The following is a 144179-nucleotide window of genomic DNA, read 5'->3' as shown; positions in this document are numbered from 1 at the left end:
AGACACACATTGACGTTTGTACTTTCAGTTACTTGTTCATTTTACACAATGATCTGCTGATCCAGGCTCACATTTACTTAGAGCACTCTGAAGGAAATTTTTGCTATCTAGATTCCTAGGCTGTTTGATATTTGGTTTATCTGCTGATCACTTGCTTTGAAACAGAAAACTTACCTTCACATTTTAAATCCAGACATTTTCCAGCTAATATAGCAGTTTCTAGACTGGTGTAGGACAATCAATGTTCATCTTCCCTGTATATAGTAAGGTGATTGTTTCCATACCTTGTGAATTAAAGTTTGATTATTTAAAACAGGTGTCTTGGGTCATTTATAATGTCTTCCCCTCCTAATCTGACATCTTGCCAAAACATTTTGAGTACTAAGGAATATAAAGATGATGTTTGGGCTTTTTTTTATTGAATGGTTCTTAGCCTTAGGAATAACAAATTATAGTATAAATTCCTCAAGGGTATGTATGTTTTATGGAGAAAGTAAATATATCCCTAGTGGGAATCAAATTGACTCAGGTGATAAAAACTATCTTAAGGACAATTTGTCTACAAAATATGCAATTTTTGATGAGTGAATGCTGAATATTATTTTATTAAGTAGGACAAACTTAGTCATTTTTCTAAGAACCTCCAGTAAAAATATTCTTAATGTACCAAGTTTGTGAGAGCATATTGAGCTATAAATGTTGTATATAACTTTCACATTAATTCCATTCTGTTAATCTTCAGTTTATTTTCTTTCCCCTAACCCCTGTTTTTGTTTACTATCTTCTTTGGGCTTTTAAAAAGGGAGAGAAACATAGATAGATGAAGTAACTTGCATAAATCAATACCTTTGTGACTATAGTAAGGTTAGGTTTCTGACTAATTTTGACTGTATGAGTGTAATCATTCCTTGATTAATGGTATTTATTAGCTACTTCCATAGGAAATTAATTCTTATCATTCTTGCAGATATGTGTGCTGGTTTCTGCTGCACTTCAGCAGAGAATGCCTTTGCAGTAGTTGCTCATCTCTAGACCATTGAATTCAAGTTTGAGGGTTTTACTCGTAAGCGTCATACTCTGTCAAGGTTCCCATAGTTCGAGTAAACTTCAATCAAACTAAATTCCAACCAACAATTCTTAGTGATTGGGAGACTCTATTATCATCCAAAAGGTCGTATCAGGTTGATGAATGTTATCCTTCCACTAAAATAACCTTAGAACTCATTGGTCAAATTCATTTTAACTGTTATCCTTACAGATATCAAACTAGAGACTGCTGGGGTGGGAGCAGAAGAAATTAAAACATAAATTTTGAATCTTTGAGATTCATGACTCCTTCATGTCCCTTGATTTATCATTGCTATGTATAAAGGGCCCTTGGCAAGCTAGTATGTTGAAGAAATATTTCTAGACTAGCATTTCCATCTAACAATGTTATTCCTGACGGTACCTACTAACACACATAACCTTGTGAGTGATAAATAGTTCACATAATTCCACATATTATCTGGAGTTTCTCTATGAGAGATTGATACCTCTCCATTCATTACACTGCTTTTAAGCCTCTATCATCATTAAAAGGGTAGACGTTTCTCTAGAAATTACTCTTTTTTTTTCTTTTTTCTTTTTGGTTTTTCGAGACAGGGTTTCTCTGCAGCTTTTTTAGAGCCTGTCCTGGAACTAGCTCTTGTAGACCAGGCTGGCCTCGAACTCACAGAGATCCGCCTGCCTCTGCCTCCCGAGTGCTGGGATTAAAGGCGTGTGCCACCACCGCCCGGCTAGAAATTACCCTTGACCCAAATTAAGATACACATATAAAGGCACAATATATCTTCAATAAAAAAGTATTTTAGTCATGGATTTCTTGGTTAATGCATTACAACAAGCAATGAATAGAATCTGGAATGTTAGATTGAGAACTAACCATCTATTGTGGCTAGCTGAGGGTATTCTTAAGTAAAGAGGTTTCAGGACATCAGAAAGGGTGATAATTGTATTACTATAAAAAACACACATGCTGACAGTCTCATAATTTACTCGGGGCAGGGTACTAAATTGTACTAAGTGTTAGGTGTTAGGTGCTTGTTGGAATAGAAGAGAAAGTGAAGATTTCATGATACAGATTGCACTGTGATGCTCTGACTTCCATAATGACATTATTCATAGGCCTTGTTAAAATGACCCCAAAGACATCTTACATTTAGGTACTGAGTTAGAGATACTCAGAGATATTCTCCAAAGCCTTATGTACACATACACACACATGCCCATACATGTGCTTGATGCACACCCATGTGTGCTCTCTCTCTCTTTCTCGCTCACACACACATACACAAATTAAATACCATCAAAACATGGCCTTCATTTGGCTTAATTGCAGTAACAACACATTTTTCAATATTATAGAGAAAAATTTCATTCTGACTTCACTGATTTAGTGCCACAATTAAATATTGATTAATCTGACAAAATAAATCTTTTTCAAATGAAGAGACTCCATATTTTCCTGGTTTCAGGGTCTAGTTACAGATTTACAGTGGAGTAGAGATTATTGCGTCTATTATTTTATTAGCTCCTGTCATAAGTGTATTAATGAAAACAATATTTAATTAAGAGATACCATTGGTGAGAATTGAGTGCAAACTCTTCATTCTAATATTGCGCTAGACACTGGGGGCTTAGTGCTGAACAAAACAGATGAGAACTCTTTGTAAAGCTTTCCTTCCAGCAGCACTTTGTAGCTGCTTTGTCATTTTGAGATTTGAAGGAATAGCTATTTCTGCTATCATGAATTGGGGCAAAGATTACTAATGAAACTCATTTTAAATGAAGAGAGGAAAACTTCATTAAATAATTTTTCCTAATAGTGAAGACACCAGAAAAAGAATAAAAAACTAAAGAAACGATGAAGAAAAAGAAAAGTACAAACGAAAACCCATGACAGTCTGCATTGATTTTAAATAATAAAACAGAGGCAGGTTAGCATAGTTTAGTAACCTGGGATGCCCCAGGTTATATACCTCTCTTCCAATATTTCCCATGTCAACTTGAGAACATTGATGCATGCATTGTCTATTCACACTGCGGTCTGAAAATAAACCTAGAAACCATGTTGGTGCTCTGAATCTCCTATCCGCACAGAGATATACCCATATCCCTCTCTGGAAAATGGAATACATTGTTTTTCTGCCTCTCAAACCATCAAGCGCATCTTTTATGCAGTCATAATCCCGATATCCCAATGAGGCAAATTATGTCATCTAAGTGATCTTTTAAGGCTAATCTATCATTTACCATCTAACACTTAATTGGAGAATACACGTGATTAAGTAGGTCATGGGATGTGACATATACAATAGAGTAATAACTGTATAACTTAAACCCATCAGTCAAAAAAGAGAATCACTTAAATTATCTCTTTAGTGATTAAGCTTTATCTTTCTATAGAGCCCATGAAAGAAGTCAAAGGCAATAACCTGGGACCCTGAGCACTCTTTCGTTCATGAAGTCTCTTATCACTCTTGACCTCGAATCTGACCTGTTATATTGCTTTGCCTATCTAAAAACTACATTGTTATATTTGAAACTCAGTGTGTACCTTTTATTTCATCTTGAGCAAAACACCAAGACTTGAAAATACCTGACGTAGACCCTGGCCAATGATAGCAAAATTAAATCTTTTACTGTCCTGCTTTATAAACTTAGAATGTAAGACATTTATTTGCACGTTTAGAGTACATTGTGATGTGTAGCTATAATAACTCATAAATAATGCCTCTTTCCCTCAATCCTAAGTATGGACTGTATCTTACAGATGGCCATGCTTAAAATAATAAGATCATAGGTTTCATTGCTCTTAAATATGAGGTACTATTTTTTTCTACTGATGAACATAACTTATCCTGTCAGTGTGTTATCTATATCTTTATCTAAATATCTATCCGTCTGTCTGTCTGCTTGCCTGCCTATCTATAGCTATTTGGGAAAAATATTTTATCTAGGGTGGCAACCATTTTTAAGACTTCAGGCAGCCGGTAAAGGAACTGGGGCAGAAACCAACTTTGCCTGCACCTATGGTGTGTTAATATAGTAAGGATTTTGTTTTAATATGGACCACTGGATAGAAATAAAAGAAAAACAACAAAATGTGGAGCCATGGAATTCTGACCACAGAAAAGTGGCACTCAGGTGAGATGCAACCCTTGCCATCTGAGTTCTGTAGCCTTGGTATGGTGTAGGAGATCCTTCTGTATTTGTGTTGCTTTCATTGGTTAAAAGAGAAACTGCTTTGGGCCTTGTGATACAGCAGAACTTAGGTAGGCAGGGAGACAGGACTGAATTCTGGGAGGAAGAAAGCAGAGATAGAGAACTGCCATGGAGCTGCCAGAATCAGACATGCTGAATCTTTCCCAGTAAGCCATGACCTCATGCTGATACACAGATTAAGAGAAATGGGTTAAATTAAGATGTAAGAATTAGCCAATAAGAAGTTAGAGCTAATGAGCCAGGCAGTGTTTAAGTGAATACAGTTTCCGTGTGATTATTTCTGGGGTTAAGCTAGCCAAGTGGCCAGGAAGAACAAGGGCCGGCTCTCCTGTTACATTGGTATGTGGTGTCTTCCAACCAGGCCTCTGTCCTCAATCCCTGAAAAATAGCCAAGGACTAATACCCACCGATATATGTAACCATCTCCCCTTATAACATAAACTTCTCTTTACAGAAAATGGAGCCCATGATAAATCCATAATGGGATACAGTGCAGAAATCAATGGATTTTTTAATTCAAGATGATAAGTTTCCAGTTGTTGGGGGCATTCATGTATATACCGAAGATCAGCAACCCCTAAGAAGGACAAATTGAAATATTTTTGCATTAAGGCATATTATATGATGATTGCTAATTATAATTTTTTAAAAGGCTTGAAAAAAATTGAGTCACATATGTACTACAACAACTTATATCCTCCCACTCAGAGCTAAGATTTTCAAGCCAGGGCCTGCATGCTGCCTAGGAAAGTCCACATATTATTGAGTTTTTATCAAGAAAGTTGAGTAATTTGGCATAGACATAGAGCTCATGAGTTTGTATTCTTCATTCTTCCTTGATTCTCACGTCACAAAGATATAACCACTATTTACAGTCCTATTTATAGGCACTGCAGTCAAGTGCTTTCATAGGGAAAAATATTGACTGATAGGACAAAGCTTGTAAAACATGTACCTGAAATTCTAGTAAAGCCTTTACCTAATTTAAAAAGATTAGTGCTTCTGAAAACTCTACTAAATGAAAGGCAGACTTTATGATACATGTAATACCTGTGAATAAGGGCAGGTGTGAAGTAGCTAAGAACAGCATTAATTAATTAATTATTAATCAATTGACTTAACAAATATAAATCAAACAGATAAACAGTTTACAACAAATGGTCCTAGATGTTGAAAAATTGTTGGAACATTGTCAGCATCTGATTATGTTATCTGTGTTTAGCTTGTTTGCAGAGGTGTTCAGGTAATAAACATATCCAAGGAGAATCTTTTTTTTTTTTTAAATTTTTTATTATTAAAAATGTCTGCCTCCTTCCCACCTCCCATTTCCCTCCCCCTCCCCCCACTCGCCTCCCCATCCCTCTCCAGTCCAAAGAGCAGTCAGGGTTTTCTGCCCTGTGGGAAGTCCAAGGTCCTCCCCCCTCCATCCAGGTCCAGGAAGGTGCGCATCTAAACAGACTAGGCTCCCTCAAAGCCAGTACATGCAGTAGGATCAAAACCCAGTGCCATTGTCCTTGGCTTCTCAGTCAGCCCTCATTGTCCACCACGTTCAGAGAGTCCGGTTTGATCCCATGCTTTTTCAGTCCCAGTCTATCTGGCCTTGGTGAGCTCCCATTAGACTAGCCTCACAGTCTCAGTGGGTGGGCGCACCCCTCACAGTTCTGACTTCCTTGTTCATGTTCTCCCTCCTTCTGCTCTTCATTTGTGCCTTGGGTGCTCCAATGTGTGGCTCTGTCTCTATCTCCATCCATCGCCAGATCAAGCTTCTATGGTGATAGGCAAGATATTCATCATTATGGCTATAGGAAAGGGCCATTTCAGGCTCCTTCTCCTCAGCTGCCCAAGGAACTAGCTGTGGACATCTCCATGGATACCTGGGACCCCCCTCTAGAGTTAAGTCTCTTGCTAACCCTAAAATGGCTTCCTTAATTAAGGTATCTTCTTCCCTGCTCCAGAACCTGGAAACAACCTAGATGCCCTTCAATGGAAGAATGGATAAAGAATGTGTGGAATATATACACAGTAGAGTACTACTCAGTGTTAAAAAACAATGACATCTTGAACTTTGCATACAAATGGATGGAAATAGAAAACACTATTCTAAGTGAGGTAACCCAGACCCCAAAAAATGAATTTGGTATGTACTCACTCATAAGTGGATTCTAGACATAAATTAAGGCCAGTGAGCCTATAATTCGTGATCCTAGAGAAGCTAAATAAGAATATGAACCCAAAGAAAAACATATAGTTATCCTCCTGGGTATTGGAAGTAGACTAGATTGCCAGGAAAAAATTGGGATCTTGGGGGTGTGGGTGGTGTGGGGGTAAGGGGAGATGGGGAGATGGGAAGAGAAAAGTGAGGAGGGGAGGATGGGGAGACCCTGGAGGAATGGGATGGTTGAGATGGACCAAGGAGAATCTTTTGAGTCTTTAGAAATAATGCACTCACAGGATTTTAGATATTAAAAGGAACATAGAGCTAAATGGGTGTAATAATGGATTTTGTATGTGTGGATACCAAAATGTAGTAAAAAAGTTAAAATGCTTATAGTTGTATCTATTCTTTGACAACTAATGTATCTTGGCCAGATACACTTCAGTTCTCCCCTCTTGCTATCTGTAGGTACCCCCACTACACACTCCCCTCCACACTTCTTGTCTTTTTATTGATATATTGATTGATTGATTGTAACCTAGAGTCTAGTTAGTTCTGATATTACCAAGTACTGAGGGTTAGAATACTAAAGCAGAATGTTTGAAATGAAGAGATTGCAAGAGAAAGATGATCAATTTATCAGCAGACTAATCTTTAAAGGGTTAACACAAAATACTTTAGCCTATGTGGGTTTTAATGTGAGTTTTGGGGTGTGCTTTTCACTCTTCTGAGACTGTGGGTTTGCTTATTCATGTTCCCCTCAGGAACTTTCTGCCCACAGAGATCCTGGCTTAGGAGTGCTGCATTATTCATAAGGTGCTTCTCTGCCTGGTAGTCAGAGAAACAGTACCTTTTAGATGCCAGATCTAATACTTTCCTTATCTATAACATGATAGAAATCACTAAAGTAGAACGATAATAGAAAAATAAATCCCTTTGGACCGAATGCTATTTAACTAGTTGGCCCAGGAAAGATGTGCGCATTTCCCAAATGCTACTGTTTTCTCAAGGATGGAAAGGAAATGGATGTTTTTGCACAACCACCTACTGCTGCTTTGATAATATTCCCTGATGCACCAGATGGTGGGAAAAAGTTACTCTTCTATAGTTTTTTAAGTTGAGCAATTATTTATAGGCCAATGGGATTTATCTATTTCTGTTATTACAGCTTTTCATCCTTACAGACAATAAATCTAAACAATATGATCCTGGAAAGTCAATATAATTTACATGACTGATGAGATGAAGTATATAGGGTATTTATTGAACACACTGTTCCCTTGACACTTTATTATTTTCTCCAAAGAGCAGAAATAAACATGTTCTTGGAGAAAAAAATCAGATCTGTGCTTTAATAATCACACTTGAATAAACAGCTAGAGGTAACTGCTAAAGAGAGTCAGACTCAGTATGCTGAACTCTCCATAAGAAGCACAGTTTTCTGGTTGCTTTTCCTTCCCTCTGTGGTAGGTTAGTACAATGGCATTTGCTAAAGGTTTGTTGTGTTTAGTATGTATTTCTATTTATCACACTGTTTTTCGGTAGACTTTTCATCCTGGGCAGTCGAACATCTCACCCTTATATAACCCTGATTTTGACCAACCTTTGAGCAACAGTCTCTTGACAGTGTAAAACGTCAAAGAAACAATGCCTGAAAGAAACAAAGTTCTTAGTAAGTCAGTAATCCCCAAGGAGAGTTGAGCTCATGTGTGTCACTGCTGGGCAAACAGATTGAGTCGAAAATGCAAACGGAAGCTAAAGTAAGCTTGCAAATCTTTTGTTTCCATATCCTGTCCTCATGGTTTAAAAAAATTCCTCTTAAACCATGTATGCATGGATGACAGACTACTTTAAAATACAGATTTTGTTTCCTAGAACATGGAGCAAAATAAAGGTTCATCAGTTCTAGCTAAGATTGGGGTCCCTTGTCTGACACCACACTTGAGTAATCTGATTTTATAAATCAGAAAAATACAGATTCACATAATTAAATTAATTGAAAACTTGAAAATTTTGTAAAGTTAAAAAATTTTAACTTTCCTGATATGTCTTAAATTATACCATTAATGAAAAGTTGGATCATAACTCTGGATGCAGAATGACTTTGATCATAAGCATTCTTAAAATTCACTTTGTAGTGTTCTGCCACAATAAAATAATCCTATTGGTTTTTGATTCATGTGGGAGGTGCTATGATATTTTTTCTTTAGCCACTGTAATACCTACTGTTTCAAAAGAAGGTTGGGGATAGAATATTTGTAAAAACCATCACCTAAGGAGTAAGAGTCTTTTTTTAAATTTAGCTCTTTGTCAAAACACAAATTACTGGAATTTATCTATGGAAGTTTGCTTGAGCAGGTTAGGTTTATGTATCCATTGCTCTGATGTTCTGATCATGCCTTTTGGTGATGCTGTTGCTGCTCTGGGGACTGCTTTCTAAGAACCACTGGATGAACTTGAGGCAATGACGATTCAGTTTTTAACTTTTAAGAGTTTAAGTTTACCTGCCCATTTGATAGCTATAAGTTTTTACTTGCAAGGTTGTGAAATGATTGATTTTTGTCTCCATGTACAGAAATGTTATAAGAAATAATTTTCTGACAAAAGTAGCATGACAAGATTTATGTTGTGTTAGGAAAATATTTGTCATAGGGTAGATGTCAATGTCAAAGTGATCGTTCTTGATTTCTTATAGGGAATTTCAAGATAATACATGTTATTTGGTTTATTTTTCCCCTTGTTTGCATCAAAAAATTAAATTAATTCATTAGAGAGAAAAAAGAAAGTTATCTAACTTTAAATGACTTCCTATCTCACATCCATTATTCAATCCTCTAAATTATTTTAACAGGGCTTCACAATTAGCTGCAGGTAGTCTCATCCTACAGACATAGTGAAATTTCATATCACTCAAATTCACAGGGAGCCGTGGTTTAATCAATACAATACCTGATTATAAAAGAAAACATTATTATACTTATGCAATATAAAAACTTGTCTTTCTCCAAAAAAACAATCTTGAGGCTGGGTGGTAGTGATGCATGCCTTTAATCCTAGCATTTGTGAGGCAGAGGCAGGCAATCTTTGTGAGTTTGAGGCCAAACTGGTCTACAGAACTAGTTCCAGCACAGGTTCCAAAGCTACAGAGAAACCTTGTCTCAAAAAAAAAAAAAAAAAAGAAACAAAAAATATCTTGAAATACAAATGACAGAATAAATATTCTTATATGACATTTTGGGTCTTTTGTTGTTTTTGTTCCAGCTGGAGTATAGGTTGTCAAGTTGAGAGACTAAAGGATAAAATGTTTAGTGATAACCGTATTAGTGCTAATGATAAAAATGGATATTTAGTACAAATTTCCTCTTCCTGAAACATTATGTGCTCTGGTATTATTCATTTAGGAATTGAATTCAGACCCAGCCACTTGTCCATTATAATTCATATAAACTTTCATAGCTTTGGAAATAATGATGTGTGGTCCTCATGACTTCTATGAATATGAAATAAAATATTATCAATAAAGCACTCTGTGCAGCACCTAACACAAATAGATGTTCAGTAAATGACATCATTCCTCCCGATAAAGTCATCAGGCTTCAAATTGAACATATTTATTGAACTGCTTATTGTCTTCCAATTTTATTTCATTTGTAGCATGGCTTCTGAACTGGAAACCCTTTCGGCAGCTCTACACATTTCAAATAAAATAAACAGTAGTAACCACAATATGTGAAGAGAATAAATGTTGAAACTTTTTATAAATACAAAAGTATTTTTCATTTTTTTATTTTTTAAATTTTTTCAATGTATGTTGAACCCAGACAAATTTAAGCAAGAGAACAAAACAAAAACATTGAATACTGAAGAAATGTAAAAGATTTAAATCCCTTTATGTAATAAAAATTATTTTTGACTATTAATGAGATATTGAACAAAACTGTTGATGTACAATTTTTGCATAGTATATATTGCAGTACATAACAACTAGCACAAAATATCACTGTCTTAAAAAGCCAGGTAAAACCTACACAAGTTCAAAGAACAGATTCAACAGGCCCAGGAACAGCACACACCAATCAGAAGAACAGCATCCCCTCCATTTTGATCTACATCTTCAGAAGAATACTTTGACATTACAGGAGGCCAGGATGGATCCAGGCAGCCAAGGAACCACAAACATCAGTGGAGACACCCTACTGGACTCGAAGACTTGCCAGTTACTGGAACCCTTGGCCACTTAGACCAGAAGACAAGACAAGAAATAGAAAACAAAGGAAAGAAACACCCATCCAACAAAGACAAACACAAGCATCAACACCTAGACCTATAAGTATCCAAAATCTAGTTGCCTAAATGCCAGTGTAAGAATACATTCAAACTTGTCTTTTTCTAATAATTTCCATATAAAATTAGATCCATGTATGTTTCTCTTAGGGTCTTTTTTGTCTGTGTTCTTTGTGATCGTGAAATGTAGGCTGGTTTTTCTTTGCTTTATGTCTAAAAGTACATATTATATTTGTCTTTTTAGGTCTCGGTTACCTCACTCAATATGATGTTTTCTAGCTCCATTCATATGCCTGCAAATTTCAAGATGTCATTATATTTTCTGTTGTGTAGTGCTTCATTGTGTAAATGTACCACATTTTCCATACCCATTCCTCAGTCAAGGAACATTTAGGTTGTTTACAAGTTCTGGCTATGGCAAATAATGCTGCCAAGTACATAGTTGATCATATGTTCTTGTGGTGTGTGAGCATCCTTTGACTATATACCCAAAAGTGGTATTTCTGGGTTTTGAGATAAATTGTTTCCGAATTTTTTGAGAAATCACCATACTGCTATCTAAAGCAGCTGTATCGGTTTGCACTTCCACCAGCAATGGAGGAATGTTCCCTTTATCCTATATCCTCTCCAGCATAAGTTGTCATCAGTGTTTTTGATCTTGGCCATTCTTATAGCTATAAAATTCAATCTCAGAGTTGTTTTAATTTGCAGAAAAGACAAAATTTCCTGAGTAAATTGGGAGCATGGGAAGCATGGGAGAGGGTAGAAGACAGGGGAAAAAAGGAGGTGAGAAAGGAAAAATATATAGCTCAATAAAAATAATTTAAAAAATCAAAACAGCTTCAATAAAAGACAAAGAACACATCCAATAACAGAAATGGCCATACAGCACCACCAGAACCTGGTTTTTCTAGGACAGCAAGATCTAAACACTCCAGTGAAACTGAAGCACAAGACAATGAGTGACCTTAAAAAAACTTTATGAGAAGACCCTAAGGGAGAAATATATGGATCAGCCTAGCAAAAAGAAAAAGACAAGACCCCCTGAGTATCAATAAATCCATTAATGCCAAGAAAACCAAGAGAAAACAATTAAACAGGTGAAGAAAATGGTTCAAATCTGAAATAAAATAAAATAAAATAAAATAAAATAGAAGCAAGAAAATACCACCCAGCAAATTCTGGAAATGGAAAATCTGGGTAGACACACATGAACTACATGCAAACATCACCAACAGAGTACAAGAGATGGAAGAGAGAATATCAGTCATTTAAAATATGATAGAGGAAATAGATTCCTTGATCAAATAAATTTTTAAATCTAAAATATTCCTAACACAATGCATCCAGAAATCCTGGGATACAATGAATAGACCAAATTTAAGAATAATAGGAATAAAAGAAAAAGAAAATCCCAGGTCAAAGGCAAAGAAAATATATTCAACAACCATAGAAGAAAGCATTACCAACTTAAAGAAGGACATGCCTATAAAGGAATGAGAAGATTATAGAACACAAAATAGATGAGCATAACAACAATAACAACAAATAGTTCACTCATCACATAATAATCAATACAGAATAAAGAGAGAATATTAAGAGTTGCAAAGGAAAACAGCCAAATAACATATAAAAGCAGACCTATCAGAATTACAACTGACTTATCAATGGAAACTCTTATAGCCAAAAGGACCTGGACAAACATTTGTAGACACTAAGAGATGGTTGTCAGCACAGACTATTGTACCCAACAAAACGTTCTATAGCAAAACTTTTAGTCACCATAGAAAAATAAAACAAGATATCCCGTGAAAAAAACCAAATTTAAATATGTCCTATCTACAAATCCAGTACAAATCTAGTACAGAAGGTACTAGAATGAAAACCTAAAACACAGGAAACAGAAAATCTCACACCAGAAAAACCTAAAGAAGGGACACACACACACACACACACACACACACACACACACTATCACTTCCCCCACACACTATCACCTACACAAATAAAAAATAACATAAATTGCAGATCACTGGCCATTCATATCTCTTAATTGTGATTGATTCCTTTTACCAAAAAAAAAAAATCCAATAGACATAGGCTAACCAAATGAATACAAAAACAGAGTCAAACTTTCTGCTGTATCCAAGAAACACACCTCAACATCAAAGACAGATTTCACTTCAGAATAAATGGTTGGAAAAAGATTTTCCAATCAAATGGACCAAAGAAGCAAGCTTGCCTAGCTATCACAATGGCTAACAAAATAGACTTGAAACTAAAATTAATCAAAAGAGATGGAGAAGAACATTTCATCTTCATCAAAGGAAAATTTACCAAGATGAACTTTCAATTATGAACACCTCTGCACTACATACAAGGACACCCATATTTGTAATTGAAGAATTGCTAAAGTTTAAGTCACACATCAATTCCAAACATTAATATAGTCAGAGACTTTAAAATCTTCTCACTAATGGGCAGGTCTTCCAGTCAGAAACTAAATAGAAAAGCAGGAAACCAACAGATGTTTTGACTGAGATAGAACATTTCACCCAATCACGAAACAATATACCTTGTTTTCAGCACCTCATAGAACTTTCTCTAAAACTGACCACATACTCAGTCACAAAGAAAATCTCAAGAGATACAAAATATTTGAATGACACCCTGTAACTAAGGGTTAAACATGGAGTTAAACAACAACACAAACTACAGAAATCCTGTAAACTCATGGAAACTGAGCGACTGAATTACCACTGGGTTAAGGGAGAAATAAACAGAAATTAAAGACTTCCTAGACTTCAATGGAAATAAATGCATAACATACCCAAGCTTACAGCAAACAATGAAAGCAGTGCTGAAAGAAAAGTTCATATCAGTAAGTGCCTGCAATGAAAGATTTGAAGAAATTTCACACTAGTTATTTAAGATCACACCTGAAAGCTTTAGAACAAAAAGAAGTAAGCACACCCAAGAGGGTTAGATGCCAAAAAATAATCAAACTGAGGGTTGAAATTAATAAAATATAAACAAAGATAACAACCCAAAGAATCAATGAAACAAATAGTTTGGTTTTTGAGAAAATCAACAAGATAGAAAACCTTTATCCAAACTAACTACAAGACAGAGCGAGAATATACAAACCAACAAAATCAGAAGTGAGAAAGGAGACATAACAACAGACATTCAGGAAATGCAAAGAATCATTAGGTCATCGTTCAAAAACCTGAACTCCACAAAATCTAAAAGGAATGGACAGATTTCTTAAGCAGTACCACATACTAAAATTAAATCAAAATCAGGTAACAATTTAAATAATGGCCAAGAGACACTTAAAGAATTGTTGAACATTCTTAACCATCAGGAAAATGGAAATTGAAATGACTCTGAGATTCCCCTACCCCATCAGAACAGCTAAGATAAAAAATGCAACTGGCAGTTAATACTGGAGGAGATGTGGAACAATGGGAATACTCTTCAACTGTTTGTGGGAGTGGAAACTTATACAACCACTTTGGAAATCAATATGTATGTTTCTTAGAAAATTTGGAACCAGTCTACCTCACAACCAAGCAATACCATGCTTGGGCACATATCCAAAAAATGCTCAATCATTCCACAAGTGTCTTACTCAATAATGTTCATAGCAGCATTATTTGTAATAGCCAGAACCTGAAAACAACCCAGATGCCCTCTATGGAAGAATGGATAAATGCAATGTTGTACATTTGCACAATAGTCTGTTACTCAATAGTTAAAAACAATGACACCATGAAATTTGCTGACAAATGGATGGAACTAAAAAAGGTCATCCTGAGTGAGGTAACCCAGACCCAGAAAGACAAACATGGTATGTGCTCATTCATAGGTGCCTATAACAGCTGGAAGATGTGAGCTTTTTCCCACATGAGCTGATTGTCTCCAATGAATGCTCATACTCTGCTATATAATGTCTCCACCTGAAAGTGGCATGTTGCTTTGTTTTTACAATGTATTAACCAAAATAATCTACTTGGCTCTCTGTGAATTATAGTGGCCCACAGCCTGTAGAGAGAAAAGGAGGTGGAAAGGGATGGAACCAGTAAGACAGAGAATGGAAGGGAAATAGTAGAAATAAAGATGCATTACACACATATTTATTTGTTAAAGAAACATTTCAATTAATCATGAAAATAAAATCTATCATACCAAGGACAAATTTCAGTGGCCCAGGTTATTGTTGATGGTGATAAAGGACATCTTGCCTGAATATTTTGAATGACATTTTTCTTATTAAGCAATCTGTAGTATTGCCAAACAAGAGTAAGGAGGGTACCTTATTCTGGGGTAAAAGAAGCCTCTTTAGAAGTAATTTTTTAAAGCAAAATTTTCTTTTATATTTATTCCAATGGTACTAATATACTATTTTAAATTCAGATGACATTCTGTTCTTCCCTATGATATGTTTAACAATTCTGTCTTGTATTTTTTATTTGTGGTGTTTTCAGTACATATGTTTCTCTTCTTCACTCCAACCTATAATTACTGCTGCCTCTTTTAAGAAATATCAGTATTCCTGGACAGGAATCTTGCATATATGAAGTTGATGGCATCTGGAAGTGGGAGAGTTAGGTTTTCGAGAGTGGGCTCCTGGAAGGCCAACCATGTTTCAGAGGATGACACCATATCTATTGGTATACTAACAGCCACAAATCAGAGTCAGAGGGTCTAAAAACAAAACAAAACAACACCAAAAAAGGACACAAGGTTGAGAAGGGTGAGAGAGGAGAAGGGGAAAGAGTACGTGGTAAAATGATCAAAATACAATATTAATGTATAAAATTATCAAAGATTATTATAAGTATTATATTAACAATAAAAGACATGCCAATTACAACTCACCTGTTTGTACACTCAACTGCCCCAAAACACGTTGAAGAGCTCATTCCTGTGTCTGATATGCTACTCTAGTTAGACATAGGGTCTTTCCAGAGGTAATGGAATTAAAACTAGAAAATCACGGTTATCTCTAACCCAGAATGTCAGCATCAAATTAAAGATGATAAAAGAAATGGCCACAGGGAGGGCCATTCTCTGTGAGAAAATTATATGAAGAAACAGAGGGAGGTGGTCATAGGAATGGAGTGATGTAGCACACGCCAAAGATGCCACAGCTCTCCAGCAAGGACTGGAGCCTGGAGAAGGGACAAGACTGGGACGATGGAGAGAATATCCCATATCCCTAGGTAGCACTTAGATTCTTAAGTACAGCATTTAGAAAAGTGGGGCAATTAATTTCTGTCCTTTTGAACCTCCCAAGTTTTATTATTTTTGTACGGCAATCCTAACAAGTTAGTAGTCTGTCAGGAGGTCTTACATGCTGTTCTCTGCTTCCTTTACATTTCATGGAAGTCTAACTCATAATCCTCAGTTCACACACACAAAAACCTTAAGAAACTCCTGGATTCAGTAACAATCATTTCACTCTCTCAGTAGTTGAATAATAGAATAAATTAGTTTCCAGTCACAAGATTTTCATAACAACATCTGTAAACATCAATACTTGCAGCCTTGGATCTTATCTCTTTGCTTACAACTGGCATTTTAGTTTGCTTTAAATTGCTCTAAGAGATAAAGTCCAGATTTTAATTTCAAATGCCAATGATAACCATAAATTATAAAAGACCCATTTTAAAAGGATCAATAGTAATTTCTGAAAATTGTATAAAATAAATTATCTATTTTATATGCTTTTTTTTCAATAGAAGTAACTAGAAGGGGGTTGTTATTTTGTTAAGCCTTTAAATACATCCAAATACTATTATTAGTAAATGCTTCTGTGTTTGATTAGGTTAATTTTCTTTGTTTTTTTTCCACAGGGAGGTTGTGCTGGTCTACATCTTTCCTGATACTTGGTTTTTGAAAGGTTTATCTCATAGGTCATGTGTTTCATTCACATGTAGCACTATAAATTAAGCTGATACTGATACGCCCATCCTTGCTAATAACTCCTGATATCTGTTCTTAGGTGTAGATGACCCTGATCATTAAGCTTTCTTGGTGCATGTAGTATGTTCTTAACTCACAGTTGTGGATTACCCCCAAAGCTGTAGATCTTATACTTAATTTGTACCACGATTTTTAGTACCTTCTTGGTTGGACTGACTCAAATTATGTCTCCATAGAGAGTAATAGTCAAATATATCTCATGAAAGCAGCTCTCCTTGACCCAGTTCTGAGTGGAGAGCTTTCTTAGTGGTATTGCTTTGAAAAGAGATAGTGCTCTACATCCATATGTGGAAACCATAAAGACAAGACCATTCTCTAGGACTGTTTTGGCTACAAAAACAGTGACAATATCCTTGGTTCAGAAATATTCTCCAACATGACTTTCATTATATTTAGAATGAACATGTTGGCAAGACCCACTGAACTGAGCTAGCTCATCTCTTGATTTGTGACCTTGACTTGTCATTATATTTACTATGGTAACCTAATTGTCACTACTGAGAAACACATTCAAGTTTATAATTGAGACACGTTGCAGTCATAATAAAAGACTTTACAATTATTATCCAAGCTCATTTCTCATGAATAAGGGACAAGAGACTCTACAATCAATTAAAGATATCTTTGATTCTGTTTCAAGAACAAGCCATTCAGCGGTATGCGTATTTATCAGTGTTTCTCTATCTGAATTATTCCATATTCATATTATTGCATACATTCATTTTTCTTTATTGTATTGCCTTTAGTGTTTTCTTCATTGTTTTGATTAGTATTTGTTCTCATTTTCAAGTTATTTGTGAGAATAAGTGATAATATTGCAAACATCAGTTCACTTTTACTAATAAGCTTTCAAATTGCATTTGATTTTTTAGTTTTTAAACTAGCCTTATATTCCTGCAGTGATTGTTTTGGCAGCATGTTGAGAGGGCTGGAAATAGATGTGACTAGTAGCAGCAACTGTGTTTGTCAGAGATAAACAAAGAGGCTGAACAACATTAGTTGAAATTCCATAGAAACATGTTTACTCTCTGTAATTAGGCCTGGCATTCGGTGTCAAGTCTGCTACTGGGGACTTGTGCTAGCATTAGTGCTCCATTTTTCTTTTTCTTTTAATTTATTCTTCTCTCATATATTGCAACCCAACCACAGGCTCTCATCCCCCAACTCCTCCCAGTTCCTTCTTCCCCATTCTCTCTCCTCAAGATCCACTCCTCCTTTCCTTTAAGAAAAGGGCAGGCCTCAAAGGGATATCAACTAAACATGGCATGTCAAGTTATAATAAAACTAGGCACATCCCTTCGTATTAAGGCTGCATCAGGCAACCTCATAGGAGGAAAATGATTCCCAAAGCAGGCAAATGTGTCAGAGATATCTGCTTTTTGCACTGTTAGGAGTTCCACAGCAACACCTAGATAACAATAATTACATATATGCAGAAGAATTAGGTCAGACTCATACAGGCTCCATGATTGTTGGTTGAGTCTTTGTGAGCCCTTATGAGCGCTAGCTACTTAGTTCTGTGTAGGCAGTTTTCTTGTGATATCTCCAACTCCCACATTCCCTCCTCTCCATCTTCCACAGGATTTCCAAAACTCTGCCCAATGTTTAGCTTTGGGTCTCTGGGTCTATTTCTATCAGTTGCTGGATGAAGCCTCTATGAAAAAAATTATGTGATGCTGCAATTTATGGATGCTTTACTTTTCAAATTTCCAATTGTTCTAACATTATTGATGAATCCCATGTATTTGTGATCCAGAGGGTTAATAACCAGTGACTTTACATCCAAGCACCCCATCAACAAACCAGATATCACACTTTTAACACAGAGGAACTCAGAGGCAATTAAAATAATGAAGAGGAAAGGACATAGCTGCTGTATTCATCCCAAAAGAGCTTTGCTGAAAATCTTGCACAGGACCTTCTAGTTATATATCAACATATGCCCTTGTTGACAAGTGTCTTGATTTTACACACACACACACACACACACACACACACACACACACACACACACACGCATGCATGCACGCACGCACGCACGCATGCGTACACCTCATATTTATATATTTATTTGGTAAGTTCAGTACAATTGCAAATTAAACAATCATATAATGTCAGCAATTCCAATTTTTCTTGTTTTATATACTTCAAAAATCAAGCTCTGAAATCTACATTTCAATCAATCTCCTATAAATTCTATTGGGGACATTAGAATTAGACAGCAGGGAGTGCATGTGCCTCAGCAGTGGAGAATGAGTACTTTGCTTTCTATGGTTTTCCTTTGTGGATCACTAGCCATCATCCTTACTTTTCCTAAATGAATGAAATAAGTCATGAAAAAACTGGATTCTCAAGAACAAACCTATTCAAAATGCAAACAAGGTATTATTAATAGGAAGTCACTGTTTACCTTATTTTTTCTTGTCATTTGTGTCATGGATGTATCCACACCATGTTCAACCATTCTATCATTACTGATTGTTTTATTCCATATACATGTACATATTTGTATGTGACACTATTTTGTTTGCTTGTTAAGTTCAATTCTTACGTCTTTCTCCTAAAACAGAGGGAAAAAAACAGTAGAACACATTATTTGGCATATCCTTTATTTTTGTTCTCACATGAGATCCTCTAGCTTGTTAACTATTTGGAATACAGTTCAGTGGCAGAGCAATTACCTAACATGTGCGAGTCTCTAAATTCAATTCATACCTAGTACTGTGAAATTAAAAAGAAAATCTAAGCCCACAAAAGTGTTTTTCCATTATAATCAAGCCAGCTTTTTGTCAAAATTTTATCAGTAGCAGAAATGACCCTTACTATTGCAAATACAGGCAATTTAATCCTTATAAGCAGGCTTAGAGATGACAGAAGACACAGAATTTACATAAATATGAAATAACATCTGCATCTGATAGACCATGAAGCTGATCACAAGCATAAATAGAAAAAAGGTCAGAAGTATTTTCTCCATCTTCGTATTCTGCAGGGCTGACAAAGTTGAAGGAGTTATTGCCTGTGCTCCCCTCTATTCTATCCTGTGGAAATGGGGTCCATAAGACATCAGTCATACAAAAGAACTATAGTTAGCTGAAGAACATTGGGCAAGGTAATCTTCACAGGGAAGAGCCAACCAATGCATTGTTCAGTGTCAAATAGCCAGACTTGAAAACATATATAAAAGTTACATGTGTAAACTCAGAAGATTATATTTTGACATATTTCTGTGTATAAAATATTTCCAATGCTTACAAAAGCAATTAGTGAAGAAAGGGGCCATGAATTTGAAAGGGAGCAGGGAGAAGGGGATATATGGAAAGTTTAAGAGGAAGAATAGAGGGGGTAATGTTGTAATTGATCTACAGTTCTCCAAATAAAATAAAATAGAATGGAATAAAAGAGTCAACTAATGATACCAAGGTCATGTGAGAAGAGCAGACATTGCTAGAAATAATGTCTAAAGAAGAGAGAGATGGAGAAGGTAGCATGACTTGGTTTTCTTCAGTTCTTAAAATCTTCAATCGCTCATTCTGAATGATATCTTGAGCAAAAATGTAAGCAGGTGGTAAGAAGTCACAGTATTTCAAAATACAAAACAAACATGCAAGTAACATTATAAAGACTGAGAGGTTACACACACACACACACACACACACACACACACACACACACACAGCATAATGTGCAGAGTAATGGAACAGAAGAGAGACTAAAGAAGATACTCTGGTCTATAGTCAACTTATTTTCAGTAAAAAATTTACGAACATCCATTAAGGAAAGAACGATCTTCATAATATAAATCATGCTGTGAAAGTAAGGTATGTAGAGACAGAAGGATACAAATAAATCTTTAACTTTATCTGTGTTTATACACTGATTGGTGTAAATCACAAACTTAATTTTGAGACTATGAAAGTACTAGAAATTATGAAAGCAATAACCCCAAAATTAGGGGGAAAAAACTAAAATAGGCAAGGCATATTGAATCATAAAGACATCAATCACAAGAGTAAAAGAAAAACAATCTATAGACTCATAGAAAATGTTTACAAACTGTGCCTTTGAGAAGGGATTGCAGTACAGAATACCAAAGCAACTTAAAATACTGGAACTAGAATAACCCAATTTCTAAAAACAAACAAGATCAAAATGGACATATCTGAAAAAAAGAATTGTTTACATATTTCAGTTATCATGCCAGACCCCATAAATATATGATTTTTTTGTTTTTCTATGCCATTTGGAAATAACTGAAAGAGAAAGAACCATCAGGCAAGAAGATCTAAGAAATTCCTTTCCCCTTATTGAAGTCAGATGATGGAAAGGGCAGGTACTAAAGGAGACAGCAAACACAAGCAGCTGCACACTTCTCTGTACTCCCTCGGGGTCATCCTCTGTTCTTGATTGCCCCTATCTGCTGCTGGAGAAGACGTCAGTCTGCACGACCTGTGCTCTTTGCCTTTGACCAAGTGAGACTTCCGCTGATTGAGATCTAAGAGACTTTGGGAGTAGAAGGCTGTGAGAGAGGCAGACACGAGGAACTATCTTCCTTACTCTATTCTGCCAGCCATTATTCAAACCATGATTGACTCTTTTGATCTGATGTGTAGAGGAGGAAACACCTCCTTGATTTCCCTAATCCCAAATGCATGCTTGTGTCTTCTCATTCTCCTTATTTCATTGCACGGTTGCACTTCATTAAAACATCTTCTTGTTAAAACCCTTTCACTGTGGAATCTTTTTCCTGCCATGTCCATGTTTGTTAAATTAAACAAATGAGTTTTGTGTTTATTGTCATTAGAAACATTGCGCAAGATAGGGTAGCTCTCATTTCAACATTTGGACATGTGTATCTACTGGCAGCCATGTTTATTTACCAATACATTTGAAATGAAATCCTTTAATTTGAGGTAATAATTCATCACAATTCAATCTTAAATTCCTTGCAGATATGAGCATTGCAATCAAATAGTGTTGATCAGTTTTGAAAAACTGCAATAAGGAATCTCTGGAAGTTTTTAACCCTGGGCTGCTTAGGATATTTTATCTAGGAAATACTGCATTGCTTCCATTTTTATCTTGTAGTAAACCACTAAAACTGTTCTTTGGTTACTTTGTGAAAGTTACATAATTTAGATATTGCATTACTATGAGAAAAGCCCATGTCTTTGGGGTTGGTCTGACTCAAGTCCTCAGTGAAGCCACTAGGGATTCTTATAATCTATCTATATAGAAATGGCAGGTAGGCTGAGAGGCAGCTCCCTATATACTGAGGTCTGAGGTCCCCGAGTTGAAGCTCAAAGAATGAGATGCCAAAATCAGAGACCTTTGGTTCCAAATTCTGACAAATTGTCTATGACTCCAGCTTTCATTGTGCTAGGCCATACTCAGGGCAGAGGGTTACTGTCTGTGCCTTACCGTGCCTCGTGACATTTGATCTGAGAACTATGTGCTCCGTCCTTTGCAATTCTCTCCCACTCTTCCAGTGATCAGAACTTACAGTGTCTTTCGACTTCTGCCTTTGGCTCTTCATTGTCTTCGGTCTTTCAAAGTTTCAACTTCCATGCCATCTCTAGGATTCTCAATATCGCCACTGGCTTCCTTAAACTTAAAGACTGTGTCCTTGGTGATGCTCTAAAACTTTCTTAGTCTCCAGGGTTATCACTCCAATATTCCTATTTAGGTTTACAGATCCATATAGGTTTATAGATCTGAGCTTTGTTTGTGGGGAACCTTTATATCCTGGTGGCTTTCTGGCATTCTTTAGTCATCTTTTTGGTTCCACAACTGTCAAGCCACTACTGAGGATATGCTCTATGTAGTCTCCTTTCATAGTTCACTTTACTCATGCTAGAGAAAAAGTGCAAAAAAGACCATTCCAGTGAGTCTATTGAATCCTAATATTGCAAGAAGAAGGGGCCAGCTCACAGGCAATAGCTTTCCAGAAGATCCTGAGAAATCTGGAAAATTAAACTGCTTCTATTCAGTAAAGGTGATGTGACACACTTGTCCTCAGACTGTAATTTAAACCTCACTGCAGTCCCCAGCTCCTCTAATCACAGGCCTCACACAAGGACTAGTCATAGGCTTCATATAAGTCCGTCTACATTTTACTTTAATTAAAGGATTTTCTGCTTAGTTGCAGGGGGTGGGTATAGGGATGCCTTATTTATTCTTTGGCTTCCTTAAAGACTGTTGTGTGGAGATGTTGTATGGAGAGAGCTTTGGTCAGAGGCCTCTAAACAATAGCAGGTGGGAACACTATGAAGTCACCAAACAGAAGTGCAGTATTGTGAAGCCACATTTTAATAAAGCTAAAGAAGAAGAGTATTGGTATTAACCCTTCCTCTTTTTTAAATTTTTATTAAAAATTTCCGCCTCCTCCCCACCTCCCATTTACCCCCTCCCCCCTCCACTCTCCCTCCCTCTCCTGTCCAAAGAGCAGTAAGGGTTCCCTGCCCTGTGGGAAGTCCAAGTTCCTCCCGCCTCCATCCAGGTCCAGGAATGTGAGCATCCAAACAGGCTAGCCCCCCCCCACCCCAAAGCCAGTATGCGTAGTAGAATCCAAATCTAGTGTTATTGTTCTTGGCTTCTCAGCCCTCATTGTCCGCCATGTTCAGGGAGTCCGGTTTTATCCCGTGCTTTTTCAGTAACAGTCCAGCTGGCCTTGGTAAGTTCCGAATAGACCAGCCCCACCATCTCAGTGGATGGGAGCACCCCTTGCAGTCCAGACTTCCTTGCTCATGTTCTCCCTCCTTCCGCTTAAGCAATCCCTATATCTCCATAGCGTCACAAAACACGCAATTTCACTTGATCTTTGTACAGGTAATGGCAGAAATGACAGAGACCCTTCTTCCTTCCTTGTTAATTCATACATAAACTTTGATCTTGGCATGCCAACCAGATAGACACAAACTTCTTAACTTTTTTATTATGAGTTTTGGTAACCCTAGGAACCTTTTTTACCCCAGAGCCTTCTGCATGTAATTATTTTCCAAATGATTTTTACATAGAACAGATAAAATTGAGTTTGACAAGTTAAGCCTAACCAGGTTTCATATCTTTGTCTTTTTGACAGCTCTCAGCTTCATTTTCACTTCTCATTATGCTGCTCACATTTATTTTGTATCTTAGCACATCACTTTCTCTCCTCACGTGTGGACTTCACATCCTTTCCCTACCACTGCCAGTGAGGAAGCAAGTTGCAAAACAGAATATAGATTAGAGACCTCAATTGTTGAGCGCTTGTATGTAACCTGAATTTTTATTAAAAACATACATAGCAATTATGTCTGTAAAATTAAGATAGCATCTAATAAAATAGATTCCTAGCAAGCTGTTTTAAAATACATGAATTCTACACACACACATGCACTCACATACAAAGCTTTCACATACACATAGCACTCACGCGGAGTAAGCCATTGTTCTCAAAATTTTAAAAATCAAGGTTAAAAGTGTGCAAGAGCTCCTCACAGCTCACGTCCTCTTTCCGTGCTCAAAATTGTTTTGTTTATAGAGTCCACACAATTATTATCATTGCTCTATGATCTTCTAAAATACATGGGCACCCTCTGATTCCCTCCCCTTGTTAACCATTTCCCAAATGAAATATCATCGGCACGTTTGTTGTTGATGGATATTTTAATTTTAATCTGTGAATTTACCTCTATATTCCGTTCATCTGTTCATCTGTTTAATGTAGTAACTGTCTTCAAGGATCCTAAATCAGGAACAAGAAAAAATCTTGATTGTGTTAGAAGTAACCATGTCCATCAAACTAGAGATTCCAGAGGCTCCTCATTTCACATACGTTTGAATTTATACTTGATGGATTTTATTTTTTAACAGTCTCTAATTCACATGTTTTTGTTCATTAGCTTTTGTATTTATAGCTTTCTGAGTCAACTCTTGAGGACTCTAGTATAGCTTTAAGATTCTGTCTGTTTTCACTGTGAATCTATGGTAGAATAGTTTCCTCTTCCAGCTGTTCATCTATCTGAGTCTGGTCAAGTCTATACAATTTTGTCAAGATACAATATTTCAGTATAAACTTCTGCTAATCCTGTGCTTTGTGCTATGCCCAAACCCCTAGTCCTTAGATATTGGATTATTGCACCAAAATCAGTAAAATAGTTTCTCATAGTGTACAGTAACATTAGTGACAGTTCTGCACAGATACAAAACTACTCAGGGAAGCTTCTAGAAATCTGAGGTGGGCACCTTAGTTCATTTTTTGGCAAGTCTGTCTTGTGTGTAAGCACCTCATTTAGCAATACTGCATCTTTTCACCTCTGAGTGCTCCTAGTTAAATGACTTTCAATCAACAAGACTTACAGTCTTTTTTTCCCCTAGCAAAGCATTTTCTTTACTGTTGCTTGAACTGAGTTTCTTGAGGCTGAGCTCACGTTACTCCTTCAAGACTTTGCTAATGTAACAAGAGACTGGTTCACTGCAGTATTCTGAACTGCCTACAGGTTCCTTAATTCTGTGGCCTCCAACTGCCATGCCTAAGGGCACACAAAGACTGAAGCACGACTTCCTTATGTATAGTGACAGGCTTTAGTTTTCCACCTTGTCATGTTCCTGTCAAGAAGCTTTCTTTTACTTACAAAGAAAACTGTTCTTTTCAACTCATAAAAATCTTTAATAGTGTACAATGATTTGGACGCCTATAAAAGAAAAATGGTCCTAGTAGACGAGCCCGTTTTGAGCTCATTTATTTCACAGCACACACGTTTCACTCAGGCTAGGACTGTTATTAGTGTGATGGGTCCTGTATCCTGGTATATTTGAGATCGCTGCTATTGCAGGCTCACATTCCACATTGCAAGAAAGATGGAAACAGTGGGATATGCAAAGAGGACAAAGCAAAACTCTCCAAGATCTCTGGCAGTGCGTGGATTCTGCTTCCATGGCCAGACTCAAATGATGCCTACCCTGAATTCCAATCTTGTTTTATACAAGTAAAACCATAAAATTTATTGGTTTATTTATGCATCAATTGACCCTTGTGGGGTGTTTCAAGTAATAAAGAAGCTGAACATTAATATGATATGCAGTAAAAAATGAGTAGTATTTTATGCACACTTTATGACATTGTTTAGTTTCCTGAAAATTTTGTATTAAAGTTGTACTAAAGTTGAATTTCCTTGTAAAACTCATCCCTTTTTCTTTGAAGGCTAAATTATAGAATGTCTCTCTCTCTCTCTCCCCCCCCCCCTCTCTCTTAATTTCACTTGTTTTCTTTGAAGACGGAAAATTAACTCACAGCCATATGATGTAAATACATAAGACTCATTTCACTTAAAGTAGTAATCTACTCTCTTTCCTCTTTGAGAGCGCTATGTGTGTACTACTAGCATTAGAAAGGCAGTGGAAGGTGGGTGGGTATAGGAGATAGTCATCTTATTTTCAGTCTTTGAAAATGAACATGAGCAGACCAAACAGCACTACTGAATGGAAGAAATTTCCCTGTATACAATCAAAATTTAATTTTTTAATTAAAGGTTTTATATGCATTGGTGTACTGTCTACATGTAAGTTTGTGTACCACATGCGTGTCTGGTGCTTGTGGAAATCAGAAGAGGGCATCAGATCCTCTGGAAATTAAATTACAGATGATTCTGAGCCAACATGTATGTGCCGAGAACTGGATCTGGGTCACCCGAAAGAACAAGTGAGCGATCAATCCAGTCTCATCAGATTTAGTTTCCTGTTAACTAACAACAAACATTGGCAAAGTGGAAGGGGCCACCTAAACTCATTTCTAGTAACTCCAACTTTATGCTCACTTTCTTTATTATTTCTTGGATACTCAAAGTGTCCCACCCACACTCTCTACTGAATTAGTATTATTAAAACTACACATTTCTCTAAAGAAATTTTGTCTGGTTTCTACTGATAATGTGTTTCCCTGCTGCTACAATATCTTTTGTATTAGGAGAAAATCCCTGTGTCTGTAGAGAAATAATAACTTCCTTTACTTGTCTGACTAGCATACTATTGACATCACTACAATAGAGACTAAGAAGCAAGAAGCATATAAATACATCTAATATCTTCATATGCTTACAGAAGTTTCCAGAAGGGAAATGAATACCAGAAGAAAGCATTATTCCCCTTGATTTTTAAAACCTTTTCCAAAAAGGATGGTAAATTGTGTGACATTGGAAAAGTGTCAGTAAATTTCTGAATAGCAGTGAGAATATGTATGGAAGATGCTGCTCTCGGGAGAAAGTATTTCAGCAGGTTTGGTTGTGAGTTTGAGTTTCATTCTCTGGTGATATGTATTTTCTCAACTAGGTATGGTGGCTGCTGAGGGCTTAAACCAGTAGTAGTGCTGCAAGCTTAAGAATGGCCAGAGCTCTAGAGGGATGCTTTATTTCAGATATATCTGAAATAGAGCAGACGCATAAGGAGGATTTCTTTTTCTAGTGTGAGACAGGAAGGATGTGAGTCTGGATGGCAGAGGAGGTAGGGAGAAATTGGGAGGAGAAGCAGACGGTGAAACTGTTGTCAAAAACATTCTTTTGATTTGTTTTCAGTTGTAGGTAGCTGCTTCTCATGGGTCTTCAGTTAAGAAGAACTTAGATGCTGAAGGTCATATTTTGGGTTCAATGTTCTGAACAACTTCATTCTGAGTCCAAGCTCTGCTGACTTCTCCCTCTGTTTAGTCAAACTCCAGCTACACCCTTAAGCTTCCATTCTCACAGATGGGACAGTACTCCTTCTCTTGATTTTTATGTCCTTCTTGCATTTGCCATAGAATTCGTAAGTGAATAAATGTAGTCAATTTAATCAGTATATCAGTATTAAGGATTAGAATTAGTCTTGGCATGAGAGTGTGTGCCTTTATGATTGGTATTGCACTCATATACTAGTCAGCAGTGTTGGCACTAGTAGAGGGAGATATCAACACTGTGAACTAATGGGTAATGAACACTTAACAAAAACTTCTGCATGTGGGAAGTGTGAATTAGAGGTGACACCAAAGAATATGCATGGTAAGATCCTGCTCCCTAAAGTCTGCCACCTTTTCACATTATTTTAATGTGGCAAGAAAAAATGGTCCCTGGAGTCTTTTATGAAGATAACAATGTTGCACCCAAAAGCTTCCATTTCTTTATGCCACTACTTTGGTGTTAGGCTATAAACATACAGTTTATGGGACAGAAAATGTAGATATTTCTGACTAATAATGGAGTTATATTGCCAAAATCCTATAAATCACTTTCCTTACCCAGTTCATTTGTAATTTTGGAGTACAAGGAATGGTGTCCACCAATACTATGTATCTGATCTTTTCTTCTTGTTCTTTTATTTAATATTCTTCATGAATAAAGTGAGGTATGTATAGGAATAAGGTTGCTAGTTCAAAGGCTTTAAAATCATCTCTTTTATTTTTCTTTGATATTCAAAGTGTCCTCTATGCCCTTTATATAGTAAAGGTAAAAGACCTAAAAGTTTTCAGTGCAAATGAGGGATGTGACATTTTTATCATGACACGATTTCCCTCTTGTCCTTGAAAAGATATTTTTCTTCCACTCTAAAGATATAGTTGTCACATAAGAGCTAAAATACTAGGTCTCTTCAGTCACCTATAAAAGTATAGATGCCTAAGTTGTTAAACACAGTCCTACAAACTAGATCAAGGATTAAAATGACAAGCTTACTTAATATTGGATGGACAATTTAGGCTGGAAACTCAATTTCCTGCCATGAAATTTAACCTCTTCTCTTTAAAATGAAAAAAGAGAATTCTCAATGGCAATTTTTCTGTCTTCTATTTCACTTGAAAATTCAATGAATATCTACTTTACTGGTCTGTTCTTTTCTTACCTGACTAACTCATTTTTATTAAAAAATCAACATGAGTATATTTCAGGAAGACAGAAAAATAGAAATGAAAAAGGAATTACGATAATCTTGAAGAACCATCTTTATACGTTGGAAAGTGACACAGGCTAATAGATTTTTTAAGCAAGTTATTTAAGCACTCAGAGGTGGTAATTATGTTCTAAAATAAGCAAAATAAAGTGAATTCCAGACTTGCTGAATTACAGTAAAATTGGAAATAATGCAAAAAATATTTGCTGAGCTAAACTTATCAAATCTACTTAAGAGTGAGGCAGTTTATAAATGTGATATAATTTAAACAAGTTTATGCAAAGAATTATTAGTATTGATCTATTACTTGCCAAAACTTTAAATAAATGTGGCTCTATACATTTTATATAACAAATACATAATTTGTAACCTATTCTTTCACAATATTTTTATTATAATCATTAGGCATTGTGTATGTACTCCTTGTGCTTCCTCCTTTGATGTTTTTTTTTTTTTTTTTTTTTGCTCCATTTTGAACAGACAGCTACTTTGGACCGGCACCCAGTGTTTATTTCTAATTTTCTTAACTATCACCCTACAGTTTCCAATGTTCATCATTTATATTCATCCTGGAACCTATGGATATTGAATCTATGAGTGCCTCTTTCTTTACTTAACTTTTCCAGATCGTGTATCATGTACTAGATTCACTTTGTGACTACTCTAGAGCACTTGGACTGAAGCAAGACTGAAGCCCTGGGAAGAAGAGAAGAACATTCATATTTAGAACATGTTTATCCTATCAAGATAAATTGCTGCCCTTTTAGGGGAGGTAGTCCTGTGAAAATAACCTGTCATCTAATTGAGTGGTTTGAAAGATGATAGCATATTGGGGCTGAAAAATCCATCTTTGTTTTACTAGTAAGTAGATTAGTCGGAGTGACGGCACCTCCTACAATTCAACACAAGTATAAATCTTAGCCCTGTCACAAAGACTACGTGGAAAATATTCGATTGCTAGGACACTGGAATTTCCAAGGACAAGAGCTGAGTGACACAAATAGAGAACTCGTTAGGCCACTGAGTGTATTTGATACCCAGTTCCTCTTTGATGGTGAATGCTCTCTTGTCAGCATTGACATGTGAACATATATCTTTGGCATCATGTAATACCTTCACATGCTTCTCTTAAAGTTCTCCTTTATTTGCAAAGTCTATGAGTGTGAATTTAAACTATTTTTAATTTTATATTTTTATATGTTATATATAAATATATAAACTGACTGTATAATTCTGTCTTAGATAATATCTCCTAATAAAGACTATCAAAAGCGAGGTGTTTGGGGATAATTTATGACACCACCTATTTTGGGCTCCTCCCAATTTACTATTATTCATGTACTGAACTGACCCTTCCAGAGACCTAGCTTAGCTTTTCTCTCCACATATTATTTTTTGCAAGAGTGAAGAATGTTATTATGTATTTAAATTTTAGTGTTTAACTTTATGACTAATGTAAATTACTATATTTTTTCTCAGAGTCCTTCTGTCGTGTGTGATGTTCAATATAATTTGGTTATATCAATATCGCACTGCTTTGCTTTGTTATACTTCTCTCAGACTATCATCAACATATCTCTTTTCTAACTTTATGTCTTTTTTAAAAAAATCCAGACAATCCAGTTAATGCTTCCAATATATGCTTGGGTATGAAGCCATCCCTTGGGGCATGAGCAACCTACCAGGGCATGTCCTGAAAGGAAACTTACTATTTCTCTTCCAGCCATAGTATGCTTTTTTTTAGTAGGTCAAATCTTACAGGAGTATATTATGCTGTGGGTTACTCTTTGTGTTGTTTTTATTGTTATTTGGAAATAAAAAATACATAAGCAAGTCCCAGGCAGAGTGTTTGATATTCCACAGGACTTCTATATCAGATAAAATCCTTAAGTAGTAGCTTTTAATGGAGAGGAGTGAATCACCTTCAAATACCTAGACCTTTCAGGGTTCTCTCACATCTCAAGGTACATCTCTCTTTCCTCTGATGTATTCATTTTATCAGAGGTTATAGAGTCTCAACTTTTCTCAACCTGAGTCTGATTTCTGTCTCATAGAATTGTCTCAGTTGAGAGGCTAATATCTCTTGGTCTCCTTTCTTCTTACAGTTGAAGGCTAGCAATAAATATTGTTTTCGGATTCTGACATCAGAAGAAAAGAATCACCTCTTCTGTCTTCTATCTGTCATATATCAACAGTATAGGAATTTGCCATTTTCTTTTCATGTTAATTTCAAATTTGACAAAAATTTTCACATGTGTAAGGTAGTGCATCTGTAATTGAACTTTCTTCCATTGATTTTTCATCTCTTTTCAGTCAATTAACATTTAAAATTCACTTCTATAATATACCAGTTGTCATCAGTATTCAAATTACGATTCATCAAAGAACTGTTTTGACCACACATCTGGTGATGTGGTAATGATCCAGCTCCAAACCCTTAGTTTTAGGCTTGGTTCCTCTCCATGCCTGGTACTAACAGGTGTATTGGGTTCCTGAGGATGTAGACCTAGAAGAAATTAGGATCTGAGAAACTTATTTAATAGGGCCCACAGAAGGTAAAACTGATCAGAGTGTGAGAGTTAGGCAGAATAAGAAGCTAATCTTCAAGCTAGAGTATTCATTTTAGATGCATCAGGACTAAGCTGTAGAGTTGGGATGAACACTCTTCCCACCGTTATAGCAAAATAACTGACAGCAATCCACCCTATGGGAAGAGGATTCATCTGGCTCACAGCTTGAAGTTATAGTCATCCTGACAAAGAGGAAGTGCCAGGAGTGTGAGGTTTGGATATGGATGTTTAACAAAATTACCACTACACAGAGAAAAGGTTAGAGCAAGGTAAGTTTTGATACCTTTGAAGAATGAAAATGCTATTATTTTGTGTTCATGCATTATAGACAGTAAATAATAGAATGCTATTGTAGATGCATTTATTGTTTCTGGGTTTTAAATTGTTGCCAAATACCATTCTAATGCTGAGAGCATGGCCTCTGAAATAACCCCAAAATATCCCAATCTTCTGGAATTCTCATGGTGCTGTTTTTTCTCGAGAGTGGGAAAGCTCTCATTATTAATTTCCAATGAACGGAATATAACAAAGGAAGTATGATACTGATTTTGGCATTAGGAAACAAACTGACTTCTGTTTGTTACAGCTGTTCTTTCTCTTGGAGAGAAATCATTTGTTATGATTTCAACTGTGTTTTGAAAGGCACAAATAGGAAGAAACTGATTTCTTCAGGCCATGGGTAGTAAGAACCCAAAGTCAGATAGCTAGCTCAAGAGTGAGGCAAGAGGCGGTTCTTTCATTCACCACCTGATCCTTGAGGTGACTCAAACACTAGTCATCTCTGGAATAAGTCACAAGAGTCCAACTATGTCATTCCCAAGTCCTCATTTATGGAAGCTGTGTGGCAGCAGCAGCTAGTTGTTGAAATTTCCTCAGTCGGGTTCAGTTTGTTAAGAGACAATTGATAATACTTGAATATGTTCTGTGAAGACCATGCTAAAAAATGAAATCTCTGAAAAGAAATCTTCACAGGTGGGGTATTTGAAAGATAATTAATCCATCATTCTCTGCTTTGCTAATGGGTTTCTACTGAGTATAAAAAGAGCTGTAGCAGCCGGGCAGTGGTGGTGCACGCCTTTAATACCAGCACCTGGGAAACAGAGGCAGGTGGATATCTGTGAGTTCGAAGCTAGTCTGGTCTACAGAGCTAATTCCAGGACAGGTCCCAAAGCTACAGAGAAATCCTGTCTCAAAAAACCAAATAAATAAAATGCAAAAAAAAAAGAACTGTGGCATACATCGATCTAATCTATATGGATAGTAGAAAAAGGCAAGATCTCCTGAGTAAATTGGGAGCATGGGGACCTTGGGGGAGGGTTGAAGAGGAGGGGAAAGGCAGGGAGGGGAACAGAGAAAAATGTAGAGCTCAACAAAAATCAATAAAAAAATAGCCTAAAAAGAAATAGCTGTGGCTTGGGATTCTATTTCTTGTCTTCTCTCTTACAGTCATGTGAGCTATTTATTATCTTCTCACATTTCGTGTAGTGCTGTAACACCAAAACATGCTTATCCAAGTACAGCACTATGTTAGTCTTCCAAGTTTGCTTAACTAAGAAAAATGAATGTAGTTATTTTATAAATAATTTACCTGGCCCAGGTACTCTGTTACATTGATCTAGAATAGACTAAGAAGGGTAAGTGATACCCAGTATTCTAGCAAGACAGCTATTGTTACTTTCATTCATTATCTTCTATATAAATCCATATCTAGATACCTTGTATTTTGTCTGCTTTTTTTATTCTAAGGTTATAAGTTTTTTACTGATAATGAACCTTAGATAGATCTGTTTTCATCTGTATATTTGGACATATATTAGAAATTTTATAATATATTTCATTTGATAAGCTATATTAGAGTGATTCCATTTAGTTTATTTCTTTGGAGCTTGATAATTTAAATATTCCTTAAGAATTTTATTATTATTATTATTATTTTAGCTTGTATGTGTGTGTGGAGTGTGTGTATGTGTGTGCCCTCAGAAACCAGATGAGCCAGTAGACCTTTTGTAGGTGTACATAAAGGTGGCTGTGAGTTACCTTAAGCTGGTGTTGGGAAACGAACTTGGGTCTTCAGAAAGAACAGCCTGTACTTTTAAGCACAGAGTCATCTCCCCAGCTCCAATTAATACTTGTTTTTTGAACCCCTAAGATCTTGTATGTAAAGACCTTCAAAAGGAATGAATCATAGATGATTCTTCTATGATATTTGCAGCTTTATCTATGGAAACACAAAGGTTGAAAGCATCCTATATCAGCAAAGACTGTACTGCTATGACTAGACAATCTTATTTCAAAATTCTTTCTCAAACAGAACCCTGGGATCATCTGAAAGGCTGCTCAGATGAAGCTGTCAAAAAGAATGCCCATGTGTGGCCTTCGTAACATCAAGAACTCGGGGTTGTTGAAAGTCTTATTTAGCCAGAGAAAGGCTGTCCCATTGACAGGATGGGAACTAGATAACTTCATATCTTAACATGCTAAGTTACTGAAGTTAAAGTAGCCAAAAGACTACCCACCTTGAGAGTACAGCACACAGTATTTATTTGCATGGATTCTCAAACCCTTTTTGGTGCTATTTATAGACTCTATAATGGCTAATTAATTGTAAACTATTTTTCAAAGAGTTCTCTGCTTTGAGATGAATTTTCATCCCTCATTCTGATGCATGTATGAAGCTCCTGTGCTTCCTAATGGAAGTCTAAACATTTCTTACATAGTTAAGGATTCGACTTTCTTGGCTTGGCTACCCAGTCAATTATTGTGTCCCAACTGCTTTTGATGTAAAACATCAGGCATCTCCTATCTCATCCTCTTTGATTTGGAAAATTGGTCCTCCTCTATTTTAAAAATATGTATTACTTATTTTCATTTAAAGAACGATATAGAAGAAAGTATATTCCCAGACTACCACTTTAAAAAGTCTCAATTACTTACCCCACTGTGTTTATTGGTATGTATGCATTCATATTTCTCTCTCTCTTTATATCTCTCTGTCTCTCTCTGTCTCTGTTTTTCTCTGTGTATATGAAGGCAAACATGTTCAAGTCATAGAAAAATCTTCGGGTGGTATCTATCTTTTAATTTTTTAACTTTTACTGATTCCTTGTGATTTTCACATTATGTATTCCTATTCCACCTATCTCCCTGTCCCATTGAATCTGCCCTCTGTCCTTGCAACCTTATCCCAAAACACAATCAAATTTAAAAGAAAAAACAAAACCAAAACAAAGAAACAAAACAAAAACAAAAATTTAAAAAAAATGAGAGAGAGAGAATCGTGTCATAGAAGCTATAATATGGCCCCTTCTGTCACAGTTTACCCTTTAGTCCATTTATCTTGCAAGTATTCAAAGTATTCATTGCCTCAGTTCTTTGGTCTGACTCGAGGTCTCTGTCGTCAGCTATGCCACTAATAATGGGCTCCCACTGAGGCTGCTCTTGGATATCCTGTTGTTGTCTTGTGTCATACAGATCCTGCTGTTTTGGGTCTGTAGGACTGGTACCTTCACATGCTCTAACATTTCATAGATAGGGTGGATGTTGAGGTGGGCTAACTCATAGTCCCGGTTCTGGGCCTGGATGGTAGCTGGGTTGGTCAGCCTGTCAGCTCTCCCTCATCTTTGCTGCCAGGCAAGCTCTCCAGCACGGCCTCAGCTAGCTCACCCAATGCAGTTTGCCGCAAGAAGTGGGACCAGTTCTCCTGCTCGCAGGTCTTCAGATCCAAGTCCTGTACTCTAGCACCACCAAGGCCATCTCTGCAAGGTCCACGGTCCTCTCTCCCAATTGCTGTAGGGGTCATTGGGGGGCAGTTCTCCTGCTCTCATGAGCTCAGGGGGGCTCAGTTGTACCCCCAACAACAGGGTCAGCTGTAGTATGCTGCCCAGGAAGGGTGCAGGGCCCACTCTTCTGTGTGTTGCAACTGACGGGGTGGGGGGGGAGGCTAGTTCTCTTACTCTCATGACCCCGGGGCCAGCTGTCTCACCTGCTGCAGGTGGTAATGGGTAAGGGGGGCATTTTTTCTTACCTGTGCCACCACATGGCATATGGGAGACAGAGTCAGCTCTCTTCTCTCATGCCCTCAGGGTCAGCTCACCTACATCCCCGACAACAGGGTCAGCTCTGGCATGGTACCCATGTTAGGTGTATGCCTGTGGTGTGGTGTCAGATGACAGAGTGCAGGGCTGGGGGTTGGAGGCAGCTCTCCTTCTGCTATATCCAGTGAGGAACAGAGGCAGCTATCTCAAGACCAATGAAGGGCCAGGCTAGCATAGCATTCGATGGTTCCAATAGGCCCCCTGTGCTAACATGGGCCATGGACAACATCCTAGACTTTAGCTGCAGCCGGATCCTGGAACCAGACATGGCCTTTGCAAGTACCTTGGGCCTGGGTGTTTCCATGCCCCAGTAGTAGCAAAGGCCACCCAGGTAAAGTATGGCCCTGGTGGCAGCACGGCCCCTGGGCACTAACATAGCCATATGTCTGAATAAACCCTGGGCATCTGTGGAGCCTTTAGTGGTAACAGGAACTATAGACATCATTCCAGACCCTCAGCACTGCAGGGTCATGGACCTAGACACGGCCCGAGGAAGTAGCCCAAGCCGATTATCTCCATGACGGCAGGTGGCAGCAGCAGCCATCCAGATCAGCACGTCCCCGGAAGCAGAACAGCTCATTGACACACACTGCAGTCCGGACCCCAGAATCAATATGGTTTTTGGTGGCAAAATGGGTCATGTGCAGCATTACGCACCCCTGCTGTGGTAGGATCATAGACTCAGACATGGTCATAGGCAGGAGCCTGGCCCAGATGTCACCATGGTTCCAGGTGGCAGCACAAACCCCTTGGATAAGCATGGCCTCTGCAGTCATGTGGTCCTCAGTCACCAACATGGCTCTGGGTGGCAGCCAAGATTCCTGGCATCGGTACAGCTTTCACTGGTCCCAGAAGCTTTAGACAACAGCACAGACCCTGGGCGTGGTAGGGCCACAGTTATCTTCCTTTTTCAAACAAGGCAACATTTGACTAGAAATGATCAAGTTGACTAGATTGGCTGTCCAACAACCCTGGGTCTGCCTATCTCCATCTTCCATCTGTAATGCTGGGATTAAGAGTTTGCCCCGACTGCTGGGATTTATTTTTTTTAAATGTATTCTGGAGACTGATTTCTGGGTGCCAACATCAGTTCTTTGTGTTTTTATGATCCAGCTATCTTCCCAGACTTCAATTATTTCATTTAGAAAATCTCTGGTTAAAAAAAAAAGGGGGAGGGGGGAGAATCCACAAGGATGGCACTAGCTAAGACCCTAAGCAATAGAGGAGAAGAAGCCTAATCTTGATGTGTCCTGTAGTCAGACTGATGATTATCTTAAATATCACCATAGAGCCTTCATCCAGCAACTGATGAAAACATAGGTAGAGATACACATCAGAGCACTGGACTGAGCTCCCAAGGTCCAGTTGAAGAGAGGGAAGAATGGGTATATGAGCAAAGAGGTCAAGACCATGATGGGTACCCACTGAAACAGACTACCTGAGCTAATGGGAGCTCATCAACTCCAGATGGACTGGGAAGGAACAAGCATAGGACCAAACTAGTCTCTGACTGTGGTTGACAGTTGCATGCCTGGGGCAGACTGAGGAGCCACTGGCAGTGGCACCAGGATTTATCCCTACTGCCTGTACTGGCTTTTTGGGAGCCTATTTTTGGGATACCTTGTTCAGCCTAGATATAGTAGGAAGGGCCTTGAATCTTCCACAAAGCAATGTACCTTACCATCTCTGAGGATTGGATAGGTGTGGGGAGGGAGGGTGTGTGGAGGGAATGGGAGGAAAAGAGTGAGTGGGAATGTGGATTAGTATTTTTAAAAAAATCTAATAAATTATAAAAAAGATTTATAATCCTACTATTTATCTCTAAGATAATATGAAGTATTAATCTTGCCTATTCTTGTAGTTAAATGTCATCATGAGAATTTTATCAAAAAGATGTCAATATGGGTCACTGGATAAATAGCTTGTAATAATGAATATGCATCTTGATAGTCTTCTGCTTCACTCATTTACACAAAATTTGTATAATAGAAAAAATTATGTTTAGTTTTTTTGTAAGGCAAAATATTTTTTAAAGCTCATAGCATTCTTTTTACTAAAGGATTCCCTGATTAATTATTTTTGAAACAATTAATAATTTTTATGCCTCTAATGATCCTGTAGTTTATCAGTTTTATATAGGAATATAGGGCATTTACAATGAAAAGATGAAATTCATGTATTATACTACAAACTCATTTTTCAAAGGACTCAATGAGAGAGAAAATTGGAAAGGATAAATGAAGGGCAGTATTAAATCTCTAGATAAGTTGGAGGTTATAATACTGAAAATACTCTGGTTATTAAAACCAAGAGATAATGAAGTTGGCAATTGTCTGACTTCAGGTTGGCGCCTGAACATTGTAACATCAGTCTTGTTTATTGATTGTGGAACCCAAGTAGTCCCCTTGATTTAACCCATCTTAAAGTTTCAGTATTACCCTTTTGTGGCTATCTTCATAAAAAGAGATCCATTTTTATTCTGACTGTAATCTAAGGTGAGAATCAACTGCCTAAAGAAGCAAATGTTTCCAATGGCACCTGTTGTTACCATCCCATCAAAACAGTCTGGTCTCCAGTCTCCTGGAGGTGATGGAAGTAGTCAAGTGTCAAAATGACTCGAGGATTCCTGGTAATAACTGCTCTATTAATTTGCATCATTGTAAAATTACAATAAATGTCTCACTTCTTTGGTTAAGAGTCATCACATATGGATAGCAATCGTGTTCTCTCTGTTTATTGCAAGAGTTTCTCTCTCATGACTTGGGGATAACCTGTGTCATTCCTGGAAGGTCTTCTCTATCATGGCCATTCTCCAGTAGACTGGCAGATTTCTTCCAGATGTGTTATTTATTCACAATTTCAGTCTTTCCTAGATCTCTTCTTTTCATAGAAGCTTCCAGGAAACCCTCAACTTGTTAAGAATTTTAGACTTTTCTGACTTCAGTCCCTTCTCTTCTTTCATACTGTGCATTGGCAGGTAACATCAGACCTCCTAAGTGCTTCACTTAACCTCTGAAGACATTTAGAGGAAATAACAGCACAAAATCCTCAAACATTTCATGCGTGACCAACTTTATAATGAATTTGGCATCTGGAACCATTTACATGAAATGAAACAAACAATAGATCGCAGAAATTCCAAAAGGACAATTTTCTAAGTACTTTTGCTGAAATGGGTAATGTCCCCTTTGATATCCTTACTTGAATTTCAGATAGACTGAGTTTCCTAATGTGACTTAGCTTATAAGCTATTACTTCTGTTTTTGCAGATCATGTGACTCTAGCAAATACCATTTTATTATGGAAAAGCTACATACAACTTAAAAAGATCTAAATCCATTATATCAATAAAATATGTAAAAGTCAAAGAAAAGTTTCACTCAAACAACTTTGTTTGTAAAAGATTGGCCTAGAGGCACAAATTGTCTTTGGTCTGCTCATTTAGAAGTGGCGGTGCAATGTTTGAATGTATGATCTTTTTCTCAGCTGACACAGCAAGAGAGCATCTTAAAAAGTTATTAGCTAAACAGAAGCATTTTCCCTAGGTAAAAAGAATCATCACCCATATTATCCTATAAAAATTCATCTGCCGCTTTGAGATGAGATGAAAAGTCAATTGGCCTTTCCTGTGAGTGCCATCTGTGTCCGAAGGAGGCTGTTACTCTAATGCAAAGCAGACTTGCAAGAATCAGACCATCCATCATCATCACTTTGTGGTGCTTGCGACACTTCATTTTCTAGAATAATTTGTCATCGTGGGGAGCACAAGATTTGTCTGAATTTGTGTCAAAGGTTATTGACTGAATTGCCACCTCATCTTTTCAACCCATTTGTAAATATGAGCATGTCCGGGCAGAGGCTAATGGCTTCACTGAGGGGATGAACTTGTCCAGGTGAGGAAAAGAAAAGTGCTGGAAACGTTCGTCATTTCACTGGTTTCTAAGGGCAGCATTGTTTAGAGGTCACCCAGGAAACTCCACCTAACCTTCTCTCTTCTGCTTAGCTCCAATTTTAGAAAACATTAAGAATGATCAGATTACTCTTCTATTTCTGACAAAATCCTTTGCGTGTGATATGATATACACTAGAATTTAAGTCATGATTGCATGAGAGTAACCATCCATTTTCCACAAAGTGAAAAGAAAAGGTGTTTAATTTTTATTGTATTTCTATGAATTTCTCTTGTATTTTTATATTAATTTGCTTAATGTGTATGTGCATGTGTGAATATATGCTTACTCTATATCTATACATACTTAATTATTTCTTGAACTAGACATTATCCTAAGGAAAATAGTTTGACTAGTGAGGAAATCTACTGACCTTTGCTGATTGTGTCTCTGCTCTCTGAGAGACTACTATAAATGACCTGTCAAGAGTATATTTGTAAAGCATGATAGAGGGCCATCAGAGGTTGCATAAAAGTATACATTAATTATTCATGACAAAAATAGAAGAGATATTTTAATAAAACACCTGGGAGATTAGAAAATAGATAAATTGCTTTTGATTTTCTCCATTTCAGCTAAGGTCAGATAAATAATTTATTTCCACTTTTCATCATAGAGCATGCTACTCAGGGGTTTCTACATGGAGGATGGATACATTTTAACCCTCTGTCTGCAATTCAGCGCTTCTATCACTTTGGAGTAATATTAGAAGCTACATTCATAAAGTCTCAGCAACATGACTGCCAAGTGAACAAAGATAGCACCAATCAACATGACTAAATGAATCAGGAAGGACCATGAGGACACAATCCTAAGAAAAGAATGATGGTCATCTGAGAAAATACGGGACCTGGATAGGTGATCTTCCCCAGATTTGCACACCAGTTGGTTACTAAGTGGCAAATGATTGTCCCTGAAAAAAAAAAAAAGACAAGCAAACAAACAAAACCAAGTAACATTATATGGACCAAACAAGTTATATTTAGGAATATATATGTATATGCATTTTCATACATTCACACATGCAGTGACAACTGGTGAAAAAAGAGATTGTATATTTGAAGGAGTAGGTAGAGGCGTGTGGGAGGATTTTGAGGAAGAAAACAGAGGGGAGAAATGCTGTAATTAAATTATAATTTTAAAACCAAAAAGCTTTCAAAACATTTCAAAATGTACTTTGAATACTTAAGATTTTTTCTCTATGAAATCTTGACTCGGATAACACAGCGACCGACAAGAACACTGCTGTGCTTTAATTTCACACACCCGAGTGAATGTTGCCTTCCTATTGAAGGTGTTCCCAGTCTTCTTCTTCCCACAATCGGTTACTCGAAGCCACAAAGAATAGACACAAAAAAGAAGTAATGTAAATGTGTACTGCCGTTCAAGTCCTTTATGTTGGTAACCAGACCACCAGACTTCCAACACTGTACAGAGCATCTTTCCTAGTTTATAGCCAGTTTGTGTAGATAGAGTAGTTATATTAGGTTAAATATTCTTCAGATTTCTGAAAAATGTAACAACAAAGTTTTAATAGTAATCGATGTTTGGCATGATTACTATGCTAGGCAATTTCATCTTTCCTAGTTTATAACCAGTTCATGTAGACATAGCAGTTATATTAGGTTAAATATTCTTCTGATTTCTGAAAAATGTAACAACAAAGTTTTAATAGTAATCAATGTTTAGAATGATTACTATGTTAGGCGATTTCAGGGAAAATTTTTGAAATCATTTATCTTTAGAAGTCAACCCAAAAGGCTAGAAATGGACTCTGCTAGGAACAAATTTAGTTCCCTATACAGGGAAAATGAAATGTTAAACATGGGTAGTAGGAAATGATAAGGGATATAAATGGGACTCATGAATTTGCCCACTTAAATAGAATTAACTGCCAATTTATGATAATTATAGGAACTATGTTAAGGTCATAGTAAACAGAACACTGGCTTTTAAATGAGATGTTGAAAAAAATCTCATGTCATTTGATTTTGCCAAGTTTTTAATATGAGGGTTTGTCAAATGTATTTTTCTTCTTTCTTTCTCTTGACCTATAATCATTTCATACTATATATCCTGACTGCAGTGTCTCCTCCCTCCACACTTCCCTGCTCCCCAGATCCACTCCTCTTCCATTTACCCTCAGAAAAGAGCAGGTTGCCCAGGGATATCAACTGAACATGGCATAACAAGATGCAATAAGACTAGGCACAAAACTTTATGGTTGGACAAAGCAGCCCAGTAGGAGGAAAAGGGTCCCATGAGCAGGCAAAGAGTCAGTGATGCTCTCACTCTAACTGTTAGGAGTCCCACAAACCCCAAGCTAAATAACCACAGCAGGGGATGCAGAACACCTAGCTCAGACCCATGCAGGCTCCTTAATTGTCACTTTACTCTCTGTGAGCCCCATACGTTGTGTTTAGTTCATTCTGTGGGCTATGTCCTGATATCCTTAAACCCTCCGTCTCCTACAATACTTCCTTGTCTTCTTCTGTGGGATTCTCTGAGCTCTGCCTAATGTTGAGCTGTAGGTCAGTGCACCCAGTCCCAGGAGCTGCTGCAGGAAGTCTCTCCATAGACAACTGGGCTCGGCAATGATCTTTGACTATAGGAATAATTTTTTAACCTTTTTTTTGGTCAGTTGTGTTTGATTCTATTTGAACAGAAAAGGGGGAATGGTGTTGAAAGCCCTTCTGTCTATGTGTTGCTTTTATTGATTAATGAATAAAGCTGTTTTGGCCAGTGACTTAGCACAATAGAGCTTGGTGGGAAAACTAAACTGAATGCTGGGAGAAAGAAGGTAGAGTCAAGAAGATGCCATGTAACTATGAGAGGAGAAAGACGCAAGCTGCCAGCTGGAACCTTGCTGATAGGACATGAGACTCATTTTAAAATATAAAATAGTATAAATGGGTTAATTTAAGATATAAGAGATAGGTAAAATATGCTTAATCTATTGGACGAACAGTATTGCAAATAATACAGATTCTGTGTGATTATTTTGGGTCTGAGCAGCCAGGAAATGAAAGAGCAGCTTCTGCCTACAAAATGGCGTTGAATGAACAAGCAGCCTCCCTCAACACCTAGGTCTTTAGGCAGAAAAGCTTTTGGTTTCCGGCAACCAGGCAATGTCAGGCATAGGTTCCTTTTAGGGATTGGACCTCAAGTTAGACCAGTTATTGATTATATGTTTCATGTATTTTAAGAGACAATTGTTAATAAACCTTAATGTTATTTATAAGATATGATTTCTAAAGAAATCATCAGAACATTGGAGTTTCTTCCTGTTGTACATGTTCACCTACATGACATCAAGAAGCAGAGTGAGAGACAAACAAGCTTTCTTCCTCAAACCGCAAGACCAGAGATCAGACATGGATAGGAATTTTGAATGAAAGAACAGGAATTTAACTTTAAAATGAATTTTAGAAAAATGTTTACGGTTTCTTTGAGGTTTGATATCTCTCTGCTGGTGCCATTTTTCAGTAAGTAATGTAGTTTAATATACTGTTCAGATGAAAGTTTCCCATTCAGGTGGTCATTTCAGGCATCAAAGAATAAATCCAGTCATAGAAACTCAAGTCCGTCTCTAAACAAATGGAGGACACATTGTTTCCCATAGTAAATCCAAGTATGTGATCTATTATAAACCAAAGGGAAAATAACAGTAAAACTTTCATTATTAATACAAGTCTAGTAAAAACCTTGTAGATAATTTCACTATTTCATTATTTAAGGCAAAACAATAATGATAACATTCTAATTCACAATACAGATATGTTTCTGTAGATATTTGCTTAATGGAAGGATGGATTCAGACCAAAGTTAGCACATTTTCACTGAAAGAGAAAATGTTCTTCTAAAATATTCTTCTAATTTTTTATTCATGAACACAAGAATAAATCCCTGTTTCTTCACTAAAATATTCACAACATTATAAACTAGTTAACCAAATGTATGTACCAATAATTTCAAGTTTGGTTCCCCTCAATTAAGGTGCAATTCTAATTAGTTAGAGAATAGTAGTCTCTAATTAGTCAGTAATGCAAGTTTATTACTTACTACAAAGACTTACCTAGCCCTGAAACTTGGGATATACTCAGCTGTCAACTCCTTGTAGTTGGTGTACTTTTTGAGCAAATCAAGATGAAGTCTATTTCTAGAGTAAACTGATCCATTTTTCAATGCCATGATTTTCTAGGTGGATGCACACATTCTATGCCCTTAGTCTTCAGAACAATCTTATTCTCGCAATAGCCTCCTGGCCTACACGGTCTTTTATTTGGGGCTTATGCAGTTTTCCATATTTATACAATAAAATTCAAAACAACAAATTGGGATTCTTTCAGCATTAGATCATTCCTACTTGAGGAAAGAAGAACAGAGCTCTTTGATACTCATTTCTATTTCTAATATTTTTAGTACTTTCTAATGCATTTCGTTTATTCATTTTTATTTAAAATGGATTTTTAAAAATACAAAATATTCTGATATTGTTTCCCCTCCCTCAACTTTTCCCAGAACCTCCTCACATCCTTGCTCACCCAAAAGACTCACTGCTAGAGTTTCAGAAAGTACAACTCAGCAAAATAGGTTCTTTGGCCAAGGAAAGAGTCACAGCCTTGGCAAATGGAAGCATGGTATCACCCAGAAATCAAGACAATGGGAGATGTTACTAAAATTTGTTTATCAAGAAATCCATAGGATCTTGAAATAAATATGAGGATGCTAATAAAGTTGTGGGGAAAGAGAAGACTAGAAAGGAAATAGACACCCCTTCCAGACAAAGTTGCTGATAGGAAATAAATAGGCAACCATCTTAGATGTACTTAGTAACTAAAATTAGATGAACTTAATTAGTTCATTGTAAACTTTGGCATTTAATGATATTTAATGACAATATCTTGGACATACACACAAATTTTAAATGAAAATTCATCTAATGTATTTGAAAAATAAATAGAATACATACTTATCAAATGACATCACAAAGACGAACCACAGCTCATTATTAAAAGTTAGAATAAAAGCCCCGGATCTCTGCAAACTTAAGAATTTCCATCTAGATTTCTTTTTGTTCTCCATGTAGATAACACTTTCTATACGCCTTTGCTCTGCAGCACTAAGGCCACTTTCCTAAATGTGAATAGTTCCTGAGGGAAATCTGTGTTTTCTGTCCTAACTACTACAGATTTATCACTGTCTGGCTGTAGTCTTCTTCGACAATAGGTGCAAACAACAGACCTTATTTTAGTAGGAACACAGGGCTAAAGTGACAACCATTTCTTTCTTCTATTCTGAGGATTTCCAGGTAGACAACAAGGCTGAAGAACTTTGGTGCTTCTAATGAATTTGGCAGTGAGAGAAAAGGTCTGTAATGCTAGCTAAGTCTCAAGTGGACAGGTATGTAAATATTTGGTATTTGGTTAGCTAACTCGATCCTACTAGACTCCAGAACATTTATTTTTAGTCCAATTTAAGATGCCACACGTTTTGTGTAATAGAACTTGGTATTTATTCTATTTTATTATTCAACTCATGAATTTCTGAACTTTCATGGGAGATGGAAAGGTTAATTGAGTAAAGAAAATTGGGCTTGGGGCAAAGATTTTAGACTGCGCATGATCTCTGAATACACAATATCTGTGGTCTCAAGGGAAGTTTCGGGAGAAGGGCACTGTTGAATATAAATGTAAGAAATTACTTATTCCTGGGACCTTCTGTTTAAATTGCTTCATTAGCCATGACTTGTGCTTTGATGAGTGTAAAAAAAATCCAAAAAGCATGTCAAGATTAGCTAGAAACTTAAAGATATTCATGACATCTTGGCTATAAATTCTGCATTTTAGCAGTGGAAGAAATTTAATCATTACTTTTGATCAGAGTTCACAATACATTCTCATTTTGTGTATTTTTAATTACAGAAACAAGATGAAATAGTGATTACCTGTGTTTCCTAAGCCATTTTCTTTGTAACACACACAGAGATTCTTTCAAATTTCAATCACTGATCAAATGACCAAATCTGAGGTGATTTAGCATAAAACATAAGGAGGATTCATCAACAGATAATAGAAGTTATCAGTAATCCACATGATGAGAAAGATATGAGATGCTGGTAAATTAAATAGTATTTTCTCAGGGCCATTTTTTTATCAAGAGAAAAGCATATGAGTGTAATATTGTGAGATTTCAATTCATGCAAATATAAACTATGTTATTGCTTAGAACTAAGATTAATATTTACTTAAAATAATTTTTCTTTCTATATACATATGTATACACATATTTATATTGTTTTGCTTCTGAAAAATCTCTAAATAATGTAACATGAATTTTATCACATGCCTTACGCAATTTATAGATTTTTTGAAATCCAGCTCTGCTTATTTCAGACACACTTTTATAGATTTAATAATTCTATGAATAGGACACAGGTTCATTTGATGCAGGAGGTAACAACAGCTTCTGGCAATGTATATGGTGTGTAAAACTAGAAATGTGTGCAGGTAAAGGAAACAGATGACCATTCTTGCACAAAAGGTGAGATTTTTCAATGTTTCACAAATGACAGTTTTCAAAAATTGTGATGGATGAGCCATGAGTAGCAATGGAAATCATCTGAGGACATGTCAACCAGAATATAGAGTCGATCATTTTCTTTCCTTGACTTAAGGGAAGTCAATTGCTTGCTTTTGGCAACACTTTGCAGCTCAGGTAAGATACTACGTCTTTAGTGAAATGCAAGTTATTTGAGCTAAGGAAAGCACTGTTCACCTACACTATGAGTCTCCTCAGGTCTCACATGATGTAGTAGAGGGGGCATGGGATTGTGAGTTAGGACACTTGATTCAAGACTTGTTCTGAAACATGCTGCATTATTTCTGTGCTTAGATTGATTTTCCCAAGTATTAGTTTGCTCAAAAGGAAAACAAATCTCTGACTGTGTGTTGGTTGATGTGAAGATCATTACAAATGGTATATGGATATGGCTCTCTACTTTGTGAAAATCTAGGAGAAAGGAGCTTGATGGACATAAATGGAAATAATAAAAGAAAAATTAATTAACCTAAGTTGATCAGTGTTAATTGCATGCATATGTTTAAATAATACCTAGGTCCCAATGATATTTACTATTATTATGTGTTAATTTTTTATATTATAGTATAATATAATCATAACCTTTCTCTTTTTTTTTCTTCCCCTCAAACCACTTCATATACCCTTTCTTAAAAACTTTCAAAATCCTGGACAGTTTTTAAAAGAACTGTTATTGCATGTAAATGCATATGTGTATATTTACCTATGTTCCTAATATACCCTTCTTACTCTGAATAATGCTACTCATTCATATGTTTTACTATGTGGTATTCGATAACCAAGTGTTGTGCTCGTCCCTTAATGAAAACTGTTTTTCCAGCACTCAGCATTCTTTAGTTTCCTGTAGTTATTTGTGTAAGGCTCATGTCTTGTGGTTTTCCCCCATACACGGTGGCCTGTCTATTGGTGTCATCCTTGTTCAGCTCACCTTTGATCAGTCATGTCTGCAAGACTGTACAGATATAGCTTCTGACATTACTAGGAGACACACTCTCACAGCAAACTCCTTAATCTCATGGATCTTATCATCTTTCCACAGGGTTCCCTGAACATGAGCGTGCTGTTTGGGGTTTTCTGTAATGGTCTCTTGTCTGTTACAAAGAGAAGTTTTCTTGATGAGGGAGGAATGCTACACTTACCTGTGGGTATAAGGACAAATGTTTAGCTTGTTACTTGGAACCACCCTGGTTTAGTAAAGTAGTGGTTGTAGGTTCTTCATTACCCGTGTCTTCACTAGCACTGAGAAGTTGGATAGGTTTCCAGTATCAGACATGGTTTTCTTCTTGTTTAGAGGTTTTAAGGCCAGTTAGTGAGCCCTCTGTTGCTACCAAGGTATATGTGACACCACTACAACATTAGAGTTGTAATATCTCGGTTATCATTGATGTGAATCCTAGGTGTCATAGAACTGTTGGTTGCTTCTCTACTTTGGAAGCTTTGATAGTGTCTTCTGGTACTATGAAAGCTAGTCCTCAAGGAGGAGGTGTCCAGGTCATAATTAAAGGCTGCATAGTCCTTAAAACTGAGGAAATACTGTATATTCACACCTATGTGTGCATTATGGAAATGAAGGATATAAATTATCAGTAAGTTTATCATGAGTCATATCCCCATTCTTCTTTTCACTCCCTTCATTTTGAATTTCTCTAATCATCAACTCCCATGTTCTTACAAATCTCAGTAATTTATTGTCTATGTCAGTTTTCCTGGAAATTGCAAGAGATTTTATCTACAAAGGTCTTAGGTCAGTGTCTAGTGTCTAGCAGATGTTAGAGTTTCCTATAGAATATATGTCTTTGCTTAATAACATTGAAATTGCACAGAACTTTTACTTTGTGCCAGGCACTATTTATTATTAACTTATTTTACTTTAACCCTGAGATAAATTTGTTATTTATCTCATTAGTGAGTATTCAATGTGTATAACAAGTAGTTTGATCAAGTTCACATAATCTGCTCTGGTCCAGCTTTCAAAGCTAAGCAATTGGATTCAAAGGCAAGAGGAGTTATCACTGTAAACTACCATGAAACATTGCTTAAAAGTAGAAATGTTGAAAATGTTGTTTTAAAGCATTCAACTTATGCTGAAGTCTGTCTAGGATACTGGGGATTTGCAGAGAACATAGGGCTTAGCATATTGTCAGTATAATGAAGACTTCTAATGAGCACAAACAAAAAGAGAAGCCAGAACACTCCTCTCCCTTAAGACAAGGAAAATAACCTAAGTGGAATAGAAAGGTTGTCTCATCATTTTCAGTAATATAGATGATTAAGAGATTGTTATGAAATAAATCAGTCACACAGAGAGAAATACTGCATGATCCTTTCATACAATTTATTCATGTGATATAAAGAAGTCATACTTGGAGAAGAGGATGACACTTACAAGGGCTGGATGGTGGGAATGTGGGAGTAGGAAGATGTTAGTTTAAGTGCAAAAATTTTTAGATAACAAAAAAATTAAGTTCTGGAAAGTCTTTGCAGTGTTCATTGAAGAATTGTCAAGAAAATGTATCTTAAAACCTATCATCTTCTATAAAAGATATTTATAAGGTAATGTTGATATGAATTATCTTAACTTGATTGTTGTAATGTATATGTATTTATCAAAATGTTTTATATAACATGTGTATAGGAACATATATTTATATTAGACAGCATTTTCTTGCCAATAAAAGCTTAATATAGCTAAAAAAATGTGGATGCTCTTAGAATTTATATATATGTGTTTGTGTGTGTGTGTGTGTGTGTGTGTGTGTATGTGTCTATAAGAGGATTTCTGGGAAAAACAAAGATTGAAGGAAAATAATTGTCTCCACTTTAGACTGTAAATGTAGCTCCATTATAGGAGTGAAATATTATACTAGGATTTGGAAAGAAAGAGAGAGAGAGAGAGAAAGAGAGAGAGGGGGGAAGGGAGGGAGGGAGTAAAGGAAGGGAAGAGAGGAAGGGAAGGAAGGAAAGTGAGGATGTTTCCACTGTGTTTATGGGGCAATAAGAAGCAAGCTCACATCCCATCCTTCAGTAGCTTAGTATCACTGTAGCTGCTGCTCGTCTTACACTCTCTCCGAATGTCTCTTCAGTAGTTCTCCCAGGTGGAGCCGATACGGAAGGACAAACAGTTGGGAGAGATTTGAGAGCCTCACATGGCTGGTTGTGGTGATGTACATGAGTAGGATATACTGAAGAAGCAGACACAAAAGCATCACAATATTCTCATATAGACCCAACACTCTCCTTATTTGGTGAGATTTACCACTACTGTAGTGGTTAGTTTGCTTTCTTTATTGTATGTGGATTTTTGAACAAAGCAAAAATGAAGAAGTTTGTATAATGATCAAATTTATTTTAAAAGAATCTTTGTGTTTAAATCTGTGCTGAGGTTTCTTATCAGAAAGAAAACTTACTACTTTATACCTGATGAAATGCATTATCTGTGTGTAATTCCAGATGGGAAGGCAGATCTGTTAGTGATGTCTGAAGATGGATTTCTCCCTGCTTACCAGAAGCCCATGAAATCTGGCATTAGAGAGCCAGCTGGCTGACAGCCTAGTACCCAAGGAAGAAGTCCAAATGGCACTATTATTTGCTAGGTTCAGTCTAAAATACTAGCCACTTTTGAAATTAATAGAGCATCAAGAATGACTGATCAAATCTACCATAAGAAAATATTGTTTTACCATAAGTAAACAGAGCAAATAATACAAATCTTCACTTCTCTCCCATGACTATTTAATGGAAAATGAAGAAACAAAAGCCTGGGAATTCAGGGCAGAATCAAATCTTCTTTGTTAATTTGTCTGGTGAATATCATATGTCACATGTCTTCAAACCATATGGCCATTATCTTTTAATTTTTACTTTTGTGATAAAAATAGCACCAACTATTATTTTTTGTTATGACTTTTGTCTGGATGGTTATACCATTTCTTAAACATCTTTTTCTTGGAACGATGGAACTAGGCACTAACAGTTTTTCCCTAGATTAACATGCAACATCATACTGAAAAGAAAAGCAACATATCTGTCATGTATATGGTCATTTGAGAATGCCTGTTATGTAGCAGGCCCTAAGCTAGAGAATTATACAAGTATATCAGTATCATTGAAGGGAATGATAAGTGATCTCATTTTTAAGCTAGAACTTCAAATATGTGCTAATTTTATTTATCCTTATACTACAGCTACAATATCCTCAGATAACGCTCTAGAATCTTATTATTTCCTATGGAGCTGTGGGCACGAAGTCTAAGTAAGGATATTTGAGGCAGCTGAGTAGAATTCATCCATAGGAAAGAACGCAGTGCATATTTAGGACAATTGTTGGTTAGATTATTCAATATGCAAAAAATGCATAAAATAACTGAAGAGAAAACTTGGCTTCTGAAAAAAATGCTCCTTTGCTATTTCTCTAAAGCTTATATTGGGTAGAGAAATGAAACTGGAACCAAAGGTGCCATTGACACAGCTGCACCTGCCTTCATGAACGTAGTAGGCCCTGAAGTATGTGTTGAACAAATGAATAAGTGAACGATAGAAACCATTTTAATTCTAACCAAACACAGCAACTGAAGTGAATGAAGCTTTGGAATCTTGCCATTTACTTAAGTGGAAGTTAAAGTTAAGACTCATTTGGCTTCTCACAAAATTGGATTGAATGGGGAGGAGGCCAAGCAAACAGGAGACAGGATTTTAGGATTAAGCCTCAGAACAGAAAGGTGGAAGAAGCTTCCAGAGTTAGATTATAGACACATGGATCTCATTTTCAATTGGATTAATCTATTGGCTCCAAGGCATTTAAGGAAGGTCCATGGACCTAGCAACATGCTGGGCATTAGTTCAGCTTAGTGAGCCTGATTTGTAAAATCCTCTGGTAGAATGAGAGATAGAGAGGTGTGTTCTCCCATCCCAGTTCAGCTAAAATAGAGATTTCTCCCAGGCTTCCAGGAAACAGAATAGAAAGCAGGGATATCTACTTTCAGTCTTGCAAAATACACAGAAGAGGTAGAATGTGTAAATAACAAGGTCCAACATTTTAAGTAGAGAAACCTACTTTTTATGTGATAAAATAGAGAGGAGTCTTCTATGAACAGATCACATAATTTTGTTCATGGATGTTTGGAGGGATACCTAGTAATGATATAAGATAGAGAGCATGTTTGGGTAGCTTTTTGGAAATGAGAACTTTGGGGAGAATCTGTGATGTATTTTATGTACTTTTTCATGCCACTTTTGCATTGACACTGCTCCTCATGGAGGAAGGGGTCCTTCCCAAACAAATAGTGAAACTTATAAACCTTAGAGTTTTCAAACACACAAAACTCTTCCAAGGGTATAAATCAGTAAATAATTGCTCCAGAGAGTAGATTCTCTTCATCACAACTGACTACAGCTTGTAGAGAGCTGTACAATGCAACTTTCATGAGTTGTCTCCCATACTATGATGGTTTATTTGGTGATACACTTGCTTTTAAGCTTGCTTTTGCCCATGCTCATGTAAGTAACTCCAATAAGCTCATTGGCCCATGAAGGTGTACTTGGATGGAATTTCTTTTTTGACTTGTCAGTGAGGTGAACAGATGCTTGATTATGCCACTTTCAGAAAATTCCCACAATAGCAATGTAAGGAGCCTTGAAGGAATCCCATAGACAAGTCACATTGTCCTACCATAATTGACAGGTAAATTAAGTAGATAAAATCTAATTAAGATCTGGTTTGGTGGTATTCTATACTGGTAGATGGGCTAACGTGTCTACCTGTATAAAAAATATGACAAGTCTAAATTTCTAGTTTTTTTAACAGGAAAGATGGTAGTTGAAGCACTTTTAGCTCTTGAGATCTGAGGATAATTGTTACAGAACAGTTCCCTAGGTAATTCACTAGTCTTGATTCCTTGCTGTTAAATACTTTCTCACATTAAAGGCAGCCATATGGACATAAACATTACCTAACAAAACACATATTGATGAAGAATCACTTACACAAGCATACATAGGGGTAAATAATCATCTCTCATCTGTTGTATAGCAGCAGGCTAGTGTCAGATTGTATAGGTTTTTAGGAGACATAAACAAAACCTAAGCTACCCAGACTGGTAGTATGGTGTGGTTGCCACTGTCTTGTCAACAACTTATAGAACTTCATGACATAATAAAGTAAATTTTTGTGGAGTGATGGTATCTCAGAACGAATCAAAGTATTTGGGGTGCGTGGAGAGGATGAGCATGTGGATATATACAATCTTTGTGTCCAGAAAGTATGTATCATTCATTAAAAATAAAATAAGGCATACAATAACTTTGGAAGCTTCCAGGATAATTTAGAATTGGCAATTTTAATTCAGCATTTTTTTAGAAACATAGACTCAATAGCCAGACTGCTTCCAGTAGTATTATAAGATATAGCTAATTAGATATAGCCTCAAGATCTTATGAACAATTAGCCGGGCTTGGTATTTTTGTTTCTGTATTGAATTAAGCAACTTTGAGTGAGGAACAAGGACATATCCGACATTTCATTTTCTATGTTTAGGGAGGGAAGGAAAGTGTACTTTCTTTATGTTTCTTTCTTGTTGATGAAAGCAGCCATTGACTGCTCATAAACTGCTGAGAAATGATAGTGCAAATCTATTTAGAATGATTTATAAATTGGCTGAAAAGACTACCTTTTTTAGAGAAAAAATATTTTATATACACATTTATCACACAAGCTTAGCTTTCAGGAGACACTAGCTGCCTGCAGATTCTAGTTCTCAAATCTCAGAAGTTTTAAAAGATCATCATTAAAGTTTTGAAAAATTCAAATCAAGTAGATTAAATAAACTCTAAATTGGATTTTATAAAGATGGAGAAATGGAGCCCCATCTGTCTATGAATTTTCACAGAATTTATTTAATTTTGATGAGTTAGAGTTTGCTTCAAAACCAGCAGAAGCATTGTATAAAGTTCAGGTTTACAGCAGTGCAGGTCAAGGTGAGACACACTTTGTGGCAAATTTTATTCTTCATTCATTCATGGTTAGTTATATATGTAAGAGGAGTGGCATGGAGAAATTATATTTTAATTACTAAATACATGTTTTTTTAAATTTGTTTGACTAATTTCTTAAACAATTAAAAATTTCTGTCTTTATAAATGGATCTGTTGTTCCTTTAATTTGTGTTATTATAGCCTTGCAGCATGAATTTGTATCTGTGGAAGTGTCTGAAGTAAAATTAAAAAGAAATTGAAAATGAAACAGAGACCATGTTTAGGGTTTCCAGGCTCTGACATTACCCAACTGATCCTGAGGGATTTACTGAAGTTCACTGACTTTTTCTTTATAGGAGAATGTGACTAAACAGTGCTATGCTCTTTATCTCATAGGATTCTGAAGCTGACATAAAAATAATGCATCAAACATTGGTCAATGGAAAGGAAGACATAAAAACCTCATGGTTTCTCAGGTGTAGTATCAAAGGTTTCCCTAGAAATGTAACGGTCAGCATTTGCTATTGTTAATTTTTAAATTTTTATTTAAGAATACTCTCTATCTGCACATAAACTTTTTTTTGGGGGGGAAGGAAAGGATTTATTTGGATTACATATCCCATGTCACAGTCCACTGAGGGAAGCCAAGGCAGGAACTCAAACTGGGCAGGAACCTGGGAGCAGGAGCTGATGCAGAAGCCATGGAGAGGTGCTGTGTACTGGCTCGCTCCTCCTGGCTTGCTCAGCCAGCTTTCTTTTTTATTTTATTATTTTTTTTTATTAAAAATTTCCTCCTCCTCCCCGCTTCCTCCCAACCTCCCATTTCCCTCCCTCTCCCCCCTCTCCTCCCCCTCCCTCTCCAGTCTGAAGAGCAGTCAGGGTTCCCTGCCCTGTGGGAAGTCCACTTTCCTCCCACCTCCATCCAGGTCTAGGAAGGTGAGCATCCAAACAGGCTAGGCCCCTCCAAAGCCAGTACATGCAGTAGGATCAAAATCCAGTGCCATTGTCCTTGGCTTCTAAGCAGTCCTCATTGTCTTCCATGTTCAGGGAGTCCGGTTTTATCCCATGCTTTTTCAGTCCCAGTCTAGCTGGCCTTGATGAGCTCCCATTAGATCAGCCCCACCATCTCAGTGGGTGGGTGCACCCCTCACGGTCCTGACTTCCTAGCACATCTTCTCCCTCCTTCTGCTCCTTATTTGGACCTTGGGAGCTCAGTCCAGTGCTCCAATGTGGGGCTCTGTCTCTATCTCCATCCATCGCCAGAGGTTCTATGGTGATATGCAAGATATTCATCATTATGGCTATAGGATCAGGCCATTTCAGGCTCCCTCTCCTCATCTGCCCAAGGATCTAGCTGGGGATATCTCCCTGGACACCTGGGAACCCCTCTAGAGTCAAGTCTCTTTCCAACCCTAAAATGGCTCCCTTAATTAAGATATATATATATATATATATATATATATATATATATATATATATATATTTCCCTGCTCCCATATCCACCCTTCCTTTATCCCAACCATCCCATTCCCCCAAGCTCTCCCCATCCTCCCCTTCACACTTTTCTCTCCCCATCTCCTCTTAGCCCCATCCCACCCCACCCCCAAGTTCCCAATTTTTGCCCGGCAATCTTGTCTCCTTCCAATATCCAGGAGGATAACTATATGTTTTTCTTTGGGTTCACCTTCTTATTTAGCTTCTCTAGGATCACGAATTATAGGCTCAATGTCCTTTATTTATGGCTAGAAACCAACTAATAGTAGGAGATTTCAACACTCCTCTCTCACCAATGGACAGGTCAATCAGACAGAAACCTAATAGAGAAATAAGAGAATTAATGGAGGTGATGAATCAAATGGACTTAACAGACATCTATAGAACATTCCACCCAAATAGGAAAGAATATACCTTCTTCTCTGCAGCTCATGGAACCTTCTCAAAAATTTGCCACATACTCGGTAACGAAGGAAACTTCCACGGTTACAAAAAAAATATTAGTAACCACCTGTGTCTTATTGGATCACCATGGATTAAAGTTAGAATTCAACAACAATGCTACCCCTGCTCATAAACTTTATACTGTCTTTATACTCCCTATCATCTCAGAGAATCAGCTCTCAAACTTGTTAATCTTTTTTGGATTTTGTTTCATTTATTGTTGCTGTTTGTTTATTAATTTCTTCTCTACAAAGGCATAGACTTCATAGTTTATAATTTCTTTTTTAAAATACATTTTTATATACAGGCAAAGTTGAGATTATTCAACTCATTACCTTACAAGTAGAATCTAGGTATGCCAGTTCTATAGTTACGGTATTGCAGTAGGTGTGATTATTATCTTTGTTAAAATGAAAACAAAGAAATAAAACATAATAACAGCTTTAATAAAATTTAAATATGTTTTTGGTCTCATTTATGCAAATTCTAGTTGGTAGCCCTTCACCAAACTCACATAGACTTTGTGAACATAAATATTTGATCAAGCTTTTTGATGAGAATCACTATAGTCATTGCTTAGCAGGAAAAAAATAAACAGAATGATTTAATACAGCCAAACTTTATGGGGACAAGTTGAAAACAAATCTGAGCCCAGCTTTCTGTTGGCAAAGGTAGGTTACACTGGTGATGTTTTCTCTGGATAGGAGTAGAATCTGTTTTCATGCTAAATAGAGATGCCAGGGAATGACAGCATGTATGCTGCCAGTTTTCCTGTAGTCTGGTTCTTGGCTTAGCTTTCTTCAACTCACTGAGTATAGAATATAAGTATCAGGTTGGTTTTGGCAGTGAGAACCTGGCCAACGGTGGGACGGCTAGTATGAAGCACAAACATCATCAGAATAAAGTAAACCTATTAGCCTTTGTATCTGCATACCAATTCCTATCCAAGTTATTTCAAAGATAACTTCCAAAAGAACACCAAAGTTAAGGAATAACATGTTTAATTTGACTCCTGTTCAGTAAAGATGTATCCACGCAAGCCAAGAGGCATGAACCATTTTAGAACTTCAGAATTAAGTCAAACAGACTCGTGTCGTGCTAACAATTACCCTTGTAAAAGTTTGAAAGCCAACAGCAATTTCACTCAATGGCATTATGTATTATTTGACATTCAGATAAACGTTGAATATGGAGTTGTGGTCACTCATATTATGTTCTAAACACAGTGACTTAATCATACTACAGATATTAAGCTGCAAAGAATGAACTTATATTGGTCAACTAATTCCCTGAGAGTGCCTTTTAATATTATGGGAAAATTTTAATGTTATAGTGTTAATGTTTAAAAGCGTATACGTAGAATTAAAAGGAGATGTTGTGTTAATAAAGATTAATCATGAGCTCCTAAAAAATGAAACTTTTCTTAACCTCAGCTGGCATCATTGAGTTAAATTAAATAGTTCATGTGATGTTAATAGCACAATAATATAGTAATAGACCCATAGAAACCTTGTTAATAAAGTTTTTTTTTTCCTTTTAGAAAGTAGAGGTTTTCGTTAGAAAAAGAACTTGGTTAATCAGAGGCTGACTCTAGGAAAATAATTATTCATGATCAAAATCTGTCTGCAAGTGAAATAAAATCAAAATGAATTCCATAAATTCATTAAAGAAGTTTGATTTAATTCTCATTTGAGTAAATATTAAACTTTTCATCTATTTACTTCTAAAATTGCATTATGTTGTGTTTTGGAATGTCAACCTTGCATTGATTGAATAGCTGAAATTATAAAAATTTATTTATATTTGATTCATTTCCATATTTTATTAGGTCTGATATAAATTGCTGACTTAGGCCTAGAAAAATCTTCCTAAAATATCAAACTAGAAGCACAGACATACATGTTTTTTAAAATATCAGTTTTTACACACATCAGAAAATAAATGTCTGGTTTGCCTCTATTCAAATGAGGGAGAAATAAAAGTTTCTTCTTTGCCATGCAGTAGAGGTCTAGACGGACATTTTTATGAAGTGGGTGTGAGAATTCCAAGAATTAATCTAGGTATAAACCTTACTGTATCTTATCTTGCCCAATTTCAAGAAGAGTTATGTAATGTAAATTGCTTTTATGTTCTCCTATGGAAATTTGTAGATCTCTGAAAGATAGGCAGACACTCGCTGGGGGAAATGAATGTCTTGGTTCGCAGTGAACATTTGCTCAGATATTAAAACACAGAAGCCAAATGTCCTCTAAATGGCATTGTGTGTTAATAACAATGCCAGAGGCACAGTATGGAGTGTGTGTGTGTGTGTGTGTGTGTGTGTAGTGTGTATGTGTGTGAGAGAAAGAGAGAGTGTGTGTGCATATGTGCTTGTGTGTGAGTGTGTGTGTGTGAGTGTGTGAGTGTGTGTGTGTGGGGGGGGGGCAAGTCTGAATCTAGACCAGTGCGAGAAAAAGCCCAAACAAAATCCAATACGAAAACAGCTCACCGTCCATTGTTCTTTGTTTAATGTCATTTCTAGACTACAGGGAAATCAGTTCAGGAAGTTCACACTAAATTTTAATGTCAGAATTTCCTTGTATCTAAATGAAACAAACTCAATTATCATTATCTACCTCTGAACATAGCATTGTTACTGAGACATCTTTGTATTTTTTTTTTTTTTTGAGTTTTATTGTCAAAGGAACAGAGAAAATAGCACAGGAGGGTTGGCAGGGAGTGACAATAAGCAGTATTTAAGTGACAAGATATATTTGGTCTATTTCTGTGTCTGCCATCAAATAGCATGGCACGGGATGATCTGATCAGTCCTCTTTCTGGCAAATGGGATTCTGTGGAGGAGATGTGTTGGTTAAGTCTTCCAATTGGCCTGAATAGCTCCATACATTAGTTGAATTGTATCCAGAATGTTTTGATCTTTCCCTTAGGTCAGTGTAGAACTAGAGATTCTTGGAGTTATTATCTGTTAGTGTATAATCAAATAAGCTAAATTTTAGAATGAACTTTCCCCATATTATCTGCATAAAGAGTCTGACCAATTGATTAAGAAAATACATTGAAATAATTTTTTATTCTCATAAAATTTTGGTAAGATGGATATTTTATTAATCAGAGAAGTTCTTGAGGTCAGAAGTTCATGAAGTTACAATAGGGATTAAGAGGATACAGGTTGGAACAGTAAGGTAATTCTTGGTAGAGACGACTTACTGGATGTGGGAACGTTTATCTTTTAACTAGAGTCATTAATAGAAGAAAGTGGATAGCTATGTTGAAAGTGTCATTTTTTATTAAAAGTTGAATCTTTTCTCATACAATACATCCAGACCACATTTTCCCCTCACTTCACCTTCTCCAACCTCTCTCTCTCCCAGCTACCCTCAGTTTCCCTTCAGCAAAGAACAGGCCTCCAAGAGACAACAACCAAACATAACAAAACAAAATTCAATAAGACAAGGCAAAATCCTCAAATAGAGTCTGGACAAGACAACCCAATAGTAAGAGAGACCCAAGAGCAGGCAAAAGGGTCAGCGATGCTCCAGCTCTCATTGTTAGGAGTTATACAAAATCACCAAGCTAGCAGCCATAACATGTATAAAGAGGACCTGGTGCAGACCCGTGCAGACCCCCTGCTTGTTGCTTCAGTCTCTGTGAGACCATGTGAGCCCTGCTTAGTTGATTTAGTGGGTCATGCTCTCCTGGTGTCCCCCATCTTTTCTTACTCCTACAAGCTTTCCTCCTCTTCTTCCACGTGATTACTCAGTTCTGAGGGGAGGGAACTGAAGGATGCCTCCAATTAGAGTCTCTCTTTGTACAGTCTCTGCCTGTGCTTCTCTGCATCCACTCCTATCTGCCACCAGAAGAAGACCCTCTAATGATGACTGGACAAGGCACTGATCATGTTTGCCTTTCTGGCATACATCATGATTGCTTGCCTTTTATGTTTCTCTCATTTTACTTATAGAGAAGATGTGGTACTCTGTCCAAGATACCAAGCAGATGTTAGTTAAAGTCCAAAATCTATACTAAGGTGGAAGGATAAAGGTGGCTAGGTAAAACTGTGTACCATGAAGTCCAGACTTTGTAACTTTGTTTACCATCGTTGCCAAGGCAACACTGTAACAGAGCTCAAATCACCCCTTTGAATCTCTCTCCAACTCCAGGAGTCTGCCATAAAGCATATTTGAATATTTCTGGCATATTAAAAATTAAAACTTATTGGAGTTGATGCTGTAAAAAAGTAATTATATGAATCCTATAAAAGTAATATTCTGGCATAGACATCCCACGGTGCTTTGGTTTTGCAAATAATTGCATGCAATATCTTAAAGATTTTGAATTTCAAGTATTAAAAATATCTGTTTTCATTACCTAACACCAATATAAGTTTAAATAGATTTTTATCCTGAGATTTCTCTGAGTTAAAGCCTTGTCTTGCAAGCAATATCCGAAGTCTAAGTAGTAGTTCTTAAAAACTGAGCAAGTGTCATAATTTGAAGTATCTAAAGCAGGGAATTAAATGAATATTAAGAGGATTGAAAACTACGAGTCATTTTAAAACATTAAGCTATAGATAGCCATTTTATGATTATAAATCCCTTGGGCCACATGAATTTTCAAGTTGAACCGGGGCTTAAGAGAAATGGAGCGAAACATATATGCCTTACAGATGCAGGAAACAGTGCAGATACCTATCTAGTTGTAAAGAAACTTTAATTCCTTGCATTTCTGCCAACAGCAAGTTTTTCCACAAATTTTCCTCCACATTTAAATAAAACACCAATAGGCAGAAACTGCACTGTCAACTGTACTGCAGTTATGGTGTAGCCTGAGAATTCTGGGATCTCCTAATAGTGAAGAAATGAGAATCTTTTCTCTCTTTGCTACTGTCTCTGTTCTCTCTCTGCCTCTCTCTCCCTCTCTCCCTCTCTGCCTCTCTCTCCCTCCCTCCCTCCCTCCCTCCCTCTTTCCCTCCCTCCCTCCCTCCCTCCCTCCCTCTCCCTCTCCCTCTCGCTCTCTCCATCTCTTTCATTAGAAACTAATTGTAAGTTGCTAAGAGATGTTTATTAACACATTTAAACTCAGGTCAAAATATTCTGAGATTCATTCACTACCTTCTAAGAAACATCAGTCCATGGAATGGGGCCCAGAATGTGTTCATTTTGGGCATGCATTTGAGGAAATAGAAGTGAGAACATTACAGAATTGTGTATTCTCCCTAGGCACCCACAGAATGAGGCTAGGAACAGTACAGAAATGCATTATGTTACTTGGATTTCATTGCTGTCACAAAATTCCTAAGGCAATCCAGTTAAAATGAGGAACAGTTTATTATCAATCCATGATTTCAGCGGTTTCAGTCTATGCTACATTTGTGTCTGAGTGGTTCAGCAAATCATGGCTGAGAGCCTGTAATGAGTGGAGCAAGGCTATCTAGTTCTTAGCAGACTGGTAGGAAAGAGATAGCAAATGAGATAAAGTTAGAAGCAGGTGAGAGAGGTATAGATAGACCTAGAGATGAGAGAGGTAGAAATAATGGCATATAGAATTGAGAAATAAGATCCTGCAAGGTCCATTTCAAAAGCACATACCCAGTGACCTAACATTTTCCCAATAGATCCTTAAGACAGCACAGTGACACGAGAATACTCTTAAGAGGAAGTGAACAATTCCATCCCACAAGGAAGTTCCTTAAACTTAAGAAGGAAAAAAAAAACCCTCAAATTAGCTACAGGAAGTAACTGAAATAAAGGAGTAAGTCACAAAACAAAACAATCCCACACTAATTAGGAATTATGATTAATAAAAGGGTTATTTATTTAAAGGAAAAAACCTTACAGATCACCGTCCCAGACAACAGCCTTCTGCACGACCAGAAAAAGCATCTGATAGCCAGAAGTGGAATCTGAAGCAAGCAAAAGAGCGCGAGGGCTGCCACCACTTATTTTTAAAGCAAAAGATACCACACCCCAGTGGGCTGGTGTCTCAAGGACTACTGGCTGAAGGAGCAAAAGTAGCTCCCGCAGTACTGAAACTGAACAGATTCATTAGGTTCCTTTTCTATAACTACATATTAGACGTAAAAGTTACTAAGACAATCTTAGACAAGCTGGATAGCACAGATAAGGTCCAAACTAGCTGGGCAGCCTGGAAGAAACAGAGATACTTCAAACTGCCCAGAAAAGGCTCAGACCAACTGAGACACTAGCAGAATAAATTTGCAGACTGTGCAATGTGCTCCAGGTTTCTAGGTTTCATGAGCTACCACCCATGCTAGGGTGAGCTTTGTGATACAGCTATCTTTGAGTCATTTCTTCTCTTATATAACCACTTACCCATATCTCTCTAGGTAAACACAAATAAAACTTAATTGCTTTGCTAAGTTGCACTTAGGTGATATGTCCACCCCGAGTCCTCTATCTGAGGTGAGTAGACATTTTTCCATGTGCTGGGACACATGGAATGGAGAATAGTGTCATACAACACAGACTTGTGTAATAAGAGATTTATTATGGGAATTGGCTCTGGATGGGAAAACGCTGTGCACATTGTCAGTTGATGCCTTAGGAAACAGTCCCATTCTTTCATATAAAACATCTAAGCTCCTGTGACTCACAATTAAAATGCCATTTCATAGTAGCCATTTCAACCTATATTCCAAAAGAAGATGGATGAAGGAGCCCTGAACCCAAGGGGAGGCCTTAACGTCTAGACAATACTGGCTGAGCCAAATTAAGATCAATGAACTTGCAGTAGATCTGCACCTGAGGGAGATTTTATATTTGCTACTGTAAGCTACAGAGATACTGACATTGTTATTCAGCAAAACACACATAATACAGTTCCTAAACATTTTTATCAAGAGGACATTATGATTATTAAAATTTCAGAATCCTGTAGAGCTAAGTTGAAAGAATGGACGTGTTCTTTGACTAAGATTATTCAAATTGAATGCTGTGCATGTTAAATATTGCGTGGTACGATGAACTAGCTTATTATTTACCCCAAAACTCATTCATCTTCTCTCAACTGCTTCTTGAATACTTATTAAGACTAAGTTGTAGAAATACTGGGCTTTTAAAGATAAAGCTGAACTTTCGCCATGATGTAATTTAAAGGGTAATACCTACAAATGTCTGGCAGTTTTAGAAATATATATTCAATGCTTTAAAATAGAGTAAAATAAATATCCAGGAGGATAACTATATGTTTTTCTTTGGATTCACCTTCTTATTTAGCTTCTCTAGGATCACGAATTATAGGCTCGATGTCCTTTATTTATGGCTAGAAATCAATTATGAGTGAGTACATCCCATGTTCATCTTTTTGTGTCTGGGTTACCTCACTCAGAATGGTGTTTTCTATTTCCATCCATTTGCATGCAAAATTCAAGATGTCATTGTTTTTTACCGCCGAGTAGTACTCTAATATGTATATATTCCACACTTTCTTCATCCATTCTTCCACTGAAGGGCATCTAGGTTGTTTCCAGGTTCTGGCTATTACAAATAATGCTGCTATAAACATAGTTGAACAAATGCTTTTGTAATATGATTGGGCATCTCTTGGGTAAATTCCCAAGAATGGGATTGCTGGGTCCTGGGGTAGGTTGATCCCGAATTTCCTGAGAAACCGCCACACTGCTTTCCAAAGTGGTTGTACAAGTTTGCATTCCCACCAGCAATGGATGAGTGTACCCCTTACTCCACAACCTCTCCAGCAAAGGCTATCATTGGTGTTTTTGATTTTAGCCAATCTGACAGGTGTAAGATGGTATCTCAGTGTTGTTTTGATTTGCATTTCCCTGATTGCTAAGGAGGTTGAGCATGCCATTAAGTGTCTTTTGGCCATTCGAACTTCTTCTGTTGAGAATTCTCTGTTCAGTTCAGTGCCCCATTTTTTAATTGGGTTAATAATACAACCTCTATATCAATGTTATAAAATCATAGTGGATCTAATATATTATTAATAAACTATGTAAAAACAGTGTCATTTTAATTGTTAAGAATTTACTAAATATCTATAGAAAGAACCATAAAATATCCTGTTGTCTTTCCTTAAGATTTTAGTATGGTTACTACAATGTGGCCATAAATACTGAATATTTTGGTTTGCTTCAGTAGTTCTTAGTATTACCGGTTGCATGACACATTAAATACCCAGCTGCTACAACAAATACTCTTAGTAGGCACAAGGTGGAGCCTGAATGTCTACATCTGTAATAAGCTTCCATATTATGCCAATGTTCTACTAAGTAATTGAATAATAAGCTCTAAATTTATTTCTGTTACAAACTAAAAACTCATATATACATACATATGTATGTGTGCATATAAATGTGTACGTATTCATATTAAATATTAATCACAATAAATTACATACTCAGTTTTATAGAATAAAATAATATTCAAACATTTGAAAATACAGAATTTTTATAGAGACACTTTAAATATTATTAAATTGATCATTATTTGTTTATTAAAATTATTATTTGGAAATTTCATATATTATGATTACATTTTCCATGTCCTCCTTTCCCTATTTCATCTCAGACCTGCTCCCATCCCTATATTTTCCAAACTCCATTTATTCCTAAGTATGGGAACATCCACTGTAGCATGGTTGATTTAACAGTGTCATACCCTTAAAGAAAACTGACTCCTCCTCTCCCAGCAGTTGTTATTTGTGATGGTTAGTAACTTCCCAGATAAAAGTGGAGCTGTCTGATCACCTCCCCTTCCATGCTGGAACTGTTGTTACACTGGAGCTTGACACAGGTCTCGGGCATGCTGTCACCACCACTGCAAATTCATACATGCAACTACCTAGCTGTGTGCAAAGAACAGTGATCACTGCGTGCATTCTTTGTATCTGGCTCTTATTTCTATTTCCTCTTCCACTATGACTCTAGTGACTTGAGAGGAGGGGCTGTGGTGTAGATGGTCTATTCAGGACCAAGAAGAGTGTTTCTTCTCTACATGTTGACCAACTGAATACCACTGGAATAATTCCCATTTTCTGCATGAAGGTGCTTCCCTGATGAGGGCTGAAAGATGCACTAATCTATATAAGTAATGCCAATTCATTAGGAGTCAGTTTAAACTGTGTCCAATAATAGCTGTGTGTTCTCTCTAGGGTCGATGACATATATAGTTACTGGCTTTTGGCCCCATTAGTGACATGAGCCATGGATTACATCTTGTGGACTGGTGCTTAATCAGAAAGTGGTTGTTTACTCCCATGAAATTCTTGAAACCAACACACAGTTGGGCATAGCTTTCTTGGACAATCTTTATTTCGCTTCCAGGATTCAGAAATGGGTAAGAACAATGATTCTTTTTCTCTTTCCATGGCATGTAGGACATTTTCCTGAAGTATGAAAACTAGCCAGCTAGGTTTTTTTTGGTAGCCTATGGTATCTGGAAAATCATGACCCCGCTATAGGAAAACTTCATTTAAACTATATATGTATATGTTTGAGGAAGTTTGTACAATGTTAGTTTTCCATGTGGCTTTTTTGAAGGATGTTAGTGTTAGATATTGCCCACTCTACACTCCCTCTTCCACTCTGACTTCCCAATCTCCTCATTAAATACTTCTTGCTTCATTACCTCATCTCGTTTATACCACTTGTATTCTAGCTACCCTTCCTAATAATCCTCCCCACACAGCCTTTCATTAGTTTCCTGACCTCTATGGCTACACATAATATATCTATACAAATACTTCTATTTATATATCTGTCTATCTGTCTATCTATCTATCTATCTATCTATCTATCTATCTATCTATCATCTGTCTGTCTGTCTATTGTCTATCTATCTATCTATCTATCTATCTATCTATCTATCTATCTATCTATCATCTGTCTGTCTGTCTATTGTCTGTCTGTCTATCTATCTATCTATCTATCTATCTATCTATCTATATTAAGCTAGGGTCTTTATATGAGAGAACAGGTAGTATAGTAATTTCTGGATCTGAGTTAAATCACTCAGATTATTTCCAGTTCTATCCATTTGACTGTGAAATCCATAATTTTAATTTTTCTTAACAGTTGAATAATATTCAGTTGTGTAAATGTATAATTATTTCATCATCTGTTCTTCAGCTGAAGGAATCTAGGTGTTTTGTATTTCTTAACTACTGTGAATTGTAGTGTGAAGCGGCAGGGCTGCGTCCCGCCACCCGGCTAGCTTTACCCAAAATAATTACACGGAAACTGTATTCTTTTAAACACTGCCTGGCCCATAGTTTCAGCCTCTTATTGGTTAATTCTCACATCTTCCTTTAACCCATATTTAGTAATCTGGGTAGCACCAAGAGGTGTGGCTTACCAGGAGAGATCTTAACCTGCGTCCATCTCGGAGAGGAGCAGCATGGAGACTCCCTATGGCGACTGCCTGAAGCGTCTCCCCCACTCTACTTCCTTGTTCCCACAATTCTGTTCTGTCTACTCCACCTACCTAATTTTCTGTCTCTTAAAGGGCCAAGGCAGTTTTCTTTATTAATTAACCAATGAAAGAAACATAGACAGATAACTCTCCTCCATCAGTGAATAGATAATATTAAAGAATGAGCAAGTGTCTCTTTGGTACGATATAAAGGCATTTGGGTATGTACTCAGGAGGTGTAAAGCTAGATCCTATAGTCAACTTATTTCTGGCTTTTTTTCAGGAACCTCTACAATAATTTTCAGAATGTCTATACAAGCCTGTATTCCCACCAACAGTGAATAGTGCTCCCCTTTCCTCACACCTATGCCAACATTTGCTATCCATTTTTTTTTTTTTAAATCAGTCATTTTGAATTGGGCAAAAGGAAATCTCAAAGTGGCTTTTACTTGTACTTCCTGTCTGGTTAAGAATGTGTGGTGTAGGAGGTCCTTCTGTCTTTGTGTTCTTTGTGTTACTTTTATTGGTTAATAAAGAAACTGCTTTGGGCCTGTTGATAGGGCACAACTTAGGAAGAATTAAAGTTAATTCTGTGAGGAAGAGAGCAGATTTAGGGAGGAACACCATGGAGCCGCCAGAGACAGACAGTGGTGATTTAATTAATAAAATTTCTGTGTGGTTATTTTGGGGCTACGCTAGCCAGGTGGCTGGGACAAACAAGCAGGCCGTCCTTGCAGCAAATGTTGAAACACTTTTTTAAAGTTAATTTTTAGTCATTTGTACTTCTTTTTTTCCTGAGAACTCTGTTTAGTGTTACACCCTCTTTTTCAGATGGGTAGTTTTCTTTTTTTTTTCTTTTTCCTCATGGTTTATTTTTTTATATTTAAAAATTTCCATCTCCTTCCCTCCTCCTCCCCTCTCCCTCCCCTCCTCCTCCCCCTTCCCTCCCCTCCTTCTCCCCCTTCCCTCCCCTCCCCTCCACCCATACCTCCCCTCCCTCCCTCTCAAGGCCAAGGAGCCATCAGGGTTCCCCACTCTATGCTAAGACCAAGGTCCTCCCAACTCCCCCCAGGACCAGGAAGGTGATCAACCAAGCTGAGAAGGCTCCCACAGAGCCCGTCCATGCAGAAGAATCAGAGCCCAGAGCCATTGTCCTTTGCTTCTCAGTCAGCCCCCGCTGTTGGCCACATTCAGAGAGACAGGTTTGGTCGCATGATCCATCAGTCCCATTCCAACTGGAGTTGGTGATCTCCCATTAGTTCTGTCCCACTGTCTCCATGAGTGAACGCACCCCTCACGTTCCTGACTTTCTCCCTCATGTTCTCGCTCCTTCTGCTCCTCATCAGGACCTTGGGAGCTCAGTCCAGTGCTCCAATGTGGGGCTCAGTCACCTTCCCCATCTGTCGCCAGCTGGAGGTTCCCTCACGGTCCTGACTTTCTTTCTCATGTTCTCTCTCCTTCTGCTCCTCATCAGGACCTTGATAAAACACTGCAGTTATTCTAAGGGGCTGCATTTGTTTTCCTAAATCTCTCACCCTTCCGGTGTCCATTGTGGAAACTGAGACCTGGAATTGATTGAGGCCAAGCCAGATGCTATGCCGTCACCCGTTCCTCTCTGTTTTGGAACCCTGGGTCTTTCTGCACTGTCCCTAATTAGCTGTGCTGTGTCTTCCTGCCTTTTGTGTGCTGCAAGTGACCCACAGGGTCTCCTGAGAGATAATGTCAAAATCATCGTGTGAACCCAAAATAATAAAAACCTTCATTTCTAAGAGTATTAAAAATTAGTTTTAAGTCTTCTATACTCTAAATACTAAGTCTCCTTTTTATGTCTATTTGGTAATGTTATTTTTGCATCCAACTGGGTGATTTTTGTGTCAAATTGTGGTGTTCTTTCTGATGCCCCAAGATTTTAATACCATTAGGTTCTATTTCCCAGTTATTGTCTTACTGTCTTGCTGAGCAGGTTCTATTGGTTTAAATTTACTATTATTGTTTTCTCATAGCTAAATGGGCCAGAAGAAGAGGGGGAGATTGTAGGAGCAAGAGGGGTTGAGACACCAGGAGAACACAGTCCGCAGAATCAACTAATCAGGGATCATAGGGGTTCAGAGAGACTGAAGCAGCAATTATTGAACCTAAATGAACCTAAATGGGTGTGCTCTAGGTTCCCGACATAACTGCCGTGGTTGTTTAGCTTGGGGTTTCTGTGTGACTCTTTTTTTTTTTTTTTTCATTTTGCCACGCACCATGGGCCCAGTCTGCGCTCTATGTGTTAGACCCCAGTTCACGAGCTTCGGGAAAGGGGCTGGAGGTTGAGAATACACATGCAGAGACAGACCGACACGCAGACCTTCAAACACTGGTACCAAAAGCCCTTCTTTATTAGCACCATGTAGATTTAAAACACTGCAGTCAATGGCCAACAGGTGAAAATCCCATCCTCTGATCCTCTAAGCTAGGCACAGCTTTTAGTAACTTCAATTAGAAGGTTCTAGGAGGGAAGAGCAGCCGAAGGCCAGGACTCATTAGTCCCAACAACACTTTTTATTAGATTTTTTTTTTTTAAAATACCAATCCAAGTTTCCACTCTCTCCCCTCCTCCCATTCCCTTCACACACCCTCCCACCCCACTACATCGAATCCTTAGCAATGGTAAGGCACAATGCTTTGTAGAAGGTCCAAGGACCTCCCTACTATATCTAGGCTGAGCAACATATCCATCCAAAGAAAATAGGTTCTCAAAGAGCCAGTACATGAAATAGGGATAAATCTTGGTGTCATTGCCAGTGGCCCCTCAGTTTGCCCCAGCCATGCAACTATCAACCAGATTCAGAGGGACTAGTTTGGTCCTTTCTTGTTCTTTTCCAGTCCAGCTGGTGTTGGTGAGCTACAATTAGTACAGGTAAACTGTTTCAGTTAGTGTACCCATCATGGTTTTTACCTCTTTGCTCACATTCTCATTTCTCCCACTCTTCAGTTAGAGTTTGGGAAGTCAGTCCAGTGCTCCAATGTGGGCCTCTGCCTCTGCTTCCATTAGTAGCTAAATGAAGCTTCTATGGTGATATTTAAGATATTCATCAGTCTGACTACAGGACAACTCAAGATCAGGCACCCTCTTCTCTATTTCTTAGGGTCTTAGCTGGGGTCATCCTTGTGGATTCCTGGGAATTTCTCTAGATCCAGGTTTCTGCTAACCCTAATAATGGCTCCCTCAATCAAGATACCCTTTTCTTTGCTCTCATCCCTGTCCTTCCTCCATCTTGACTATCTCGTTCCTTCAAGTTCTCCTCAACACTTCCCTTCTCCCCTCCTCTTTCCCTTCCACCCTCCCTTTTCCACCTATCCCCATGCTCTTAACAGTGGGAGTGGGGGTATCTCTGACTCTTTTGTGTGTGCTTGCGACCCTTTTCCTCATAATGGGATGCTTGTCAAGCCTTGATCTGGTGATCTATGCCTAGTCTTATTGCCCCTTGTTATGCTGGCTTCAGTTGATATCACTAGGAGGCCTGCTATTTTCTGAAGGAAAACTGAGGAGCAGTGGATCTGGGGGAAATAGAAAAGGAGAGATGTGCGAAGTGGAGGGAGAGGAGGCTGCAGATGTATTGTATGAGAGAAGAATGAAGAAAAATAAAGAAAAAAGTAAACAGAGAGAGACAGAGAGACAGAGAGACAGAGACAGAGAGAGAGAGAAAGGAGAAAGAGAGAGGGGTATTGGCAGAAGCTGACTAAAACCCTCAAAATTAGGACATAAAAATTTGACTTCTCTCCTTTTGAACTGGTTTTTTTTTTTTTGATGGCCAAAGATTTCATACCTATATCTATAATTCTTGGAGAAGAAAGAAATAATCTTACAATTTAAAATCATTCTTCAAAGTAGATATGGATCCTTATTTTGCTGTGTGAACTTATAAGCATGCTTTCTTGTTTAATATATTAGGGAATAGAAAATAAAGAGAATAAACATAATATAAAATAATCAAAGGGGATTAATAAAATAATCATTTTAGATGATAGGCCATTTTTCAGTAAATTCACTTCGTTTTTCCCATTTTATTTTATTATAAATTTCATTATTTATAGGAAACAGACAATTTTAGAAGGAAGTTTTCTACTTTTGTCTGGTTCTTATGCATTCTTTGAAGGCCCAACATTGCTTCCTTGATTTTTGTGCTAGAAAACTCAAGTGCTTCCTATATTCTTTTTTTACTTGCCATGTAGACAGAAATATGTGTTTCTGAGACCTATATTCCATAAAACAAAGCAAACGCCCTAAAAGCCCTTTTCTTTTGGTCTTTTATCATATTTAAGATTCATTCTATTATTTATTTTCTATTATTCTTTATTATTATCATATTTTAATTGTTGCTCAGTTGGTTCTCAGGTAACCACACTCTAGTGGCACACATACACATGACTAAAGGGCTGGACTTAGAGTTCACATCATGGCTTTGATTGTTTAATGGCATTATATGTGTTCTCCTAACATTTTGCCTGATTTTTTCATGACAGACCTCTTGTACCCTGGGATCTACATTGTTGACATTTTTCTACTTGATTTCCTTTTTTATTAACACAAAGCATCTTCTCTTTTCTTACTCATCATATATCTGGTTATAGGTAAGACCTTTTAATATTCCTTGCTATAAATAAACTGTTCTTCCTTTCCTAACTCCTATAATTTCAGTTTTTTTAATCTCCTCCCCTCCACCTTCCTCTTCCCTCCCCTCCCCTCTACCCATACGCCCCCTCCCTCTCCAGGCTAAGGAGCCATTGGGATTCCCTACTCTATGTTAAGACCAAGGTCCTCCCAACTCCCCCCAGATCAGGAAGGTGATCAACCAAGCTGAGAAGGCTCCTACAGAGCCCGTCCATGCAGAAGAATCAGAGCCCAGCGCCATTGTCCTTGGCTTCTCAGTCAGCCTCCACCATTGGCCACATTCAGAGAGTCCGGTTTGGTCTCATGTTTTATCAGTCCCATTCCAACTGGAGTTGGTGATCTCCCGTTAGTTCTGTCCCACCGTCTCCATGGGTGAACGCACCCCTCACAGTCCTGACTTTTTCTCATGTTCTCCCTCCTTCTGCTCCTCATCAGGACCTTGGGAGCTCAGTCCGGTGCTCCAATGTGGGGCTCAGTCATTTTCTTCATCTATCGCCAAGTGGAGGTTCTATGGTGATATGCAAGAAATTCATCAGTATGGCTATAGGAACTGGAAATCTTGCCATCCTGCAATCAAAATGTAAGCTGCATTCTGATGCCTTTCTATTTTAATTTTACCCAATAATTCTTTCTTCACACAAATCTGATCATGAGGGTCTTCTATTAAAACAATTTTAGCACTTTCTGCCACCTAAAGCATAAAATCTACTTTTTCAAAATAATACAACTCACTTTTGTTTATATTTGTATTTTGTTATTTTTTTCCAAGCTCAATTTTCATTCCCTTCCACTTACGTACTTTCTACAACCATAAGAAAATAATTTTAAGTATGTAATAGGAAAAATAATGTTATAGCTACAAATCATCTTTCAAACTATAATGCTAAATTCTTTAACAAAATCAAAATAATACCCCAATAACTTACTAAACTTATTAAAAATGGTTGATACATCTATGAAAATTTTTTTTTCCTCATGGTTTATTTTTTTTATATATTTAAAAAATTTCCATCTCCTTCCCTCCTCCTCCCCCTTCCCTCCCCTCCTTCTTCCCCTTCCCTCCCCTCCCCTCCACCCATACCTCCCCTCCCTCCCTCTCAAGGCCAAGGAGCCATCAGGGTTCCCCACTCTATGCTAAGATCAGGGTCCTCCCAACTCCCCCCCTGGTCCAGGAAGGTGATCGACCAAGCTGAGAAGGCTCCCACAGAGCCCGTCCATGCAGAAGAATCAGAGCCCAGAGCCATTGTCCTTTGCTTCTCAGTCAGCCCCCGCTGTTGGCCACATTCAGAGAGACGGGTTTGGTCGCATGATCCATCAGTCCCATTCCAACTGGAGTTGGTGATCTCCCATTAGTTCTGTCCCACCGTCTCCATGAGTGAACGCACCCCTCTCGTTCCTGACTTTCTCCCTCATGTTCTCACTCCTTCTGCTCCTCATCAGGACCTTGGGAGCTCAGTCCAGTGCTCCAATGTGGGGCTCAGTCACCTTCCCCATCTGTCGCCAGCTGGAGGTTCCCTCACGGTCCTGACTTTCTTTCTCATGTTCTCTCTCCTTCTGCTCCTCATCAGGACCTTGGGAGCTCAGTCCAGTGCTCCAATGTGGGGCTCTGTCATTTTCTTCATCTATCGTCAGGTGGAGGTTCTATGGTGATATGCAAGAAATTCATCAGTATGGCTATAGGAACTGGCCTTTTCAGGCTCCCTCTCCTCAGCTGCCCAAGGAACTAACTGGGGGCGTCTCCCTGGAAACCTGGGAACCCCTCTAGGGTCAAGTCTCTTGACAACCCTCAGGTAGCTCTTTAAATTAAGATATATGCTTCCCTGCTCCCATAACCACCCTTCCTATATCCCAAGCACCCCATTCCTCCGAGCCCCCCCGTTCTCCCCTTCACACTTTTCTCTCCCCATCTTCCCTTGGCCCAGTCTTGCCCAACCCTCAAGTTCCCAATTTTGCCTGGCGATCGTGTCTACTTCCAATATCCAGGAGGATTACTATATCTTTTTTTGGGAGTTAACCTTCTTATTATCTTCTCAAGGATCCCAAATTTATAGGCTCGATGTCCTTTAATTATGGCTAGAAACCGATTATGAGTGAGTACATCCCATGTTCATCTTTTTGGGTCTGGGTTACCTCACTCAGAATAGTGTTTTCTATTTCCATCCATTTGCCTGCAAAATTCAAGATGTCATTGTTTTTTACCGCTGAGTAGTATTCTAGCATGTATATATTCCACAGTTTCTTCATCCATTCTTCCACTGAAGGGCATCTAGGTTGTTTCCAGGATCTGGCTATTACAAAAATACTAAAGAGATTTAAAGTTTTATATAAATTTGCTTGCATAGGAAGATCCAATAATATCATTATGTTGTTTTTCCTTAGGATCTATACATCATGTGATACAAGTGTAGCAAAGTTAATTAATTTTAAGTAAACATGAAGGAACAAACTCCAAGAGTATCAAATGAATTGTTAAAATATATGAGAAAATATTAGCTATAACAACTAGCAAACATGTGTGGACAAACAGCCAAGAATATACTATAAAATTAGAGTATATGTTGTATTATTTATTTTTAGCATATTTGTGTGTACTCACAGATCACAGTCATTGCACAGATTGTCAAGATCTTTTCTTCTGCAGCAGTGAGGCTTCTCTTTGTGAGAACCCAGAGGCACCCTATATGTCATTACCTCTGTTTGATATATGGCCCACAAGAGGCCATGGATAATCCTTACCTGCCAGTCCATGCACTACGTCTCTACTAAGTCTCTACTTTAGTGCTCAGGGTACATCTCACATTTTTATAGATGTGTTTGAGTAAAATTCTAATGCTTTATCCTCATACCCAGTTCTGAGAAAGGCCTTCCTATTCCAAGTGAGCTGCATGTGCCTGGACTGCTTATTTTTATTTATTTCTTTATTTATTTGTGTGTGTGTATGTGTATGAATGTGTATGCAACTGTAATTATTTTAATTCTAAATGAGCATTCAGGTCACCTTACTTGAAAAGAAGACATAGTGGATTGATAGTTCTCTGGTTACTGAAGCCTTCTATATCCATAGAAGCTAAGCTTTCTTCTAACTCCTAATTCTGTTTGGTGTTCTTGTACCTCAAATAAGGATAGTGAACTTTACAACCACACATCTCTCAAACGAGAGACCTAATAGTACTACTTACTTCTATCATAAAACTTACCTATTACCTTCTTGCTTGATAAGACCCACTTTTTATTTCATGAACCAATGTAGTGACCACCAACACTGCTTCCACTGTAGTGCTTAACCCAAATGACTTTTATGGTGTGTGGGGACATCATATGACCCTTGATTTCTCTAACCCATTTATTATCTGTTCCTTGCTTTATAATTAGCTTTTCTTCTTTTGTGACTGCAGTGTATGCTTCAGAAAAAATGAGAAGAGGCATGCAATGGAAATCTGGATAGCTCATGAATGGTATAGACAATGGGTATTAAAAGACACAAATATCAGGTATCCAAAAGAAAGCTCAAACACAAAAGGAGACAGAATGATTTATGGATGTCAGATAACATTGCGCATCCAGAAAATATTCCCTCACAGCATGTCGCAATTTCAGTGATTCTGATTTTAACAGAGATATTTATTTGTGCCCTGAAGAGTTTGATGCTATCTCATAAAGCACAGTTAGACAAAGCTTAGCTTAGGAGTAAGCTGACAGCTGTGTCATTTAGTCACTTGAGCTGAGTGGAAACAGACTGGAAAAATAGTATAGCCCGCTTTAGAGCCATCAGTTACTTGTCCATTATCAAAATCATCCAAGAGAAAGCTAGTGTAAGATAAGGGATTACAGAGAAAAAGAAAATGATATATATGAGTCTTCCACTGTTTTAAATTAATAGGTGATATCAAAATCAAAGTAAAGAACTATGTAGCATGCTGTATGTCTAAAGTTTTGTAGACTGAGGTGGCCTAGTTACTGAGGCTGCAAAGTTACTGATCTCTGTGCATCAGGCTATACATGACCTCTTAACATTTTTTCATCATGCTGTAAATATAAAACTAATTGTGGAATAGGCAGTAAGGACCCACTTACTGGAATTATATTTTTGTAGGCACATTATTGGAATTGAAATAGGACATGGAAGAAACAAGTAACTGGTAAAATTTTATTTTAATGATTAATGATTAATAATATCAATTTTCTATATTATTACCACTCTTCTTATTGCTTGGTAACATGGGCTATATCCTAAAGTCTAGCAAAGAAACCTATATTCTGTTTAGGTATGTTTCTATTGGATGATACTGTTCAGATAAAGGATCTATGAACTAAGATATTATCTTTATTTTAAAAACGTAACCCAAAAAGACAAGTATGTTATGCACTTACTAATATGTGGATATTAGGGTTAAGTCAATGATAACCAACCTGAAATCTGTAGAACCACAGAGTTATGAATGGATCGGGGAGACTGAAAGATGAGGGTCAAGTGGGGAGTAAAAGGGGAAACAAGGCAGGGGTATATGAAGCAGAAAAGAGAGCTAAAATAAAGGGCTGTTTGGAGGGTAGTATAGAAGATTAACACAGTAGAAGCTTCCTAAAATATATACATATATAAAGACTATGTAAATGAAATTGTCATGTAATGGCAGAGACAGAGCCCTAGTGAAAATCTCTTGTCAACAAATGAAGTTTCCAGTACCCGGATTAGGTTGTATATAATTGAGTTGTTGGCCAAAGGGATTCCATGCAAATCCCCAAACAACCTAGGCTGTTGCCAAGACTATAGATTGCTTTCTACAAACTGATGGCAAGGTCTTTTGCTGAAGACAACACCTCCATAACTCACTGAACACGGAGAAGTCAAACTAGTACCTACATATAGCTTTCATCCCTGCATACTAGTACCTTTGGTACATGAAGGTGTTCTGCTTGCTACCAAAGGAGAAACAGAAACCCCAACCCTGCCATAAATATTTTGATCTGCAATGGTGTCCTGTCTGCAAGATATGCTAGGTTAATGGTGATACTAAGTCTGTGAGGATAACCAACCAGTGTCTGATTTGATTTAAGGCCCACTCAATGAAATGGAACCCATACCCATACCCCACACTACTTGACTGACTTGAGACTAGATATCCCAGTGTCCAAGGGTAAAAGCAAATAGTACTGTTCTACTAAAGAAATATAACAATCAAATAACTTCTAAAGACACTATGCTATACTCATAGGCCTGTGCCTTGCTCAACCATCATCAGAGAAGCCTCTTCCTGCAGCAATGGGAACAAATACAGTGATCCACAACTAGGCATTAGGGAAGAGTGAGTGAACCTTAGAATACTCAAAACTAAATGTAATATCTCTATCAAATTTCTTCTCTCAGGGTTGAATGAATCCTGGGGATGGGAAAGAGGTAGAAAAACTTGAGTCAGAATGAAAGAAGGACACCAAGAAAACAAAGCCTTCTAAATCAACAAATCTGGCATGCATGAGCTCAGAGTCTGAGGCAGCATGCACAGGGCCAACAGATGTGGTCCAAGAAATGAAAGGAGAAATGAACACATATCCCTCCCATCCCAAAACCAAAATCAATCTCTATTTGATAACTACTTGAAAATGAAAATTTAATTTTCTCCAAGTGAGTCTCACTGGAGAAATAAACTACTCCTAAACATAGGCTGTATGCCCAGCAGTAGATAGTAGATGACCAATAGAGAAGGAGATCAATGACATCTTTTAAGCCTTTTTGTCTCATAATGTATCAGAACTTTTACCTTTTAAATTTTCTTTTCTTTTTCTAACACACACACACACACACACATTCCTTTGCATACATGTTATAGCTTCCAGTTTATTCTTTTATGGAATTCCTTCCTGGTTTATTAGAGTGACTTAAAGGCTGTGTATAGTCCAGCTAGTCCAACAATGGCTGTCATCAACACAAAGTCCAAGAATAAAGTAGTTGTTCATTTTGTGAGGCTGGATGTCTTAGCTAAACTTCAGGATAGATCAGAATTAATTCTGAAGGAATCAGCCCTCCTGCCAGGGAAGTGAGAATGAGGACAAGCAGGCAGAGAGGAAAAACCTCCTTCTTCTGTGTCTTTTACATAGACTGCCATGAGAAGGTGTGGCCCAGATGTGGGGTGGGTCTTCTGACCTCAAATGATCTGCTGTCAAGTCGGGTCCTCCTAAGTCAAGTGATCCACTTAACTGAAAATCCCTCATAGCTGTGCCCAGCAATTTAAAATTTTAGTTAATGACCAAACTGACAACCAAGAAGAGCCATCACACTTTCTATCATTGGTTAAAAACAGGATAAAGAAAAATCCAAACAGAATTGATTTCATGAGTAATGTGATTTAACTCTTAACTTTAATATATTTGAGAACTATATTGTAGCACTTTGAATTTTGGAGGTTATTTTAACGTGCTTTCTAGGTTAATTTTGAAACGAGACAGGACCTTAGCAATGACTTATGTACAGTTGTGTAGGAAGGTAAGGCGTACTAGACCAAAAGGAGCCAACTTGGAGTCTGCCTGGAGTTGTCAAAAGTCCTGTCTGTGCCTATCCAATAAGGAAGTACCAAGCAGTGTTTCCTGAGTGCCTAGCAATAGGTACTGTCAGAGCCCCTGATCATGCCTAGCCAATGAGAGATGAGTATGAGATGTCAACTATTAACTGTCACCCAGACTGGGTGCTGAGAGGCTATATAAGTTTTTCCTTGTTAAATAAACAGGTCTGCTATAAGCCTTCCACCTGACTCCCCGTGTCTGTGGTTGTTGACATCCTCCTTTTCACCCTCTCCTCCAAGGAAAACGTTAGGATCCAGCAATACACCTGATTTAAATTTTAACACAGATAAAAATTGAATATAAGATATTGAATGTGGTGTGAAGACTACACAGAACTTTGTATTTTGTTGTAAGCGGCTAGGGCAATTTATTACACTCAGAATTCCTAAAATATGTTTCTTAGTCCCTTAGAATTGGGGGAGGGTTGAAGGGGAGGGGAGAGCTGGGGAGGAGAGCAGAGAAAAATTTAGAGCTCAATAAAAATCAATAAAAAATAAAATAAAATATTAAAAAGGAAAAAAGAATTGTCAAAAATTCTATTTATCCTTCCAGTTTACATGTTTTATCATTATCAGATGCATGTCTTCTCTATTATTTCTCTTTCTGCAGCATCTGAGCTACTTGTTGAGACTCCAAGCATGTATCTGATAGAATGAGAACTTTTACTGATAGTGGAGGCCCAAAGTAAAGATCTGCTTTCTTTTTATTACTATAGAAAATATAATACAATATATTTTAGGGAATTGAAAACATGAGACAGTCATTGTGTTTTAGGGTTTCATTCATATCATTTACTTTACATGTACTATTTAATTATTCTATTAAATGTACTGGGTCGAGTTGCCACTCTTGAAGGTATGTGAGGGCTCTCGTCTACATCATTTGTGGATGTGGGTTTTTAAAAACAAGATCTTTAAAGATGTAATACAGTAGAGACAAGACCATACAATTAATTCAGAAACAATTCAACTCTCAATAATCCATGGGTAAAGATTCGTTCTTTGTGGAGAATTTCAGAGAGGTGAGGAAAGCTAACAAAAATCTCCACCTAGCAAAGTAGTGCATCAACACTATTGTCAGGTTATTGCATAGAAGTATTGTGTCCAGATAGTCTCTACATTCTTTTTTTTCTTTCTTACCATTTTTTAAGTTTAAAGTTTATTTAGTTTTACATTTTTTATTTTTTTCATGTTTTTTTTTTATATTTAAAAATTTCCATCTCCTCCACTCCTCTTCCCCCTTCCCTTCCTTCCTCCTCCCCCTTCTCTCCTCTCCCCTCCACCCATACCTCCCCTCCCTCCCTCTCCAGGCCAAGGAGCCATCAGGGTTCCCTACTCTATGTTAAGACCAAGGTCCTCCCAACTCCCCCCAGGTCCAGGAAGGTGATCGACCAAGCTGAGAAGGCTCCCACAGAGCCCGTCCATGCAGAAGAATCAGAGCCCAGAGCCATTGTCCTTTGCTTCTCGTCAGCCCCCACTGTTGGCCACATTCAGAGAGTCCAGTTTGGTCGCATGATCCATCAGTCCCATTCCAACTGGAGTTGGTGATCTCCCATTAGTTCTGTCCCACTGTCTCCATGAGTGAACGCACCCCTCACGTTCCTGACTTTCTTTCTCATGTTCTCGCTCCTTCTGCTCCTCATCAGGACCTTGGGAGCTCAGTCCAGTGCTCCACGGTGGGACTCAGTCATTTTCTTCATCTATCGCCAGGTGGAGGTTCCCTCACGGTCCTGACTTTCTTTCTCATGTTCTCTCTCCTTCTGCTCCTCATCAGGACCTTGGGAGCTCAGTCCAGTGCTCCAATGTGGGGCTCAGTAATTTTCTTCATCTATCGCCAGGTGGAGGTTCTATGGTGATATGCAAGAAATTCATCAGTATGGCTATAGGAACTGGCCTTTTCAGGCTCCCTCTCCTCAGCTGCCCAAGGAACTAACTGGCGGCGTCTCCCTAGAAACCTGGGAACCCCTCTAGGGTCAAGTCTCTTGACAACCCTCAGATGGCTCCCTAAATTAAGATATATGCTTCCCTGCTCCCATATCCACCCTTCCTGTATCCCAAGCATCCCATTCCTGCGAGCTCCCCCCATTCTCCCCTTCATGCTTTTCTCTCCCCATCTTCCCTTGGCCGCGTCTCGCCCCACCCTCAAGTTCCCAATTTTTGCCTGGCGATCGTGTCTACTTCCAATATCCAGGAGGATTACTATATCTTTTTTGGGGGGTTCACCTTCTTATTATCTTCTCAAGGATCCCCAAGTACCAAGAAGAGATAAGAACCAAAAGTAATGAGCAAAGAGGACTGGCAATTATTGTTTCCAGCTAAGTTAAGACGTACATATAATATAAAGAAATATAGAATATTGTCTGATGAAATTCTCTTACATGGTTTATCACATTTCTATAAAAATATTACAAACTTATATTTTCACTATGGATGAAAGTAAATGTAAATGTAACAAAAAGAAAATCCTTGTTTTCATCCGTTCCCAGAGGAACAAACATAAAAATATTCTTTTATTTGTACTTATTAAAATAATTCATTACCATTTGATTAGCATTCATATTTAGAAATACTTCCTTGAACTCCAAAGACAAGTTACATACTCAGTACAGATTTGCTCTTGCAATAAATAATCCTATTATTTTCCCTAAATTTCTATGACTATGACCTGTTCTAATTACTTTCCATTGCCTTTTTCTTCAACATAATTGCTACACCAAACTCTGAATATTAACCAGATGGGAAATAAGTTGGCTGTGGCTTTGTTTAAATTAAAAAGTTTCTCCAGTCTTCAGGGATTCCTTTGGGACACATCTGTTAGTGCAACATGCTATTGCATTTCAGGGGCAGTAGTTGGTATGGAACAGCTATTCCTAACTCAGGCAGTGTTGTTGTCCACTGGCTCCCATTAAGTGTCACCAAAGATGACATTGTCCAGTCCATATTCATATTTTTCCATGAGAAACTATAAGGCATTTTCTATCTTCTGATACAAAATGAAATTTCCATTACCACTAACAAATATGCTTATTTTTTTAGATTTTAATGACTAGTGTATATTTTTACCCACAAGACATGAACAATAAATTCTGTTTCACACACACACACACACACACACACACACACTTTATGCAGATTCCTTCCCTATTTGTCAATGTCTGCCTTATATTTAGTAAGTTGAAGATTGAAACATATATTTCATTGTGAGTTAATTTTCTTATATGTTTTTCTTTACCAGTAGTTCTTTATAATTCCTTGCTTAATTTTTTTAAAAAATTATTTCATAGTAAAGGTATTATCACAACAGTCTTCATTAACAATGAAGTTAAATTACATAAATCACACAGAGGAGAAGCACCTTCGATACGTTATGTAGATCAACTACTTCAGCTTTTCAAGTGCTTCAAGTGCAATGACTCCATGCGTTTTATTTCTATTTAGTTGAATTCCTGTTTACTTGGTGACCTGTCTTCTCCTGATTCATCTCCCCCAGAAGATCTGTTTCTTAAAGCCAATCTTTTCTGATTGCTCTGACTTTCAGCAAGGTATCTACATCGTTTATTATATGCATTAGTCACTTAAATTAGGCTTGTATACTTCCCCTTTCGTCAGTGTCTTCTAAATCAATCTTCAGCTCCTGGGGGATTAAGAGGTAGAAGTTTCTTTTCTGACTTCTTTATCTCTTCCACGGTGTTTATACATAAGTTGTTGAAGTGTGCTTGTTGCGTTGATTTGCTTCTGTGACTACTGTCCATCTCAGTGTTTATCAAAGGAGTGCATCAAGATGACCTAGAGGTTGTAAAAGTGAAAATAATGACATTTTAGCCCAGGTCTCTTAGCTCTGGTTTATTGTTCCTAAATATAGGTTGTGTGTTGAGCTTCTAATTCATTTAACTGATAGTTCTTATTTCTTCCTGTAATATGAATATGGCTGCCTCCTTTAATGCCATGTGTTATTAGTGAGGTGGCACCTAATTGCCACTATCATTTATCTGAGAAGAAAGCAAGGCTAAAAACTAAATTGTTGACCCCTTGCCTCTTTTGAAGATGTTGTTCATCTTGGTTTCCTTAAAGTAGCAGCTTTTACTGTATAAAGACAGCAAGCATAATAAAGAATTTCATCTCTTATAATCACTTCTATTGCATGATCTAATTTTAGTTGCCAAAAAATCAGAGAGTCCGGATAAATCACTGGGAAAATAAAGTGTGGGCTGTATTTCATTTGCAGTATTCATAAAATTTCCATAGCCATCAAAACTTTGTACTTTTCTTCTATTTCCATAAATATATTATTAGTTGAAAATTTAATCATAGGACTGTACAATAAAACAAACAAAACAAAGCAAGCAAATACACAAAGCCAAAACAATCTTTATTGTCTTCTTTTGATATTACCAGTTCAACCTCAGGCAAAAAGAGATGTTAATTTATACTTTGATGTTAATAAACACCCCATGCAAATATTATATTCATGATTTCCTCCTTATTGAGATGCTATCTAGGAATAAATATGCTTTTGTAGGATTCTCTTTTATTTGGGAACTCTCATACAATGAACCCCTTGTCTGAGATCACACTGGGTTGTTTAGTTTGGCAATTGGTAGCAACTTTCTTCTAGAGTGAAACAAACTGTGAGGTAATTTTTGTTGCCTCAATGTGATTTTGAATGTAGTGTACTGTGTTATTGGGATGGATGAGTTGGAAGTAAGCTTCCTGACCAGGGGCAATGTCTAAATCACAGTGGAATCCATTCATTTATTAAGTTTTGAGCACCTCTTTGTGTAAGGTATAGTTTTAGGTATTGGGGTTAAAATGGGCATCACAATAAACAAACATGCTGCTCTCATGATATTTGCCAGGGAGAAAGAAAATCTAGTCTATACACTTGATAAAAATGTCATGTTATGTGAATATCTTGAAAAATAACCAAATTAAGGTCATGGTGAGTAATAGTGGTTCTTTCCTAAACTAGGACACCAGAAGAAACCTTTCTGAGGAGGGAGGTAGCATTTGCATAGTGGGAAGTAAATCACAGGCAGAGAATACATGGGAGCAAAGTCTAAGGCAGGAATGTACATTACAAGATGAGAAAATAACAGAACACAGTGTGGGGCTGAGGGTTCTGTAGCTTCTAAAATGATTTCACAGTGAAGTAGAAAAAAATGGGACCAGAAGAGCTGTAACAATACTCCATCAAGAAGATGAATATGGCATAGGTTTGGGAACTTTCATATTGGCCTCTTCTAAGGATTTAGCTCTGAATTACATTGCATTTGGGAACCAATATTATACATACACAGGTCCGTGGTCATATAGGGCTCATTCCACTAACAGATATTAAGCAGTTTCCTTTATTTTGATAAAAATACAACCAAAAGAAATTTTATGCTTCTATCTGGGGGACTTGCAAAATGATAACTGCCCAGCAAGGCAGCTTGGCCTCTATGATACCATCATACAAGTATCATGGCTCCCAACTAACTCCTTCCAAGATGAGATTTTATACCCTCTAAGAGTAGCTCATCAAAAGCCAGGTTCATGAGCTGTATGCAGAATACAGTGGAGGATATCAGTCCTTGCAAAATAAGAACTTTTTCTGATATTATCTCTCCCCCTAAGAAGATCATCACGTGTAATGTTTTCTGTATGCATATCACTGAAGATCTCCCTCAGGCATTTAGGCAGCACATTTTAGATGACCTAGTCCTGGCCCTATAGGCTTAAGTAAAGAAAGCATGTGACTTCCACAGTCACGATAAATATGTGTAAACTCACTCAAAACGCGTTCCCTATAAATTCTTTTTTAGTATGATTCTGATGAAAAAAAAAAAGAAAACTGGTATACCACATTTATACTGTGTTTATGTGTTAATTATCAAATACTTTCTTGACTGAAAAGACTTTCCATTTCAACTAGGCACTGATAAGAACTAAATCTTCTTAAAACTCCACATGTGACAATTGAATAAATTGCTTGCAGGTCTTCTTGCTAAATGAAAAAAAAAGTTATGTATTAATTGAACATAGTTTAAGTGAGCAGAAACAGTTTGAGTCAGAGGTCAGAGTCCCTAGAATCTGCAGTTTCAGGTCAATTCCACCACAGGAGCAGGTGATATTTATTCTTAGATGGTGTGGCATGAGGAAAGGAGAGAGAGAGAGAGAGAGAGAGAGAGAGAGGACTAAGCTTCTGCTGTTGGAGTATTCTTCATACTGACAAAGTTCGTGTCCAAGTTCACACCCGTGTGAATGTGGAGAAGCTCCCTCGTGGACTTGGACTCGGAAAGGACTCATGAAAGCTTTAGCTTTGATCACTCTGGAGCATACTCACCTTTGGCTGCTTGGCAAACAGCCCAGCTCACTGGATGTGACAATAAGGAGTGAAACTGCTCCTCTTCAAAGTGTCCACAGCATTAGGAAACCTTGTTATTTGAGATAGTTGCCAGCAGAGGTTTTATCCAATTATACACTTAGTGCAGTTGAAACTTGCTCTCATTCAGCAGTCGGAGGACATTAATCTACTCAGTGTTGTACCTTACTGACCAATGCCGGTCTAAAAACTAAACTCAAATCTTTCCCTTTCACTAAATCCAAGAGAGTACATCTGATGCTGGGGACAGGGAAGGAACTCTTATATTGTGCAAAACAATTTAATCTAGTCCATGCAGTAATAACTCAATAAAGACAATTTGGCATAAGAGCATGATTTGTTTGTAATCTAACTAGCTAGTTAGTTTAATTATTTAATTAAGATTAATCTTAGGACAGACTCTTTCTATATATCAAGCTGGTTTTGAACTCATGATATAGTGCTTGCTGGCTACAAGTTTTTAACAGACCTCTCCTGTGCTTGGATTACAGTAATGGGTTACCAAGATTCCTTAGAATACTCCAAAATTTGAGAAGTAAAAAAATTCCAAATACATTTGAAAAATGAGTATTAAAACTTTGGATGGTTCTTCTAAAATTCTTTTTTTATTTTTTATTATTCAATTTATTTTTTTTATTTATTTTTTTTTTATTTTTTTTCTCATGGTTTATTTTTTTATATTTAAAAATTTCCATCTCCTTCCCTCCTCCTCCCCCCTCCCTCCCCTCCTTCTCCCCCTTCTCTCCCCTCCTTCTCCCCCTTCCCTCCCCTCCCCTCCACCCATACCTCCCCTCCCTCCTTCTCAAGGCCAAGGAGCCATCAGGGTTCCCCACTCTATGCTAAGACCAAGGTCCTCCCAACTCCCCCCAGGTCCAGGAAGGTGATCGACCAAGCTGAGAAGGCTCCCACAGAGCCCGTCCATGAAGAACAATCAGAGCCCAGTTGTTTCCCATTTTACATACCTATCCCAGTTTACACTCCCTCCCCTCCTCCTGATTTCCCTGCCTCCCACCCACCCCAGCTCCCATCCACTTTTAAGAGAGAGTAAGGCTTTCCAAAAGGAGCTATCAAAGTCTGACATCACTTTGAGGCAGGACCAATGTACTCCCCCCACCTTTTTTTAGGCTGAACAAGGTATCCCTCCAAAAAGAATGGGCACCAAAAGACCAGTTCAAGCTCAAGGGATAAATCCTGGTCTCATTGCCAGTGGCCCCACAGATTGCCCAAGCCACACAATTGTCACACACGTTCAGAGGACCTAGTTCAGTCCTATGCAGGTTCCCCCACTATCAATCCAGAGTCAGTGAGCTTTCACTTGCTCAGGTCAGTTGTTTCTGTGGGTATCCCCATCATAGTTTTGACCCCTTTGCTCAAATTGTTGCTCTTCCCTCTCTTCAACTGGTCTCAGGAAGCTCAGCCCAGTGCTTAGCTGTGGATTTCTGCATCTGATTCCATCAGTTGCTGGATGAAGGTTCTTTTATGATAGTTAAGGTAGTCATTAATCTGATTACAGGGGAAGGCCAGTACAAGCACACTCTCTACTGTTGCTTATGGCCTTAGCTGGGGTCATCCTTGTGGATTCCTGAGAATTTCCCTAATATCAGGTTTCTTTCCTTGTCCCCTAACGGCTCCCTCAATCAAGATATATTTCTTCTCTCTCCCTCTTTCTCCTTCCACCATCTCAACCATTCCATTCTCTCATGTTTTTCTCTTCCTCTCCTTCTCCCTTACCCTCTTCTATCCTCCCTTCATCCTTACTCCCAATTTTCTCAGAAGATCTTGTCTAATTCCCCTTCCCAGGGGATCCATACATGTCTTTCTTAGGGTTCTCCCTGTTACCTAGGTTTTAGTGTGTAAAGATAATGTTCTGAGTCTTGGAACTGATACAGGAGATCAAATGATTAAAAAGGAGAAAGTTTAGAGTCTGCTTGGTACTATAGGAACTTTCTAAAATCAAAATTTTGTTGGTACATATTAGTATTCGATAAAAAGACTCATTTTTATGAACAAATTATGGAACATAGAAACAAGTTATGGCTACTCTTATTACCACATGCCTATTCTTTCCATTATTGCGAGCTGGAAATTAACCTGAGTTGGGCTTACAGTTGAATGCTTTTAGGGATGGAACAGACATTCTTCACGGAGGTTGTGACCATCGTTTAGTTTCCCTGGTTCGCAAGTACAGTCTCACTTTCATTCACATATGGGCAGCATTAACTGGGCTTAGTGAGATATCAAAAGAGAACATTTTTAAAAGATGGCATGAGGAAGGAGTGATGTTGGGGAGATACAGTGGTAGGAGGACGTGATACTTTATTACATACATACAAACATGAATTCTCAAAAATGAAAATAATATAAAAACACTTCTAGGATCTGTTATGGAAAATATTATAGTATTTATTTATTTTCCATGATAAAATCTTACACTGTATATAACAGTTGAGTTACAAAACATAAAATTGGAAGAAAGATTATACATCATATCTTAACATAATGACCTATCCAGGTTGTCCCCAAGGTCTAGGATCCAAATCACAACCTGAATTTTTAAACTTCAAACCTTGTAGGTTATTTTTAATAGTTATCCTCCACAACTACGTCTAGTTCATTAAAATTCAATACATGCTAAAATGTGCTTTTATATAAACAATTAGATAAACTTGATTTCACTCCATAACCTTTTTATAGAGCAGAAAATTGGCTGACTGTGACAGAGTGGAAAGGTTCTGTTCCTTCTCTCGGTTAATGAGAGAAAGCAACGTAGAGAATGACCTGCACTGAGGTAAGTGATGCCCATTCTAGTGTTCACCCATTCATGGCTCAAGGCATCAATCCGAGTGTTGAAACAGTAGTCTGGGCACGTAGGAAGCCACTGACTTTTAAAAGCAGCCGTTACTTTTATAAATTGCATCTTGACAACTCAATGATTTCAATATTTTAGTAGTTTCAAGGTATAATATTTTCTGAGTGCTGCATAGGTTCGATGAGACATAAGAACGACAGCTCCTGTGATAGATCCTGGTCCCTCCCTTTGGCAGTTTAGCTGAGGCCAGTTGTGGGGATGGTCCTGTGAGCCAGTGGGAGCCGCGTTTCAAAGCACTTGAAACATGCCTATTTCCTTGTCAGGAAACTGGAGACACCACTAAAGGCCACTTCCATAACCGATAGCCGTTTTCACAGGAAAAAGTCAAATCAAATAAGAAAACAGTGTGCACATAGAAAATCATGCCTAATAAGCATTATCTCCTTACATATGTTTCTCCTAACATGTTATTTTATTAAAGGCCTGAAGAAACATTTATTATATGTGTCAAGCCCAAAGTACCATTAATTTTGCATAATAACTTCTTTATTTGTATGTGTCACAGCGGGAGAAAGAAAGAACATTATGACAACCACATGGACTTTATGATTTGGCAAATGATAACATTTTTTACATACACCCTTTTTATCCTCCAAACTCAGACAATCCAAAGATTTGTGGCAATGTAAGTATATGCTTCTGCCTTTTTTCTCTTTTCAAGATATTTTAAAGAGTAATTAAGTACTGGTCCTGCCAACTTTCTGTAATGTATGCTTTCCTGGTAGCCTGGTGCTTCTTTACTGTGTCCTCATTATTCTCAGATCTTTGACCAATTTGTGTCTAACAGATTTATCAGGTGTGAAAATCAAATTGTTTCCAGAAATAGTTTTCTTCGCAATTCTGTTTTGGTCTGTTGGAATTCGGCTTTAGGACACATTTTGCACTAAGTCATTCCAAGAGCTTCTAAACTAATTTAAAAATCTCTACAGTGTGTCAGTGACTTATTAGACCACAGCTAGACACTTTCCTGGGCATTTGGTGCTTTAGTACCTATAGACATCAAGTCGTATGCCCCAGTGTTGCAGTAATGATGAACAGCATCTCACAAATTAAGAGAATGACTTCAAGCTCATACTTTTGTTTTAAAGTTAGTCTTTTGCAACTAATGTCAAGCATATGTCATATTATGGAGCTTTGTGAAGGAAAATACATAACCCTAGGTGCTGGGTGATATCTCAGTAGACAAAGCAGTTACTATACAAACATGAGAGCCTGAGTCTGAATTACCAGTAGTCGTATGAAAGGTTATTGCGGTGGGATGAGTCTGTAACCTCATCACGGGAGGAGGTGACAGAGTAAGGTATATCTTCAGGGCTTGATGGCCAGCCAGTTTATCCAAAACATTGAATTAAATGTTCCCCAAGGAAGCCGGGTGGTGGTGGCGCACGCCTTTAATCCCAGCACTCGGGAGGCAGAGGCAGGCGGATCTCTGAGTTCGAGGCCAGCCTGGTCTACAAGAGCTAGTTCCAGGACAGGCTCTAGAAACTACAGGGAAACCCTGTCTCGAAAAACCAAAAAAAAAAAAAAAGTTCCCCAAGGACCTCCTTTCTCAAAAATTAAGTTGGAAAAAAAAGACATCAGACATTCACTGCTCATATTCATATACATATGCCTGAGCAAATATACCCATATCCATACAGTTCTATATGTATCTACACACACACACACACACACACACACACACACACAGCACACACACAACTCTGGAGTCACCCCTATCACTAGCTAAGTGAATTTGAGATATATGTTATAAATTCTTTTTTGTTTTTATAAAAAGATAATTTGTATGCTGTATTTTAATCATGTTTCCTCTGCTGCAACTCCTCAGAGATCCTTCCTACTTCCTACCTATTCAACTTCATGTTCTCTTTCTATCTCTCTCTCTCTCTCTCTCTCTCTCTCTCTCTCTCTCTCTCTCTCTAAATAAACAAAAGTCCAAAAGACTAAAATAAAACAAACAAACAAACCAGATGAATAAAAAGATGCTAAAACAAAGTGCCCACAATAAAACTACACAGTTCATTTTGTGTTGGTCACACCGTCCTGAGGTGTGATTGATGTACCCACCAACACTCCATGGAAGAAAAATGGTTTCCCAATTTCCAGTAGATATTAAGACATTCTTTTCTTAATATGTGAGTTATAAAGTGAGATGATATTGATGATGGATCAGGTAGTCAACAGCCTGCAGTGTAAAACATGCCAAAGTCTTATCATCACTCTGCGATATATAACTAACTCATGCCTCTCCATATGTGAGAAACACACACTGCATGGTAGAAGAAGCAAAGAGAATGTGAAAGATTACTACTAGAAATGGATGAAAGAGCAAACACAGAGCCTGAGAGATCAAACGATGCCTGTACTTTCACAAGGAAAGATAGCTTCAGCCCCACTAACTGCTCCTCCTCCCTCGGGGGTATATGTATATGAATGCATATATTATGTATTAATATATTAATGCATATATATATATTATGTATTAATATATTAATGTATATATATTATGTATTAATATATTAATGCACACACACACACACACATATATATATATATATATATATATGGACCAAGGGAACCATACTGATGCTAGTGTGACCTGTACTCATAGCTAGAATGCAATGATACTTGTGAATTAACTCAGTAATCAAACGAGGAGTATACTGATGCTAGAGTAAACTGACCAGGTGTTCACAAGAGGGCCAATAGGGCTGTTCCTATGTACTATGGTCTGGATCTGTACTATCAAAAGGACTATACATGCTACTAGGAATTGATCTAACACTCAGATGTGCTGTAGTGATGTGAGTGTGAACCTGCTCAGTATTGACCATGTACTAATTTCAGTGTAAAGTGATCCAATGCCCACTCTCAGGGTTACTGTTCTTCTATTGTCTATTGTCTTCTATTGTCTCACGAACAAAACTTTAGATAAATCTGTGTCATAGCTGTGATGGATAATGATGTGATTATGCCCGCGTCGAAACAAAGAAAATTGCACAAATAATGAAAATTCCTGAACACCCCTGATCCTCATAAATACAGATTCTTACTCTTTCTTTGCAAGCTTAGTTTGCTCTGCTTTTTCTCTAATCAAAATTAGAAATTTTGGGGGGAAATTCTGATTCTTTCCTAAATCACCAAATAAAATCCTTGGGAAACCCTTGCTTGAGTTTTCTATTGAGAGGCCCACAATTTCACGGCATATGCTCTTTCCCATTTTGCTGAACCACTAAACCCAACCTTTCATAACTACGGGTGTGCTCCAAGGGGGGTCACAGCTAAAAGGCACCAGCTTGGCATAAATTTGCTCTCCAGTGGGTCAACCCTAGGCCTGATGCAGCTCATTTTTGGAGTTTAGGCAGATTGGAAATGTCTGTGTCACAGTCCAGTTTCTCCATTCTTTTTTTCCATACCTAATAGTTGATTGATTCCATTTTCTCTATAATAATCTTTCTCTAAATTGTCATAATATCTTAACATATTCTTTAGCACTAATAACAGATCCTCACATGACCATTTTATTGCAGAGAATTTTTTTCAGCAAGTATAATTATGTATCACCTTTGCTTAGTACTTTCTATTAGTTCCAGTTGCCCTGATGGCTTAGAGTAAAATCTTTAGCATGCTCTGTAAGTAGAAATATTATAAATTTTTATTTGCCTTTGATAGCATTGATATATGCCTAGTGTTATAGAAGAAACTAGTGATTTCATTTTCCATTTTTGAAATATTAACATGAGGACAATAAGTTAAGTAGTCACAGTTGTCACAGGGACTCACATAATCTTTTCAAGCACACAACTGTAGTCTCATTGCTCCCTCCGTCTATGTGTGTCTGTATGTTTGTGTGGGCACACATGTATGTGTACATACAATTGTGTATATGTATATTTCAGCTAGTCCTTATTCTATTTTTCTTTCATTTTTATGACTTTAACATGATCCTCTAGTTATTTTTTCTATTTATCACCATCTTACTCTTTTTCTTTTGTTTTTTTGACCAATTTTCATCCTTAAAGATTGACTCAAAAGTTAGTTCTAAGAAAAAGATACCTGGATAGTATCAAAAAAGTCACAATCCTATTATACAATTGAATGTTTCTGCTTTATGCTTCTTCTCTAGATAGCAACCTGACAGATGGCACATACATACATAGATAAATTATGCATATATGTTTATATATATATTTCTTACTTTTAGGCTTCTGATATGTATTGAAAAGCACTGAAACACTAAATTTATTTTTAGAGACTGAATCAGACATTAACCATATATAACCTAATATGTGGCACTCAAGAAACTGCAAAAAACTTGCTTTATTCTAACCTCCACATTTGTTTGTCTCTTTCACCTCCTGGAAGTCATGAGTCAAGGATTAGTTGTGAATGATAGTAGAAGCTCAGCTCTGTCTAGACAGAGATTGTTCTGCCTGTCTGCTCACAGGAAAAGAGATTAAGAGAGAAAAGCATGATGTACTCAATTTTCTGTAACTTGCTGTTCAGGGTTATGAAATTAAGATACTTTAATATGTCTGATGTTAAAACTATGCAAAGAGGGGGTGGTGATCATTCAGCCATCCATTCCCCTAACTGTAGTATGTGAAGGGCAGTTTCTAAATCTAGTTTCAGTTATCCAAGGTTAGACCCTCTTGGAGAAATCACTTGAGATTCTCAGTTCTAGACATTTTGTACATCTCGCATTTTCCACATCTCACATTTTAATTTCTTAAGTTTTAATATCATTATATTCAATACCTCAGCTTTTTCAATATATACATGGGTAAAAATAAACAATAGAGAGACACAGAGAGAGACAGACAAACACTTTCCATCCCTTCTAGTGTTTTTGTGCTTCTCATATACAAAAGATACACTAAGGGACTGGAAACTGTTTTCAATATGGTCCATTCATTCTCTAAATATTTGGTAACATCAGCAGTTATAATACGTCTAGATTTCATAGGTAAAAGAACCAAAGTATAGCTTATAACAATCTCTCCCATCGATATATGAGAAGACACAGATAAATTTATACAGAAAAAATGAACAGAAAAGTTTAAAATATATTTCAAGTTTCTTTATTCTATTTTTGAATGTTAAACATTTTCTTTTCTTATCTTTTACATAAATATCCTGTAACATGTATGGCCTCAATTGAATTTGCCTTCAGAACCAATTAAAATAATTTGTTAAGAATAAGAAGGTTTTTCCTAATTAAAAATGGTAAAAGATAATCAAATCCAGAGAGAATGAAATTTATAACCATGAAACATACTTTGAAAGTTTGAAACTACCCTTAGTAGAATTGTTTTATATTCTTTATTGTTCAATATCAAGTATATTCCAACTTTCCCAGGCAGTTTAAATTCTCAGTGTTGAATTGTACACATTTGTTCCCTTCCTCTTCACAGAATTATTAGAATATTAATTTCTGTTATGCATAAGGCCAAGGTCAGCAGATCCACACTTTGAGGGAGTCACCAAATGCTTTGTCTATAGTCAAGGATCTCATTTTGTAAAAATGTTAGAGCCGTTTTAATCGGATACTGAGTCACTTAATGGAGTAAAAAGAGGGGAGAGGAACAAATAACACTGAATAAAGGCAAATTCACACACAGCTCTGGGAGCTCCATCCTAGATAGTTCACCTTGTCCTTTCTTGTTCTGTCCCATTTTTTTAAATGACTTCGAAGTTTGTCAATGATCAGTTTCATTTTGCAAAAGTGATGGTTTATCGATTCAGAGATTAATGTAAAAGATTCCAAGTTCCATCTTTGGTGCTACTATAAAAGAATCAAGGATGGTTCCTTTTGATGTTATTTACTTTTTATAACAGAGTAGGACCTTTGACTACAAGCCTGTACAGATTACTGCACATCGAATTACTTTAAATACAGCCCAACAAAACATCTGTTAAGCAAGCTACAGCCTGTCTGCTCTATTTACCTCATCAAACTTCGCTCAACATCTGCTAACCAGAGATAAGATAAGCCATATAGGTAAAAGTCACCCAACTGCAATTGCTCATCAGAACTTATGAATCCAGTTGCCTTTGCCTTTGTTGCTGGTGAGAGTAACACAATAGAGAATCAAGTCTCCTCTGATCTTGTTTCCTTTGTTTCATTCTAATTCTGGGTGATTACATCAGACTGCTGCTTCAGAATGTGTCCTGCTCTTAAGACTTCCCTTCATGCAACCTTATCCAAGTGCCACCTAAGAAAGCCAGCTGTAAAGCACTGTAATTTGATGAACTGTTCTTTTTCCTTAAGCCACCTTGAAACTGCACAAATGACCACAGGTTTTTTCTTTCTTATTTTGTTTTTGGAATCTTATGTTTTAGAGGAAGGAAGTCATTGAGTTATCAATAGTTCTATGGAAAAAATTCCATGGCGAGGAAATGACCAGTCTGACAGCAATCAGAAAGAAACTCATGTCTCCCACCAACCACCAGAGTAAGCTCACAAACAGATTTCCACACCCAGTGAATCCTGAAGATGATAACTGTATACTCAACTGCCACTTTGGGAGACCCTGAGTTAGCCACTCTGAGGTTCCTGTCCTTCAGAAACTATGTTAAGTAATAAACATTCATTGTGTCAAGCTGGCATGCAAGAAGCGATTACTTATAAAATATTAAATAAATTCAAATAACTCTGTTATCTGGGGAACAGTTATCTCAGAGGTTGAAGAAGCGCGAAGAAAGATCACTAGTGTGGAATGGGCTGTGAAGAGATGACTGTCACTTTGGTTTTACATGCAAACTATGCAATTAAAATTTAAGAACTGGTGATTAACATTATGTTTCTTTTTGAATAAATTTAAGAAATTTTGAGATTTCTTCAGTGAAGTATAGGGAAAAAGACATTGTGTTACATTATTTATCTTTTCTTTCTTTTTTTTTTTTTTGGTTTTTCGAGACAGGGTTTCTCTGCAGCTTTAGAGCCTATCCTGGAGCTAGCTCTTGTAGACCAAGCTTGTCTCGAACTCACAGAGATCTGCCTGCCTCTGCCTCCTGAGTGCTGGGATTAAAGGTGTGCACCACCACCGCCTGGCCATTATTTATCTTTTCATATTTTATATGTCATAGGTGGAGTAAAATGAAGATAACAATTAAGATGGTTTGCTGTTTTATTCTAGGATATTTGCCAAAACATTAACAGGGCAATCATGGTTCATCCTAGGGAAGGATTCATCACTTTCCTTGCCCTAGTTTTACTCAGGACAGCCTCCATTTTTATACACTCAACTTCTCCCTCTGGTTTGTGTGTTTCTCTTTGCTTTATTTTCTTACTCGGTGTGGGTGTTTAATACAAAATCAAACAATAGTTACATGATGTTAAATCAAACACAATTGAAAAATTAGACATTTCAATTTGCTCACAGTCCTATTTTAGTTTCCTTTAATTATTGGGATATCCAATAGTTCTTTTAGAATGAACAGGAAAATGCCACTTAAATATAACCGGTAATGTAGAATTGGAGTAAAACAGCTTTCCCAAGCATTCTTTTGTCTTTAGCAAAGATTATCATGAGGAAAGTCACTCAGTTCATTACTCCAAGAGCTGGTAGGAAGAGTCTGCTTGTGAAGGTTTTGAATTATAGGAGGGAGAGCAATGATTTAGAAGTTTCTGATTCAAAGAGACCTTTTGTGATATACCCAGTCCACTCCTAGGGTCTTGACTTGGGATCTTATAGCTCTCAGTCCCCTAAAACTGGAATAGAGCAAGGGAACTGACAATACATCGATGGTTGCACTCTTTCTGGAGCTCACCCTTGAAAGATAGCAAAGCCAAACAGTTAGAGCAAGCAGCATTCCAAATATAAAGAAGGACTTTTAAAGTGTTAGGACATGGAATCACCAGCTCTGAGTGAGTCATTCACTTAACCTTACACATAAATTTATACGCTAAATTCATTCTGGAAATATTTATGAATCATGTAATGTCTCTGACATTGTTCAAAATAAATAAATAAATAAATCCTGTTCTCTGTCTTCAGAAAATTTTCATTTTCATATGACTGAAAATAACAGGATTTTTTTTTAAAAAAATGTAGATGATGGTAGCAGATTCTAGAGGGAGAAAGGAGATATAGTATGTGATAGCCCATTTATATCATTATGTTTGATAAAATGAATAAAGAAAGGCCACATTGGAAGGTTTGATGGTCAAAAGGTTGATTGCTACAGAGTAAGAATATGAAAAATATTAGCTTCTGATATTACCATAGAATAAAACAGTTCTTTCAGTTGTAAAACTTATTTTTGATGGTTGTATGTTTTGTTGTTGTTTGTTTGTTTGTTTGTTTGAGACAACACTTCCCTGAATAACAATCTCTGGCTGTCCTATAACTAACTCTGTACACCAGGCTGGCCTTAAACTCAGAGATTTCTCGTACTTCTGTCTTCTGAATGCTGGCATTGAAAGCATGCGCCTGATGAATCATTAATATAAACTCATAGAGATAAATTTGGTATCAACCTGAAGGTCAGAAAAGCAAGCCAGCCAGCCACTGGCTCTTAACTGGATCTCAGTCTGAAAATGGCAATCCTTCTTCCAGGAGTCTCAGAATGAGACTGAGACTGTGAGCTGTGTCCTCCCATTTTATATTCTTCTCTGGGGCTGGATTAAAGGCATGGACCACCAGGTTTCTAAGGCTACCAGTGTGGCTACTAGAATTGAAGGTGTGTGTTACCACTGCCTGGTCTGTAAGGCTGACTGACAAATGAGGCTAGTTTACTTTCTGATCTTCAGGTAAGCTTTATTTATTAAAATACAAATGATATGCCACTACATGTGCCACCACCCCAAACAATGTAAAGATTTATGCTTACGTTACAGTGGCTTCATCCATTAGTATTTCTCAGGTATGTAGAAAGATGTCTAGCAGACTCTTTCATGAAGCAGGAACCCCAAAGGATCATCTCACTTTTAGGCAGTTTCAGCAGTCATTTCTCTGTGGGACCTGCATGTCCAGTTCATATAGCATAGCATCAAGCAGTCTGGGCAAGAGTAGTTTCTTGCCTAAATGGCTTGCAAACTCTATAAGGAGGCTCTTCAATGCCTATCATCCTCTTAAAGCACAACAGCTTTAAAGGCTTAGAACAAGATTTAGGAACTAGGAAAGATGATTTAATCATATACCAGGGTTAAATAGGGCCAGAGATAACCCTATAGTGACTTCTTACAAAGACTGAGTGAGGCTGTACAAGTAGAAGTGACAGACCCTGAAGCTAGACATGTACTTATCAAATCTTTGGATTTTGAAAATGTCAAATTAGTATGTAAGAAGATCCTTGGGCCTTTAAAGGTTAGATCAGCATTAATAGATGAATGGATCTTGCATACAATGAATGTTGAAACATTTGACTATAGTTCTAAGGCTTGGGTAGGGAAAGCAATTTCCAATGTTATGAGGAGACACTAAAATACCAAATGTTTTAATTGTGGAAGAATAGGGCATCTAAGAAGGGACCGTGTACAAGGAATTCCTAGGAATAATGTTTCCTCTAGAAATGGCAAGAATAGGAGGACTCAGCGTTTTGGTATATGTAGGAGGTGTGTCAAATGCTGATATTGGACTAATGAATGTAGGTCAACAAGAGACAGACACAGCAATCTGATACCACCAGAAACCTCCTTGGGGGCCTCTCACAGGCCTCAATGCTGAACAATGTCAGTCATTCCAAGTCACAGTGGAGGATATGTCTCAGTAGGAAAATTAAACATTCCAATGGCTACTGTAAAATACCATCCTGTTCTGGAAGATAAAATAGACTTGAGGATGAATAGAAATTTCAGTAGGAAATGGGAAATCTATATTTTGGCTGATTTCTATAAATGCTCAAAGACAAAAGCTAAAAGTGCGTATAAATGACATTGTAATTGAGAGATTACTAGACACAGGTGCAGACATGACTATCATTTCTCCAGAATCTTGGCATCCAGACTTGCCTCTTCAAGAGGCAGATATTCAATTATTAGGAACTGGAACACTATCTCAAGTGATACAAAGCACAAGGTGGGTTGAATGCATAGCATCAGAAGAACAGAAAAGAAAGCTGAGGTCATATGTAGGTAAAAATGCAGTGAATTAATGGGGTTGTGACCTATTGCAGCAATGGAATACCCAGGTTAACAATCCTGCAGTCCCCAAAACTCATGTTCTTATTATAAAAATTATAATAAGAATATTATAAGATATTATAAACAAAGGCCACCAGCCATTTAGGCTGTACAAGAACACAAAGCAACTAGAAAGCCTTCAGAGTTACTAATGATCTTTCCTTTAAAATGGTTAACTGATAAACCAATATGGGTTAAACAATGGTCCTTATTGGAAGACAAACTGCAGGCTTTAGAACAGCTGGTACAGGAGCTGGTACTAGATGCTCACCATATTGAAGAATCAACCAGCCCTTGAATTTTCCTCTATTTATTGTTAAAAAGGAATCTGGAAAATGGACAATGGTGACAGAACTAAGAGTTGTCAACAAGGATATTCAACCCATGGGCCCTCTACAATCTGGAATTCCTCTACCTTCTCTATTACCAAAAGGATGGTCTCTTATAGTTATTGATTAAAGGATTGTTTCTTCACTATACCTTTACAAGAAAAGAATAGAAAAAAATTTGCTTTCACAGTGCCTACTTATAATAATTCTCAGCCTACTAGGAGATACCAATGGACCATTTTCCCACAGGGAATGCTCAATAGTCTCACCCTGTGCTAATACTTTGTAAATCAGACATTGGAAATAATACATAAGCAATTTTATAAGTCTATAATTTACTATTACATGGATAACATTTTGTTTTCTGACTCAAGCAGAGATACTATAGAAAGAATGTTTGGAGAAGTAAAGAAAGTTTTGCCAAAATGTGTATTATAAACTGCTCCTTAAAAAGTACAGAGAGGAGATTCTGTCAATTACCTTGGTTATAAAATAGGCTTATAGAAAATTGGAACACAAAAGGCACAAATTAGGAGACACTTATTGCAGACTCTTAATGATTTTCAAAGATTGTTAGGAGACATTTCCAGTCAATGACCAGCTGTTGGGATACCTGATCTAAGTTCATTTAAACAAAACCTTAGATGGTGACAGAGGCTTAAATAGTCCCAGGGAATTAACAGCTGAAGCAGAAAAAGAACTGATCGTCATTAAAGAGAAATTACAAGAGGCACATGTAGATAGAGTGAATCAAAATCTTAATTGTATTCTAGTTACGTTGCCTTCTAGAATTTCCCCTACAGGAATTTTAATGCAGAGGAAAGATATTATCTTAGAATGGATCTTTAAACCTCATAAACCAAGTAAAAAATTAAAAACTTATGTGGAAAAGTATATCTCAATTAATTATAAAAGGAAAATTGTAACTTCATAAACTAGCAGGTATAGACCAAGCAGAGATTACAGTTCCTTTTACTGCTGATGAAATTTAAAAAATATAGAAAGACAATGAACCATGGCAAAGAGCTTTTGCTAATTTCTTGGGAGAAATTAATAGCAATTATCCAAAAGTGATACAATTAACCTTATAAAGAGAACTATTGGGACACACCAATAATTGGAGTCCATACATTCTATACTGATGCAAATAAATCAGGAAAGGCAGTTTACAAATCAAAGAAAAAATTAAGTAAGGTGGAACAAAGCCCTTATAGTTCTGTCCAAAAGGCAGAGTTATGTGCTATTCTTATGGCACAAGGGACTTTAAAGAGCCTCTCAATATAGTTACTGATTCACAATATGCAGAAAGAGTTATCTTGCTTATTGAAACTACTGAATTTTTACCAGATGATACAGAATTGACTTCATTATTCATACAGGTTTAATATAGAATCAGGAATAGGCTCTGTCCCATATACGTAACACACATTTGATTCTATATGGGTCTGCCAGGTCCTCTAGCAAAAGGTAAAGCAGAAATTGATAGATTATTGATTGGAAATGTGCTGAAGGCCTCAGAATTCCATAAAAAAAATCATGTCAGAAGCAAAGGTTTATAGGAAGGGTTTTCTATTACATGGCAACCAACTAAGGAGATTATTAAGAGATGTCCTACTTGCTCTTACTATAACCAAACACTGTTACCTGAAGAAAGTAACCCAAAGGGTACCCAAAGTAATGAGATCTGGCAGATTGATGTGTTCCACTTTACAGAATTTGGAAAATTAAAATATGTATACCCCACCATTGACACTTATTCAGGTTTTGAATAGGCAACTGCCTTGATTTCAGAAAAGGCAAATTCAGTAATCACACATTTATTAGAAATTATAGCCATCATAGGTATACTTGCACAAATAAAGACAATGGTCCAGCATATGTATGTAAGAAAATGAAACAGGTTTTTTTGCTTATTATAATATAAAGCATAATACAGGTATACCAAACAATCCTGCAGGTCAGTTAAACAGTTATAGAAAGATCAAATCAAACTATAAAGGATGTGCTAAACAAACAGAAAGAGATGGAAAATACACCCAGAAATAGGTTGCATATTATTTTATTAACCTTGAATTTTCTTAACACTAATGAGAAAGGAACAATCTGATGTACTTGTTTTCATAATCATCTGATCACTCTCTGTATTATAATTAGAAACCTGTGGAATATTTCTTTATACTGTGAGAACATATGCTGCTGTGATCGATTTAATAAAGAAGCTGACTGGTCAATAGCTGAGAGAATAAGCTTAGAAAGTAGAGCTATTGCAGGGGGCAGCCTGCTTGTTCATCCCAGCTGCCCACCTAGTTTACACCCAAAATAACCACACAGAAACTGTATTAATGAAAACACTGCTTGGCCCATTAGCTCTAACTTTTATTGACTAACTCTTTTATCTCAGTTTAACCCATTTCTATTAATCTGTGTATCACCACATAGCAGTGGTTTACAAGGAAAGACTCATCATGTCTGTCTCTGGCGGCTTCATGATGTCTCTCTCCCAATCCCCCTTTCTTCTTCCCAGCATTCAGTTCTGTCTTCCCCACCTACCTAAGTTCTGCCCTATCAACTAGGTCAAGGCAGTTTCTTTATTCATTAACCAATGAAAGCAACACACAAACAGAAGGACCTCCTACACCAGAAAGCCAAACTGAGAATGCTGGGAAGAGAAGGCTAGAGTCTGGAGTCATCAGCAGATACAGAAAGAAGCAAGATGGACATGTTGTATTAAGAAAAGGTACCAGGCTAGGTGACAAAGCATAGATTAAAAGTATGGGTTAACTGAAAATGAAAGAGTTAATTAGTAGTAGACCTGAGATATTGGCTGAATATTTATAATTAATATTAAGACTTTGTGTCAGTTATCTGGAATCTGGCTGGAAGAAAAGAAAACTCTGACTACAGAAAACTCTGATCAGTATTTTTAACTCTCATTTTGTGTTAAATATCTTTAATTCTGTGATTTTTATTATGATTTCTTATTTTTTGTTCTAGAAATATCCAGATACCTTTTCCCACTTTATATTATTATAAATTAATCATGGGGAACAAACTTCTTTATGGAAGTGATTCCTTAGATACTGTATTTTTTTTTATCACAGATGGTCTTCTTTTATACTACTTTGTGTCTAAGCAGTACAGACAATGTGCACACAATATTCATTGATTGCAAAGGTTATTGGAGGAAGAAGAACATAACTGGCTATTCCAATGAAGAAAAGAGGGGAAAACTGTATCTTCAAAGGAGATAAAGAAAAAAATAACCTTATTATATGCATTTTCATATCAATGTTTATACCATCATGGAACAAAGATTTAAGTTAAAAACAAATAAACCATGATAACACAATTGAATATTACTAATGCTGAAACTTTACATGAATGATCTCAGTAATTATTGTCAGTTATTTGTGATTGATATATGTATATAGCAAATATGGGAAAAATTACTGCTAATACAGTTGAATACAGTACTTTCTACAATACACTGGGAAATTTAATTCAATTTTAATCAAGTTCATTTTAAAGTCCATTCACTGTCATTAAAAGGATATTGTATGCAGGGCTGTGGTGGCACATGTCTTTAATCCCAGCACTAGGGAGGCAGAGGCAGGCAGATCTCCATGAGTTCAAGGCCAGGCTGGTCTATAAGAGCTAGTTCCAGGATAGGAACCAAAGCTACAGAGAAACCTTATCTCAAAAAAAGAATATTGTAGTTAATATATGCAATGATCGATTTTTTTTCTCTTTGAAGCTGTCATGAATTAAGAAACAAAGTGATGGGCCACTGGTAGTGCACCAGTTTTTATCCCTACTGCATGTACTAGCTTTTTGGGAACCTATTCTCTTTGGAGGATACCTTGCTCATCCTATATAGAGTATGGAGGGTCTTGGGCTTTTTGCTAAGCGATGTGTCTTACCCACTCTGAGGATTGGATGGGGGTGGGGTGAAAAGGTATGAGGAGGGAATGGGAGGAGGGGAGGGAGTGGGAACTTGGATTGATATGTAAAATGAAAAACAATAAAAAAATAAAAAAAACAATATAAAAAATCCCAAAGTAACCTTTTATCTGTTCTTCTCCAATTCTTACCTGTCCACTTGCAAGCTGTCTTGTAGACAGATACACAAAAGAATGAACTTCACATTAAAGACAATCAGAGATCTGAATGTTATTTTTGAGCTGTCTTTATTCATATTAATCATCATTTGTGTAGTCTTATTACCAAGTGGGTATAAACAGATAGACGCTAAGTCCAGTCCCTTTGCCAGAAATGATACGGAGTTATAAGATGCATGCAGGAGTGAAGATCCTTATTAGATATCTACTAAAATTCGCATGTTGTATAGCTATCAGTCTGTGGTGGAATGCAGTCTGATGCCTGACTCAAATCCACTTCCAGGTTTTCAGAGTCTGCTTGTGCTTAATTTATTATCTTAATATGAATGTAGCAGGGTTTGAATTTTGAATGGTTTTGCTTGTACTAGCAGCACCACCATCAATACAAAATTGCAAGGCATGTTTTTATTCATAAATTTATTTTCATAAATATGTTGTTTGTAAGAAAGTCAGTGCAACATCCTCTCTGGCATAACTTATCTTAGTTGCATCTCAGACAACTTATTTATAATATGTTGTTACCTATGCTTGGAAATTCTGAGGCTTTTCATTAAAAAATAATGTCTCCAGCTATTTTTGCCAACAATACCTTAATTAAAAGTGCATATTATGCAGCACAAGGTATTCCTTGGGGCCTTTGCTAATCATAACTTTTGCTAATTAGCATATTTTGTTTCCATTAGAGTGTGCCAATTAGAACTCTATTTTATTATCATTTTTTGAAACTCTATCATTCATCATCAACTCCTCAGTGTTCTTGATTTCATGAATGTCAGAAGTATATTTGAAAAAGACAAGCTCATTGAAATGATTTTTTTTATTCTGGAAGTTATTCTCTAGTATAGTATTTGTAATGGAGTCTATTCCTTTGTTATGTAAAACAGGACCTAGTTTCAAGTATTATTTTGAAACCTGTTACATTCTTAAGTTCTTAAGTCTTCATAGAAATTAGAGGATAAATTTGAAAAATAGGATATAATGAATAACAGGAAAATATTTGATTGTGGTTACAATCTCTTACAGTCTTTGTCTGTAACTGTCTCTTTGTGTTAGTTAAATTTATATATTTGAATGAGCAATTTTTGGCTCAATTATCATCATTTCATTGGAAATTACTTTTATTTCACTCTAAACACACTGTGTGTTGACACAGAATGTTAATGAAGTACTCATTTTTTAAAATATGATATGAATTATGTCTCATTAATATTAGCATCCTATGATGGACTTCCTGTAAGAAGAAAATCGCATTAGCTGAAACATCACACTCTGTGTCAAGACCTGGATTCATCAAGTTAATGTTTAATGGATTAATATCCCATTATAAAATGGTTGTGTATAGTTTTGTATGCTTGCTGTAAGCAGCTCATAATTGTTGTCTTTTCTTTGAATAGACATTTATATTGTTAGTGCAATTTATTTGTTTATTCTAGCCAAATCCTGGAAAGCCAAGATAAAACTAAAATTAAACGAACAACCTTTCAATGACCAGTGGTTTCCAGCAGGAAGGTAGCACACTAAGGATTTCTTCACTTGTGAGTTGTGTTTTTAAGTGTGGAATGATATGATTTATTGGTAATATATGTAAATCCTAGGTGAGGCACTTAGTTTTTAAAAAAAATTATTAATTTTTCTTACCAACAACAGTTCTCCCACCCCTCCTCCTGATCCTTCACCCCCTGACCCCTGTCCTGCTGCCACCTCTTCTCACATCAGACCCCATCAGAAAGGGTAAAGCTTTCCTTGGAGAGTCAACAAAGCCTGGGCACATTAAGTGGAGGCAGGACCAAGTGTCTCCCCCACTGCATCAAGGCTGAGAAAAACCCACAAGGATAAACAGCTACCACTGAGGGTTTAAGAATATCTTCTATAGACGAATGTATTAGTCATTCTCTTGGGGTTGGGATTTGACTAGGTTGGATGGACATGGTAAGTCTACATGAAAAGACACAATGTGTATAAGATGCACCTCAGAAAGACAAACTAAATGTACAACATCTCCAAAAATGACTTAAAATGACTCAACAAATAACTAGCTTTTTAAATATAAAACTAGCATGCAATATCAGCAGCTTTTCTGTACTGCTGTATTATTGTATGAATAAATGCTCAAACTCAACCCCTAAAAGCTATGAAATAATTATCCACACAAGTCAAAACTTTTTCTACATCATAGAATGGAAGATTTGATGTTGCTAAAATGTCATGCACACACACACACACACACACACAATCTTAATGATTAAAATAATTACAGGTAAAATTAACAAAACTGGTATTTCAAGAGAACCTGACATCAAACATACTGCAGAATGATTGTAACCAAAACATGACGGCATTGGCATTAAACCAGACATAGACATTGACAGAATAGAGGACAAAGAAATTAATATAAATAATTGTGGCTAATTTATGTTTTTATAAAGTTACCAAGAGCATACATTGTAGAAACAACAGAATTTTTTTTCCTAATACATGGTGCTGAGAAAACTGACTCTTCCTATTTAGAAAAAAAATGAAACTAGGTTCCTTTCTCTTATTATATAAAGTTTCAACTTTAAAATAGATTAATAAAAAACTTTAAGACTCAAGACAATGCAAATATAAAAAGAAAAAATTGAAGAAATGCTTCAAGATGTTGCCATGGACAAATAATTCTGAGCCTTCTCTCTTAGCAACAGCGTCAAGAAAAATAGATGAATGGAATGACGTCGCTAAGAAACTTCTGTGTACCCAGGGAACAGAGTGCAGAGACCTCCTGAGGAGCAGAGGAAATATTTGCAAGCTGTCTGATATGTATTTTTCAAGAAGAGAGAGAAATAAATGGCCAACAGTCTGATGCACAAATTTTCAACATGATTAATCATTAGAAATCTGAAAGTCAAAGTCATAGTAACACATCATGTCAGCCCAGTTCGAATGGTTATAGTAAATGTAACACTGCAGAAAAAGAGGGTGTTTTTTTTGTATGTTGTAAATTGCCAGAGTTAATAATAAAGGAAAAATGGTGTTTCAATGCATATAGAGATTTATTAGTTCGGCTACTGGCTATATATCTAAAGGGAGGAATCTTGATCAAGTGGTATCTTTATGAATGTTCATTTAGACATTGCTCACAGTCACAAAAATAATTAAGTGTGGCCGGGCGGTGGTGGCGCACGCCTTTAATCCCAGCACTCGGGAGGCAGAGGCAGGCGGATCTCTGTGAGTTCGAGACCAGCCTGGTCTACAAGAGCTAGTTCCAGGACAGGCTCCAAAGCCACAGAGAAACCCTGTCTCGAAAAACCAAAAAAAAAAAAAAAAAAAAAAAAAAAAAAAAATTAAGTGTAATCTACCATATAAGGAAACTGAAAGAAAAAAAACACATGATCATCTCATTCCATGCAGAAAAGACTTTTGACAAAATTCTACTTGCCATCATAATAAAATTCTTGGAGAGATTAGGGATACAAGGCACACAACTATAGGTAATCGGCAATTTACAGCAAGATGATAGCCAACATCAAATTAAATAAAGAGAAACTCAAAGCAATTCCACTAAACCTGGGAGCAAGATAAGTCTGTCCACTCTATCCATATCGACTCAGTATAGTACTTGCAGTCCTAGTGGAGCAATAAGGCAACTGAAGGAGATCAAGGGGATACAAATTGGAAATGAATGTATCATTATTGTCAATGAATCTTTATTTGCAGATGATATGCTAGTTTACATAAGGGTACTGAATAATTCCACTCTGTAACTCCTACAGCTGATAAATAATGTCAGTGAAGTAGTAAGATAAAAGATTAAAAAGAGAAAGAAAAATCCCAGTCATCCTCCTCTATATAATTTAGAAGTAATTTCTTTTGTCATTAAAATAAAAGTCATATTTTGTGGGTCTTAGTGAATATTTCTATCCCAACAAATAGAAGAACATACATTTACATCACATTTTCAAATTCTATCCATGTTGTTCCTTGATTTTTGTAAGAATAAACAGCAATAGAGTAAACCAAATAAGACATTGTCAAGTCCAGAATATTTTGTGTGAGTTATTCATTGTAAAAGAAGATGTTTTGTAACCATTTCCCCAAGTTCAAGAAATAATAAGCCAATGTGAAAACCTTTCACATTTTTGCCAAATGATGTTTCACTGTAGGGAACAAAAGGAGAGAAATAGATTTTCCTTGGTTTACAGAGGGAAGCAGAAACCCCTGCCCCTTTCCCTTTTCTGTGCATATCTCTTTAGAAAACTTGTGATTTCTTTCTCTATAAATATGAGATGTCATCATTTTGAAAACAAATCAAGTTTAGGCCCCTGACTTTACAAAATGTCTTTCACAAGGACGCAGAACCATTATGGTGGAAGGCCAACACAAAAGATGATATTTCTCATGTATCTGGGGGAGGGAAAAGAAGGTTCAAGCTGTGCCTGTCTTTAAGCAGCAAATTTCTTTTTGTCTCAACCTTACTAAAATCTTATTTATTTTTTGATAATGCTGATTTTCTAGCACAGATAATCAACTCAATCACCAGCGAATATATATGTTTTAGATGTCACAAAGGGTTTTAAAACATTATTGTTTCTTTTGAGGACATAATTGCAGTAGCTTGCATATATCTGTATGTTACTTGACCTAAGAAGTCATTCTGTCCTCATGATTTGCTCATAAAATTTCCTGTATTAAATTATGAGTTTTAAATATTTAGACTCCCTTGTACTTCAGATATTATTAGGTACAACATACTTTTGTTATTTCATTTTCACTGCAGTGGCCCATGCTAAGTGTTTAACATATATATGATCTTAATAATTTTTCTAATTTATCCTGGTGCTAAACAAATACATCTATTGTCATTCATATTCATGCTGTTGTTTAATAGTTTAATCTCAAGATTTTCCTTTTCCTAAACAACATTTTACCCGTCACTAAAGCTCCTCTCCTTTCTATTTTCCTGACTCTCTGCTGTATCAACATTGTGTTTCAATATCAACAAAGCAAAAATTCGTTTGCTAATTTACAAGTGAAAAAATGTGATATTTGTCATTCTGTACTGTATTTCCCTTACTATCATGTCTCCTGGCTCATCCATATCATCACAAATAACAGAACTTTATGCTTTGTAGTGGATTAATGCCCTATTGTGCTTATGTGCTACATTTTCTTATCCATCCATTGATTAATAAGTATTAAGGCCCATTCTCCCTCCTGCCCATTGTGAATAACACTTCAGTAGGTACAGGACTGCAGCTTTATTTGCAGCATATTAACTGTATTTATTTTTGGATGTGTACTCATGGTGCCGTGAGAGGATGTTATTGCCTTTCTGTTGTTGTTTTAGGACACATATTGCCTGTACCCTTTGAATGTCCACTAACTGTGCAAGAGATTTTCTTTCTAACATTGTCTCCTGCAATTGCTGTATTTTGTCTTGGTGTAAACAACTATTATCGCTGGGTGATGGGATACCTTATTGGGATTTTGCTTTGCATTCCCCTAATGATTAATAGAACTGGACTTTTTTATTTTCACCTCTCTGATGACCATGTGCATGTCTCACTTTGACAAATTTCTATTCAGCTCTTTTTAAAATGTGTTATTTGATCTTTCCTTTTGTGTTCTTTGCATTCCTTACATGTTCTGGGAATTATATGTTTTTAAATAATAAGTTGGCAAATATTTTTTCCCATTCTGTATGTCATATTTTCACTCCATTTTGATTGCTTCCTTTGCTGTGAAAAAATACAGTTCAAGCAATTTTCAATTATTGTTTATGTGCAGGCGGGGTCTTATCCAACAAATATTTGTTCACGAGAGTGGCCTAAAGAATTTTTCCATATTTTTCCAGTATTTTTGATATTTTGATTTTATCTGTAAGCTTTTAATCCATACTGAGATATTTGTTACGGTTGAGAGATGGGTCTCTGAATGAATTCTTCTAAACATAGAATGCAGTATCTCATTGTAAAACACTTTCCAAGACCTGCTGAAATGGCTAAGTTTATAGGAGAGCTAACTTCTCTTTCAGAAAATTAGAGTTCAGTATCTGCCAACCTCAGACAGCTCACAGACACCTGTAAACCCAGCTCCAGGGAATATGATACTGTCTTTTGATCTCCACAGGAACTCACATACTCAGAGAGTATATATACACAGACTCAGAGAGAAACTTAAAGACATACCCACGAATAAACATATAAAATAATTGTCAGTGGACATTTTGGTTCCTTTTACAGGAATCATTTGGATGTAAATATTTGGGGTTATTATTGGGTACTCTAATATATTATAACAGCTTGGAGTTTATTTTGAGTCCTAGTAATTCATCTTTTTTTTCAAAATTACTTTGGATATTTGCTTTCTTTATGCTTTGTTGTGTATTTGTATTTGTTTCTTTCTGTGTGTATGTGTGTGTTTCCTTATGAATTTCCAATTGCTTCTTTCTTTAATGAAGAATGATATTGATATTTTTATCAGCATGACTTTCAGGTTACTCAGTAATAATATTTTTCCTCCTTTGGAAAGATTACCAGGAATGCAGAAAGTTTTATGCTTCCCAAGAGATTTCACCAACAGAGCTTTGTTTAAACTAAACTTCCAAGACTTGGTTAACCCTTCACATTATAGATAAATATCCGACAGAAAACTCTGGGAAGAAGTCTCCTTTTGAACCCAGTTTCAGCGGTTTCACTGCGCTGCAGGTGATGCAATGCTGCAGCTGGCTTCACAGTGCCTGGGAGACAGAGGGAGAGAACACCCACTTAAGCAGTTGTCTTCCCTTTCCTCCTCTACTTCATCCAGGCTTGCTCCTTCCTTTTAGAGGTGTTCACACCTCATTAGTTTGCTATAGTTGGCAAGTCCCTCACAGACAGAGATAAAGCTATTCGTCACTAATATCCCAGGTATTTATCAGTCCAATGAGGGTGACATGGTTAGCCACCACAGTAGTCTAACTTGATACCGTAGGGCTTCCTTTCATTCATGGGAAAAATTCTAAGTTCCTATTATTACTTCAAATTACTCTGCATACCTTTCAACTTGTCCTAGTGAAGAGGACATCAGTGAGTCTTCTACATAAGCCTCAGCAAAATGTTGAGTATAGCCATCATGTATAATGTCATACAATTCCAAATACTCAGTAAAAAACATGCACTAGAACAGGGCCTTCAGAAGACAGCATAAGAAACTTGCTTTACTATTTTCCTGTAAAAACAGTTTTACTGGGGTGTTGGAGGAGGCTGCTTGTTCATTTCCTGGCCTCCCAGACTCCTGAAATGATTACAGAGACTATATTGTTTAAACCACTGCCTTACACATTAATTTAACCCATTTCTCTTAATCTGTGTATTACCACATGGCAATGGTTTACCATATAAAGTTCCACCTGGCCCCAGATGGGCTTTATGGCTTTTTTCTGACTCCTCCTTCTTTCTCCCAGCATTCAGTTTAGTTTTCCCCACCTACTTCTATTCCCTGTAGAGACCTAAGACAGTTTCTTTATTAACCAATGGTATTTACAGAAAACAGATGGGAAATCCAACATCACTGGGGAATATATTATAAACAAGTCATCAAAATTCTCTGAAATTTGACGTAAGGGAAAGAATAGATGACAGGATAGAAGTGTGGAATAAAGAAAGAACAGACAAAGAGAAATATTAATTCACAGAATCTAAGTCTTATGGGGAATAGAGAGGATCGACGCATAAGTTATTTTTCACATCTCCTTCTCCAGATCATGCTATGGACTGCTAAAACAGTTGTTCTATTTAGCAGTTGCAGGCAAAAATAATGGTTGCCTTTACCCTTGGCTTCCATTTAACATGAGGAAAATTACACTAAGGAGCCAAAGGAATCTATTTAATAAAGTCATTGAATTGTGACCTCTTATACAGAGACAGAAGCAAGGCATTAAAAGTAGGTTCAAACAAGTAGATTATGTGTCATAAAAGGGACAATATGCAAATTATATTCATCATAACTGTGTGTTAATTAATGTGTTAATCAAAATAGAAAACTATAAGTAGTGGCTCAATCAAATTTTGTAATTGAAAATTTAAATATAGACTTCTAATAAGCAAAGAGATCAAGTCAATTAAACTAAGTTGATTCTATGATGAAATGTTTTCAGCTAACAGGAGCCTGACTAGTTTCTTGTTTTTTTATGTAAAGATTTAAAATATTAAATGGCAACTTGAAGTTCATTTAAACCTTTAGGCTTTTATTTATTGAGAGGTGAAATTCCTTGCATTAATTTTCCTGTCACAAATAATCAATTACATCTTCTGCTTCAAGTCCTTCTATGCTTCCCAGGAAGAGTGAACAGTAGCCCCAAAGCATCCAGCATCTCCAATGCCCAAAACTTCCTCCAGAATCTTTGTTTTTTTTTTCTTCTCCAGGACTCAGCCACATTTTCCTTGGTGAAGAAGAGCAGAAGTGGTATCACCTTGCATAAAAGAAGACTTCATTTATGAAGAAAAATTCATTTGCAGAAGGAATTCAGGAGGTTTTAGGAGTACTAAGAAAATCTCAAATAGAAATTCTCTTTGATGAATTGTGTGCTCCTCCTATAAGAACAAAAATCTGGTTTCTGGCTGCACATGGAGATTGCTGCATGCTGATTCTTCACTGACTCTTCAAGGCTCTTCTCATCTTACATTGATCACCTGAGTAGGTCAGGTTGCTGGTGACAGTTGCGTTTCTTTGTTCTTAAGCAATGGTATAGGCCAATTTGTCCATTTCTACACACACATGGCTCTATCAAAGTGTCACTGGGTATAAGGAGTTCTTCTTAGTGATGAGAAATTCAATACAGGGCAATATAATACAGTCTTAGAAACACTGAGTAAATACTGACATCCAGGATACATTTTAATATAATGTGAGGATATTGATGTAATCATGTAAATACTTTTATGCATATTAAAGCATATGTATTTATTTGTACATGAATGAATGCGTCGCATGAATTTACACAAGTATATCACATGTGTAACTAGTGTCCTTAGAGATCAGAGGAGGTCATTAGATTTCCCAGAACTGTAGTTACAGATAGTTGTATTCCACCATGTGGATGATGGCAACTAAACCTAAGTTTTCTGCTGCAGTAATAAGTGCTATAAGTCACTGAGATCTCCATCCATACCTTATAAATAAACTTTGTGCAATTTTATAACTTGATTTTTCTAATTTGTTCCATGATACAATAGATAACAATGTAACTAAAAGATAGCCAAAGATATGTGTGGGAGTCTACACAAGCTAGAACAAGTGCTTGTACATGTACTTGTAGACTATTCTAGATTGTGTTTCCTTTATGGAATTCCTAGAATGCCCATTGGTAAAAGACTGAAACCTCTGGTTTAGAGAATTTTAAAGGTTCTGCCTTTACCACAGAAATATTAATTCATAATGCAAATGTGAAATTAATTTTGCCTTTTACTGAGTTATATTAGAGAAACATTACTGTACTGTCACAGAGCTTTGGCAGAGTAATATCTCTTGCTCAAAAATCACTAAATAATCTCCATTTCAATCAAAACAAATAAAAACTGCTTAGCTTTGGACCTGATTAATAGTTTATTTTCAGTCAGTGAAGGTGCATTTTTGCTCAGTCTTCCTACTGTGCTCTTGTGTCTGTGTTCACTGCTTCCTTGCTAGTGCAAGGAACAGCCCTTTCGATACCGTTTCCTTGAGGAATAAAGTTGCCCATTTTTAGATGTTACTTTATTTCTAGAATTCTGTTGAAATCCTGTAGTTTTTATGTTTTCTAATTAATTCTGTTAAAATAGCCTCTTCTCTGTTAACACTGCTGATTTTCTGCAGAGTTCTAATACAACTTTTCACATTCATTTTATTCTGCATTAATCACACCAAATTTTAAAATTAAGTCTATCTCTAACTTCTCTTTGGAACCTCGGCATCTTCTCTGCATACTGAGTGAATGTATGAAACAAATGAAACAATAATGAAAGTTGCAATTTTTTGACAATATTTCAACTTTGGCTTATGGTGCCTGTCAGTTAGTAACAAATCTTGCTCTTGGTAATTCAAAGATTGATTTTCCGTTTAGAAGAATCTAATGTGGAAATAATTCGTAGCTGAGAGTCCTGGCCCAAGAAATCATTTGCTTTGCTATAGTTGAGATTACTGGGTAAATAGTAAATTTTAATCATCAAATATTATTATCAGATTAATATTATTAGATTAGAAAAACTTTGAAGTTCTCTGGAAATACAAAATGGGAGTGTTCTGTGAACAAGTCATAGAGTTTATATTGATATGCTGAAAGTCTATTACAGATCTGTTGCCTTGCACAGAAATTACATCAAAGATAGAAGAGCCCTCAGACATTTATTTCATGAGAAAACTGCTGGGCTGGTGGTAATGTGGTCATGAGAGATCAGGTTGGGGCAGGGTGGGGGGATCAGAGGGAGAGTAATGAAAGTGTCTACTGGAAGGTGGGCAAATTTCACAGTAAGACCAAAATCTGGGAATATTGCAGGAATCTATAAGGATGACTCAAGTTAAGACACCTAGCCATGGTGGATACATAGCCTGAACTGGTCATCTACTGTGACCAGACAAGTCTTCAAGTGGAAGAAGTGGGAACCAACCTGATTACATAAGCTTTGACCTATAACCTATCTTACCTACAGAATGTACTGGAGTAGAAATTGTACTAGAGTTTGAGGTAGTGGCCAGTCAAGAACTGGTCTAGCATAACACCCATACAGGGAGAGTAAGGCCACCCCTGACACTGCCTGGAGCAACAGGACTCACAGGTTGGATAAGTCAGAGACCTAGGGTAGAACCAAGCAAGACTGGAGGAAAAACGTCAATGTAATGTACCAAATAATATTCTGCTATACTTAAGGATTAGAGCCCAGCTCAATTGTCATCAGATGGGCATCATCCAACAAATGATAAAAAACAGATGCAGATCCACAGCCAGACACTAGGTGAAGTTCAGGGAATCCTGCAGAATAGAGAAAAGATGGTAGGAGTCAGAGGGGTCAAGGACACCACTAGAAAAGCCACTGGAACAACTAACTGGTGCTCATAGGGGCTTACAGAGACTGAATGGACAACCAGGGAGTCTGCATGGGACAGACTTAGGCATTCTGTTTAAATGTTATAGCTGTGTAGCTTGGTCCTCTTCTGGGACTCCTAACAGTGGGATCATGAGGTGTTTCTTGACACTAGCTTTTGTTACCTTATTTTTCATACTGGGTTGTCTTGCCAAGCCTTAAAACATGGTTAGGTGCTTAGTCTTATGGAAACTTGATACGCTTTGTTTTGTTGATAGCCATGGAAGTTCTGCCCTTTCCTAAACAGAAATGGAGGGGGAGTGGATTGATCATGGGAACAGAGGGTTTTTGGGGGGACTGGGAGGCAAAGAGGAAGAGGAAACTGCAAATAAATATGGTAATTAATAAAAAAAAGAAAAGACAATTGCCAAACTAAAAACTAAAACAAAAATGTGGGATTATTTTTATAAAAAATGATGCCACCGTGAAATCCATTTCTTTATAATAATTTCTAAGAATTAATTAAATTTATTTGTCTTAAAAAATAACCAAGCAAGCAAGCAAACCAAAGAGCCCTCAGATTAGGCAGAACTACATCCCACAGACAAAGGTGCGAGACCCTGAGAGGATGAGTCAATTCAGTTCTAATAGCTATTGATTGGCTGATTCAAGACCCATAGCCACAATGCCAAAGTTGTAGCAACTTAAAATTTCAACACTGAAACTGGCAGAGAAAGAAAATTTTGTCAAGTGACTAAAACCTAAATTAAGAATCCATACTCCTGGACTCAAGCAAAATAATAGTAATAATAATAATAATTAATCTGTGCTAGCCAGGACAGTAAAACATAGTTTGGTGGCAAAATATTGAAACATAGTCAAAATTAATTTGTTGAAGCAGTGTTAGCAAGCTATGATATTTGGAAAAAAAACACTATCCTCACAATATTGAAAATGAGGACAATGCCTGTCAGGGGCCATGAGAGTTAGCAGCAGGTGACATCCAGTGTGCAGGTGCCAACCCACAGGAGGAGTGACTCTGATGGAGGCTATTCCTGTCCTGACAAGTGTCCTGTGTTGGAGCATTAAAATGTCCTACTCATAATAAAATTTATCATAGTTGGAGACTTGGAAGTCTCTATTTTTATTCCTTCTTTCTTATTTTTGTTTTGTTTTGTTTTTGTTTTCAAGTCAGGGTTTCTCTGTGTTGCTTTGAAGCCTATCCTGGAACTACCTATTATAGACCAGGCTGGCCTTGAACACAAAGAGATCTGCCTGCCTCTGCCTCTGCCTCCTGAGTGCTGGGATTAAAGGCATGAGCTACCATTGCCTAGCAGAAGTCTTCTTATTTCTCCTTTTACATAAAGGAGATAAGCCTTAGTCTCTTGGTGTAAATTGTGTTCCCTTTTAATGTAAAGTCAAATTTGTAACATCTAATGTGGTTGTTTTTTTGAAATAGGGAGTTAAAGATGTAATATAAATTAAATGAGATAATAGGAGTAGACTCTATTCAAATATGTGCTGTCTTGAGAAGGGGGAAAATGGAGGAGGAGCGAAGGAAGAGGAGGGAGGGAGGGAGGAGGAAATAAAGTAAGGAGGTAAAAGGGAAAAGCAACCAAACAAAAATAAAAGTATTTGAACAAAAATTCAGATGTTTGGCATCTACAAACAAGGGAAAGAGAAGCTTCTGGGTGCATGAACCCTGTCAGAACACTGATTTTGGATTTCCACACCCATAGAGACACACATACACACTAATTTCAAAATGATAAAAGAAAATTTAAAAAAAACATACAACTCATTTTACATATTGAAATTCAGTCTAAAACTTAAGTCAATCATAAGTAATATCACAGAAAGGAAAACGTTTGGAGTAGCACCCTTGTGGTGGGAGTAGCACACTTCACTGTTTTCTTCACCTCTCATACAAAAGTAGAAAAAATTGGCCTCCATTGATTTGTCAAATTAAGGAATCATATTTTAAGATAATAGGAACTATTTTTCATAAATTACAAATAACAACTGTTTTCATTGACAGAGACTCTTTGTCTAATTTTCTTGATTTGTGTCAAAACAAATAATACTCTTAAATTGTGTGGTGATAGCAGCAGTGGGAGAGAAAGTTAAAATGCACAGAGCATCAGTGTAGAATGAAAAAATATTTCTTGAGAGTTAGCACTTGGGGAAACAGGAGTCTCCAGAACATGAATTTTGCTACTTTTAGAAGCACAGATCAACATTCATTTGCTGAGCTTTGCCTATTGGGGTGGTTAATCCTAGAATACAAATTTTAAAATAATAAAAAGTGGGATAAAATAAACATCTAAATTCTAGGAGAGGTACCAACGACTTTATGACTTGCTTCATGAAATTATGGTACCTTGAAGTTTAATGATTGTAAGAACATAAAAATGAAAGAAGACTTCTCACATGAATAAGTCAGAAGAATCAGAATTCACTAGAACTTTGCTTGTTTGGTTACATTTTATCCACAAGCATAGGTCAAAATCAATTTGAAATGCGGAGCGCACCATTTTTTTTTTACACTTATAAAACTTTTGAAGTAAAAACCATCTCATATTTGTGGCTAGTTTGCAGAAAAATGCTTGGGAATCAGATAAAATTACAATCCTGCACACCTTCCTTGAACAGCAGAGTCCTTTGAAACCCTTCCTGTTACCTGGAGAGCTAAAGGAGATTTCAGGGACAGCAGTACAGAACACGGTTGTTTAATCTGCGCAGGCAGCAACGAATCTTTGCTAATAAATCTTTTCTTATGACCGTGTCAGCAACTTCTACTTCTGCGGTTGAATCATTTAGCCAGCTGAGACCTCATGTGTTTGTTTGCTGGTTTTGGCCTTCTCAGCAGGAGTGCAAATAAAAATGACCATCTTCCTAAAACCTCCTCCCTTCCTCCCCCCTTCTCCTCATACCCCCCTTCTCTCTTCACCTGCCACTCCACCAGCCTGCTTTCTCCCTTCCTTCTCCTTTTTGTCTATGTTTTATGTCTATATAATAAACTTGGGCAGCAATATTTTTTCCAATATGGGATTTTAAACATGTGAACAAGCAAAACATATAAGAAGGACAGAAAATACATGATTTTACATGGTAGAAATTTAAGTTACTAAGATTTTTTTATCATATAAATTGCTTCAGTTCATATCAAATCTTCAGAATATGTATGATTTATTCATTGTGGTCAATTTCATCATGTAATTCTTTGCATTCCTTTCCATACCTCTACCAGTTGCTCCCCAGTACCCTGTGGCTTGTCAGAGAGATCTTCACAGCCTTTGTATCATCTAACTTCTCTGCCTTATTCACTGGTGTATTTCATTCATCTATTTGCTGTAACTCACAAATCAGTAAACAATAACTTGGATAAAATAATCCTACCAATTTAGATATATACATTTTATACACTTCTGATACAGCCAATAATTGATAAACAGGTCACAGTTTTTGTTACTAATGTAAAGCCTGAACCCAATAATCATGTAACCTAGATTATTTTTTTCATTAAGTGGGTTTTGTTTTGCCTGCATGTATGTTTGTGCACCACATGCAGAAACTGCCCACACAAGCCAAAAGTGGGTGGTGAGTCCTTGGGTCTGGTCTATAGATAACTGTGAGTCATCGTGTAGGGGCTGGGAAATTTACCTGGTCCTCTGGAACCTATGCTCTTAGCTACTGAGCCATCTCTCCTGGCCATCATCACCTGGTCTATTTCGGTTGTCTAATTCTTTGGAATTTTGGTTTGCTCTCTCTCTCTCTCTCCCTCTCTCTCTCTCTCTCTCTCTCTCTCTCTCTCTCTCTCTCTCTCTCTCTCTCTCTCTCTCTCTCTTCCTTCTTACCTTCCTTTTTTCATGTTTGTTTATTTTACAAACCCATAAACCTTGCTAATTTTGGTTTTCTATCAAACATCACAAATAAAATCTGAAGATCCATTTCATCTGCAGATACTTTTTCTTTTAAGGAAAACTTGTATTTATTACCAGCTGATGGTTAGCTTAGAACCAGGAAGATGAAGACCAACATAACCTTGTCTTAAGCCACCACTTCTGTGTCACCTTCTTTGTCTCTTCAATCTGTGGAAATATCTCTTCACTTCATTGATCTATTCTATCATCTCTCAACTCCTCTCCTAGTTTTCTGCTAGATCAGTGGTTCTCAACCTCCCTAATGCTGTGACCCTTTATTACAGTTCCTAATGCTCTGGTTACCCTAACCATAGAATTATTTTTATTACCACTTTATAACTGTAATTTTACTATTATGAATTGTAATGTAAATATTTGTGTTTTATGATGGTCTTTGGTGATCCTTGTGAAAAGGTTGTTAGACTCCCAAAGGGATCACGATCCGTAGATTGAGAGTCTCACTGTTCCAGATCTCTCCAGCAGGTCAGGATACTTTCTCCTAATGTTATAAATAGATATTCATTATGCTGCATCCAGTTACCTCTTATTTTCAATTGATCATAGTCACTAACCAGCATTGAGTCATCAGAATACTTTCTTCCAGGTCATGCATGCTTAATATTAAATGTCTTCTTTAGAGTAGCATCTTCATATTAGTCCCTGAATTAGAAACTGAGTGTCTGACTATGAGACTTCAGATGTGATTGTGCCCTATCTGGGAGCATAATGAAGAGAGATCTGGTTGCCTAACCATGATGGGTGATGATACAAGCATGTTTCAAAACCTCTGTATAAACTTCTGCACTTATTCAGCACATATTTTCGTACTATAAGTCCTTCTGAAATATTTTCACTCATTGCTATTTCTGTCCCTGTATATTCTCCATTATGATAATTACTATGCTTACCTATTTGCCCTTTGCACTCTCCTGTAGTTGTTGGGCTCCAGGGGACTATATCATCTGGTTTCCCTAGCTCACTGTCCCCAGGTTGATATGATTTATGGAAGATTCTATGAGGTTGGAGGGGGAGAGAGTGAGTGTTGCTACTTATTCTCAGGAACTTCTCCAAGTTCTGACATTTCTGATAAGTCTGTCTTTCCCCGACTCTCTGAGGAGTAATGGTTTGGTCCTGCTGATATGGGATTGCTACATTCCTTGTCATTTTGGTGATCATTGCCTACTCCTTTATAAATATGATTTTAAAATACATCTGTTGCATGTGGATACTTTAGTCAATGTGCTTATAAAACAAAAAAAATGAAATAAATAATATAATATATGATAACACATATTATATAATATATAATATATGATAACTTAATTCATGTGGTGCCAATAAAATGAATAGGTATTCAAGCATTTACTTGATCAGACAGTCTGATTTGTCCACATCTAATTCCAAACCATAAGCTTATTTAGTATTTTCCAAGCCTTTGTGGGGGTATGGAGGAAAATAAAAATGCCATTTTAATGGAAGTTATATGGTTGTATTTAAAATAATGTTATATCCAAATATGGTTTTCAAGTATTTAATTGTTATTTAGAAAAGAATAAAGAAATAACTGTCATACTTACTATTCCAGTGGCCACATTCTAATATGGTTTATAGTGAACTTAAATTCAGAAAATTATCAGTCATGTTCTTATTCATTTTGCAAAGATTATTTACTACAAATAATTCAACTCATTAGAAGCCTAGGTTTTTTTTTTTTATGAAAGGCAACCATTGTCCTTTGGGAAAACTGATTATTCTGTCTTTGTACCTCAGTGTGTTTATCTACTAAAGCCAAAGACTAATTAGAAATTTACTAATGAAGTTCTCCATATCTGTTGTAAAAAAAAAACAAACCACCATACCTTAGCAAGACTGTGAATAGTGAGTCTGACTAGAGCTAACCTCAGCAACAACTGCTATTATTTCTTGACAAATGTGAGTCCATTTTCTTTTACTTCCTGCAACACTGACTAGTAACTAATGGGTCTTGGTTCCAACAAATAATTAGAGATGATGATAAAAAGGAAGCACAGCCTTAACTAACAACGTTACTGATAGGACACAAATCCAAGTTCAACATTTAGGCTCCCCATACCTATACAAAATATTTAACATGTTATTGCCACTATGTCAATATCTATGTCACTGAGGAGGCACAATGATGTCTCCTTGTTTACTCTGCAATCTGTCCAGGTCTTCAACTGTCAGAATTCATCTTGATTTAGAGACTCTACTCCATATACTCTTTAAAAGGAATGGCTTCAGTCTGAGAAATATCTCTCTAATTACTATGTAGCGTTTCACATTCAAAGCCTACAATCCTGCACAATAAGGAACTTCTGGAGGCATAACAATCTCTTAGTTCTAACTCTACTACAGAGCTACAGTAATGAAAACAGCCTGTTATTGACATAAAAAGCAAGAGGACCAATGGAATAGAATCGAAGACCTGGGTATCAATCCACACACCCATGAACACCCGATTTTTGACAAAGAAGCAAAAAACTATAAAGTAATAAAAAAGAAAGCACATTCAACAAATGGTGCTGGTATAGCTGGATATCAACATGTAGAAAATGAAAATTGATCTATATCTATTGCCATGCACAAAATTCAAGTCCAAATTATCAAAGACCTCAAAATAACATCAATCACACTGAAACTCATAGAAAAGAAAGTGGTAAATACACTTCAACGTATTGGCACGGGAGACCACTTCCTAAATATAACCCCAGTAGCACAGACACTGAGAGAAACAATTAATAAATGGGACCTCCTGAAACTAAGAAGCTTCTGTATAGAAAAGGACATGGTCAATAAGACAAAACAGCAGCCTACAGAATGGGAAAAGAACAAACTATTATTCGAAGCTTTTTGAAATAACTGGGCTTTCTAATTAACAATGTAATTTCTACATCACAGTCACAAGAAGACTTAAAATGATAATTTTATATTTATCGGAATATATATTTAATTTGCATATTAATTTTTATGATTTTATTTAATAAAAATTGATATTCTTCCCTATAATAGTAGTTTTATGAAAGTCTCAGGTAAAATATACCTGCCAATGTCTTTCACACTAGGTTCAGGAATGCTTAGAAGCAAATAATAACTTTGAGTTAGTATTCACTGTCTATGTTCATACTATGTATTTAACATTTACTTTGCATGTGACTTTGTGAAATCTGTTGGGTAATAGTACTTTATTTTTTTCTGACTTTGTCAAAGAAAAACTTTTATTGTTTTTATTGAGTTGTATATTTTTCTCCGATCCCTTCTTTTCCTCCACCATGCCATTCTACCCTCACCAATGGTCCCTATGCTCCCAATTTACTCAGGAGATCTTTTCTTTTTCTACTTCCCTTGTAGATTAGATCCATGTAAGTTTCTCTTAAGGTCCTCTTTGTTGTCTAGGTTTACTGGGGTTGTGAATTGTAGGCTGGTTTTTCTTTGTTTTGTCTAAAAGTCACTTATGAGTGAGAACATATGAAATTTGTCTTTCTGGGTCTGGGTTACCTCACTCAATATGATGCTTTCTAGATCCAGCCATTTGACCACAAATTTCAAGATGTCATTAGTTTTACTAGGAATAAGTTATATGAAAATAATTTAATTTGATTTTCTGTATACCTTAGGAATATGGTTTTAAAAGGATACAGCTGGAAAAACAACCTTAAAACTATAGTGAAATTTCAATTATATACTTTCTATTATAAATTCTAGATAACATATACAAATCATATATATTTGGACACTCATAAACATAATTTTGACTTTTTTGGTGTAATAATCTACAGGAACATAACAGTATATATTATTGGAAAACATGTGATGTTTCAATGCAATATTTAAGTCCAGATAAGCAGACTTCATTGCAGAATTTATCACCCCTTTAATTCAAAATCCTCTTTTTGGGAGTTGGAGAGATGGCTCAGTGATTAAGTATATTTGCTGTTCTTCAGAGGACCTGGATTTGGTTCCTAGTACTCACATGGTGGCTCATCTATAACTGCACATTTGGGATCCAGCACTCACCTCTAGCATCCATGGTTACCAGGCATTCACTCAATACATTTGAATACATGCACAAAAATCAGTCATACACATAAAATAAAAGTAAATATTTAAAAATTCAAAATTAACAACTTTCTTCCTATGATGTTGCAATGTGCAGTGAATTATAATTATTGATAGGATTCTATTGTATAAAAGAACACCAAGAGTGATGAGTTACACATTTGTAATTAATCACTTTCACCTAATCAGTCTTTCTCCATCTAGCTTGCCTTTCATTATCCCTAGCACCTGGCAAACCTTTTATTGCATTACTCTAAATTTTAAATTATTTTATCTTCTTTCAAATGAATATTTTCCTCAAATTTCTATTAATTAACAAAATGTTCTATGTATCGAAGAACACCTACAAATTGTAGAGTTAGTTGGAGTAATTAAAATATTAGTCGCTAACTTATTTGTTATGATTCGCATATTAAAATTTTTGATACTTTTGGAATATACCATATCCCACTGCTCACTGCGGCTATAACAGAGCGCAGTGGTTTTTATTTTGTTATGGTCGAACATTTCTTTTGTCTGACGCTTATGCCTTTTGTTCTTTTCCGGCCTTCCCTCACCTTTGTCCCACTTTCTACCCCTAGCAATCACCTTCTTACTCTGTCGCCATGAGGTGACTTTTAAGATCCTTATGTAAGTGAGGTCACGGAGAGTGCTGTCATTTGTGATGGCATGAATGGATGATCTAAGTGAAATAGGTTTATATTTTGTATTTATTATCAGCTTTCTTGTGATGTCATTAATTGGGCACAGTTTTTAGTTCTCTGAAGAGATATCTTCCATCATGCCATGATTCTCTCTGCTTTTAAACTCCCCCTCTTTCTCCATCTTATCAGGAAAGTACAAAACCCCACCGTCTGTGCTTTCTTCCTCTGGAGGAATTTTATGTTCACTTTTTAGTGTACTGTTTCTCTGAAAGGTTAACCTATGTTTTTTTCAGCAGTCATTATTTCTAATAGAAGTTGATGATTTTGGTCACTTGCTTGTGTCTAATCTTACAAAAGCTTCTTCGTTCTCAGAAGCAGGGACTTTCATTCAAACTTAGAAAGGAAAAGAAATCCATCTCTCTGGCAGCCCTTGACACTGCACTCTCAATGCTGAGACTGTGAAGCACTTATTCGCCTGCTAGTTTCACTCAATTTAGAGTCTAACTGGCTTGGTGCTGATGGTGTCATGACCTCATCATCTCTCTCAATGTTTCTGTCCAGTTCTTTTCTTCCAACAATAGTTTCTTATTTGCTGTTCTCTCTCTTTACCACAATCTTTTCATTCTTCAGTATTTATTCCCACCCCCTCCTCTCTTATCTCAGCAGATAGAAACAGACTTTATCAGTTGGCATTCTCTACCAGATTTAGACTTCTCTTTAAACCCCCTATAGCTTCTTGATAGCAAACCTGGAGCAGAAGTTTGTTAAATGACTAAGTAGTCAGAAAGCTAAGTGGACGGCCACAACTGTACAGAGAATAAGCAAGGTTCTGGTCTAGCATATCCAATTGAATAAAGGGCGATGCAACTTTGACAAATCCTAAAGTCTAAAACTGAAAGCAATAGCCTGGAAAAGAATCCAACAATAAAAATGCTTAACCCGCTCTCATTACCCCGTTCTTCCTCACCGTGATTGAGTCCCATTCTCAAGTTATGCTAAACACTACTTTTACTCTTTAATAATTCTTTTCTATGTTTTTTTTTGTCCTAGTGGCCTACAATCTCATATCATACTCACAAATGTACACACTCATGTACATAAAAACATGTATATACATGAATGTTATGTCTTTCCAATTTTCAAAAGTTTGGTACTTTTCCTCTAGGTCTAAGGAAATGGGCTAATCTTATTTAGTATGTTGTTGTTCCTCAGAATCAAATGGAAACATGATTGTAGTTCATGTGACTATTTCTGATAATTAGTGGCTAACTCCGAAATACATCTCCAGTGTCTCAGAGATTTCCCATATGAGCACTGTCTCCTAACAAGAAAAACCAGAAACCCGTGTTTCCAATCTCTCTTCCAAATTGAGTATGGATTATCTGATTATTCTCTGCCTTAGAAAACCAAAATGTAAGCACAGATCTTCTTTTACTTTCTCAGAGAGCTCTCATTCTCAAAGAAGCAAAAGCAGAAGTTCTGATATCCAGGGTCCTGCCTCAGAGGTGTAAGCCACAGTGTCTGTGCCAAGTAGCAGAGCTATGGGGTTCTCCCCAGAACTGCTTTCAAGTGTAGATAGGGATTTGTGGGCTGCTTCCTGTCAGTCCATCAGGTTTCCTGCTTGTCTTAACTGGGGAGACTGTAATGTTTATGAAATTGTACTCTGTCTGGTACCTAGCTTCAGAACTACATTGAACAGAATACAGATATTACAGGGAGCCTATCCCAGTATGCCAGACCATGCTTGCTGCTTACTTTTTTATATCAAATTTCTCATCCTGATACCAACACTAAATTCTTTATTTTTAATTTATTTATTTATTTCCACCTCCTCCCATCCTCCTATTTCCTTTCACTTTCCCCTTCCCCTCCCCCTCGCTCTCCAGTCCTAAGAGAAGTCAGGGTGCTCTGCCTTGTGGGAAGTCCAAGGCCACCCCCTCCATCCAGGTCTAGGAAGGTATACATCCAAACAGACTAGGCTCCCACAGAGCCAGTTCATGCAGTAGAATCAGAATCCGGTGTCATTATCATTGGCATCTCAGTCCACCGTCATTGTCAGCCACATTCAGAGAGTCCGGTTTGATCACATGCTTGTTCAGATCAACACTAAATTCCTACCACCTGTCTGAATATAAAAAGACTGGAAAAGTCACTTTTTGAAGACATTTTATACAAATGAGGCTGTGCATACATATATATGTGCTTGCGTATGTGTGTATTTATGTGTGTGCTAGTGTATGCATGTGGGTGCATGCATGTGTACATATACTTATAAGTACGTATGCATGCATATGTAAATACATGTCTGCAGATCCAGGAAGCAGTGGTTTAAAGGAAATGGTGCTAAATGTTACAGGGATTGAAGAATCATATGTTGCCATCAACCAGAAACTACAGATAGTGGCTTCAAACTACTAGCCACAATAAAAATCTTTGTATAAATATGTTTACATTTTATCTATAGAAGAGAATGACGTAAGTAAATATACTGTCACTGTCTCACCTAAAATATGTATTTATAATAATCTGTTCTATTCCTGCAGAAAAGTTAATTTTCTAAAAAAAAATCTATATTTGCTTCTGTGTATGTGTCAGAGCCCATGGGAGTATACAGCTGGTAACAACTAGTGTTCACATGTCAACCTACCAGATGAATAATTATCTGTTGGAGATTCCCACTAGCCACAGCTTAGATAACTAGCTTTAGATAACTGTTTTTCTATGTCTGTAATTTTTCTCAAGAGTCACTTCATTCTCGAAGAATAGCTTTGGATGTTTTCCCACTGATTGTGTGTTTATCTCATAAAAAATATTCCATAGTACTGGGCACACATATATCTGTAGATGGCAAGGAAGATGACTTGTCATTAATCTGTATAATTTAGATATATAGAATATATACTAGAACATGCCTCATAACTAGATCTATTGTTCCATGAGGCTGTCAGACAATAAAAGCCTGCTTTGTTCCTTTTACTCAGACTAACACTTTCTTGCGTTTCACATTTTTATAATAATTTCTACTCAGTAACAAAAACTGCACACAATTAGCCAATTTTTATGCCAGAGCAAGTTCAAACTAGACTAAAGGTTGTTTTTTGTTTGTTTGTTTGTATTTTGTAAATGAATCTTAAGTTAAAAACTTTACAGTTATGCACATAGTCAGAGTCACAGGTGTCTAACCAAGGTTACTAACAAAAGCAGCCAAAAATCATGGCTATTCCTCACTTGCCAAGTGTAGCAGATGATGTGGGATTCCCTTCTTTTTGCTGTGAATATGTTTTATTACCGTTGGTTATTAAGGAAGCTATTTTGGGCAACAGCTTAGCAGAGCAAAACCAGGTGAGAAATCTGAACAGACATATAGAAAGAGAGTAGGCAGAGTCAAGGAGATGCCATGTAGCTGCCTAAAGAGATAGATGACAGAATTTTACATGGTAAGCTACAGCCTTTTGGTAAAACACAGATTAATAGAAATGAATTAATTTAAGATGTAAGAGTTTATTAATAAAAATCCTAAGCTAATAAGCCAATCGGTGTTTTAATTAATAGTTTCTGTGTGATTATTTTGGATCTGGATGGCAGGGAAATGAATGAGCAGTCTCTGACTACAAAAAGTTGATAATAGACCTGTGCTTCAGAGCTTGTCTCATCAGGAACTGTGCCTCCGTCCTCTGGTCACAATCTTACTCCTAAACCCTTGGAACTTCGTGTTGCCATGGTAAAGGACTCTGTCCTTTTTGATTACCTAAAGGAATGTGCCTTTGACCCGTAAGATTTAACTTTTGTGCTTTTTTTAAATTATTGTTTCAGTCTTTTGTTTAAAAAAAAATAACATTTTTAGGCTAAAGGAAAAAAGAAGCAAAGAGAATTGAAATAAAGGAAAACCAGAAGTTACAGAGGTAAAATTAGAGCCAGCAGAACAAGGAACATGACTGGGACAGCACTTGTGTGAGTTCATTCTGTAATTCCGCAGATAAGAAAGTTTCTAAGTACCTTTTGGTAAGCTAGAGCTTCTGAACTGCACCATGGGAGATAGTTTTGTGAGCTGGACTCACAAGCTATCGACATGTATGTATCTCATAAATGTTATAAATGTCTTTGTTTACCTCATTGTTTTACTTACTAATGAATCATTATGTGGAAAGTTGTCAATAAACCTAATATGAGACGCTGTTTAACAATGAGTTCATTGTTCAGTAGCAATGAACTAACTTAACTCTCCCAAATCCTATTCTTTTTCTCAGGATATTGCAGGTACCATTAGTTCACAAATCGCTTAGGTTAGGAAGTTAAAGAATTTCACCACCAAAGCAGAAATAGGTAACTATTCAGTCAAGCCTCAGTTGAACTATTTTGACTACTTTTTGTAAATTGACATTTTAGAATGCTTAGGAACAGACTTCTGAAAGAAAAGGAGAGGGAAGATTTGGTAGAGTGAGTCATTAAACAGTGATTCAGGCCCAATAAAGTGTCAGTCAATTTAGCATGTATCTCGATCGCAGCCATGATTTAGTGATTTATCTGCCACTTCTATGGTTTTCTGGGCTATCTCAGGTGGTTACAGATAATTGCATTTTCTATTCTTGTCAGTCACTGGTGTGGGTTCCAGGGGCAGAGTATTTTCCTTGATCGAGCTGCTATCTCAGGCTAATGCAACCCCAGTAGTGAACAAAGCTATTTATATGACTTTTCCTAGGGCTACAAATAATTCATGGAAGACAGTGCAACCAAAGAAGACCAAGGCTTCCATCACTTCTATCTGGGTGAAACAGCTGGCAGTGTCAATGTTACGTACAGGAACATGGGCAACTTGAGGGCCTCTACACTTAGAAAGGAAAAATCTTTCTCCCCAGCAAATGCCCCTGTCTCCATATCCTAGAGAAAGAATATGACTCCCAGCAAGCATTAAATACCTATAACTCTAGAGACAGGGGAGATAAGAGGAGCTCATGAATCTTTTCTATTAATAATTATTAACTGTCTGTAAAAAACATGGAGACAGGAATGATTTTGTGAGCCCCTCACACCCCCGTAGACTAACTGGTCCACCCTGGGCAGTTATCATTCAGTTAGTTACAGAGATGATAATTTTAGGGCACAATGATCATGTAATGCTCAGAGCTCAGCAATCTATGATATTGCTCCCCTTCCTCTGGCTCTTGTAATCTTTCCAGCCTCTCTTGCATGGTGTTCTTTGAGACTTAGCATGGGCGGGATGGCTGGCATATTTAATACATAAAATTCATTAGTCTAATATTATCTACACTTTGGTTAAGGTGGGTTTTAGTCTAGAGAGACTATTCCTGAGCAAGCATTAACTACCTATAAATCTAGAGGGGGACAAGGCCTCATTTATCCCTCTCACCTATTAAGTATTAATTTTCTATAAATCCCTGGGAACTGGCATGGCCTGGTGAACTCCCTTCCCCACCATTATGGAAAATTAATGAACCTAATCTTGTCAGGCCTCTTTCAGGTAATCTAAGCTGTTAAAAGTATTATACAACAAAGTGTACACCAAACAAGTTTGCATGCTCATATTTCTATGAAATACTTAAGGAACATCATTTATAAAAATCTTAAAAACTCATTTAAAGGGAAATATTATATGATAATATGTACAATTCACTTATAAATGGATTTTTCTTAAGCAGGGACTTGAAATGAGTGAGCATGAAGGAAATCTTGGTGAATTCTAGAGAAAGCAAGAGCCAGAGAGAAGGAGAAACTTGCCTGACTAAGGTTAAATGGAATTATGCTCTGTCATAGTTAGGGAAAAATTATTATTTATATGAGTATGTTTTTATTCTCTATTTTATGGTTCTATATTTTATTCCATATTTATAGTGATACATATCTATATGTATGTAATATTCATATATATAAGCAATTCACATATCATACTTTTACAACTTAATTTTTGTTTTAAAAGCATAATTATTTCTTCAGTGACAAATAATCTAAGAATAGCTATTTCTCACTACTTTGATTTTATTACATACCTATGTAAATGTTTATAGATATCTGAGTATACATAATTTTCTTAAAGAAAACTTAATTACATACATATGTAACAACTAAAGAGAATATTATTATTTTTCTAGTCTAATTACAAAATAGTTCATTAATTCTTTACCTTATTAAATTTATGAAAAGATAATCATAAAAATATTATATCAAAAATCAAATTATAGATATAACAGGGATATATTTATTTGATAAAGTATTATGTTCATGAATTACTTTGGCACAAAAGGGATGTAAGTTCAAATACAGATGTGAATGAAAAACATTTGAGAGAGAATAAAGAAGGAACAAAATTATGTTGATTCTGCATCTGTAAACTGTCACCTTCCACAATTACACAGCTCTAAGCAATCAATCTGTAGAATCAAAAAAATGCCTCTTGGTTTTTACATGGAATATTAGTTTATTATAGACAAAATATATTTTTCTTCTACTATAACAGTTAATAAATGTGATGTATTGGTTTGATTTTTCAGATTGCTTCATATGTATCTTCTAGAAGCCCCAAAATTAACATGTCAAGCTTATGAACAATATGAGACCAAGAAATGGAAACAACTAGTCACCACTAATACATGGAACTATAAATTTTTTCAGGGAAATGAAGGAAGTATTGGGGAAACTTGAAGATGTACTCACAGACTTTAGTTAAGTGCTATGGTAAGAATATTGTTTGAGAAAAATGTTCAGTTGGGTTTTCACTCAACCCCTTGGAATCCATATATTCAAAATGAGTCTGGAATATTTGGATGGAAGTTTCACCCCAGCCCATGGCATCCATATATCCAAAGACTCTGGAATGTTTGGGTGGAGGATCCACCCCTAGATCCCTCCCCTGCAATTGCCTAGTCCAGACTCCACCCCCAAGAAAGCTCCTAAAATGATGATTTCTCCCCAGAGATGCTTGAGACCACTCCCACAGGATATTTCACCTGTCCTCCAGAGAACAAGCGCATGGTTTTCCAGTCTCCTTTCATGTTTCTCTTTGGGCCTGGAAAGTCATCCAGAAGCATTTGTATCAGTTAAACCTAGGCTTTTTCTAATTCAGTTTGACTTGGTCTGATTTGGATTATTGTGTCCGGGTGCAGAAACTTTTCAAAAAACATTAAATAATTTGTAACAAAATATTAATGAAAAAAATTGGGTTCAGTTCTTAAGCTGATTGGTTTCTCTGTAAAACAAGGTAGAGGAGTACTAATTAGGAACATTTTTTTAAACTCTGTGATTTAAATGGACATGAAATATTGTACAAAGGGAACCATCAGGCCTAAGGGCAGACTTGTTGAAACCATCATTACCATGATAAAGATCTAAAGCAAATACTACCTACCAAAACACTGCTTACCAAAAAGTCCTCAGTGGGTGAAAAGTAAAAAAGGTTTTAAGAAAAATATTATTTTTTATAATCATTGGGCATTATCCTCTGAACAACAGAGTGTAGGAAGATTCAGGAAACATCAAAGGACTGACTGCTGGAAGTTGGGGCATCTTGCAGCTAGAGAGAGAGCATCACATCACAGGGGAATGGAATGAGTAAGGTAGGGCTGAAGAACTTTCTGTCACCTTACTACTTTAGATTTAATTATCTGATTTGTGTTTGGCTAGAAAATTATCTCAATACAATATTAGAAATTAACTACAATATAGGAAAATTTAATATTCTCACCATTTAAAATGAAGTTATTGAGAATTCTCTAATCTAATTTGTTTATAAACTATTGGTTAAAATATTTTGGCTGTCAAGGAAATACAAAAAACATTAAATTGTTTAATGAACTTCAATCCAGATGGTAATTTTGAGAATTCTAATATGTTCATAATTTCTAGATAATTAATTTTTATGACATTCACCAATTATAAATTCTATTTCTTTCACTTTATAGTTGTATAGCATTCTGGCAGCATCTGATCAATCACAGTTTTATGCTTCAAGAAAAACAGCAATATATATCTGAATAATTTATTGAGACATATATCTTAATCTTCTAGTTTCATGACATGAAATACATTCAGAATGAATGTATAAATAAATTAATAGCTGTGGTAGAAAGATTTTTTTTTCTGAGCCACATATCTAGATGCTATTTGGATTATATATGAATGCAATGGGGCTGAAACATTAAACACTTCAAATGACTTTTTGATATCCATTTGCTACAGATTTTGGTGCTTTTTGATATTTGTGAAGCAATGATAAATTCAGTAAACAGGTAGACTATGTAAAACGATTTTGATGTGGGAGAGTCTTCTGTTTGAGTTGATTTCATTGGCTAATAAAGAAACTGCCTGGCCCATTTGATAGACCGCCCCTTAGGTGGGTGGAGTAGACAGAACAGGAAGAGGAAGTGAGGTAGAAGGCTCAGTCAGATGCCACGCCTCTCCTAAGTTAGTCAGACCACCGTGCCTCTCCTGAGAGAGAAGCCAGATGAGATGAAGCTCCAGCCCAAGGTGGACATACGCTAGAAACTTCCCGGTAAGACACCGCTCATGGTGTTACATATATTATTAGATATGGGTTAGTAAAGATGTGAATAAGAGGCTGAAAATAATGGGCCAGGCAGTATTTAAAAGAATACAATTTGTGTGTTGTTATTTCGGGGCATAAGCTAGCCAGTGGCTGGGAGCCGGGTGGCGGGAAGCCGCCCGCACCTCTTCACTACAGAATGGCGCCCACGTGGATAACTGGATCCACAGAAAGCCTGAGAAAGCTTGGGAAAGAATAGAGTAAAGCATGTTTTCTCCGTAGCAGCACTTTCTCGGGTTTGGCTTTGCTTGCTAGAGGCTTCCTGACTCAGCTTTAGCTACAAAACCCTCCATCTCTTAAGAGGTCCTGCTACAAAACACTTAAATGGCGTTGATAAAAGCTGACTGCATGCTTGTTTGTTTTCAGTGGTAGCAGGAAAAAAGCTGTGCTGTTTTAAAATGCTGGCATTCTGGTCCGTCTTGCCATGGCAAACTCTGACTCTTTCAAGCAGGCAGTCCTAACTATGGAGCTTTTGATTGTTGTTTAACACTGTTGCAGCTTGCTTGCTGGCAGGGACCTTGAACTGCCACAGAGCTGTGGTGATAAACATGGCTACAACCAGTGCCTCTGCCACGAGGCTGGAAAGCTAAGGAATGGGCTGGATCCAGCTGCCAAAGTCACGGCTTTATTCCTACCAATATTGTTTGGTAAATTAAAGACTCATGTCGTCAGAAAAAGAGAGATATACAGTAAAAGAAAGATTCAAAGTCGAAGAAAATGTCTAAATGATTTATGATGTGTTAAAAATATATGCAGGCTAAAGGTTAAAGTTCTTAAAAAAAAAAGGAAGCAGTTTGTTGTGGCAGCACACACCTTTAATCCCAATGCCTGGGAGGCAGAGACAGACAGATCTCTGTGAGTTCAAGGTGTGGTAGCATATGCCTTTAATCCCAGCACTTGGGGCGCAAAGGCAAGTGGATCTCTGAGACAGCCTGGTCAACAGAGTTATTCCAGGACAAAGATATACAGAGAACCTGTCTTTAAAAAAAAGTAAAAATAAACGAAATAGAGGTTAAAATAAAGCTGCACAGAGATGGAAATACACAGAGAATCTTGGTACTGTATGCTATTATGCTCTCTTTGAATTGTTTAAATGCTGAGGAAGGAGCAACAGCTGCTAAAAGATATTTGTTTACAAATGCTGCTAAACTATTCCAGAATAGATATTTTGAAAATACCTTGACTTTAAAATTTGGATCTAAGGACATGATGCTTTGGAAAGGAGTTTCTTTTGTTTTTACAGAAAAATGAGACCCTGTGGATTGCTTATATCCCAATATGGTATGATAGACCACGCCCTCCTGAAGGTTGTTGTGAACATCCTCAAAAAATTACTTTACGCAACTGATGACTGAGATGAACATGGTACACAGTTTACACCATAAAAGATCGGATTAACAGCGTCCCCATTCAGCAGGAAGCAGTTTGGAGAGAAATAACTGCGCCCATATTCCCAAATATTGTTTATAAGTGTTCTTTTACATTTAAAGGGGGATATAATATGGAGATGAGTAATTTTGCATTGATATGGATTTGGCTTTAGTGATTTAAATTTAAGGTCAATTTTGTTAAATGTATATGTATTTCTGATACTGATTAATGTATTGTGATGGTGTAGTTCATTTAAAAATGTAATGTATATAGGTTGTTAATGGATAGTTATCAATATTAGTAAAACTTGTAGTTATGTTAGTTAGATTTTCTAGCTATATAGAGATATATTTAAGTTACATAGGCATTCTTCATATCTTTCAAAGACTACAGAATATCGCATTTTAGATGTTTTAATAACTTAAGGCTTTTCATGACAATGAGACACGTCAGCTCCTGGCAGCACCAATCTACTTAAAGAGGAAGATGGGCATCGAAGAGGATACTTATGGAGTTTGATAGCCATTTGGGCAAGAAACTGCTCTTGCCTGGACTATTGCATAAACTGAACACAGAGAACCCTCAGTGAGAGGACTGCTGAACTTGCCTATAGGTGAGATGTTCCTTCTGGGTTCCTGATTCATGAAAGAGTCTGCGAAACATTCTGCAGGACACAGCAGATAGTGACTGAACTGTCTTTGAAATTTCCTTCTTTATGGAAATGTCTGTTGGAAACTATGGGCCTGAAGGCCGAAGATGGATGCCCCAACGGTACAGAGGAATTTTGGGTGACTGTCCAGGCAGCTAGATGTCTCTGTCATTTCTAGAGTTTTGTAAGTTGCTTACTTCTTATTTACTTAGGTAATATTATATCTTTCCTGAGTCTTTGATGGAGTTGAAGAATGGATAGATAGTTAAAGTTTTCCTTTGTTATGATAAAAGATAAAATGGATATAAGTATTGTAACTAATTCTTACTTGATAACTATTTTGTTATATGTAATTTTACTATGTTAAAGTTAAAGCCTTTCTTTTATTGTTTAAACAGAAAAAGGGGAAATGATGTGGGAGAGTCTTCTGTTTGAGTTGATTTCATTGGCTAATAAAGAAACTGCCTGGCCCATTTGATAGACCGCCCCTTAGGTGGGTGGAGTAGACAGAACAGGAAGAGGAAGTGAGGTAGAAGGCTCAGTCAGATGCCACGCCTCTCCTAAGTTAGTCAGACCACCGTGCCTCTCCTGAGAGAGAAGCCAGACGAGATGAAGCTCCAGCCCAAGGTGGACATACGCTAGAAACTTCCCGGTAAGGCACCACTTCGTGGTGTTACACAGATTATTAGATATGGGTTAGTAAAGATGTGAATAAGAGGCTGAAAATAATGGGCCAGGCAGTGTTTAAAAGAATACAATTTGTGTGTTGTTATTTCGGGACATAATCTAGCCAGACGGTCAGGAGCCGGGTGGTGGGATGTGGCCCTCAGCTCCTCACTACACGATTTAATATTACTTATTATGGAAAAATCCTCTAAACTTCAGAATTTATTTAATACAATTATCAGAATTATTTTGGAATTCTCCTTTTTCCCCCTTTTAGCAAGATGTGTTTTAGCCATATCTTGGAATTAATTGATACATATAATAGCACAATAATGGAGTCATTAAAATGTGCTTAGTGGTTTTAAACTCAATGGTAGTGTGTAAAATCTGTCAAAAACATTGTCAAGATTTTCCATTTATTCTGTAAGTTGGATACCTTAACAGCAGACATTCTCCATAGCTCACAGTGATGCATAATCTTCCAGATATGGCAGTTAAATGCACATTGCATGGTCTTTTCTTTATTCATCATCAAGATGATATGGCACAAATATTTGTTTTACTAATAGGCATTACCAGCAATAGAGGAGTACTCCCCTTACTCTGCATCCTCTCCAGCATAAAATGCCACTGTTTTTGTTGTTGTTGTTGTTGTTGTTGTTAGCCATTCCTACTGGTGTAAGATGCTATCTCAGAGTCATTTTGCTTTGAATTTTCCTGATGGCTAAGGATGTTCAACATTTCCTTAAGTGTCTTTTGGCCATTAGATATTGTTCTGTTGAGAATTCTTTGTTTAGATCTCTACCACATTTTTAACTGGATTATTTTGTATGTTGATGTCTAATTTCTTGTGTTCTTTATATATTTTGGAGATCAGTCCTCTCTCTGATGACGGGTTGGTGAAGATCTTTTCCCATTCAGTATGCTGCCTTTTGTATTATTGACTGTGTCCTTTGCTTCACAGAAGCTTCTCAGTTTCAGGAGGTCCCTTTTATTTATGGTTGCTCTCAGTGTCTGTGCTACTGGTATTATATTTATGAAGTGGTCTCCTGTGCCTATACATTGAAGGCTACTTCCCACTTTCCCTTCTGTCAAGTTCAGTGCAGTTGGATTTATATTGAGGTCTTTAATTCATTTGGACTTAAGTTTTGTGCCTGGAGATAGATATGGCTCTATTTTCGTTATTCTATATGTTGACATCTGGTTATACCATCACCATTTGTTGAAGATTACTTTTTTCCATTGTTTAAGTTTAGCTTCTTTGTCAAAAATCAGGTGTTCATAGGTGTGTGAATTTTATTGGCATTGCTCTGAGTTTCTTTCCATTTAATTTGATGTTGGCAGTCAACTTGCTGTATATTGCTTTTATGATGTTTAGATATGTTCCTTGTATCCCTGATCTCTCCAAGACCTTTCTCATACAGCAATGTTGGATTTTTTAATGCTTTTTCTAGCATCTAATGAGATGATTATATGGTTATTTTCTTTCAGTTTATTTATATGTTGGATTATATTGATAATTTTTTTGTTTGTTTGTTTGTTTTGTTTGTTTTTTCAAGACAAGGTTTCTCTGTAGCCTTGAAGCCTGCCTGGAACTAGCTCTTGTAGACCAGGCTGGCCTCGAACGCACAGAGATCCGCCTGCCTCAGCCTCCTGAGTGCTGGAATTAAAGGCGTGTGCCACCACCGCCTGGCTAAATTGATAAATTTTTGTATGTTGAACCATGACTGCATCTCCGGGATGGAGCCAACTTGAACATGGTGGATAAATATTTTGATATGTTCTTGGATTCGGTTTGCCGGTATTTTATTGAGCATTTGTGCATTTATGCTCATGAAGAAGATTGGTCTGTAATTCCCTTTCTTTGTTGAGTCTTTCTGTGGTTTCACCATCAGGGTAACTGTAGCCTCATAAATAGAGTTTGTCAATGTTTCTTTTGTTTCTATTATGTGGAACAATATAAGGATTAAACATATTAGCATATTAGCTCTTCTTTGAAGTTCTGATATAATTCTGCCATAATTCTGCCCCTCAAACCATCTGGCCATCTGAGGCTGGGCTTTTTTTTTGGGGGGGGGTGCTTTGGTTGTCTGCTTCTATTTCCTTCCAGGTTATAGGTCTATTTAAATTGTTCACCTGGTTTGATGTAATTTTGGTATGTGGTACCTATCCAGAAAATTGTCCATTTCTTGTACATTTTCCAAGTTTCAGTAGTACAGGTTTTTGTTGCACTATCTAATGATTCTCTAGATTTCCTTGGTGTCTGCCTTTTGATTAGTTTGGATTGGGGTTTGTCTATCTTGTTGATTTTCTCAAAGAACCAGCTCTTTGTTTCATTGATTCTTTTTCGTGTTTTTTTGTTTTGTTTTGTTTTGTTTTGTTTTGTTTTGTTTTGTTTTGAGACAGGGTTTTTCTGCAGCTTTTAGAGCCTGTCCTGGAGCTAGCTCTTGTAGAACAGGCTGGTCTCAAACTCACAGAGATCCATCTGCCTCTGCCTCCCGAGTGCTGGGATTAAAGGCGTGCGCCACCACTGCCTGGCCTCATTGATTCTTTGTATACTTTCCTTTGTTTCTATTTTATTATTTCAGCCCTCAATTTGATTATCTCCTGTCATCTTGTCCTCCTGGATGAGTCTCCTTCTTTTTGTTTTAGAGTTTTCAGCTGTGCTGTTAAGTTGCCAGTGTTAGATTTCTCCACTCTTTTATGTAGGCACTTAGTGCTCTGAACGTTCCTCTTTGACTGCTTTCTTAGTGTCCCATAGGTTTGTGTACATTGTACCTTCATTTTCATTAAATTCTAGGAAGTTTTTAATTTCTTTCTTTATTTCTTCTTTGACTTAGGGGTGATTCACTTGAGCACGGTTCAATTTCTATGTGTTTGTAGGATTTCTGTAATTAGTGTTGTTGTTGAAATCTAACTTTAAACTATGGTGATACAATAAGATACAGGAGGTTATTCCAATTTTTTTCTATCTGTCGAAGTTTGCTTTGTTACTGACTATGTAATCAGATTTAGAGAAGGTTCCCGGAGATGCTCAGAAGAAGGTTTTTTTTTTTTTTATTTTTTTTTTTCGAGACAGGGTTTCTCTGCAGCTTTAGAGCCTGTCCTGGAGCTAGCTCTTGTAGACCAGGCTGGTCTCAAACTCACAGAGATCCGCCTGCCTCTGCCTCCTGAGTGCTGGGATTAAAGGCGTGCGCCACCACCGCCCAGCAGAAGAAGGTATTTTGTGTGTGTGTGTTTGGTTGGAATATTCTATGGATGTCTGTTATGTCCCTTTGAGTCATGACATCTGTTAGTTCTGTTATTTCTCTGTCAATTTTCTGTCTGTTTGACATGTCCATTGGGGAGAGTGGGGTGTTAAAATATCCTACTATTAGTGTATGGGTTTGATGTGTGATTTAAGCTTTAGTAATTTTTTTACATATATGATTGCTCTTGTATTTGGGGCATAGATGTTCAGGACTGAGACTTCATCATGATGGAATTTTCCTGTGATGACTACGAAGTGTCCTTCTTCATCCCTTCTGACTTTTTTTTAAGTCTATTTGCTAGATATTAGATATTAACTAAACCCACTTGTTTCTTAGGTCCATTTGATTGTAAAATACTTTTCCCAATCCTTTATTAATTTGTCTGTCTTTGAGATTGGGGTGTGTTTCTTGTATACAGAAGAAGGTTAGATCCTGTGTCTTTTTATACGTGAATTGAATCCATTGATATTAAGAGATATTAATGCCCAGTGATTGTTATTTCCCGATTTTTTTTCCTGTAGTGGTTGTGTGTTTACCTTCTTTGGGTTTTGCTGGTGTGAGGTTATCTGTTGCATGCGTGTTTGTGGGTGCAGTTAACTTTCTTGTGTTGGAGTTTTCTTTCTAACACTCTCTGTAGTGCTGTATTTTTGGATAGCTGTTGTTTAAATCTGATTTTTGTCATGAAATATTTTGTTTTCTCCACCAGTGGTGATTGAAAGCTTTGCTGGTTATAGAATTCTGGACTTCCATCCATGGTCTATTGATGTCTGCAGCACATATGTCCAGGACCTTATTGTTTTAGGGTTTCCATTGAGAAGTTGCGTGTAATTCTGATAGGGCTGTATTTATATGTTACTTGGCTTTTTAAATTTGCAGCTCTTAATATTCTTTCTTTGTTCTGTATGTCTTGCATTTTGATTATTATATGCAAAGGAGACTTTTTCATTGATTTTTGGGTTAAGTCTATTTCGTGTTCTGTAAACTTCTTGTACCTTCATAAGGATATCCTTCTTTAGGTTGGAAAAGTTTCCTTCTATGATTTTGTGAATCTATTTTCTGTGCCTTTGAGCTGGAATTCTCCTTCTTCTATCCCTGTTGATCTTAGGTTTTGTCTTTTCATGGTGTCCTAGGTTTTCTGGATGTTTTGTGTTAAGAATTTGTTGATTTTTAACATTTTCTTTGACTGATGAATCTATTTCCTCTATAGTATCTTCAACACCTGAGATTCTCTCTTTCATCTCTTGTATTCTCTTGGTTATGCATGTATCTGTAGTTCCCATTCATTTATCCAGGTTTTCCATTTCCAACATCTCTCAGTTTGTTTTTTTTTAATTGCCTCTATTTCAGTTTTTAAGTCTTTAACTGTTTGAATTGTTTGTTTCACATGTTAGATTATTTTTCCTTGGGTTTCTTTAAGAGATGTATTGATTTTTTTCAATTTTTTTGTTTATCTTTTCCTCCATTTCTTTATGAGAATTTTTCATTTCCTCTTTAAGGGTCTCTATCATCCTCATAAAGTTATATTTAAAATTATTTTCTTCTGTTTCTTTTGGGTTCGGATGATCAAGTCTTCCTGTTGTATAATCACTGGGTTCTGGTGTTACCATGTTGCTTTTTAGGTTAAATGAATTCTTGAATTGGCACCTATCCATCTATTCCTCCAATTGGTACTGTCAAGTGTCTTTGCTTCTTGGTCCAATCCTAGCAGTTGCTGTCTGTGTCTTAGGAAGCTACTCCTGGTCTGCATTGTGCACTCACTGTCTGTGTCTCAGGGAGTCACTGAAGTCTTTCTTGGCCTGCTCTCTTGGTCTGTGTTCTTTGTCTGCTTTGTGATGTTGAAACCTGTGCTTCAGAGTTCCTCTGAGGTTTCAGGGAATAGATGGGTTTGGGGGCAAAGAGAGACTTGTAGCTTACATGTCCCAATTGATGGGGTGAGGGAGGATATTACTTTTTAAAACTAACTGGCAAACAAATTTCAAGAGAATTTAAATATCCAAATAGCTCAGCAAGAAGGAGACAGAATATGTATTGGTGGCATATATGGTATCTATGATGCATTGTATAAGGTGGCGAATTAATATAAAAATATTTAAGTGTAGCCGGGCGGTGGTGGCGCACGCCTTTAATCCCAGCACTCGGGAGGCAGAGGCAGGCGGATCGCTGTGAGTTCGAGACCAGCCTGGTCTACAAGAGCTAGTTCCAGGACAGGCTCCAAAGCCACAGAGAAACCCTGTCTCGAAAAACCAAAATAATAATAATAATAATAATAAAAATATTTAAGTGTGTTCCTGGTTTACTTCATTGTCCTATATCTACTGTCTGGCCCCCAGAATAACTGCTCTCAATTCTTCCTCATTCAAACTAAGTAAAGAAAAAAAGTTCACATGCAGACATACTTATATAGTTTATTTATATGTGTGTGAGAGAGTATACACACATATCTATATGGGTACATGTGTCTGTGAGTGCTCAAATGCCAGGAGAGGGTGTTAGATCTCATGGAGGTAAAGATGCAGGTGGTTGGTATGCACAGGCTCAATATGGAAGTGCTGAAACTTCAACTCTGGTACTCCTGGTTGCAGTAAGTGCTTCTACCCCTGCCTGTGCATGCAAATGGTTTTAAAAGAGTCTTTCTTTTACCATTAAGTTTTTTCCCCTTCTCCCTACCTCTTTCCCCTTCTGCCTCACCCCACCCCACCCCCAAGCTCCCAACTTTTGCCTGGCGATCTTGTCTGCTTCCAATTTTCAGATCTATATATGTTTTTCTTTGGGTTCACCTTATTACTTAGCTTTTCTAGGATCGTGAACTATGGCCTCAATGTCCTTTGATTATGGCTAGAATCCACTAATGAGTGAGTACATACCATATTCCTATTTTTTGGATCTGGGTTATATCACTCAGGATAGTGTTTTCTATTTCCATCCATTTGCACACAAAATTCAAGATGTCATGGTTTCTTTTCTTTCTGTCTGTCTTTTTTTTTTTTTCCGCTGAGTACCCATTAAGTTTTTAAACAGTAAAATATGTGAAGTAGTGAACTTTTCTCACTTCTGGAATCCACATAAATATTACCATGCTGGAAAACGAGAGGAAGCAATCAATTGCACACAACTGTCTCCTCAGATGATAAGCAGTTGCTTTCTCTGGACTATTTCCATCCCAAGCAAGAAAAGCTAAGGGTGCTGACACACAGGGTGTTTCTGGTGTGAATCCTTGAATTGCAGCTAAGAGGAGAAGGGAAATATTCAGCTAAAGTATATTTTAACTGTAATCATAACAGAAAAATAAACTTCAAGTCATTTGTTTAATTACTGGAATATTGGTGTTTCTTTTATGACAGCTAGCATTATCTAAATTAATTCAAATCCCAGAGAATTCAACTGCATTTCTCTAAAACTGCTTACAAATCAAAAGGCAGAAATGAACGTATGCAGTGAGTGATATGCTGGCTATTGAAACAGGAATTACCACAAAAGATAAACAATACACTCTCATATTCTAGCATAATTTGAAAACGTTTATTCTAGTGAGAACAGATATATGATGATTAAAATTATTATTAAGTATATTAACATTTCTTATGAAATAGTAACCATTGTTTACTTCATTACAAGAAAATTAATATGTACTTACAATCATAAGTATTAATTACATTCTATAGTAGACACAATGGTACATATATCTTAGAAAACTGAAGGAATTAAACAAGCTTTCACTATGGAGAGGCTCTGAATGTCTCATTAAACTTCAAGGTGAACTTCAATTGGAATACAGACTATTCCCTATAAATTTTCATGGTCATTACTGAAAATCATAATGGTGTGTGTTTAGTGACAACACAGTGTGTGTTAGGAGAATAATGCATTTAGTCATTCATCCAAAGCATATTAAAACCTTGTCCCTTTCATTGTCTTAAGCATGCAATAATTTCTTTTTGTTAAATTATTCCATTTGTTTTTAATCAAAGGACATTACAAGGTTACTATATAAATTCAAGAGAGTAATGATTAAAAATAATTTCATTACTGGTCACAGACTCCTCTTTCATGAGACTGTGTGAAGAATATTACTTTCTATTTTAGTAGTGAACACCCTGCTTTTATAAGGTCACTTTTTTTCTTTTAAGAAACCATGAACAGCACTATTAGGTTTCCTGGGTTACTAAGTAAAACAAGAATGGGAAGACTTGGGCATGTGAAGTACTGAGGGGCATCATGAGAGAGGCGAGGGAGAAATTTGGGATATGGATATCATCATTTTTATTGTATTCATGTGCAAAATTCTTAAAGAATAACTTATAAATAAAATAAAATATATAACTACCTATATTCAGCTTTCTCTTTGTCTCTTTTCCCTCCTAAGAAAACCAAGGTATAAACTAGTGGCCAGTTTTGAGTAGTAACAATATAACTTCATAAGTGTTAGTAGTAGTATTTAACATTCCTTTTCTCTATTTAACATTTTAATTTTATTAAATATTTTCTTGTATTCTACATATTTTCAGAAATCATCAAATAGAAACAAATGTAAATATAAAATTAGTAGCATATAGATATAAAATTAGTTTTAATAATAAAAACCTGGATTCAGATATCAGGGTAAAGCCTGAAAGATCAGAGAGACAAAGGAGCAAGCCAAAACCACCTCTTACTTCTACAATCCTCATATCTAACAGGGTATCCTCTCTCTATAAGTCCTTGGACTGAATGCCTTGAGGTCCTGCCTCTTCCCCTTTACAGTCTTCTCAGCCCAGCCATATTTCTTCCTGCTTTCACCTCCATAGTGCTGGATTGAAGGTTTGTGACTCTCAAGTGCTTGGTTTAAAGGTGTGAGCCACAATCACCTGGCTCTGTTTCTCTTTTAGACTGGATCAAATGTGTATAGCCCAGGGTAGCTTTGAACTCACAGAGATCCTGGTGAATATGGTTAACTAATTGCTTAGCTTTGTACTCTGATCTTCAGGCAAGGTTTATTTTGTTAGATCACAAATAAAATATCACCACATACAATATTATGTGTATTAATATTTTAATTGCATTTATTTGCCTGTTTATTATATCTTTTCAGAAATGTTTTCGATCGTCCATTTTGTACTACTTTCAAAAAAGTTACTATGAAAACCAAAGTACATGCAAATGAATATATATGAAAGACATTGAATAAGCTAGTGAGAGAATTTCACCACATTAATGAATACAGAACCATAGATTTTAAAGTATAGAAAGTGGAATTGTGAATCCATGAACATCTCTGATTTTGAAATTCTACCCTGAGGAAACTAGTCCCTCTGTTGTTTAAAGGATAATTTAAACATATTTCTTATTTGATGGTATATACCTAGATGTTTATATTCTTTTGAGAATGCTGACAGCATATGGGATGAAGACAAAAACCTCTTTGGGAATAAAATTTTCAGTGAAGAAGTCAGAACCATCAACAAGTAGAGAAATATACATAAAAATAAAGGAATGTGAATCCAAAGCAAAAAGGATATTATGAAAGGGAGAAAGCCAGTTGAGTGGGAAAACTAAAAAGGCCACAGCAGTGGTTTGAATGATTATAGCCCACACAGGCTCACATGTTTAAACACTTGCTTCTCTTTCAGAACTGTTTGGGGAGCATTAGCAGATGTGGTCTTGCTGGAGGAGGTGCGTCATTAAGAATGGCTCTTCAGGTTTCTAAAGATTCCTACAATTTCCAGCGCCCTTTCTCCACCTTGTGGTTTAAATCAAGATGTGAACTCAGCTATTCCTTCACTCCACCATCATGGGTTCTAACCTTTTGTAACAGGGAGAAAAATTAAATAATTTCTTTTATGAGTTGTCATGGGCATGGTGTTTTATCATAGCAGGAAGTAAGACAGACAGACACTGACTCTATTCCATAACTCTGGAACTTTGTAGATAAAAAATTTAGCTCTTTTCAGAGTTAGCTGTAAATTTATATATCAGGAAATCGTTAACTAATAGTCTACCAATATTTCTTAACAGAGCTTTTCTCTAACATTAAAGGTAAATTACTAATGGTATCCACTATCATTTGTAAAGCTAATGTATAACATGATCATACAATTGGTCATCCAAAATTAAATAAAATTACTTAGTACTTTCTGGAAGATGACAAGATTACAGTGTTCTTAATCCCAACATTTTTTGGTATGCTAAGTATTTACAAAGGCTCCAGTTGCAATGCTTATCTGTGTCAATACAAATGTTTTCTCTGGCATTGGCACTCTCTTATTGACACTTTTCTCACAACAGTCACTAAATTTGTTTGTAGCCAAACCCATTATGCTATTCACTGTTTCAGTTTACTAAAGTCCCATATGGACACACTCTCTTCTGAAAATCTCTCTCTTTGTGGTATTATTCTCTTCCAATGTTTTATCATACTTCCTGTTCCTTTGTAACTCTTATTTCATGCTCTTCTATATCCAGTCCCTTCTGTGCCATTCTTGCATGACCTTTAAGGTAGGGAGTCCTGTAATTGGAGGTTTCTCTCCTACCCACCAGTTCCCCAATAACCTCTCAGAGGTTTAATATTACTTATAAATGCTTGGTCAATGGCTCAGGCTTATTATTATTTACCTCTTACAACTTAAAATAACCTGTATTTCTTATCTATGCTTTGACATATGGTTAGTGACTTGTGACCCCATTTTCTACGTATCTTGTTCCTCTGCGGCTGGCTTGCATCTTCCAGACTCCATCTTTCTTCTCCTGTACCTCTGGTTCGATTTCCCACCTGGCTCTATCCTACCTTGCCATAGGCCAAGGCAGCTTTATTCGTCAACCAATGAAAGTAACAGATATTCACAGCATACAGAAAGACCGTCCCACCGCAGAGTCCCAGTTTCAGTTGCAAACCTCACTGACACTATCTGGAAACTCTTGCTTGACCCTGTACTTCGCCAGAGATTGAACTCTGCCCAGTTTCACTCCACCTTCTACCTTCAGCGCTACCCTGCTGTTTGCACCTTGCCCCTTCTCTATACAGACACAAGAAGTATGCCATCAATTACATTTTTTGTTCTCTTTTTTAATTGTCTACCTTTTAAATTGTGGCTATCCTAGTCTGCAACTGCAGCTCCACCATTACTAACAGTGGCTAGGCCACAAGAGCTGCCACCTGAAGAAATTCTGTACCCTCAAGCACCAACTTTCTCAAAAGTACTAAGAGAACTATCTAAATCTCTGTCTTGCTAAAGAATTCAAGAAATAAAGGTTGGGGTAAAATCCTGCTTCCCAGGGAGGCTGACTGGCAAGCAGCTCACCTAGCTCACCTCCTCACACTCCCGAGTCCTCCAGCTATTCTCAACCCTCTTAAGTGCTTCTCCACCTGGATCCTCCCTACAACTTCCAGTCAACTAGTTCCTGACTTAGCTTCCAGACTACAGGTGAATCTTACTTAATCAAACACAACTTTGCCACATTAAACAAATGTTCTTGAGCATAACCAAAAGAAACACTCCTTAAAATAATATTCTATAGCATACACCCAACCTCTATTTAACCAGGCCCAAACTGGTATACTTTGGGCTTTATTTGTTGAGTCTATTCTGATCCTTCCCTACACATATCCTTCACATGCTCAGTTCCAGCCTAGGTCTCATATCTAGTGCCCAGATTTCATCTTGTCAGCAGCACCCTACACCATTACTAACCTCCAGGCTTGGACCAGAAAGCACATCTTTCATTATATCCCAGTCCTCTATGCTCACCTGACTTTATTCCATGCATATCATATTCAATGCTCTTGCCCAGTACTGCATATCCTGAGCTCTCTCCCAGTCTGTTGTGTCTAAATCAGATATAGAACTAACAAAAGAAAAAAGCCTGCATGTCCAAGTCTTGTAACACACACACACACACACACACACACACACACACACACACACACACACACACAAACACATTCATTAGACCTTTGGAATTGTCTCCAATGAGAGCTACCTATATGAACACAGGTCATATAAATGAAAAATTATATAAACTATAAAATATTTTCCTCTCCCCAATCCTCCATTCCCCTATCCCACCCCACCCCCAAGTTCCCATTTTTTGTCCAGCAATCTTGTCTACTTCCAATATCCAGGAGGATAACTATATGTTTTTCTTTTGATTCACCTTCTTATATATCTTCTCTAGGATTTTTTTATGAATTATAGGCTCAATGTCCTTTATTTATGGCTAGAAACCAATTATGAGTGAATAAATCCCATGTTCATCTTTTTGGGCCTGGGTTACCTCACTCAGGATGGTGTTTTCTATTTCCATCCATTTGCATGCAAAATTCAAGATGTCATTGTATTTTTACCACCAAGTAGTACTCTAACATGTATATATTCCACACTTTCTTCATCCATTCTTCCACTGAAGGGCATCTAGGTTGATTCCAGGTTCTGGCTATTACAAATAATGCTGCTATAAACATAGTTGAACAAATGCTTTTGTAATATGATTGGGCATCTCTTGGGTAAATTCCCAACAGTGGAATTGCTGGGTCCTGGGGTACGTTGATCCCAAATTTCCTGAGAAACCTCCACACTGCATTCCAAAGTGGTTGCACAAGTTTGCATTCCCACCAGCAATGGATGAGTGTACCCCTTACTAGAGGGGTTCCCAGGTGTCCAGGAAGACGCCCCCAGCTAGTTGCTTGGGCAGCTGAGGAGAGGGTGCAGAAAATAAGAGAAAAAAAATAAAAAAAGAAAGTGTTAATCTAGAAAGAAAAACATAAAATAGAATTATTAAGGATCTTGCAGATATAATATTAAGCTTATCTCAAAATAAACATTATACTTAAACAAGAGTCAATTTCAGCACTGAGGGACAATAAGTTCTAGTTATTTATCTAAATACAAATGTTCAGCTCACATGCTCTTTTAGAATAAAATGTCAATAAAAAACTATAAAATAAATCAAAGAGTTTAAAGAAGACACAAAGAAACAGCTCAATTAATTGAAAGAGAATGAACTTAGAGTAAATGACAGGGCAATGCCCAAGAAAACACAAACATAAGACTGAAAGAAATGACAAAGCCAGCCTGGGATCTAAAAACAGAATTCAACGATAAAGAAATATTGAAGGAACTTAATCTAAAATGAAGATGTAAATTGAAAACTCAATAATCCAACTAGAAAATGCAAGGGAAAGCCACTCAAAAATGGCCTATACCTTCTCAGGACTCATAGATTAAGTAATTAGAAATCAAAAGAAAAATAGAATAAAACTGTTTTAAATCTCAGGAAAGGAACTACGTGGGAACTGTAGGATACCATAAAAATGTGAAGTTCAGGCCACAACTTTGAATATTCATGTAGAAATGAATTCCTTATAGAACCTTCCTGTCAAAGCTCTCAGCATTGCATCAGTCCCAATGACCTGACTATATATGTCAGTCTCTAAAATTCCTTATGATATTGCTACACTTAGAATTAAATACAAACTTCCCACTATGCACAATAAGAACATCTACATTATAGTTCCATCCAGTGCCACTTTCTTAACACTTGGCTTTATGAAAGAAGCAATCATTCCCTGTGGCATAACTTTTAATACCTTCACATAAGTAAATCCTTGATCTACTTACAACAAAATAAGTTCATTATATTCACACATCTGAAATAAGTTTTAATGCTTGGGGAGGTTATATAGGTTGGGATTTTACCCCCAACATACTGAGAGTGACTAAACTCTCATATTAGTGAGATTTTATTTTACATCTATCATGTAACATATAAAATGTTGTAAAACACAGTAGAAAAGAGTGTTGGCATACCTATTGCAGGCATTGGTATATGATTGTGAATAATGGACTATATTTTTTCATATGGCGCAATCATTCTGATTGCTTTTTTCTTTGACATTCCTAGTATGTATGCTTGGATATCCACTTTTGTTTAAGGAGCTTAGCA

The sequence above is a fragment of the Arvicola amphibius genome, chromosome 1 (assembly GCF_903992535.2).
Source record: "Arvicola amphibius chromosome 1, mArvAmp1.2, whole genome shotgun sequence".
In the NCBI taxonomy this organism is placed as follows: domain Eukaryota; kingdom Metazoa; phylum Chordata; class Mammalia; order Rodentia; family Cricetidae; genus Arvicola; species Arvicola amphibius.
Note: the sequence above shows the minus strand (reverse complement) of the source record.